At 28.5% G+C, this 117,606-nt stretch overlaps 3 protein-coding genes across 4 annotated transcripts; all 3 read left to right on the top strand.

The window, feature by feature from the left end:
- Positions 1-10,567: 10,567 nt before the first annotated feature.
- LOC129966385 (putative sodium-dependent multivitamin transporter) lies at positions 10,568-45,475 on the top strand. Of its 2 annotated transcripts, none has more exons than XM_056080810.1 (13): positions 10,568-10,691; positions 18,822-19,177; positions 22,934-22,999; positions 25,973-26,092; positions 26,342-26,493; positions 28,682-28,822; positions 30,564-30,699; positions 33,195-33,402; positions 37,569-37,723; positions 39,786-40,024; positions 42,313-42,422; positions 43,494-43,591; positions 45,341-45,475. In XM_056080810.1, exons 2-13 carry the CDS (start codon positions 18,833-18,835, stop codon positions 45,398-45,400), a joined length of 1,830 nt encoding a protein of 609 aa, XP_055936785.1. In that variant the 5' UTR covers positions 10,568-10,691; positions 18,822-18,832; the 3' UTR covers positions 45,401-45,475. The 2 variants fall into 2 exon arrangements, with proteins under 2 accessions (XP_055936785.1, XP_055936793.1); XM_056080818.1 differs by lacking the exon at positions 10,568-10,691 and adding an exon at positions 15,283-15,331.
- Positions 45,476-52,096: 6,621 nt separating this feature from the next.
- Positions 52,097-79,823, top strand: LOC129966401 (putative sodium-dependent multivitamin transporter). Its single transcript, XM_056080825.1, has 12 exons — positions 52,097-52,609; positions 55,054-55,119; positions 56,083-56,202; positions 57,410-57,561; positions 58,600-58,740; positions 61,325-61,460; positions 64,826-65,033; positions 68,152-68,306; positions 70,522-70,733; positions 74,123-74,220; positions 76,624-76,736; positions 78,931-79,823. The coding sequence occupies exons 1-12, from the start codon at positions 52,274-52,276 to the stop codon at positions 78,979-78,981; spliced, it is 1,788 nt and encodes a 595-aa protein (XP_055936800.1). The 5' UTR covers positions 52,097-52,273; the 3' UTR covers positions 78,982-79,823.
- A 12,159-nt stretch (positions 79,824-91,982) lies between these two features.
- LOC129966375 (putative sodium-dependent multivitamin transporter) lies at positions 91,983-117,080 on the top strand. Its single transcript, XM_056080801.1, has 12 exons — positions 91,983-92,328; positions 96,203-96,268; positions 98,884-99,003; positions 100,673-100,824; positions 102,703-102,843; positions 105,236-105,371; positions 108,103-108,310; positions 108,820-108,974; positions 110,988-111,223; positions 113,714-113,823; positions 114,858-114,958; positions 116,943-117,080. Exons 1-12 carry the CDS (start codon positions 91,984-91,986, stop codon positions 117,000-117,002), a joined length of 1,830 nt encoding a protein of 609 aa, XP_055936776.1. The 5' UTR covers position 91,983; the 3' UTR covers positions 117,003-117,080.
- Positions 117,081-117,606: the final 526 nt, after the last annotated feature.

Raw genomic sequence — 117,606 nt, forward strand, 5'->3', positions numbered from 1 at the left:
GACTTTCCGATATTGACATTTGATGATGCACTATTCCATACAAATCTTTTTTAATTGCTTGTGATTTGACTTTGCATATATTCCATTTACTGCTGGCGCCATCTATTGGTAGAATATAGAACTAAAGTAAACAATTTAAAGAAAGGACATATGTATTTAATTCAAATTTTTCAGAAAATGGTTTACGCCAATTAAGAAATTAAATAAATAGTTTTGAAAAAAATGAAATGTAAGAAGTAAGCTGAAATAGATAAATTAATTCAATCACATGTTACTTAAATTAGTAAATTAAGTATTAATTACAATTAATAAATTTTATATTTAATATTAAATAATAATTTTAAATTAATAATATGATTGAAATAACAGATATTTGGAACAAATATTTAAAAATAACAATAGCAAAATTATTTATTATTCAAAAAATCGTGGATTATGCATCTCTACTGGTAATCTAATGAATGGTATCACTATTATAGTTAAAGGCCTAACAACATCATTGCGATATCTTTAAGATATTTCTAGCATTCAGAAAAATGAACAATATCATGAGGATAACGTATAGTATCTACAGATAATACTGATTTCATGCACTAAAAAAGGGAAATTAAAAATTCGTATTTTTGTGAATAGCAAAATATATAAAGGGGAAAAAATCAAGCACTCGTTAAGCTTTCTATTTATGTATTTTGTTGCAGTAGTTATTTTAGTTATTAGTCAGAGTAACTAAATATGTATTGCATATTATATGAGCATTGTCACTCGATGTTTTAGCAGAATATATTCAAATATATTTCGTTGATCGTTGTCATCAAGTGTTTTAATTCAAATAAATAAATTTTTCGTGTCATAAAATGCAAATTGTGCCAGCTAATATGCATATTGTTCTGGTAGTCAGAATTAAATATAAAACGTCTTTTATGAAATAGAAAATATTAACCTTTTTTAATTCTAAATCACTATTACTTCACATTAAAAAATTTTTTTTCTTCTAGTTACATAATAAGTGTGGCGCCATCTACTGCGTAGTTGTAGAAATAGAAACTTTATTTTAGGCATAAATAATTTATCATTTTACTCATTTCTCGTGGTATATTTTCTTCGCTTCCTATTTCCAAAATGTGCTTTAGGAGACGTTATTTGCTCAAAATAAAAATTTTCTGGCTCTTAGCATGTTGAAAAGAACCCACTAAAATATTTTTGTAGTATTTTAAAATCATTTTTATTGACTAAATGCATCGTTAGAAAGATTGGCCTCTTGCTGCTATATAATTTACATTTAAATACCGCTGTTTAAAAAAAATGCATGCTACAGTTCAAAAGACAGCAGATAAATTTCTTTTTATATTTTATGGCTACATATAGATTAATTAAACTTTTAAAATAACATGTAATTTCTATTTTAAAATAAAAAATATGTCACTTTTAAGTTTCTTTAATAAATCGTATATGAAAGCATTACACAGAGTTAAAATGAATTTCGAAAAAATACGTAGGTCTTGAAGACTTTATCTTATCTTTCTTATATTACTAATAATACTTTATAAATATATGTAAATAAAAGGCAAATAAAAAAATAAGGCTTCTAAATAAAAGCCTTATTTTTGATTTAGAGGCCTTGTTTTTTTGTTCATGCTTTGTCTTTTAAATTTGAGTTTCGTTTTAAATGTATAGTTTAAAAAAAATATTTTTTTTTGCATTAATTTTATTTCTATATATTCAAACAAACATCTTAAAAGTTATAAAGGCATATCTTCAAGTTTTACAAATAATGCGTCTCATGATACTTACCATTAGCAGAAGATATTTATCGTTATAATCGATATTTTTAATGCCATACAGTAACGTGTAATTATCGTAACCATAATATTATATGGCATTTTTTAAAAGTTGTGTTGTAACTTATGGCACTTTACAAGCCCGCTGACAGTTATCTGTCAGCGATTTAAGCCGAGGGAGCGGCTCTTGCGTTTTCAGTAGCGCCAACTAGGGCCAAGAGTACGACTTCGCTTCTTCAGGTGCCACATTCGATTGCACAACCCCTTTTTACAGGTGGGCACATTCACTCACTTCACAGATAGAACAGAACAACCGTGCTCGAACCGGGGCGCCTAGATCACGGGGAAAACGCACTACCCCTATACCAGGATGCCGGCATTTCATTTACTAGAGATAATTAATATACGAGAGTAATATTCAAATGTTGGTTAAATAAATGTAATAAAAAAGGGTTTTTAAATTAAATTCAAAATTTTTGAATTTTATTCAAGAAATAAATCTTATTTTTTAAGTAGGGAAATCATTCATTTTTTTAAAACTTATTTAACAAAATATATATGTTACGGCCAAAGCCCGAAGTACGGCTAGTTCTCGAATTGGCTGGCCAATTCGCGAACTGGCCAAGAGGTTTGGCCAAAGTCCGAAATACTTGAAATTAATATTGTATTTTCTACTTTGGCTGGCCATTTCGCGAAGTGGCCGGGAATCCTTGGCCAAAGTCCGATGTGATAAATACTTATAAATAAAGCTCAATGTGTGTGTGTGTGTGTGCGTGCGTGCGTGTGTGTGTGTGTGTGTGTGTGTGTGTGTGTGTGTGTGTGTGTGTGTGTGTGTGTGTGTGTGTGTGTGTGTGTGTGTTGGCGCTCTACAATCCAAACCGTTTGACATACAGTTATCAAATTTGGCATATATATACTTTGGATGTCGAGAATGTGCACCGTGGAGCTATTTTTTAAATTTTTTATTAGAATTTTAATTCAAAATTAAGCGTAATTTCGGCGTTTTGTCGCTTAATTTCAGAAAATATTACAACACAAAATCGATTTTTGCATCAAATTAAAGCTTTTTTTAACTAAAGCTTAAAATTTAATGTATAAATTATGCTTAGATTAAAATATGCTAAAATTTAATCTGCACGAGCACGTCAAATTAAAAAAAAATAGCTTTTATCAACGTGTTGCCATCACATTGATAGAAGTTTAAATTAAAAAATAAATCAACTATTATTGCAAATTTAATAAACAAAATTGTAATTTTCGGCAGGTGTCTGTATAAAATGAAAAAAAAAATGAAATAAGATATTTTCTGAAAAGTAAAAGGAGGAAAAGATTTCTATGAGCTTTGACAATACCTATATTATTAATTCAACAAAACAATTTAATTTAAGGCCAACATAATTTAATATACTTAGAATAATCATTCTAATCAGCGGCCATCAGGTAATATGGGGCATACATTTCCTAACAAAATGGTCTAAAGGAACTAAATAATTATATTTAATATACCTTTAGTCAATAAATGCTCTGATGAATCAGGAATTTTAAATTTTTATATAGGTCGTCTGCCCTTTGAATTATATTTAACAAAATATTCTTGAGACACCAATATTTTTAATAAAAAATGTTGAACTCCAACCAACTAAATCAAACATTAAAATCCTTAAAACTGACTAATTTATGAAATTTCAATAACTTTCTTCTGTAAAAACTGGCGATTTTAGACTACTTCACCGACTGTCTCAATGAACATACGCTAACCCTCTGCAGGGTTTCCCGATAGTGATTGACATGTGATTATAAAAATGTTGATTGTTCTAAAACTGATGCATAAAAACTTCATAAATCGATCAGATTCATTGCAGAAGATAAGGACGTATATTTATTTATTTAAAAGTTGGTGTCAAGAGTATTTCGCAGAATATGATTTCTTGGGACCAAAAGATTCGTAATTTTTTAAAATTCGTAATTTTTTCATAAGTTCATTTATTGACTGAAATAAAATAAAATATTTTTACTTGCAACGTCTTTTGAATGTAAAAAATTAATTTTACGATGAATCAGAGAATTTTTTGCTGAATAATTCTTTAAGATATTATATAAATTATTCTGAAGTGCACATATAATTTCACGGCCGAACGACTCTGATTTCCATTTTCATATTTAAAAAAAAGACATGGTTAGTTTAAATATAAAAAGCTTTTATATTGATTGCAGTTTAACATTTCCACTTTAATTTAAAGTAGAAAGTTTATGGATACTGACAGAACATTGGAGAAAGTAGTACAATGAAACAGAACTGTTTAAGGCCTACACAAAAGTACGACTGAATCATATAACTACCAAAATATGAAGCTCAAAAATATTTTGCAGAAAAAGCTACTAAGAGAACAAGGAAAATTTTAGCGATCATTAATACTGGAGAACCGGCTGGTCGCCAAAGGCGTCTTGTGGTAAATAAATATAATGACATTCATGTATAAAATATATATAAGGACATGTTGTAGGTGAAATTCGATAGATGGCACCGACAAAGAAATGTTTTAAATGATATTAATAACAAAACTATTTGTCCTTCATATTTGTTTTAATTAGCCCTTATTTTTGCTATTTGCCTTTGAAAAAAATTTCACATTTTTTGAAGCGATATTTCGGGAGACAATGTGATCTGGGATCTTTAACATTAGGTCCATGGAGCAGAAAATGACTAAGGATCACCCTTAAAGGTAATTGAAAACTGAATACTCAATTTGCCTTTGTATTCATACACGATACGCAACGCCTTTGCTCAAGATATAATTCGTTCATTTTGAAGGGCGCAAATCTAATCTTCACGATATCAAGTTGTTACAGCATATACGTTCACTAAATAATTTCTATTATGGCTTTAATATGAGAACAGAATAACACGAGATTATATTTTTATATATTACAAGCTTATTTTTAACTCAGAGGTGTCACTTATATTTGAACTCGTTTCTGAAACAATTGTATTTAAAAAAAACATTACACAAAAGTATTCATTTCTAAATACTTCATTTTTAACAGGTGTAAAACAATCTGCTCTTCATTCCTTTCTTCCTACTTTGGCCGATCGTCCTTAGCCATTTCGCGAATTGGGCGGCCAAAGCCCGATATCAAGAAAAGATCGGACATTGGCCGGTGAGTTTACAGAAACGTTGGCCAGATCGCGAACTGGCCGATTTCGGGTTTTGGCCGTAACATATATAAAAACACAGCATTTTGGAATATATTGGTCGTTAATTTTTTAAAATGAATTTTGGTGTTTTACTTCAAAACAGCTAACATTTTTCAAAAGCACATTTATATTCTACTAAAACGATGCTTAGCAGATGAATTTTATTGTTACTACTAAAAACTTTGATAGCGAGATTTTTACGATTGCTGCATTATTAATTATTTGAGTTTCAATTTTTAAAATTACTTATATACCGGTGTGCAAGCGGGAGCGATAATTCAAAAAGAGAAAATGCATACAAAACAATAAAATGTCACATGTATTATTTTCTACGCATTTATTGAAATATATAAAACTAGCCGCCTTTGGCGACCAGCCGGTTCGCCAATCTTAATGTTCGTTAAAATTTTAATAATTAAATATTTTATGCAATTCCAACTTTAATAGATTCTTCAGCAAAATATTTTAAAACTTCAAATTTTGATAGTCATATAATTCACTCATAATATTATAAAGGCCTTCAGTCATAACGTGATATGTATCTCTCTAATTTTTTGTTACCCCTCGTAGAATTTATGCTTTAAATTAAAGTGTAAAGGATGAATCTGCAATTAATATAATAATATTTTTTTACTGAAACAAAGCATTTTTTTTTATAATATGATTACTGATAATAGAGTCACTGAGCGTTTAAACTTTATGGGCACTAAAGAATATATTTCTTAATTTATGTAATATCTCAAGAATTTTTCAACATAATTTTCTCAGATTCATCATGAACAGATCGATTCATGAACAATGTTTCATTTTAAATGCATTAAACACTAAGAAAATAAAATGAATCGTTTAAAATAATCGGTCTAAAACAGGTTTAAAAAAACTACTTAAAAAACGATGTACTTAAAATTATAAGCATATACAAAAAAATATATAACTAACATAAATAAAATTTAATTAAAAAAGCTTGCAACTAACCTAAAAATAATTTAAATCATTGAAAACAGGTTAAAAAAAACTACTTAAAAAACGATGTACTTAAAACTATAAGCATATACAAAAAAATATATAACTAACATAAATACAATTTACTTACAAAAGCATGCAACTAAGCTAAAAATAATTTAAATCATCCGTTGAAAATGGTTGTCATGACAACAATCACAGCAATGCGCATGCGTGAATTTTCTTCGCCAGTTAGGTAACGCAAATGCGTGAATTTTTCTACGCCAGTTGGGGTAACGCTATGCAGATTATACATTTTTAATTTCATTTATTATGTGTTATTTTAATTCAAAAGTACTTCAGAATGAATCTGAAACATGGATTAATTAACAATGTTTAATTTTAAATGCATAAAACATTAAGAAAATAAACAGAATCGTTTAAAATAATCCGCCGAAAAATGTTAACCCTAGCCTCATGACTGTTGGGAGAAAAAAGAAACTGAAGCCTTACTCATTTGGCGGTAGGGAAAATGGAAGATTTTTTTTTTGTCGGAAAAGTTGGCGGTGGGGAAAATGGAAGATTTTTTTGGCGGGAAAGTTAGTTTTTAATTAATAATTAAAATTTCAAAAAAAGGGACCCCAGGTGCACATTCCCGACCTCTAAGGTATACATGTACCAAATTTGATAGCTGTATGTCAAATGACCTGGCCTGTAGAGCGCCAACACACACACACACACACACAGACATTGAGCTTTATTATAAGTATAGATTACAGACCCAAGCTGTTCATAAATTTACTCTCTTTATTTCGATCAAGATCTATGTGAAACAGTAACACTCTCATTAAAAATGAATGAAAAAAATCATACAGCAGCGTAATTGTATCTGATTTTGTATCTTATTCGTTTATGATAAGAATTTTTTGCAAATTATGTTTAGACATTTTACCAGATCAAATAAAAATAAAATTATCTTCATTTATGAAAATATTTTCAGCATAAATGTTGCATGCTTAATGTAAATATGACATGATTTTAAGTACTGCGTTTTTCACATTAGCTTTACCGCTTTTCTTAGTGGAAATAATAAATTCAAGTATTTGCATGCATATTTTCGTATCGGCAAATATGTTACGTTTAAAAAAATAAAATTCAATTGAAAATTAACATGACAAGCAAGCTATAATTATTAGAAATTCGTCAATCTGTTTTGAACTTACGAAATTTTTTTCCCTAAAATTATTTAATTATTTAAATTATTATTATTAAATATTTATGTAATTATTTCCAAAAAATAAAAAATCACGAAATCAAAAACACAAGCGACATATCGTCTGCAATATATATCTGACATCGCTATAACCAGCTGATTTGTTCCTCGTTTCTTTCTTTTAATTTAAGACTATTAAATAAAAGAAAATCACTTATGCTTCGTGACTCATAAGAGAGTAATTTTATCTATCGACCTAAACTTATGAGGCTAATTACATACTTTACTGCTAAAATTATGAGTCATCTCTTTCCATTTTTCAGATCAGAGACTAGTTCCGCCACAATTAAGCAGCATTTATATATATATATATATATATTCCGATAAGTGATAATTGGATAGGTGTGTCATGATCTGCAAAGTATACGTCTCTATAAATCCAAATTTTGCACCAGTGAATGTACCTAGAAGAATAAATTTTAAGGAAGTATTTTTTTAGTGAACTCATTTTTTTTCCGAAATATAACACTCGTAGTGTTATATTTCGGAAAGAGATGAATTACCTCAAGAACTATGACAGGTCAAAGTCATAGGTATAAAGTCATAGGAAAAGTCACAAAAGGTATCAAAATGTGAAAATACATAACAGGAAATATATAATTTAAGTCGTTAGGTTAGCTCTCCATAATAAACTTCTAAGTTTACATAAGAATATATAAACGGATATAAAAGGTTTAGTTGGAAGTTATAATATCGTTTTTTATCTTTAAAAAAAAAACCCATTAGTTTGAGATAAAAACCTAACTATAAAAATAAAAATGCCTTTAAAATGAATATTCAAACAATATGATGTCTTAACTAGAAAACTTTTGTTTTAAAAATTAAATTAATGAAAATAAATTAAAAACTCATTAAAATTTTTAAAATGAGCAAATTTGAAGCAAAAAAAAAATACTCTTTATTTTTAAAAATTTGCTCAAAATGTATGGTTTTCTACTTGATTACATGCTACATAAAAGAAAATAACGTAAACATTTCAAATTGGAAGTAGTAGTATTTTTTTTAATTCGACTCTGCTGAAAAAAAAGAATATGTTCGCGAAATATGAAAATTGATAAAGTGTAAACGTCTATTTCCAATCAATTAGAATTCGCTGACCAAAAGAATCCTGTTTTAAATCTATGATTTCAAGCGGTATTATAATGATCCATTAAAAATGAATAAAAATTGAATGATTGATGAAATGAATTTGAATTTGAGATTAATATTTTGCCTTAACAACAAATTTGAAAGAATCTCTCACTGACCGTTACACCATTATGCTAGTGAATACTACTATTTAAAATCTGTCGCTACAAGATCAGGTTTTTCCTAAATCTAACTTTCACCGCTTTTTCTAAAAATTACCGATCACAATACCATTTAAAAATGTAGAGCAATACTTTTAGAGATGATTTTTCTTTTCAAACTGCGAACTCTAATTGTTAGAAAGATATTTATGGGCATTTTTCGACAACCTTATTTTTTGCAACTAAATCGATTTTAAATAATAATACATGTATCGATCTGAAATGTTTTATCAGTGATGCCCTCCTTAAGGCTCATTTTTAAAGATAAATTCCGAGAACTTTACTCCAATTTGATTAAAACTAAAAATACTTGTTTTTTTCAGGTTTGAGTACTTGTTTTTGCAGGCTCTTAATTAAACCATCATAATATTTAATAGACTATTCCATAGGTCTTTCTATTACAATGTTTTGATTGAAACACTTTCTCTCAGTTTAATAATATTTTATTCAAACGCAAAAGGTAAGCTATAAATTTTTACTTCCCTCCTTCTTATGAAGTAAAACAGGAGACTGCAAATCATTCGGCTTTATTTTTACCTTAAAAACTTAACAAACAGTATGGTTTTTATGTATTTTAACAATGTCAAGGAACAATTCGGTTAGACTAAATATTCAGTAATTGTCATCTATTACTTAATCGATTGTAAGTTTAGCATTACGCTTGATATCAACAAATTATGTATTAAGGTATTTCTCTAATTGTATCAACGTGCCATTTGGAAGTATTAGGAGAGCTATTTTGATAAAGACATAATAATTTTGAATTAAGACCCTATGGCGAAAATCACTTAAGAAATTTATTTTACCTTTACACCAAATTTTATTTCTTTGATTATGACTACTGCCATGATACTATGGGTTAGCTTCAAACAAGGTATAATTATTTTTAACATATAATTAATTAATTAAATATTTTTTAAATTTTTTAAAGTATTTTCATTTATTAAAAACGAAATTAAACGTCTATTAGAAATGCTTTACTTATTTTTTGATTCTGATTTTAAGGTAATGAAAATTAAATTCAGGCAAAATATATTTTGCTTTAATTATAATCAATTTTCATAAGCACATTTCCACTGGATAGTTACTTTTTAATTTTATTAATTTAATAACTATTAATTTTAGTTTATTAATTTAATAACTATTAATTTTAGTTTATTAATTTAATAACTATTGAATAATTAAATTATAATTATATAGCATTTCAATAAAAGAAAATTTAAAGGAAAGGATAAAAATATTTTCTTTTCACCAAATTGAGTAGCTTGTAAAATTTTTAAAAAGTGCAATTTATATTCTTTAATTTACCTAAATAATGAATAATGCAAAAAGTGCTTAATATAGGATTATTATTATTGATTTCTCTTATTTTAGTTTCTAGTTTCTTTTCTTTTTTCCAAGATTCTTTTTTCTAGTTTCATTTCTCTCCTTTTAATTCAACAAATTAAATCTGCTTTTTTGAACAGTTAAATTAAAAGATTTCCAACTTTTTCACTCCATCTTTCCTTTTTAGCGCTATGCTGTTTTCTAAACAAATTGCAAATTATGTAAAAGCAATGTCGTAAGAATAAGATAAAAGCAAATATGGTTGGGAAACTATTATATAACAATCATAATTTTAATTGAAAAGGATTATGCTTAACAGACGATTGAATAAAGTAAGTTATTTGATTCAACAGGTGTATTTATTTAAAAGGCATTTGAACGAACTCATTTTTATGCACAAAATAAGCCCATCAACATCTGCTGATGAGTAAATACAAAATAAAGAATCTTTGAATGCCTTTATAAACGAATTACTGCAATGCATTGAAATATTGACTGTGAGTTCAGCTTTTGTTAGCATTCATTGTCTTATATAAGTAACCATTGAAATGAGAAGACTAATTGGCGAAAAAGGAAGAAAACAGGCTCTCAAAACTAAAAGAATTCTTCTAATTATTAGAAGGAAGTAACCATATGCGTGATGTACCGTATACTCCAATTTTTTATACTGGTTATTTACTTCCACAAATTACTTACCTGTGCCAATTTTCGAAATGAATGGATTGAATACTATACGCTCAATACACACTGAGCCAATGCTGGAGGAAAACTTAATTTATAGTTGGTATAATTCGTTTTGGTTATATGAAATGCGGGCCACATTTTCGTCCAAATTCGATTTTCTAACTCAAAATTTAACTAAATGGTAGGAATTGTATGTCTCATAGGTAAGTAATTTCCATTTTTGACATGCTTATCGCAAATCGTGAATGCATTTTCAATAGAATTCAAGAAAATATTTGCTAAATTTTTTTTGTTGTGCGTGACATCTTCAGAATAAAAATAAAATGTTAATATTTGAAAATTTCTGAAATTTTTTTTCCATCTAGCCAAACATGATTTAGATAGTTCGCACTAGATAATGCAAAAGCATTATAAATATGAAAACTAGCTTTTTTGTCTATAACCAATGATAATATAAAAGACTTTTAATACAACGCTATTTCCAAATCAAATTTTTTAAAGAAGTAAGTTGAAAATTCATCAAAACTTATATTAAAAGTTAGCATAATACGTCAAAAATTCATCAGAATAATAAAAAAATAAAAACCACTTGTATTACATGAATTTCAAATGTTTTTAAAATCTTTCCTAGATTCCGCAGCTTTATTTATTTTTGTGTGTGTGTGTGTGTGTGTACACAGAATTCTTTTGCAGTTTTCTTTTAAAATCGCCCTAGATGAAAGTAGGCAAAGATGAAAGTCCTTGTAATTGTAATTCAACTCAAAAAGTTACAATTCAATTTTTTCTAATATTGTTGGGAATTATTCTGCCGGCAGGAATGCTTGTAAGACTGATCTAATTTGATCATCTAATTTGATTCTAATCTAATTTGATCTAATTTGTCTATGTGTACGGAAAAAAATTCTATTCGGAAAGGAAAAAAAATCTGTTTCGGAAAGAACATCTCCTTAAAAACTCAAAAGAGAGAGATTGAAAAAGAAAAGTGTGGCGGTGGTGGTGGAAGATTGTGAGCTAGAGCTTTTTTGCCCTTTATTCCCCTGCAGTTTCTTTGCAGAAATGTAAAAAAAAAGATTGTTAAAAAATGGAAATAGAGCCCAGCTTGAGACTTGAAAAAGATAAAAAAAGTAAAAGGGATTTCAAAACCAAATGGCTAGTAAATTAACACCCGAAAATTGAAAAAGGAAAAAATTCTCCCGTTTAGAAAAGTGCGAAACAAAAACACAAACAAGAAAAAACCCCAGCAAAATCATCCCAAAAAGTTTTTTTTTTTTTTTATGTCAAACTTACAGAACCACTTGCATCCCATTGCATCTTAATGCTCGTAGGATGAGCCTCAACTTCCAGTCTTTTTTCTTCTTCTTCCTGGGACTGGCTTAATTCACCTTGTTTAAGCATGTAGCATGTTGGCAACATTTTGCATTAACGTCTCAACAGTGTTTTTTTTTTTTTTTTGAAAATTTCAATAAGCATAGTTGTTTGTTGTTCTAATTTCTCTGTAATATTTTAAATGTTTACTTCAATTTTTTTGGTTTAAAGTTTTCCCCACATCATTAAAATATATTTGTTTTATCTGCATTGGTATAATTTGATTTTGAAGATTGTCGGAAGAGACATCTGGCCTCTCCAGACATTAAGTGGTTTTGCCATTTAAATTCTATTATTTGTCGTTCTCTGATGCAATGGGAACAAGATTTTGATGTCGCTGGGTGAGGACCCTGACAATTAACGTACTTTTCAGAACCTCGATATTGGTCATCGTGCGTTTCACCACATATTGTTTGTTGCAAATTCTAGTTGAATTCAGGAAACTGACAGTTCATACATTGTTTTAATTACTCTGTAAACTTCTGGTTTGTAAACCAAATCTTAATGAATTCTGGTAACGTGGTGTCATAATTGATAAAATAATTGTAACATAATTGTCACGAGAACAGGAGAAGAATCTCGAGTCGAGTTAAATTTTACAAATCTTTTCATTTCAATAGTTTCTATGTCATTATTGCATATGAGTTCCTGGGCCAATTTTTCCAAGAGGAGTTTGAGTGGGAATATCAAATATCAGAAATATGTCAGTCACATTTTCTCATTATGATATCGATCAAAAACGGGAGTATCAAGGATTTGGTCGGAGAAGAACCGAAGAAATTTTCTCGCAGTCTTGTTATAAGAAACATTGCAATAAATAATGAACATTGAATCTACCTAAAAAAGCTGAAAAAAACTAATTTAGAAAACCAAACTTGGAGAACTCACAGCACGAAACGTCCAGAAAATTCCAATGTATTCGTAATCCTTACTAACTTCCCACTCAGACTGTCAACATTTCCATTTTGATAAATTAAGAGAGATGCAAATCAGAGTTTACCAGTTTGACCGCGTTTAAATCCATCACACGAGAGGCATCATTAATGAAGAGTAGAGGAAAATGCATCAAACACTATTGAATCAATTATAAAAACTATTTCTGACGGATACACTTCTAATTTTAGATTTTTCTCCTTCCAAAGAGATATTTGCAAGACTGAAGATCGGCTTTGAACTCGATAGCCATTCTAAAATTTTGCAGCTTAAATAGACAAGCGAATTGAAGCACATAACAAAAGATTGAATGCAAAAAAAAAAAAAAATTCGTAGTACTTTTGACGTGGTCATTAACACTGAAAGAAAAATTATGAGAAATTATTATATCTTGCTAAGTTTAGCTCGTAAATGAAAAATTTAGCGTGTTCCACTTCAAGATGTTCAATACTAAGAAGGTACAATGTACATATTTCTAATCGTAATTCTGAATTGTTATCTGCTAGAAATAACCGAAATGTCTCAGAAATTTCAATTAAATTCTTTCGTAAATTTTGCTTTCAACAATGGCAAAAGTACGCAAGTAATAAATGTGATTAAACAGTGAAAAAATTTTAATAAAAAAGGAATTGATACAAATTTTATAAATTAACAGTGAAGAATTAATAAAAAAAATCAATAAAAATGGTATGGAAATAAAATTGGTGTCAATAAAAAGCAAATGTTCAAACTTTTCAAATGGCGTAAAAAAATTTTTTCTGCCTAAAATATTTCGAAATCATGGCTCAAAGGCATTAAATCTTTTTATCCCCAATTCATTCCTCTTTAAAATGATAGAGAGTTTCTTTTTAATAATTCAATTATTTTATCTAGGTACTAAGAAATAAGTATACTAAATTTTGTTTGATGCCATCAAAGATGTGAAATCGTATTTCTCAAAAAATAATAAACGAACCTTGAACTTTATATTTATTCATTTGAAATGCTATTTTAAGAGAAGGTTCCTTCGAAAGTAAAAATATATCTATGAATGAGGTTTATTGAACTGTTTACGATCATATTATTAAAAGCCTAACTACCTGTTTTCGTCAGCCAGCTGTTCATCAGCCAAACTGATTGTTCTCATCTAGCCATAGAATTCAATTTTGATCCATTAAATTTTACCATGATAGAATAAAGTTCTGTTTTAACTTAAACCAATTAACATTTAATTTTTAAAGTTGAGGTTCTGCCTGAATTTATTCATCGATATTTTAAGACAGTGAGAGAGAGACTGGCGATCAGTAACGCTATATGTCAAAAGCTTTCATATAAAATAAAGATTTGCAAAATTGGTACAGTATTTGTGATAAGGAACTTTGACGTGGTGTTCTGTCAAAAAATATGAACATTGCAATAATATTTTTAATAACTTCTCTGGAAAAGACACTTGATATCATACCTAAATATCATGAGCTTTCATATGAAACAGATATTAACCAAAATCGGATCAATGATTGGAATTGGGGGTTAATTTCATTTGTTATTTTATATAAACAGGTTATTTGCAGCTAATCTCTAGGCCTTTCATAAAATAATAATATTAATGAGTTCCTAATAATCAGACACATTGTTGAATAAATAGATAATACTGTACAAATAGACAATATTAGATTTGATAGGTAATATTGTACCAAATAGACAATATTAAACATTTAAGAGTAAAAAATACATCTGTATTTTTATAGTATGAAATATAGACCTATGCCAATTATGTTTAAATTTTGTTCTTAAATATGATTCTAAATAACAGAAAATTATCAAGGAGAAATTATTAATATACTGTGATTTGGATGCATTTAAATTCATATAAACAAACTTGAAACCTGAAAAGAAAAACTCTTTTTTGAAGATGCCCTAAATATCACGTCTAAAATCATGAGATTGTAATTTGATATTAAAAAATTGATAAAGCAACTTTCTATTTTGACATAAAATGTCCAAATAGTCAACATAGCGGCAATATATAAAAAAAGAAAGAAAAAAATAAATGATTTCAAACTATTTACATAAAATGTTAAATTTCGTATAAATTCAAAGATAATTTTTTTAATAAATAAATAAGTCTTTAAAATTTTTCATGTATATTCTAAAAGAATTAATTAAATATACAGATTTGTATTCCCCTTTGCTTAAAAAAAATTCTAATTTTGAAAAAAGAGAAATGAAAGATGATATGATTGTAACTTCTTTGATCCATTTGGTTGAGTGAAAACCAAATATATTTTGTATACTTCGAATTAAATAATTCGGCTTTTTGCCGGAATCATTAACTTCAGTCAAATAGCCATAACTTATAACAAACAAAGGAATAAATTTTGTATTATGTAATTCATACCCAAGAAATAATTCATTCCTTAAATGAGCCAATCAGCGAGGACAACGGACGTAATTTGCAAACAACTCCGAAATGAAGACCTGTTGACCTGTTACAAGGCATTTTATTTCTTTGGAGCTCTGTTATTCTCACATTCTTTTTTAAGAAAGAAATTCTATAAAGTATCAGGTAGGTGCTTAAGATTTACTTCTTCTAATATGAGAATTCTTCACACTTTTGTGCATGTATTCTGGATGGAAGACTTTGACAATTATCAGTAAATTTATTTTAATCTTATTTCGAAAAAACACTTTTCTATCGCAATAAATAGAACCGCCGTAACAAATATGATTAAGAATTCGTATAAAATTAAAGGTATTTATAGTTCGTCATTTAATGTACTGTTTTAGAATATTAATGAGATTTTGTTAATTTTGATTATTTCCCTTTTTCAATTAATATTTTTTGTTTCCTTTTTTTCTTTTCTATAGAAAGAAATATTTCATTCATTTATGTTGAAAAAAATATGCGTTTTAAATAAAATAAAAAATATATATATTCTTATTTCTTATTAAAAATTTGTTTATTACTTAAAAATATTACATTACATAAAATATTTAAAATAATTATATTTCTGTTTGTGTTTGTAATGATACGTTGTGCAATGTTAATATAAATGAAAAGAATATTAAACATAATTGATACATATATCATAATGGCTTATTAATGTTCTTTTTCCAATATAGGAGAACTTATTTAAAAAATGAAAAAAAGACTAAAATATCTGTTTCAACACAACAGTATAATAATTTTTTTATTCTGCTATTTATTTTTCCTGTCCTATTTTACTATTTAATATTTTTAATGGAATTAAAAAAGCATTGTTAATGAAAATAGGCATCTTGCAAAATTTATACTTTCCCTAAACAAGAATATTTATTATTCATAAAAGGTTAAGGCGAATTTGAATCTATATTCTATAAATAGTAATTTCGTTAAAATATTTTATAATAAATAGTATTTTAAAATATTTTTTTTAAAAAAATTACTAGAAAATTGTTCATGTGGAAAACATTTTAGAGCATTATATGAACCCACTCAACTGTTTAATATCTGGCATTCAACTCTTTATAAGCGCTTTAATCTAATATACTCTAAAAATTACTAACATAAGCAACTAAAAATAGTTTTTTTAAATATATTCGACCAATTTTTTTAATTTATAAGAAAATTGTATTAATTAGATTTTTTTATACTCCTTCGGTTTATTTCGTTTAGTTGAAACTATAATTATTATTTCAGATTGGTTATGTATAATATGTTTTTATCAATAAAACTGAATCATTAAACAATACTATTGCTTAAATTAGTAATACAGACTCTTTAAAATTATATTAATTTAAATACTAGTGTATTAAACTATTCATACAAATAGACCGTAGATTAAGAATTTAGTTAGCTATTATTTAATTATTTGTGAAATGATTTTTAATATCGAACTTTACAATTCTTATTGTGATATTATTATTTAAAATAGCACCTAAAGGAAATTTATCACATTCAGTTTGAAACTAAAAATTAGAAATTAGACTATTTTTCAAATTATATGGAACTAATCATTATTATAGAGATTCAGAAAAGTTTTAAAATACAAATAACTTAAAAATAAAAAAAAATATTTACTAAAATAAAAATAAGAACAATAATAAATCTTCTATCAACCAAAAATCTATAATTAAAGTGAAACTGAAATATTCTGTAAGGTATTAATGCGTCTGTTTCCTCTTTAAAATAATTTTTCCTTTTACCATCTCTTAAATACTACGTCATTGGATAGAATATTTATTCTTTCGTTACAAGATGCTATAACAGTTTCATCAAAATATTTTAATGATAAAATTAAGATGAGGTAAAGATAAACTTTATTGTTGTGGTTCGAAAATTAAACAGGTTGGATTTCGAAGTTTGTTTGAGTTCGAAAGATCGAATCAATTTATTTATAAGAAATTTAACATTTTATGTAAATAGTTTGAAATCCTTTCTTTTTTCTTTCTTTTTTTATATATTGCCGCTATGTTGACTATTTACACATTTTATGCCAAAATAGAAAATTGCTTTATCAATTTTTTATAGCTTTCATAAACTTAAATTCGAAAACTCGAATATGATAAGTAAAAAAGTTGATATTAAAGAGATAAATGTTGGTCTCAAAAAATAATTTTCATATGTTTATAGTTTTATATCATATATGAGAGAACTAAGGAAGCAGAGGAAATGGCACATTGCATAAAATGCCTTATTTTGTCTCATGCATTGATTGCTGGTGTAATTTTGGAAACAAAATATTCTATTATTTTAATTTTGTTTAAAGAATTAAGTGCTTCAATTTGTGAAAACAACAATTTGCAGTGTTTGAATTTTGAAAAATTGTTTCTCTAAATGGACTTATATAATTTTTATGTTGTTTTTCTACTCATTTAAAAATTTAATGTACTTATTAAAAATTTAATTATATTGTCTTGAAAATAAATACATTCTTACAAATTAAAGTTTTTGCTTTGTGAAAATAAGTTGTATCTTTTTGCAGATTCATAAAATCCTTAGGTGAACCAAACTTAGCAAAGTTTTTCCTTTTCAAAATATTGGTGTTAAAAGGTTCAACTGTTTAAAAGGTTGTGAGCTTATTGAGTTTCTGAACGTATTGCGACTTAAAATTTTAATGATTGTATACATATATCATTAAAATGCCTAGTCTCACCCGTAACTGAAATCTTTCTGAAGAGCGCCTTAGAGACAATGTGTCATTTTACAAAATGCAAACATCCTGTTTCAATCGATATTCATTGTCACTTAAAAGAACTTCTAACAAAGGGATTCAGCTTCCTTTTCTGCTAGATACCTAGTCATGTAGACATAGCTGGAAATGAAAGGGCTGATTGCGCTGCGAAAGCGGCTCTACATAATCTATCACGACCATGTACACATACTGATCTGTTTGCCACTTATGACAAGCTCATACTTCCTGTTTTCTACAGTTTGCAAGAATCCTGGGATAAAGAAGAATCTAATTAATTGCATTTTATGAAACCGACTATTGTTTCGGTTAGAGGGGCAGTTGTAGAGTTACCCAGACTAAGCATTAGTTACACTCGCCATACCCACAAACATCTTTTGTTTGGTCAGCGGGCAGCAATATGCTCAGACTGCAATATTAATATTATAGTTTTACACATTTTAATTCAGTGTTCTAAATTTCCTTCTCATTGTATGCGATTTTTTAATCCATTAACATTGGAGATGCCTGAATTGGTGGGAGAATACCCTCATAGGTATATCTTTGAATTTTTAAGAGCTATCTATACATTTTATCCATTTTATATAAGGTTTCAAAACATTTTCTTGGAATTTTTTCCGTAATTGGTCGTAATTTTAAGATCTATGTCCTTTAAACTTATTTTGCCTTGATTTTATAAGTTTAAAACCTTGTTTGTATTTTAACATTGAGGAAATGTTTTCTTTAAAAGATCGTATGGCAATATACACTTACCACTTATTTTGCCGCGACATGGTCAACGTTGGCTCTTGCAACATAAAAATCCAATACAATCCATTCACATCATACCTTTTCATTGTGAGACATATATTGTCGCAATTATTTCATATTTTTTTCTCTTTACAGTTATTTGAAAGATGGGTTTTGAAAAGGCTACATTAGGTATCTTGGATTACATTCTGATTACCATCATGCTTCTGATATCGTCGGGTATCGGATTGTACTTTCGATTTTCGGGCGGCAAACAGAAAACGACGAACGAATACCTCCTAGCTGGAAAGAACATGCCCATTCTACCTGTTGCTTTCTCTATCATGGCTTTCTATCTGTCCGCGATTTCAGTTATTGGAACGCCAGCAGAAGTGTACATGTTTGGAATTCATTTACTTTTTTCGAACATTGTTTACCCTGTAGGTGTATTGGCTGCGTCGTATGTTTGCCTCCCTGTCTTTTTCAAAATGGGTGCATGCACCGCATATGAAGTAAGTAAGTGATATGACAATGTGATTAAGAATATTTTTGTGAAAGAGGCAATTTAAATATCTTTAGATTTTCAAACTGTAAAATATATTTCAGTAACATTAGTAAACATATTTTTTTAAAGCTAAAGTCTACCATTTTATGAGTGTTAATTGAATTGGAAATTATATCATTAATGCCTATATATTTTTAGATTTTATTAAAAAATTCGTCGTAAATTGACTATCATACTTACGTAAAGGCTAAATTTGCGCATCTTATGAAGACACTGTCCGACTACAGTTGGTTCACCGAAATAAAAGTTATTAAAAATTTCAATTAATTACCTTGCTTTAATCAATTATTATGAAAAAAGTTTAAAAACTTCAAATTTTAATTTCAAATTATATAGTTAAGCTAATTACATAATTAGTTTTTTAACAAATCAAAATTTCAAAAATTCATTACGAGAGGGACATTTCCATCTTCTAAAGCATGTACTAGCCAAGTCTGATAAGATTGGGTCAAATGGCCTACATATACTTTATTTTACATAAATACGTTACACATGTACTATTAGTAGAGAAAAATTTAAATACAATTTTTTGTAATAAGTATACAGTAAGTTAATTTATAATTCTATATATCAGTTTAAAAATCTTTGAACAAATTATGTTCATTGTAGAATATTCAATAAAAATTCTTTTATGCATGGAATATTGAAGAAAGGTTAACGATTATACTATTATTAATTGGAAAACCAGGTTGCTATATTTAAATGTCTTGAAGAAATTCTGAAGAATCTAATGCAGTATCTTTGATATTAATTCTCAATGAATTTTTGTTGTGTAATTTCTTCTACCAAGAAATTATTTGGCCGAAATAGATTCACAAAAATGTAAATTTTCTAGATTTCTAAGGCTGTAAAATTTATCAACAGATAAATTTAATTTTGGATGCAAAGCATGTGTAAATCTTACATATGGCAGATAGAGTAAGTAATTGATGAAAAATTAAAAATTAACACATTACTTCGAATATTGACAGAAAAGGATTGCGAATATCTTGCTACATGAGATATTAAGTTATTTCTCATTTTTAACTATAAACTTTGAATATTTATAGAACTTAAAAAAAAGAATAATTCTAATTGATAGTTTTGAAGAAATGATAGAAAGTTTTTAATAAATGCTTCAATAATAAAATAAATATTAAATTAATTATGTTATTATTTTCAGATAATTTATTTGGATATAGAGCTTAAGACGAGAGTCATAGTTTGTAGAAATTTTCTAACAATTGTTAGAATTTCACATTCAGGATCACAAACAATACATCACGACATAAAATATTGATCAAGAAAGAAGTATATTTGAAGTAAAATGCCATCAAAATGTGTATTTCTAAATATTTGGTCAGGCATCAGGGTGTTAAAAATAAAAAAAATAAGGTATTCAACTTAAGATTTTTTATATATCACTTTATAGAGCAAAACCATTCGTCATCATTCCTAAACGAAGCGTTAATTCCTAAGTGGGGCATATCAAATGATAGAATCAAAATCCTTGGATAAATAAGCAAGGAAGATCATAATTTTACTGCATATCTTACTTTTTTTGGGGAAGGAGCTATAGCTGTGTTGATTTTTTTCTCAAAAAGGAAACGGACTTTCTTTGGGAAAGGCACATGTGCAAGTCAATTATGACCATTTTGTTATGTGCCACAGATCACATTATATTATCGTGGCACTTCAATCAGATCCAGAATATCCGAGATAGGCAAGGGTTAAATTATTTATGAATATATAATTTAAAAATTTTAGCGTTATATATAGCTTGGTATTTTTACTTACGAAATTAATAGACATTCTCTTTGCTCGTTTAATCAATCAATATTTTAAAAAAATTAATTTATTGTTTTCAGAAAAACGTGTTGACCTAGAATATCAACTTATCTGTAATCGTTTTTTTTTTTTTAAATGTAGTATACCACCGAATTTGCATATATTAGGGTTTTTATCAAGTGAATGAGTATTTATATATGGAAAGACTTACTGAAAAAATTACATGTAAAAAGAAGGCTGTATCACAATATACAATTCATCATGTTGAGTTGTACATCCTAGAGATCTAACTTAATATAGAAGAGCTATAATAAGTTTATTGAATTGTGCTCCCTGAAGAAGTCCAATACTAACAATGGATTGGTAATAAGATTCTATCTGGTGAACCCCAAACAAATGTGATCAGGTGAAGCCTCTTCTGTAAAACACTAGGGGCAGACTTCAAAGCGCTTAGAATATTTTATAGTTCCAAGGTGCCCACTGAGAAAACGAAAAACAGTAGTTTGATCCTCCTAATACAATCAAGAGTCAGAAACCCCCCTGGACAACTACTCTTATACTATTGGTGCATTGGTGGGGCAAGAAAAATGACAATTCGTTATAATGCATCCTTCAATGCAGAATATGTTTGATAATTAACAATAAGTTCATGTTGTCGATGTACAGTTTAGTTTCCTTGGGAAAAAAAGATTAAGATAAAAAAGCTTCATAAATCTGTAAACTTTTGACGCAAATATTATAATTTTGGATAAAAGTGATGAAATGTTTTGTGCCTGGATATCAAGAAGGAATACCTTCCTTATTTTGAAGAAAATTAACTAGTTTTTTTTTTTTTTTTTGCTTTAATATTAGACTTTTTTTCTCAACCAGCTGTTTCACGAGATTAGTTTGAGATCCTAAGTACGTTTGTTGAAATGAAAGAACATCGTGAGTGAGCAACTGGTGACTTAATAAAGTGGATATTTCCTTATTGCACAAGCTACAAGAGAAACAGTCTTTCCTATCGATTTATTACCAGACACTGTTTGGAAAAATTACAGAAACATGTACGAAGGAGAGTGAAAAAGTAAAGGGGCATTTGCAAAAAAAGTGTAGTGATAAAAATCATAAAAAAACTAATGATAAAAAACCGAAACAGAAATTATTTTTCCACATAACCACCCTGAACTTCAAGGCACTTTTCCTAGTGTTTCTCAAGTTTTTTTGATTTTCTAGGGAATAGAGTTTTTCGGTTGTATCTATAACTAGTTTTGCCTCATCAATGATTGATTCAATAGTTGTAAATTTTCTTCCCCTCAGTGTTTCTTTCAATAATCCAAATGTATGAAAATCGCTTGAAGCAAAGTCTGGATTGTACGGAGGTTGTTACAGTACTTCGAATTCCAACTCCTTATTATTTAGTCCGGCCAAAAGGCACAGTGGGGCGTATCACTTTCTTGCTGAATAAGCTGAACTATGAGTGATATGTAAATTATTGGCGATTTCGTCTACATTAATTCATCTGCTTTCCAACACCATACTCTCAATGACTTTCAAATAGTCTCCAGTATTTGACGTCGATGGCTTGTCCGATTTTTCTTCTTTACATAAAGTTCTTCCCTGCTTGAAACTCTCGTTCCATTCGTTGATCTTGTTTCTCGATAAACAACTGTCACTGGTGTGCTTACATTCGACGAATAATTTCGACTTCCGCAAACAAACACCGAATCATTGCCCTAATTTCTTCCTAAGTATGACATGTTGCATGGAAGTGCTGCGGATTACAGTAATTCGGCGCTGGATACTAGCAGTGTTACAAAACCCTGGAAAGAGAAATTGCAAAAGACCATTTAATTTTTGACTTACTTCAGGTTTATTCCAATACAAACATACAATGCATTACCATAAATTTTTAATATTTTTTCTTTAAATTTCTGTTTCTTTTTTATATTTATAGTACTTAGAAAAACGATTTGGAAAATTGACTAGAACTTTTACTTCTGTGGTGTTCATTTTGCAAACGGTAAGTATAATTATTTTTTCGAAAAATGTGAAATATTTTTCCTGAGAATCAATAAAATGCATGATAAATTTGTAAAATTCATGATGATTTGTTAGTAATGATATTGTCATTTTTAAATCAACACTATTAAATTTTGGCATTCAAAATGCACTGGTAAATCATAAATCTTTAATTGTTATCATTTCAAGCCATATTTAGGATACATTAATGAGTTAAATATTTGTTGAAAGTTTCAGTCAATAAAAAATTGCTGTAAAGCACATTTGGATTGGAATAATTGTAAGCATATGTCATCGGACAAATTCGGTAGTGTAATAATCATCGCTCTCAGTTCATAAAAGACATTTAAATAATTATAACTATTTGACGTATTTCTTTTGAAAAAAAAAATGCAAAACAAAAATAAGTGATATTTCCTCCATTACAACTAATATAAAGTTTAATGTAAACAAGCACATTGGTTACACTCTTATGACTTGGTATTTAAAAAAAAGTAACTATTTAAAATGCGCACTGCACATTTCAAGGCAATGTCTAACCGCACTCGACCCAACATCGTGTGCACTTCTACAAAGCTAGTTTGTATACGAAAAGAGAAGCTAGTATGCATAAGAGCAACTAAATTATTTTCTAACTTACCAACCGATATATCTTTGGATATCTTTAGTGGGAAAGTTCAGACAAGTCAGATTTGTTCATCTTGGCAGCCATATAGCTAGATTTACATGTTGTACGAGAAATCAAGATATTCTCTATTTTTAAGAAGATTATAAGAATGGCTCTTTCTATGCATAAATGGCACATGCCTATAGCCCAATTCTTTGGTATATTTATAGGTTGTAATTTTTAATTTTCAAAATTAATTGTTTCCTCCCCATATTTTGTCTTACATTCTCTCTCTCTCTTTCTCTTTTTTGTGTGTGTGTGTGTGTGTTATAAAATATCCCGTGCCGGGAATTTCCAGTATTCCCAGTCAGTTGAATGTATATACATGGAAAAATTTATGAAGAAGAAAAAAAATTGTTAAAATTTACATATAATGCACAAAATAACAATACAACAACTATATACAATACAATAATGAGAAAGGGAGTGTTAAGTGGTAAGTATGAGCCAAAGAATTTTTATGAAGTGAATATTTCTTGAAAAATTGTTTCATAAATGAAGTAGACAAAAATTTATTCAGAGCTGATCTGGGGAGATCAAATCATCATCATTATCTTGCAGAAGCAGCACAAGATTTTCAATTTTGATTTCGGACATCTTCTTTCCCATAATGTTGATCCACAAGATTTGTTCGAGGTCTTGATTTACTGAGGTGCAATATAATTCATTATCCTTACACCGGATGTGACGTCACGCTTTTTAATTTTGCATGATTTTTGAAAATTATGCTTCACCAAGGAATGGTGCTTTAACCATTTTTTTTGTGTGCTTAGGGCAAGAATTATTGATTTGCATAGTTCATACGGTTGCATTAATACTCTGTATAAAACGATTATGCACTCTTTTATTCATGCTGCATGGATTTTTAAAGCTATCCATGTGAAATCTATAGGTGGGCGGATTTCCTGGCATTTATGTTACCCTATTGTTAATTTGCATGTTGCTTCACCTTAACCGTAATGCTATCCGCTAATTCTTTGGCATTGAATCGTTTCATATCTCTGTATGATTTTGACTCTTGTTCTCAAACGTTTCATAATATTCCTCTCTGACGGTAGAAGCTTCAAATTTTTAAAACAAATTTCTATGTAAAACTTGTTTGTCATGGTCTGACTAATGAACAATTAAAGTTTATTCAATCTGAGAAATTTTTCTCGTGGTAGGTGCTTCAAGATTTTAAAATAAATTTTCATGTAAAACGTATTTGCCATGATCTGACTAAGGAATAATTGTAGTTTGTTCAAACTGAGCAGTTTTTCTTCCAGCATGATTGTCCTTCATATAAAAATGACCTATTAATGACAAAAATAAAATTCTTTTTATTGGCCGTAAGAGTTCAAGAATAATGCGAAACGTTACATTAATTCATGTAGGTGATATGCAGAGTTGCAAATGAAACAAAATGATTTCAAAATCGTAGTTTTATGTGATTATATAATATTCGTTTTCATGAGTTTGATGAATGAATAATCCATTTAGCGAATGTCTAGATGGTTAATCTAATTGATGACTTTCAATTCGTTTGGTTCTTAGCTTGTTGATGCACTAATCTGATGCAGAACTTTTAGATGATAACAATGGATTGTGCTTGCACTTATTTTGTTGAAACTTTATTTACACCCCTCGAGGTCCAAAGTTTTCTGACCAAGGGCGCTGTGTCCCCCTCTGGGTTTTGCTTATCTTGAAAAGTATTGCTGTGTCCGTTGTAGAGTCTTGTTTTGCACGTGGTAATGTCATGTTATTGTCTTTGCGCGCTTTCCTGTATAAATGCTGTGTGTTTCTGTTTCCTGCTGTGTGTGAATAAAATGTGAAAAATGCACTAGTTGCCTCAGTTCCTTTCTGACAGGTAAGAGCTTTTAGAATCATCCCATTGGCTATTCAATTGAAGTCTAATCACCTTTAATGTTGTAAGATACTGAACTGAAATATAGTATTTCTGAATATTAAAACCTCAGCAAAATTGAATTTTAAAATTCTCTGATCACTAAGCATAGGTAAGCTATCAATTCTTAGAAAAGAAGTGGAATTTTTAATATTCTGCAGTATCTAAACGAAGTTATTATTTAGTTTCAAATATTAACACACTTTAGAATTTTATTTGCATTATAAATACACTTTAAAACAGATCACTTATGAGTAAAAATTAAATTTATTACGAAAATAGGAAAAGAATGGATATCTCATTTATTATTTCTTAGCTCTCCTCTTATATGTGGTTGGCCGTCTTTTCCACATGAAGTCACTTCTAATTTCAGAAAAAATGGATTATGAAAAAATTATTTTTCATATATTTGATTTTATTTCCAGATTCTTTATATGCCTATAGTTTTATACGCCCCAGCTCTCGCTTTAAGTGCTGCGACGAATTTATCTACATGGACATCTGTTTTATCTGTGGGTACGGTTTGCACTTTTTATTGTACTTTGGTAAGTAGCATTCCTCTCAAAAATTTGCGTAATTCTTATGAATTACTGAAAGCAGTAAATATTCACTTCATATAAAACTTATTTATTATTAATTAATTATAAAGCAGGGCTAAAAAGTGTAGATTGTCATAAGGTGTATATCAGAATGACTGACACTGAAACTGAACTAAATAATTATGAAAATTCATCTGTGGTCTGATAAAGAGTTGAATGAAATAAGTTTTGATGCTTAATGCAATTGTATTTCAGGGAGGGATGAAAGCTGTGCTGTGGACTGATTTGTTCCAAGCGTTGCTCATGTTCATTGGAATCTTCGCAGTTCTTATCACAGGATTTTCGAATATTGGATTCAGCGAAGTTTTCAGAGTTGGTTATGAAGGTGGCAGAATTGTTGTGCCAGGGTAAAATCCTCTTTTATGAATCCAATTTTTACAAGAAATATAATTTGGAATAAAATTTCAAAAATTTTCTTTGAGAATTATAATAAACATATTAGAGCCACAAAAGAATACCCTCACTCTATGGATCATCATCAAAGGATATGTATATATGTAACTGAAAATGAAAAAAAAATATTCTTATTCATGGAAAAGGAAAAATCGATGTTGAAAATTTAGTTCGAATTTTCCAGAAGCTTCATAATAAAGAATTTATTATTTTTCATTTCGAATATAATAGAAATAAAAAGAATTGCGAACCAAATCAGCATTCTAAATTCCTTGTTAAATTTTTGAAACTGATGGAACCAAAAAGCATTGATAAGAAGATTATATTAAGGCAGAATGATAAGATATCTCTGCAATAAAATTTTGCTTCTCTGGGCTATTTAAAAAAGCATCGTGGAACCATAGGTTTATAATTATAAATAGATTATGGAAATTTTAAGAAGTCGTAAAAGCTACTCACGTTATTTTATTAAAAGTAATATTATTGTCTTGGAAAATGTAAAATGTTAATAAAGATCGAGGACAATTATGTTGAACTAGCCGGCTTTGGTGACCAGCATGGTCTCCAAGATTATATTTTTTTAGGCTATTAAACGATTAATGTGAAATGCATTTTTTTTTAAATTTCAGTTTGCTTTATATGATTTAAAATTATGACTTTAACTAAATCATTCTGCAATAAATTATTATGGGCACAAATTAAAAGTGTATAAATTATGAAATATAAGTGAAAGCGAAAATCCTATTTCGGAATCTTAATTTTATCTTAATTTTAACACTGACGAAAGCACGCGGTTGTCTATTTTGATGCATGAGTTTGAATTTCATAACATTAAACAAGCAACTGAAATTAGCATTACTCTTAGACAGCTTTTTCCAAACCAAACCTAACATTAAAAGCATTGCGACATTAAAAATGAAACTGGAAGAATTTATCAAAAGTAAAAGGAAAAAAAACTGTACAGAAATGAAATCAATATTATTAACAAAGTAATTTTTTTAATTTTAAGATAATGCCAAACACTTTTGGGTTATCTTAATAAGTTTGAAAGTCCTCCATTTCCACAGGAAACCATCAGAGTATCCATAATGATTGTCAAGACCATTTCCATTCTCGATTAAAAAATTTTTAGACTGATGCTTATCTTTTAATTTATTTCACAGCTTCTGACTGAATAAAGCATTTGACACGGCGAGCAACATTTTAATATAATAATTTTATTTAATTAGCGAAGTGTTAAATTAGGTGAAGCTGTAAAAACGCTGAATAAAGCAGTTTGCTGAAATTTTCGCACCTCGATATGTTTACATTTGATTGCTACCATTCCTTAACAAGAGGCGATTTCTATGCCTGCCACGAACCTTAGTATTATATATATATGTGTGTGTGTGTGTGTGTGTGTGTGTGTGTGTGTGTGTGTGTGTGAAGTGCTGACAGATCTCGTATCCTGTATGGCGCCATGTTGCGTCACGTCATTAATCACGTGATGTTTACCCGCCATTATTGGCAGACGAGAGTTGGGCAGTGAGTCTGTAAGACGTACAGCTCACGCTCATGTATCTTTATGTGTTTTATGTTAGTATAGTAATGTTTTGTCCTTTAATTATAATAAATATATTTTCGTATTAATGCCTTTCCCCACACACACACACATATATATACATATATATATATATATATATATATATATATATATATATATATATATATATATATATTTCTCTGCGTGTGTGTGTGTGTGTTAAAAGATTCCATTTTGCTAAATTCATTCCCAAGTATGTTTGAATAAATTAATTATTTATCGTTTATTTTAAATTCATATCAGAATGTGCAATGCTTACACCAATTATAACAATAATTTTTGTTATAATTGGTGTAAATTTTTATTAATTATTATTTATTATTCTTATAATTGGAGAATTAATTAATAATTGCACCAATTATTAATACAATCTATGTAACAAAAAGACGGAATTAAGAATTAAAATCTAAATGCATTAATATTCCTTACAATTTTATCTAAAGAAATTATTTGAATATTTCAAGATTACTGATAGATTTTGATTATATCTGAAAAATATGTTTATGAAATAATGTTGTGAGTTCTTTAGATTTACTAATCTTTTTTACTGCCTTTTTCAGGTTTAGCCTAAATCTAACTGAGAGATATACAATTTGGAATGTCTTTTTAAAAGGTTTTATTATGTCGTTAATAACCTTTGGTGCAAATCAAATTCAGATTCAGAGATTGCTTACATTGAAAAACATTTCCCGCTGTCGAAAGTAAGAAAAATTTTCTGAAAGTTATAAAAAAAGGATTTATTTAAATTTTCAGTGTGCATATATTAATAACTTTATTCTGATTTTAGCTTGATGCATTCTTCATTTTTTTAGCTTGATGGATTACAAAGATATAAAACTATACTATTTAGAAATGGAAATGCCTTTTCACATAATAATGTTAAAACTATGAACTGTAAAGTGAGCAATTATTTTAAAACGATTTTTAAATTCGTTGACTTATTTTCATCAAACGTTTACAGGAATGTTATCGTCTCGATACGATAACATAATTTTGATCTCAATGGCTTAGACGGTTTTGTTTGGATGTTCGCCATATAGCTCTTCTCTTTGACTTGTGGGATTTATGATACGAATTACACATGATTCTTCTGCTTATGGATGGATTAATAGATAATCAAATCAACAAAGTATTTGGTTCAAGTTTTGACGCAGCTCCGCAATCTAGGAATAAAAATTACATAATAATTTTTTTTTAGTTTTCTTTAGCATTTTCTTTTAGCTTCTTTAGCACTTTTTACTTTCTATATTAAGTATTTAAAGAGGAAGTATTATAATTAACAAAAAAAAAAATTCGAACTCGTGATTTTGACGAATCTTCACTGTACAGATCTCTCTCAGTTCGAAAAACAGAGTTTCGGCATCATGCCTGTCTGTGACAAAAATAACTCCAAAAAGTTTTGAGCTAGATGGATGAACTTTGGTATATGATCTTTATTAGAAATTTCAAGATTTGATCGAAATTTGAAAGAAATACACTAAGAAAAATCTATCTGTCTGGTTATCCGAATATAAATTAAAACGAATAAAGCTAAATGGATAAAATTTATTTAAAATCTAAAATGTAGATATATATATATAAAATTTGGAACCAAATGAGTCAAAAAGTTGATCTTCTATAGAATTGTATTTTTACAAGCAAGTAAACGATATAACTCAAATACACAGTGAGTTAAATATATACAATTTGGTATGTGTTATTGTGACTAGTTCCGTGTCAAATTTTGATTTTAATAAGACTAGAAAAGGATGTACAAAATATACATTAGTTTTATTGGTATTTTATTTTAAGCACATCTCAGCAATTAATCGACACTGGAAACAATGACAAAGATAGCATTCCTCAGGCAAATGGTGTTCATTAATGTTGAATACATATGACTAGTAGTTCAAACATACACTTATTAGAGAAAGAATATTTTATTAAAATTTATGAGAGAATATACAGTTAATTATTGGAGTAAACTGAAAGGTTTTGAGGAGACAATTCTCATTGGTTGAGTAATTGAGTCAATATATGCGCTAATAAAAATAGCTGCAGAATGTCAGATTTTGAACAGATATAATCCAAGTATTCTACAAAAACATAAATTACATATAATGATAGAATCACGGCAGAAATTTTAATCATCTGTATATTAAGGCATGTTTATACAAAGGTAAGCCAATAAACAAATATAATTTCAAATACACTTTTCCTTTAGGACTCAGAGAAGTCTAAAATTTAGAGATTAATCAAATTCTCAAATTCGAGTATTTGGTTGATGATATAATGGCTCTCGAATGTAAATCTTATACATTTTTAATGATGTTACAGGTATGAACTGTTTACATTAAAGTTAATTTGAATTCTAATAATAATCATTTATATTGGTATAAAATATATTTATTTGAACAGTAGAGGAGCATCTTTCATTAATTTATTGTGAATACCCATTTTCAGAACACTTTATTTGGGCATTGCTTTTTACACTTTGTTTCACGGCTTCACCTATATTGTTGGCCTTGTGATCTACGCACATTACAATAAATGTGACCCCCTTACAGCTCCTAACAAACCCATATCTGCTGCAGATCAGGTACAATATATTTTCATTATAATAATGCTACAATAATACCTATCTTTTGAATAATTTACTAACGATTATGAATCATTCCTTTTTTACAATGGGAATCATACCGAAATCACCGTAACTTCTTTAAGTTTTTATTAATGATTAAACTATCTTAAGTGACTTTCTCTATAAGCAGAATACAAAGGGGATAAAATTCAGTGCTAATATGTCTTTACAACACATAATGATCCATTGAGAAAAAAATTTTCTTGTATAAACCAGTCATATTTGGCGAAAAATTAATTCCTGGGAATATTTGCTGTGTTTTAATTTGAGTAAATGTTCGTGTTATAATTGAGTTTAATGTTCTTATTTCCATCTACAAAGTATTTTCAAACATCAAATTTTCGTAGACTTTAAAGCCAAATTATTTCAACACCTTTACATTTGTTCTATTTATTGAATAAATAAGCATTCCTAATGGAATCAAGTTTCATGATATCGGAACACTATTCAAAATATAAATTCTGAGTTTCCACATTGGTTTTCTCATTATTGAAATTTCACATTCTTGTTCCTCATGTAAACTGTGTAAATATTTAAAGAACTTTTTTACTTTAGCTTTCAAAAATGGAAAGAAAATTAAGCGATTAAATATTTGACGCAATTTTCTACTTTAGTTTCCAAAAATGGGAAGAAAATTAAGTTTTTATATATTTGATAAAATTTTCTACTTTAGCTTTCAAAAATAGGAAGAAAATTAAGCGATGAGATATTTGGCGAAATTTTCTACTTTACCTTTCAACAAAGGGGGGGAATTAAGCGTCTAAATTTTTGACTACATTTTATACTTTAGCTATCAAGAATGGAAAGAAAATTAAGTGATTAATATTTGATGACGTAATGAACATTATCTGAAATTCTTACCATAAAATAAAATTGAGGAAAATAATCGCATAATAATGTAATTGGTATCATTTTAAAAAGATCTCATTTATTAAATATTATTTTTGGAACTTATTATTGGAAAACTTCATATCTTATTTTCAGGTTTTAAAGCATGGGCATTTTAAAACGCTTCAAGGGAAAGCAATTTTGAACAACATTTGATATTTGTAAATTGAACTGTCTGAACTGTAAAGCTCCAGGATCACAAAGATAAACAAGCAAAATGCATAAACATTAGACATTTTTAATACAGATAGAGATCATTATCATTTATTTTTAATCGTTATTTAGTTTTTTATGTGGATAAATGCTCTATTAACATACTCTTTCAAAAAGTAAGAGTAAACGTGAAGTTAATTTTGGAACTTTGATAATTCAATAATTTACTTAGGATTATTTTAAGGATTATTTTAAAGGATTATTTTAAAAATTCCATAACGTATCATCATTCCATTAACGTAATGGCATTAAACAGATATAGAGGAACCAAAAGTATTAGTGAGGAGAATGCAAAATAATAACACCGTGAGTTTCCTAAAATGTTAAGCGATATCTATATTTTATCATGATAAATGTGTAATAATTCTTCAACCTTTATAAAATTATATTAAAATATCGATTAATTTATTGTATTATTTTTGAGCTTTTACATACTGCGCCAAAATTCAAATTTGTGAATTTAATATTTCTTATGTCAAGAAGAATTTTATTTAAATTGTTCAATTAAATACCCGTGTAAATGATTAATTTAAGTGGATTTTCCCCTCTATAAATTAGATTTTCCTTCATCTTCCGATTTAAAAAAAAGTTAAAGCTTTTTTTTTCTATAAAATCAAGAATTTTAAATTTTTTAAAATTAACTTCAGTTTTTTTATAAGTTAAAATAACAATGCGTTTAATAAGTACTTTCTATGACAGCATATATATATATATATATATATATATATATATGGTTAGATTATATAGAAGAACTTTTTTTGCAATTTTTTTGATAGATATGGTATCAAGCAATTTGAAAAAAAAAATAATAATTAAATAAAGATATTTAAAATAGAACTGATATACCGGTCATATCGCTAGTAATGATTTTTGAAATCACTTTTTAAAATTTGATCTATAGAAGATGTTATTCCGCGGATATTTCATATTTTGCAGACATTTTATTCTTAAATTATTTCACTAAATTATGCTCATGAAATTGATAAAAACCTACTCAATTATCACAAACAACAAAATATCACAAAGGAAATTTTGAAAGTTTGGGAATTAGCATAGTAAATATAAGAATGTTAAAATTATACATTAGAAAAGTTTGAACTAAGTAAACTGGAATATTATGTAAGATATAAAGGCCCATTCTAAGAGATTAAGCAATTCTAAGAGTCGATGAAATTTTCTGAATTATACTTTCATCTAGAATCAATCTCAAGACTGATCCAGATACACTTTTCAAACAAATAAATAGCAAATTTAAGCTCACAGTAAATTATATATACACTTAAGTAATATACTATTATTTATATTTTTTGATTCGATAACTTTTTATTTATTTATTTTATTTTTATTTTCAGCTTTTGCCGTACTATATGATAAATGTCCTGGGTGCCATTCCTGGATTGCCTGGTCTTTGCATTTGTGGAGTGTTCGGTGCTGCTCTCAGCACGGTATCATCCGCAATGAATTCTCTGTCCGCTGTCACCATACAAGATCTAGTGAAACCTTTTCTCAAGTACAAAAGATATTCGGAAAAAACGATGACGCTCTTTGCCAAAGTTTTAAGTTGGTGAACATACGTTTTCTTTTGTTTTTCTTTTATTGATTTTAATTTTATTTCAAATGCTTCAAATCACCATTTTACTATGTAATTAAAATAATTTCTTGTCAGGAAATTAAAATGAAGAGTGCATAAAAATGTCATGTCAAAAGCAATCGATGCAAAGCTTTGCTTTTGTATTTTCTTAAAATATAAGCATTTTGAGCAACATCATTTTTGAAAACAGCATTCATCTTAATGTTTCGTATATAATTAAATACATTTGTTACGAAATACTTCTAATTCCTGATTTTGTATTTCGTAATATTGTAGAGAAACTCTCTCTCCAACCATGCTACTTATCCGATTAATGTTTCGCATATAATGAAATACATTTGTTACGAATTACTTCTAATTCCTGATTTTGTATTTCGTAATATTGTAGAGAAACTCTCTCTCCAACCATGCTACTTATCCGATTAATGTTTCGCATATAATGAAATACATTTGTTACGAATTACTTCTAATTCCTGATTTTGTATTTTGTAATATTGTAGAGAAACTCTCTCTCCAACCATGCTACTTATCCGATTAATGTTTCGCCTATAATGAAATACATTTGTTACGAAATACTTCTAATTCCTGATTTTGTATTTCGTAATATTGTAGAGAAACTCTCTCTCCAACCATGCTACTTATCCGATTAATGTTTCGCCTATAATAAAATACATTTGTTACGAATTACTTCTAATTCCTGATTTTGTATTTCGTAATATTGTAGAGAAACTCTCTCTCCAACCATGCTACTTATCCGATTAATGTTTCGCCTATAATAAAATACATTTGTTACGAATTACTTCTAATTCCTGATTTTGTATTTCGTAATATTGTAGAGAAACTCTCTCTCCAACCATGCTACTTATCCGATTAATGTTTCGCATATAATGAAATACATTTGTTACGAATTACTTCTAATTCCTGATTTTGTATTTTGTAATATTGTAGAGAAACTCTCTCTCCAACCATGCTACTTATCCGATTAATGTTTCGCATATAATGAAATACATTTGTTACGAAATACTTCTAATTCCTGATTTTGTATTTCGTAATATTGTAGAGAAACTCTCTCTCCAACCATGCTACTTATCCGATTAATGTTTCGCCTATAATAAAATACATTTGTTACGAATTACTTCTAATTCCTGACTTTGTATTTCGTAATATTGTAGAGAAACTCTCTCTCCAACCATGCTACTTATCCGATTAATGTTTCGCATATAATTAAATACATTTGTTACGAATTACTTCTAATTCCTGATTTTGTATTTCGTAATATTGTAGAGAAACTCTCTCTCCAACCATGCTACTTATCCGATTAATGTTTCGCATATAATGAAATACATTTGTTACGAAATACTTCTAATTCCTGATTTTGTATTTCGTAATATTGTAGAGAAACTCTCTCTCCAACCATGCTACTTATCCGATTAATGTTTCGCATATAATGAAATACATTTGTTACGAATTACTTCTAATTCCTGATTTTGTATTTCGTAATATTGTAGAGAAACTCTCTCTCCAACCATGCTACTTATCCGATTAATGTTTCGCCTATAATGAAATACATTTGTTACGAATTACTTCTAATTCCTGATTTTGTATTTTGTAATATTGTAGAGAAACTCTCTCTCCAACCATGCTACTTATCCGATTAATGTTTCGCCTATAATGAAATACATTTGTTACGAAATACTTCTAATTCCTGATTTTGTATTTCGTAATATTGTAGAGAAACTCTCTCTCCAACCATGCTACTTATCCGATTAATGTTTCGCCTATAATAAAATACATTTGTTACGAATTACTTCTAATTCCTGATTTTGTATTTCGTAATATTGTAGAGAAACTCTCTCTCCAACCATGCTACTTATCCGATTAATGTTTCGCCTATAATAAAATACATTTGTTACGAATTACTTCTAATTCCTGATTTTGTATTTCGTAATATTGTAGAGAAACTCTCTCTCCAACCATGCTACTTATCCGATTAATGTTTCGCATATAATGAAATACATTTGTTACGAATTACTTCTAATTCCTGATTTTGTATTTTGTAATATTGTAGAGAAACTCTCTCTCCAACCATGCTACTTATCCGATTAATGTTTCGCATATAATGAAATACATTTGTTACGAAATACTTCTAATTCCTGATTTTGTATTTCGTAATATTGTAGAGAAACTCTCTCTCCAACCATGCTACTTATCCGATTAATGTTTCGCCTATAATAAAATACATTTGTTACGAATTACTTCTAATTCCTGACTTTGTATTTCGTAATATTGTAGAGAAACTCTCTCTCCAACCATGCTACTTATCCGATTAATGTTTCGCATATAATTAAATACATTTGTTACGAATTACTTCTAATTCCTGATTTTGTATTTCGTAATATTGTAGAGAAACTCTCTCTCCAACCATGCTACTTATCCGATTAATGTTTCGCATATAATGAAATACATTTGTTACGAAATACTTCTAATTCCTGATTTTGTATTTCGTAATATTGTAGAGAAACTCTCTCTCCAACCATGCTACTTATCCGATTAATGTTTCGCATATAATGAAATACATTTGTTACGAAATACTTCTAATTCCTGATTTTGTATTTCGTAATATTGTAGAGAAACTCTCTCTCCAACCATGCTACTTATCCGATTAATGTTTCGCATATAATTAAATACATTTGTTACGAATTACTTCTAATTCCTGATTTTGTATTTTGTAATATCGTAGAGAAACTCTCTCTCCAACCATGCTACTTATCGTCTCTACGAATTACAATATTTAAAGCATATACTTTAATCCGTCAGCAAATGCACGGGGTGTTTTTGGTTCCATCTTTTCTCTTTTGTTTAGAAATTCTTGAAATTTATAAAACACTTGTTACTTCCTAAACATTTATAGAGGAGCAAGAAGAAAAAGGAGATTAGAACAACATAAATCAACGAAAGAATATTTCCCAATTTTTACAAGAGGGTTGGGATCAAATTGACCTCGGTGTGTGCTAGCATTTCAGATTCTTCTAATAATATGAGTATGTCAGTTAGCAACATAGATTCAGACATCTTGCAGCAAGTCTTCCTACAAATAGTCAGAATGATGATTCGTCATACATTCATGAAATTTTTGAGAGTGATCGTGATACAAAGCCAAAACTAAACGCAGATTCTGAATACTCCAGAAAACCTGATCTAATCCTTTCCTGCTCGTAAAAAATGTAATAAATCCTTATATAAAATGCTTTCTTTTATAATATGAATGAATTATCTTAAAATTAATGTTAATAACTCGTTTTATTCTGAATGAGTATTAATAAAAGTATTTTTTGAGCATGTACATAAAAATGAAAGACATGCTCAAAGTCGTATGTTTAAGAAGTCGTTAAGAAGTTGTGTAAGTCGTATGTCGTTTTTTTTCTAAATAAAGTCCAATGTAAACTATATCTAAAATGTAGATTTTCTTATTTTTCCAATATTTTTATTCAGGAAAAAACTACTTACATGAAAAATAAAATGAATACAGAAAAGGTATGCAAAAAATGGGCTAAGTTAATTTTGTCTTTTTTTACTAAATGTTGCATTTGTATCTTAAATAAGAACATATTTCCATGGAAAAAAACTTCTGTATAATCTAACCATATTTTATTTTTATACAAATAGCAAATAAGATAATGAGTAAGGGCCTAACAATTTTGGGTCAAAATGACCCTGCGCATGTGCCAATGTTTAAAAAAATGGGTGTGTGTGCTAAAGGGTTAAACTGGAAGTATCAAGAACATTTTAGAGGAGAATATTGACCAATAAGGGAAGATTATGTTATTTTCTTATCTAAAATGTCGTTTCCTAAACTGTTTTATAGTTGTGTGTCCTTTCTAACAGAAAAATGATTCACCATTCAATCATAAATATTTATTAATGAAAAAACAAAATGAAATTTAGAGAAATATGTATATTTAGAAGATTTCCGCTTTAGGTGATTCTTTCTGGATTCAGAAAGCATAGTTTGGGATTTTTTATAATGATCTTTTTAGATCTCAAGCAATCAATCTTTTTTAATGATCTTTAAATGTTTTCATTTATATTATTACAATAAAACTCAATCAGATTTGAATCAATTTTTCCCACCTAGCTCTTTTCTTCGGTATCCTTTGCATCCTGATGACAGTTATGGCAGACTCCTTAGGCAACTTAATTCAGGCGGCTTTCACTGTCTATGGAATGTGCGGAGCTCCGATTCTTGCTGTCTTTCTACTTGGGATGCTCACCACCAGGACAAATGAAAAAGTAATTTTTTGCAGCACGCATAAGCAAATGTTTTTCACAATATTATGTAACAATACATTGTCCATAAGTTCTGTTTTTACTTATTTTTCTTATCTTTGAAATAAATTAATTTACAAAGTCTCCCAAATTTATAATCTTCAGAGACAAGAATTTAGTATCTGTTACAACAAATACGAAAATAAATCATTTAACTATATGTCATAATTTACAACAGTTTTTCTAATGTAGCAGAATAGATTAGCTAGAAACAAGCCTCTTGGAACGATAGTTAAATTTAGGTAGCAACTATCAAAATACCAAAAAAGTAAAAATTCGAAGAAAAATAAGAAAAAAGAATCTCTCAGCAAGTTGAAAGGTTAAGGTAGGAGACACTTGTCGGAAGATCTTATATGTCCAAATAACATGACCTGTTGCACAATATTTTACAAGAAAAGATTAATTTATCAATAAATGTTTTACTTTTTAACTTCCTCTGAATGCAACGATAAATATATCATATCCTTGCTGAATCATCTACCAAGGTATTTTAAAGTTTTCTCGATTTCCTTAAATAAAGTGTAATGTATAAAAAGAAGCGTAGTTCAAAAATTAAAATAAACATGAATTTTCAAAAAACACTAGATTTTTTATAGATGAGTTCTTTTTGATCAATTCTCTTTTTTATATAATGCAATTGTGCTCGTCCATGGGTAAGGAAATTATTATAATACGACTCCACCTATTGATTAATGCAACCTTTGAGAAACTACATAGAACTAAAGGTAGAATTTAATTTTATCATTATTAGGTTGTCACACAGGAGATTATCCTAAGAGAAAAACTGACCGAAATAGAAAATTAGTTTGGCGAAAAGGTAAAGAAAAAATCCCTTCCTGTAGCAAGTTTGACTGCTATGAACATATCATTGCTACCCACTTACTGTACTATGATATTTAAGAGCAGTAAATAGGATTTAGGTTGTAGAAAATTCTGAATGTATTCATGGTTCACAGCCCTTGACTTTCTTTTCCTGATTCCAATTACTTACCCAAGTCTTATTTTAATCCATTTGACTTCTATTAAAATCTATAAATATGCATATATATACAAAATTTTATTTCTTTAGTGTAACTACTTATTATTTTATATAACTTATAGTATTTAAGTTTATAATATTTATACTATATATATATATATATATATATACAGGGTGTTGACGAATTCGACCGACAAATTCAGAGGGGTGATAGTAGGCATCAAGAAGATAAAGAATCACCCATAGAACATGGGGTCCCAAACGACGTTTAATAGGTGAAAATCGCAAAAATATAGAGAGACGGAGAGCTGTTGGAAAGTGTAAAAAATTAATAAAAAAATAACAAATGGTGTTGCAACTATGAATGTTTTTTAACTGAAAGCACATTCTTAAAAGTGTTTTTCATGCTGGTAAAATGTGGATTTGATAATCTGAGAGGGGGCGTAAATTACTGAAAACGAAAAGCAACCATATTTGAAAAAAATATTAAAACTTAAAGAAAAATAAAATCTTGAAAATGTAAGGAATTTTATATTCTATAATTTGATATAAGTGAGTAGTGTGAGAACTGGGGTGTTTTAAAGATATCCAAGAAAAACTTAAATGGGAACCAGGAATATCGCTGCAACATCAGTACAGATGTTCGTAGAGATCGTTGTCAAATTGAGAGAATGTTTTCAAGTTTTAAAATATTATTAAATTTGATTTGCACTTAAATGTTTTCAATAAAAGGTTCAAAGCGTAATCTTGAAATCGTGAAAAATCAGTGAGATAAATAACTTTGAAACTATAACAATGTTACCGCATTAGTTAATGAAAGTGTTATTTCATTTCGAATCCTTTTATTGTTCTGTAGAGAAATTTTGAGAAAGAGAGAGATTACTTAAATTAGAGAAAGAGAAATTTTGTTATTCTGAAAAATGAGAATCGAGAATAGTTTGAAACAATAACTTCAGGTTGAGCTTAATTGATCTAAGAGTTGTTTTGTTGCACTACATTGGGAATATCATATATATCTGCAAAATATTTGAATATCTTTAATTTCAGGGAGCCTTAATTGGACTTTTGTCTAGCCTGTGTATGACAGCTTGGGTTAGTTTTGGAGCATCAGCCAGAAGAGTAAGACCAAAGATCTTGCCACTCTCTACAGAAGGCTGCATTGCAAATTCTTCTTTGTTTAATACAACATCATCATCCATTCTTAGTGCTACTATGATGTCAATGCTTCCAGAAACTTCAACGCTCACTACTACATCTGCTATTCCCAAAATAAGAACAGAAAATCCGTAATTATACCCATTTTTATTTGTTTTGGTAAAATTAGACATGCAAATTAGAAGTTTATTTTGTTGAAAAAACATTATTTCTTCCTTCTTATTGGGTTTGAAGAAGTGTCTGAAATTTTCGAAGTGAATTACAAAAAAAAAAAAAAAAAAAAACGTTTTATATCTATATAAACGAAGCAGATTTTTTATCTATATAAAAAAACGTTTTTTATATATATATATATATATATATGTATAGCAGATTTACATTTTGTTGATATCAATTGCAAAATTCTTTACTTGTTTATTTTTACGGCCCTAGTTTACTTAGCAATTTTGAGAATACACTAAGATCATATAGATAAAATGTTTACTTGACGATTTACAGATTACGTCAAGATTAGAAAACTCCATTATATATAAGATGTTAATTTTTATTCAAGATGGTCGGCGATGTTTTATATTTCTTGGTGATTCATTGCGAGGCTGTGAAAATAAACAAAAGCCCATAATTCCTTATCACATTGATGTGTACTCTTATAGAAACATATAAGAAAGATAAGTCACTATATAATATAAATCAAATTGAAAGAACTATATATAGCTAATTTACAAAGGTTGTATGGAAATTTCTTTCCGACTTCTTAAATATTGCTTCAATTTTATAGCTAAATGAAGCTAACATTTTCCAGTAAATAAAATTACTAAAATTTCTTTCAGAATACTACAAAGAAAAACTATGCTTAATTGAATTTTAAAAATAAAAATTTAAAATATAGTTAGTAAAACAAACTTAATTATTAAAATAAATTTTACACTAATAATTTTTTTAAGTTAGTTTTTTATTTAATGGCAAATAGTTCTGGAAAAACTGCATGCTAATATAATAAAATACTATTTTATTAAAGAAAGGTACATAAGAAAAGTTACATCAAGAATACAATAGGATTACTTTGGAACTTCATCCTATTTAATTTTACATCTAGTTAAAATCTCTTAGCAGGTAAAATGCATTGATGAAGTGCAACGTAAAGAGATGGTGAAAATCCCATTTCCGACTTTTGGTCTGTCTATATTATTATATTGAAGAGAACGATATTTTTTTATATCTACCTAGTATTCAAATATTTTCAAGGCATCTTATAATCAATACAAACATTAAAAAATGTCAGAAGAACAAAATTATTTTGTGATATGCAATTCTAATATTGGAAAAACAGAAAATACGCAAAGTCATATTTCAAATGACACTTCCGTCGAATTTGTAATTTACGTCTAATTTACAATGTTCTATTATGTTTGGAAATATCATATTAGAAGTAAAAAAAGGTCAACAACTTAGCCTTTAATCAAACCTATAGTGTGTAAGATACTAAATAAAAAATATGCTGGTTAGTGCTATGATTATATCACAAATATTAGAATAAAAGCATGAACATATTATGCAAATGTTGGAAATAATATTTCTAATTACAGTTTTGACGACCTTAATTGAAATTATGAATAATAAAGCCTCTGAAAATATCTATTTCTTTTCTTAAATAATCTAATTTAGGAGTGAAATTAAGGGCCCACTATAAGCTGGAGAATTCTTTTCAAACACAAAAGTAAAAATATATCATATTAATTGTTTCTTATCTTAGCGTTGATGATATTCCCGAGGCTGAATTGAAGGCTGCCTAGTCTAAATTTTGACAATGACAGCATAAAAGTATCCTGTATTTTTTTCAATAGAATTGTTTCAGTGAAATGACATACAAGAAATTAAAAGAAGGTATTATATAATTATTTTTAGATAGCAGAAGAAGTCATCAATAATGAAGAAATTATATATCATCTCATTTTAATGATAAGATTGAAAGAGCCACCTTCGATTCGGCAGATTTCTATTCTGCAATCAGAGAGATATTTGTCCTACAGCCAAGTTTGAAATATGCCAACGTCCTTTTTCCAGCAGACCCTTAGATTGTTCAGGATTTCATCAAAAAGTGAAAACCTAGACTACTGCCAGACTATTATAGGCATGACATTCATTTAATGAATATTTCTTTATGTGATCAGTAGTATATCATGCGACTAAAGGAACCAAATATAGTACACATCTATGAAAAATTCTGAAAAATATTTTTTTTTAATTAATAATTTGCTTAGAATTAATGCCTAACAAAAAATTTAAGTTATTTTTAGTTCATTTCCAAAAATTGTAACAAATGTGATTTGCACTTGTAATTGCATTTTAAATCTCTGAAAACAAATGAACTATGAAAGGAAAAAAATGTAGTCATAATCTCTAATTATTTTATGTTTAGGCCCATTTTCCCACTGTACAGGATATCTTACATGTGGTACGCACCATTCGGCTTATTAATTGGACTGACAGTTGGGTACATTTCCAGTATTATCATCAGTCGTATTACTGGTAAGTTATTGGAAAGAAGTTACTTCTTTACAAAATGATAGAATCTTTTTAGTACTAAATTCAAATATTAGCAATGTTTTGTCATAATACTAGTTTCTTTGCTTTTAAAATGATCATATCTTAAATTTATGTGTTAATTAGTGTTAATTTAATTTGTGTTTGATTACAATTAGCAATGAAGTACTCTAAGTATACCTTTCCATTTTGAAACTCCATGTGATATATTAATGAAGAACTTAGTATATTTGATGCATAGTTATATGCTGAGGAAGACATTAGTTCCAGTGGAACTTCTTTAAACTTTGAAGCCAATTAGAAAGGGAAAAAATCGATTTGCTATTTTTCGACAAGTTTGTTCAGCGAAATTCAGAATCAAATTGAAATAGAGAAACTAATATATCAAATGTAAAATATTTCCTCGTTACATCTGAAAGTAAAACTACAGAACAATTTCCATTTGAACTAATTATAGAAAAGAGAGAAGTTTTGTCTTTTTCAAAATCTTTATATTACATTCCTGTTCACAAAAGGAAAAATAAATAATAGTGACGTACTAGAGATCAGTAATAGGAAAAAAAATATTAATTTTAAAAAAACATTTTATTGATATATCGCTAAATTTTAGTTGATCATTATTAATATTATTATCTTTCTCTATCGCCAACTATAAAATAATACTTAATAATTTGTATAATTTAAAAAAAAAGGGGTGAGGTCATGTCTGTGCCTTAAGGTAAGATCTTGTCTTCGAAGTCTAAGGGCTTTGGTTCTGAAATTTAATCCTACCAAAGATCTGTCGTATAAGTTGGCTTGGTGAAAATTAGATCTGGCAATATAGGAGAAATGCTTTTACATTAGTGTTGTAACAGAATTTTAGAAAGGGGAGTAGGACAGGTATAATTCATATCCAATGATCAGGATTCAAAGTTACGAGGTCAATCCCATACTAGCCCTCCAAACTGGAAGCTAATATAACTAAAGTAAACTAAAAAAATTGTTTATATTATTAGTATAAGTGCATTATTAAGCCTTATTTTATTCAAATATTTTACCTTTTTTACATGTTTGTAGGTGAATATCCTGATGTTGCAGATGAATTTGTAAGCCCTGTGCTAATCAACTTTACTAGTAAAAAGAAAAGTTTCAAAGATCAAGGAATTGAAATTCAAGTAAGGTTTATGTGCTTTATTTTTAGATAAAAGTTATTCATGTATCTCATTACATAAAAAAAAAACATATCACTTCTAGATATGTCTAGTGCTTAAAATCAAAAATTATTATACAAGAATTCCCCAACGTTCCAAAGAGCACCGAGTTTTGAATGATTCTCATCAAGCGGGGAAGGCAAAAATTGAAGTTCAATACCAATGAATATAGCCGTCTACGTCTCATCCCCTCCCGTACTATGCAAATTCTATTATAGAAATAGTGATAATTCGACGTCACATCCTTAATGTAAATCTCGTTACATATTTGGTCTCGAATTTAAAAATATCTACATTTCTGATGAAAATGTAATGTCTCAATTTCCATCCATCTATCTCTTTACTCTTTCCAGCTATCGTATTAGCAGGCAAATGGATAGATAGACTTCCTTTAAATGGAATTCGCCAAACAACTTATGAAATTTACTGTTTGAACCACGCACACCAAATATCATCTTTCTACTTTAATGGCATTTTCAGTAATAGTAGCAAAAACGGCAACAGAAGTAATAGAAACAAGGCAAACGGCTAATAGCTGTAATTTTTTTTAAAAAATAATCTGTTTTATTTGTTTATTTTATTTGAGGAAGATCTAAAACGGGAAGATTAACTAAAATGCCGTTGTTGAAATTTTTGAAAATTACAATACTTACTTTTTAAACAGGCCTGAAAGAAGAACATAAGCTACAAAAAATCCTAGTGTTCTATGTGCTACGCTATGGAGTATGAGTGTATTTTAAATATAATTACAGTTTTATCCATGAATCTTAAAGAAGTTTCAACCTAGAATGTACATTGACATCTCCGGCACGTCCGAGGTATATGGTAAAATCTGAATAACCAGACCGCCGCGACAGTATTGATGGGAACTAGGACTCCTTAGGTCTATCATTGGGCACGGTCATTGGGCTATCATTGGGCTCCTTAGGTATCATTGGGCCTTTCCCGTGCGCAGTGCATATCCCGTCATCAGTAAGGGTAGTCGACCCCACATTATTTTTGTACCCATCCGCGTGGAGAGGACCAACCTCGTCCTCATATCTGAGGTGCCTTCGGCACGGCATAGAACCGATATAAACATTTGTTCAATTTGCAATGCTAAATATGCGGCTGCCAAAATCATTGGATATATGTTACAATAATAGAAACACATGATTACCTTTGCACACAGATAATAATTGAAATATTTAAATCAGTATAATGATATTCAAAAGAAATGCATGTTTTTTAAAGAAAGGTGCTCACAACATTCATAGAAAATTAAAGGAGAAGATAAGTGAAAAAATTTGTAGTCGAGCCATCAGCTAATATGTGTATAATTCTAGACTTTTTTTCTCAGTATTTTACATATATATTATTGTATATTGCTTTATCTATAGCATTGCGCAGTTTTATAATGTATACAAGTGCATTGTTTTTTTGTTTTATGAAAATTTAAAAAAATTGAGAAATATAACTGGAAATTTACATCATTATGGAAAATGACATTTATTTATGTATATTTGGGAATTTACTTGATGATGGAACATTAAGTTCTTCTATAATTTTAGTTAAAATTAAATTATTTAGATTTACTTAAAAATGATTACTTTTTGCAAATTTTCTTAAATTATTTGCACCTATAATAAATCGTTTGTAATGTAAAAATAGTTGATTTGTGTTTAATTTATACGAGCAATTGTTGGCTCTCAATAATAAACTGATCTTTTACAGGCACAAGAAGAAGCGGAACACTTGACCAATGGCGTATCAATTCACCACACAGCAATTTAAAGTGTAAATGAATGAATGGTTATCATCATCAGATCATGAATAATCAATAATCATTGTTTCTACGTTTTATCTTCAAATAAAATAAAAACAAATATTGATTAAAAAACAAATATTAATTTGTATATACATTAAACACTCAACGCTATATTGGCACAGATTTCAGATAAAAATACCAAAATTCAAACTGATCATTTGATTCAACGACTTCTTGTTAAAAAAAAACTTAAATACAGACAATTAAAGTTGATGAGTACCATAATTTTCAGACTAGATCACTCATTATATCGATAAAAAAATTCATCGACAACATTTAAATTCTATATTTCATGTATCTTAAAAATATTATACAATCTAAACATATAGGATAAATTATATGTTAATATTCGAAATAAATTACACATTTAAGATAAAGGGCAGCGCGATAACGTCAGCGTTAATTATAAGTATCGAAAAAATAATATCATAATTCAGTCGAAATAAACTGCAAAAATACGCTGTACTATATGAGTATGGTGAGAGTGGTCTGAAATTAGATAAGGTCATAATGTTTTGCTATATTGTGGTGATTGTTATAGTTAGCTAGTTGCCTTCAAAGAACAGTTGTTAATTTAACATAATAAAAATACTTTGTTAGCATCATTCAATTTTGATAAACTGCATCGTATAAGAAAATGAAATTATTATTTTACTTTATATTTATATTGTAAATATATAGTATTATGGATTGTTACAAACACACGCAAATATATAGTATTATGGATTGTTACAAACACACGCAAATATATAGTATTATGGATTGTTACAAACACACGCAAATATATAGTATTATGGATTGTTACAAACACACGCAAATATATAGTATTATGGATTGTTACAAACATAACTCAAATGAAGAGTATTATGGATTGTTATAAACACACGCAAATATATATTATATGGATTGTTACAAACACACGCAAAAGGGCGAAATTAATTTACGAATTGAAATGAGAGAAATCGTTGGAGATAAAAGCTGTGCCAAAGTTTTGTTTTGTGATGTTTTTCAGAAATGGAGGACAGAGAAAACAGGCGATTACTGTTGATGTACGAAAACAAATGAAATAAAAAATTGGGGAAATTGGTGCAATGATTGGAGTTGGAGAAATCTATTATAATATTTTCCTGTTAAAGCTGTGCCAAGGTTTTGTTTTGTGATGTTTCTCAAAAATGGAGGGCAGAATAAAGAAGTAATTATAGTTAATGTATGATAACAAGTGCAAAAAAAACGGCGAAATTGGTGCAGTGATTTGGGTTGGGGAAATCTATCCTGGTATTTTCCTATAGAGAATGTACAATGATATAATGTTTTTGAAATTTCTCTCAAAAAAAGGGGGTTGATGGGAGAGAGATGACCATTGAGGAAATATCTAGGGATCATGAATTTCAAATATAATAATAGAAATTAGACAAGTGGTTGTTTTGGGTACTGTTTCTTTGGTTTTTCAATAAAATGTTCATTTTTTTTCTCTTTTTGAAGCATCAAAACAATTGTACAAGGTTTCAGAAAGAGACCGTTTTTCTTTTTTGTTCTTAAGAATTGTAATATGAGATGTGAAATCATTATTCTTGATCTTAATAAAAAATATGTAATAGATTTTAATTCATGAGGTTTTCTATCGGAAAAATTCATCAAAATTAAAAATTTTTGTGAATATAATTTTAAAATTTAAAATTACATTACAACATATATTATGCTATTATAAAAATAAAAATGAAAGCAGTCTCCAAAGAAAGGACATAAAAACTAATTTTCAACGGTTTACAATGAAAATGAATAAAAAACTAAGTATATTAAATAAAAAATTATTCTATATTTTTAACATACATTGATTTTTCATAATTACCTACCTAAAAATAAATATATTAAGTTTTTGACTAATTTAGGTCAAAGAATTAGCAACCAGGAACTAATGTCATCATTTTCATCATAATTTTTTTATTCCGAACTCAGTAATATATTTATTACCCTTTTCACGATAATATAAAAGGACGATAAAAATGTCATCTGTATTGGAAACATGCTTTTCTTTACTTCTGTTTTCGAATCAAGTTGCTAGGGATTTTTTAGAACACTTATTTCAGACGTAGTACAAAAGGATTTGATATGATTTGCAACCTATGTTAAACACACAGATGCATACACACACACGAAGAATAAATAAGATTTAAGACTGTGCATTAGGAATTATCAAAATATATAAATTAATCCTTAAGATATCTTTGAATTTTTTAAAAGTTGGCCATCGAAAACCATTTGTCTGATTTCTGCAATTATATATGAAACTTATTCAAGTTATATTAATGAAAGATTAACGCCACAATAAATACGTTGGTTTTCATTATGTACGTTATGTCGTGCACAAAACATATAAATATTGCAAAACAAAGATTTAAGATAGTCTGACAAATACGCAATTTCATAACTTATAAATATATTGCGAAAGAAATAAGTTTCCTTTAGTCTTATTTAACGAAACGATTGATATACAATAAAACTTGAAATAAAATAAGAGCTTTTCGATAGCGGCCTCGAGTAATATATTCCGATTAATCGAGGTATCAGTTGACCCAGACTAATAAAATTCTTAATAGTGGCAGAAGTGCGGAGCTTTTTTTAAAAATTATGCGTTTGTAAAGATTATCTCATTACAAATGATTTAAAGGAGCAGGGAATAGTACAAAAATTTAATTTAACAATTTATTTAAATTTAAATTTTGTTGACACAAACAATATACTTACCAATACATACATATCAATAGTATATATAAAATGATATCTGATTTAAAATTAAATTCTAATTCATTTCCTAATTTTTATCTTAATTTAGCCCATATAAACTTCATTCTAAAGTTTTCTCTTGTTTCCTGATCCAATTCCAACTATTTTTGTTTAATTAATGCTAGAGAATCTCTGTAAAAATGCTTAAATCAGCGGTTCTCACGCTCTGAATTAAGGGATAAAAAGTATCGTTGTAAGCAATTTCTTTTATATGATCCCAATAATTCCCTTACCTAAATCGACACGTGTAAAGAAATCCCTATCAGAATCTTCTGCCGTGCTGTAGATTGAAGTGCATCATCGCTTCTTGTTTGTTGTTGTTGTGTCTTATCCTCTAGCTGTCTGCCTAAGACAGACAAGGTCCATTAGACCGTTGACCCGGAGAAAGTCGAGGTATATGTCCCCTCTGGAAAGTCCCAAACAGTTCATGATGTGCTCGTGAGAGGCTTGCTGAGCTTTTCATTTAGAGCAGATCGCAAAGGTCTTTTCTGCCCTCTAAAAACGAGAGATTTTTAATGTGGCCGCTTGCCAATCTTGATATTGTCGTTTGAGAGGCTCTGTCACAGTTGAGAGCAAACGAAGAGCCCGGCTCTTTGCCCGCATACTAGTGATGGCTAGGAGGGATCTTGCACTCCTTTAAAAGTTCAGAATTAACTATGGATTGATATTTTAAAAAGATGAGGGCTGAAAAGGAAGAACTAAGGTGCTGCTATTCTCTTTGGCCAAGCTATCTGCAAGCTAATTGCCGTAAATGTCAATGTGCGAAGGGAACCATTGAAAATGAACATCACGGGACTCTGAAATAAGCCCGAGCTTAAAAAGGATCGAAATACTTGTTTTATCTCGGACTGTAATTCAATTGTGGAGGTTTTGAAGGGAGCTGTGACTATCCTAAAAGATCTAGAGGTCCCCGAAATCATTTTCATTGAGAATAGCTTCAAGGCCGTATTCGATTATGATTAATTCGCTCTTGAAGACAGATGAAAAATCAGGGTTTCGGAGGCAGATGGACAATTTATGGCATTATTGGGATCTTCTTTTTTGGCATTTCTGGGGATCTCACTGATGATCTCCAAGGCCAGCTGTCTAAGATTATCTGGAATCAAGACCCTTTTGGTGACCTGGATAAAAAGGTCAAAGTGAAAATGGACTCTGGGGAGTTCCTCTGAGAGGCTCAGAAAAGATTTTAAGGAGTAAGGCTCAGCAATACCATAAGCTTCTTGTTTGTACATAAATTATGCAACTCGGGATGGAATAAAGCGAAGTTTTATAATTACAAAAGTTCCTCCTCTCTTCGGCCACGAAACTGTTAAAAAGTTTATATACATAACAATAGTATTTTTTCAGTTGGAAATACATACCGATCTCTGAAGGGTTAGAAATTAACAATTGTATCTCGATTAGAATAGGCACCCTTTAGAATAAGGAAGAATTAATAGTATCATTATTTATCTGGTTCATTATCTCTTTAAATATACTCCCCGCTAAAATTTAAACGTATTTACATACAGATAATCTATGAAGATCTAACAATACCAATAGCAGTGATGTCATTTTAAAGTAAATGTAATCTTCACAATGCCATTTAAAAATAATTATTTTATTAAAATATTTTAATATGTCGTGTTTTTAAAACGGACTAAAAAGTATAAAATAATTTCTCCCAGCTCTGTACAGATTCAAAACTTCACTTTTTATAGAAATGGTGCTAAAAATCTGTGATTGTGAATTCTTAAAATTAAAAAAAAAAGCCTTTCATTCGGGGATTGTCATTTATCTTTTCTTGTGAGCCCTACTGGGTTTTTATATATAAATTCGTTCTTATAAGGGAAAGATGATAATGTAATAGTTTATAAGAATGTGATTTTTTTCTACTTTTAATAAATATGGATTTTAAGCTAGAGAAATTGGGAAACCATCATCTTTCTTAGACATATTAGTTTATTGTTGTCAGCATTTGTTTACTGGAAAATAGCAATTTATTTAGCTTATAAAAACTTTCTAAGTGATTTAACTTCATTTTAGAAAACCCCAAAGAGGGAAATACTTTTTTTTCTTTACCTTGTTTCTTTTATTTCGCGATGTTCCCATCTCTCATTCTGATAAAGAATATGTTTGCTATTCTTCAGTCTAGACCACTTCATTTTAAACAACTAAATGTCGTGCAAATATGTTTTGAAGAATGGAAATATGCTTTTACAAATGATTAATCAATTTCAAGGACAATTTGAAATTTTTCGAACTAAGACTGTGTGAAATCCCCTCGAACTTAGAGCATGTAAAAAAAAAATATGTTTGAACACATTTTCAAGGACATTTTGGGAATATATGAGAAATTGATGAAGAAGAAAATCATTTAAATTTAACCTATTCTGCCGAAAACTCATAATGATTTGGAAGCTTTGTCATTATTATTTTTATTGTTCACAATATTAGTAGAAGATTTAGAAGTTTTTTTCTCTTTTTTTTGCTAACTTACAGAGTTTTCTACCTAAGTAATGCCAAAACTTCAGAACACATTTAAATATAGTAAAAAAGCAATATCTTAAAAACAGAATTAAATATAAAGGATGTTCGAGGAAATCAATCAAATATCGTTAAGATTCAGAAAGTATTTATATATATATATCTAATCAAATATCGTTAAGATTCAGAAAGTATTTATATATATATATCTAATCAAATATCGTTAAGATTCAGAAAGTATTTATATATATATATCTAATCAAATATCGTTAAGATTCAGAAAGTATTATAGTAAACTAATTTTTATTTCATTTCTTTGAGAACTTAACTAATGAGTATTTTTTTTTTAAAAAAAAATCAATATTTGAATAGTTATGCGGGATTATTTGAAAGTTAAAAAAATGCAAATATCTAAATCAAGAACACGATTTAAATTGCTTTAAATTATATATTATAAATTGCGATTAATATTTGTAATTTTTTCTTCAATTTTCATAATTTTTCAGTTTTATAAATAATCGAACAGATGCGGATAATTTTGAAGTAAAGAAAATTGCAGAAATATATAATAAATTATTGGTAATAGCGAAATTGGGCAACGTCTTTTGACATTTCTTTTATTTTAATAAATATTTTTGGTATTTTTCTTTGTCTCGTGACTATTTTAAGCTAAATTTTTCTGAGGGTAAAGACCCCTGAGCACCCGAGGGCAGAAGTCTGACTTCTAGCTCAAATGAAGATAACACACACACACTCGCTTACTCAACCCCTTTTTACAGGGGTTTCATTCACACACCTCACAGAGAGAGCGCAAGGAAGAGAACAACCATGCCCGAACCAGGACTCTAACCCGGAACGCCTAGATCACGGGGAAAACCCACTACCCCTAGGCCACGACGTCGGCGGTGATTTTTTATTAATTTTAAAATAGCTTAAAATTTATTAATCAAAAATGAAATTGAAGGCGATAGATATATTTTGTGTAATACGATAATTTTTTATAAAATAAACGTTTGCATTTGAAATAAGTTATTTATAAAGAGTCACTTTACAGATGCTTAGGATTTCACATAATATTAAATAAATAATTATTATTTGTAATAATCCCTAATATTAAATAAATTCTTCCTTTTTTGCTTTCGACGAATAATAAGCAGGTTTTTAAATAAGTTTTGGTGACAGTGAATTAAAGCATAAAACTTTTATCACCAAAAGACATGAACTTTCATACCGAGCAATGCTGGTTATTTCAGCTGGTAAATATAGATCAGTAAGACGTCAAGACAAGTATGCAATCCGGTCATCAATTATTTCACAACGAAGCAGTAACTTACATGCTCATCATTTCATCGAAAGTCATTGAAAGTGATGTGTGGTATAACCTCGATTAGTTCCTGATTTTATAAGAAAATGCTCTTTTATCGATCTCGCAAAATATTCAATGAATTCTTTGCAAGATTCTTTCGAATACTTAATATAATTCCATTTATTTAAACCAACCAACCTAAGTCATTAACTTCTATACATCCACGATTATTTAATTGCATTGTATATATTTTTCAGCGCTGTTTCTATACTTTTTATTCAACATGACACAGTTACTAGGAATTACTGATTATGTAGTGATAGTTTTTATGTTGGTCATATCTGCTTTGATCGGTTTGTATTTTCGATTTTCCGGGGATCGCCAGAAAACAACAAATGAATTTTTAATGGGCAACAAGAAAATGCATATAATTCCAGTAGCTGTATCCCTTATTGCCACTAGTTTGTCTTCTATCTCTGTATTAGGCATGCCAGCAGAGCTGTATTTGTATGGTACACAGTACTTTCTCAGCGCTTTGGGTATTCCAATTGGGGGACTAGTGGCTGCCTATGGATTCTTACCCATTTTTTATGAAATGCAAGTATCCACATCTTATGAGGTAGGAAGTTTCTGTCTTAACTGTTAGCTTTTAATTCATATGTTGTATTCCATTATAATACTTTAATATCTGATATTTTTTTTGCACTATTCTATTATTTGTGCGGCAATTTTTAAAATGTTTTATTTTTTTACGATAATATGCAGTAGCGAGCAATATTAACGCTTTGTCCAAGATTTTATATTTCGTTTTTGATGTAATTATTTTAAGGATGATTCATAGCAATTATGTGTTCCTATTGCATAATGAACGAAATTTCCTTTTTTGAAAACATTTTTATTCGCCAATATAAAATTATAATATCAAGCTCGTAACAAATGAAAATGGCGCGTTTATATTGGCTATTATTTTATAATAAATAGACAAAAACGTATGGACTATGTAGTGTACTTTTAAATGGATTATGTCGTATACTTCTAAATGGATTATGTCATATACTTCTAAATGAACTATGTCGTATACTTCTTAACTATTCTTTCATTTATTTATCTGACAAGAAATAATAGTTGTTATTTTTTTATATTTATCAAGAGCAGAATCTTGAGAAAAATAACTTTTCATGAAAATACAATAGACAATTAAAAACCACAAAAATGTGGTATTTCGAACTATATCACCATAATAATTAAGTGAGATCATCATAGAAATTTCCCAAAATCATTTAAATTGCGACATATTTCTCATTTTCACAGTAAATTTTTAATTATTTAATTAATAAAATAATTTATTATATTTTTAATTTAATAGAAGTAATAATAAAATGCATTCCATTTTTATTGAAATTTTAATTTTAAAATTATTTTTCTTTACGACTTTTTACTCATTTGTTTTGAATTATATAAGTGGGATGGAAGATGAAAAACCATTCTATGTAAAATATTTTATAGTAATAAGAAAATGTAATTATAAAGTAAATACAAAAGCATTTAAAACATTCTGGTTTATTCATGAAAAATCAGGTATAGAATAAAATTTTGACGCAAATAATTTTGAGAATTTTCGAATTATATCTTTTTTAAAACTTTTTAAACTATATTGTATGTTTTTATATTATAATTTTTATTGAAATTTTAAGCTCAAAACTATTCTATTGCAATTTTACACTCCTTTGTATTGAATTATGCAAGCAAGACTGAAAATAAAAAGTCATTCTCTGCAAAATTCTTTATGGAAATGCTGAAGTGGAACTATAAAGTGCATACTTAAACATTTAAAACATTCTTGTCACCCCATGAAAAACAGGTATAAATATAAATTTTGTCACAGATAATTTTGAGAGTTTTCAAATTAGATCTTCTTTTTGAACTTTTCTTTTCAAAAGTTCGAAACAGGTATGTTGTCTTCTTTTTATATTAAGTTAATCTTCCCATTTTTTTTACAATAAACCAAATATTAAATTCTATAATTAATATTTACATTGAAGGATAGAAAATAATTCTTCCAGTTATCTTGTTTTAACAAATCTTCCAAGATATGAGATGTTTTTTTTAATAAATAATAAATTTATTTTTCCCAGTGCATTTTCTTTAATCCTTTATTTACCGATGGTACATAAAACTACCATTTAAATCTGTATGATCACAATATGGCTATTTTTTTCTCACGATATTTAAAAACAACACGAATAGTGAAACTTAAATAGCGAGAAGTAGATAACAGCTAAAGAAAGAAATTACAAGTATTTAATTATTAATTAAATTAATTGTTATTTGATTAAATTAAAAAAAGGTTTCTTTTTCCTCTTTTCTGCCTTATTTTACTCTAAAACTTCAATAATTGTGAAAAATTAAAATTGAAAAACCCATGGTAAGTTTATTTGGTAAATAAAGAGTTAATGATGAAGCTATTTTCAGGATGAATTATTTTGCAGAATTCATAAAATTGTTTCTGATCAGAAATTTTTCAAAGCCATAATATCAAACATCATATCGATATTCAGAATATCGATAATGGCTTGAATATTTCATTGTGGCTCATGGTTCAATCTATTTAATATGAACTTTTCTATCTGAATCACAGCCACAATTTTTTAAAGGATCAAAATCACAAATTTTGGAAGGATTCTATTCTTTTAGAGTGTCTGTTTCCCAATAAATTATTACTTCTTTTTGTAAAATGTTCTGGAATGTAATTTTAATTTACTTTATAATTTTCATCAATAAGAGCGTTAAGCATTCAAATTTTTAAAAAAAATATTCAATTGCATCAATAATCTGGCATTTGTTGCTGAAAATAAAAGTGTTCCTCTGACTAAATAAAATATTTTTATAACTGAATAACAAAGTCTCTCTTTCACTAATATATATTTTGATTTTTGTTTGGATTAATTACATAAGAAGTGAAAAGGCCTTTCCATTTTCTAGTTACACATAGAATAAATTAAAATGTAAAAATCAAAAATTATTTTTTTAGATTTTTTTTTAATTTTATAAATATACTTTTAGTATTTAGAAAGAAGATTTGGCCAAACAACTAGAACACTCGCTGCCATCCTTTATACTTTCCAAATGGTAAGCTCAATTTTAAACATATTTTATATGCATTCAAATTATTTAATATGGGGAAATGAAATGCATCGAATTATAATGGACTCAAAAATTTCGTATTTGTGTATGAATAAAAGAGAAAGTATTTTAGAAAATGAAACTTCTTACTTTATGAATTCTTAGTCCGAGCGAAAAATCTAAACCTTAGGGGAAAAATTTACGAAAAAAATGTAATTTGCAATAAAATAACAGGATCACTGGTTTTTCGTTTCTAATAACATCTAAAACCTTTCATCTTTTATATGCGATAATAGAAAAAAAATACATTAAATATTGCCAGTTTTTATTTTACGATCATGTGTAAGGTTTCGAATGTAACATGAATTCAAAATGATTGTGTTAAACAAAGAGATGAAATGTTTAGTTTCAGGCTATAGGACAAAGTAGGACACAGTTGCATACAAAGAAATTACCTCCAAGAAAAACTGAAGTGAAAGAAAAAAAATAAAGTGAACATTGATTTTTATTTAGAAGCGAATTGCCAATTTATATTTTCAATATGTCAAGTGATTGATTTTCAACTTCAGTTTAGATTTATAAATTTATTTATCAATGTTAAAAAGAAAATTATATAATTTCATACATATAATTTCATTCATACATATGTATGAAGGAATAAGAAATAAGAATAAGTCTGGAGCTAGATTCAAATAACAAGCACTTTGAAGGCTTAAGGAATATCGTGGCCATTAAATGCTTTTTAATTCATTGATATTTTTCCATTATAAATCAAAAATCTCTGTTATGTAATTGTTTTCGGAATTTGATGTAGCATACATCCATAAGAAAATTCGTAAAAGAGTATTGCTGTAAAGTATATTAGGTAAAAGGCATATAATAGTTGGTTAAATATTACACCTTAATCAATGAAGTATCCATCCTGACCGTCCTTATAGAATCAAAATGTTTATTCTTATGTTATTTCAGATACTTTATATGGGCGTAGTGCTGTATGCTCCAGCATTAGCACTGAATGCTGTTACAGGTTTATCAACTTGGGCTTCAATTTTCTCACTTGCAGGGATTTGTATGATTTATAGTTCACAGGTACTCTTCCCTTTGGTAATACATATTTACTGCAAATGTATGACACATAAATGTATTTGCACTGTAATCTTTGGAAATTTTCAGCATAAAAAACTTATAAGAATAAATATAGAGCAAAAGATCTAATAGATTTGAAATCGGTATAAGCATATAATTTCTTGACTTAATAAAGTGCATTCATTTTTATTTATATTTTTGTTTTTACTGCTTTATACTGTATATTTAGATTCATTCATTACTTTCTTGCATGCCTAATATAGAAAAAGTATAATAATTGTCAAAAAACTTAAACTCAAGATTTTGATGAATATCCAGGTTTTAGACATATCAGAGTTCGAAAAAAACATTTTTGAAAATTGTCTGTTTGTGGCAAAGATAACTCAAAACCGCTTTGAGCTGGCAAGTTGAAATTTGGAATACGGTCTTTACATCAAATCTGCAAATTACTCTCAAATTTGAAATAAAATCTGTTCAGAACAAGTCCGTCTGCCTGGCGATTCGAATATAATCTAACTCAATAACTACAAAATGGAGAAAGGTAGGTGGATAAAATTTGGTTCTCAGATTTAACATCTATAATGTAGACACTTATCAAATTTTGAGCAAATCGAATAATGAGTTGATTGTCTGTCGGTACTTTCAGAAACATGTAAACGAGATCATTCAAAAACATCGTGATTTAAATATATCAAATTTGACATAGAATTTTATGACTACAAATGCAGTTTTGTGTCAAATTTTTGTTTCAATTGTTTGAAAAAGGCGTGTTTAACACACCCATTCGATTTTTGGATACTATTAATGCATACCAGAGATTAATCTCCAAATAATTCGCAAGGATAACACCATAGTTTTAGTAAAAATGCTAAATTCATTCAAAAGTTAATATTGCGTATTTATTGTGCACCAATGCCATGTAAGATACTCTTTGGCATAACAAGTTCATTAGAGCATATCCGAGAAAGTTTCGAGGAAAAAACTCTTGCTGGCTCTCATAAACAATATATTAATAAAATATGAATTTAATTCTTTCTTTGATAAAATTAAAATTATTTTGCATAGCAAATACTTGCTATGTGTTTAATTTACAAAAACCTATACGTTTAGAATTTCTGAATTCGTTAATGCCCATAAGTATTTTTGCAACAATGTGCAAGTATCTTCTCCTCATATAAATATTTTGTATAAAAATTGCTTTTTTTTCTAGGGAGGACTGAAAGCAGTGATGTGGACAGTAGTATTTCAGTCTAGTCTTATGTATTTGGCGATGGTTGCTGTTGTAGTTAAGATATCGATGATGTTAGGCTTCACAGAAATCTTCAATATTACTAATGAAGGAGGGCGATTCATGTTCTTTAAGTGAGAATTTTACTATGAATTTTCTTATACTATAAAGCATGATTTTTTTTCATGCATCAAAATATTAAGACAATACATCAGAAGTTCAACATTTCAAAATTGCTACTAATCCCTTAATTAAGGTGAAATTTCATACTAAGCCATGAAACTATTTAAACAAAGAATATAAAAGTTTCCTTGATTTTCCGTGTTCATGAGTTGGAGTTTATTTTGCCTATAACTAGGGTGAGAAAAAGGTTTATAGAAGATTTGCTTATTTTTTTACTAAAAATATATTGAAATATCATTTAAGTTTCAAATTAAAACATATTGGCATAAATAAAAAAAAAATCTTAAAATTATCATCAGAAAAAAACAGCTAAATAGAAAAAGTGTTTTATAAAAATATCCTGCAAACTACTCTTCTTATTAATGATTTTTCAACCTTATGCTAAGTAAACTCTTCCAAACGTGATACACAATGTTTCTGAAATGGACAATTATTACTTATGAACACATATATTTTTAAAAGTATTGCATAAACAATTAGAATGAAAAATAAAAAGTAGTTTTATAGCAACTATCCCCTTTCCAGCTATTAAAAGTATTTAAAGTATAAAAAAAGTGAGATGAATTTTCAAATTGCCTTCAAAAATGGACACAGATTGGAAAACGATTAAATTTCCTCTTTTGAAAACTGGCCACGTTTTACCACGTTCTGTTGCCACTGGTAAAAAATAGATAATATTTTATTATTACAAACTTATAATTCTAAAAAAAATAAAACACCTTACATGTCTGTTTTTTTCTTAACAGTATCTTTTATAATCGCTTAATTATATTTTTGATCGCATTACTAATACAGTAAGAACAAGAAATTACAAAATAATGCTTGTGGAAGATGCAAAAAGTACTGTAAAGGCGAAAGTAATGGCAAAATTTTCTATAATACATTGTATAAATTATAAAAATGTATGAAATTAAAACTTCACAACATTTTTCAATAAAATTATATAACACAGCTATGGATTCAATAAAACATTTCCTTTTATATTTCAGTTTTTCCGGAGATCTTACAGAACGTTACACATTTTGGAACGGTCTTGCAAACGGCAGTCTGTTTTGGTTGTTTATGTATGGAACGAATCAGTCACAAATACAGCGATTTTTAAGTGTTGGAAATTTAAAAAAGGCTCAACAGTGAGTATGAGGTGAATAACATATTAAAAAAATCATAAAATGCATTTCTAAATTTTCTGTAGAGTGAATTAATTCAAACAGTTTTTTTTAAGTTAGTTTGAGTAGCTGTAGTTAAGCAGCTATATCAGTTTTAAAAAAATGCATTATTGCAATTATTGATTTTGTTGTTGTATCTTTAGAAATCTGTTTATAATTATTTCATAATTAAAATTTGAAATCATAAGAAATTGCTCATAAAATAACTAAAAATCAACATCAGTTCAAGATAAAAAGAAAAATCTATAAATGAATGTTTTAATAGGATGTGTAGCACAAAATGTCATCCAAGATGATAATTCATAGTTTCAAATAGAATACCTCAAGTAATTATTATTTAAAAATGCTAGTCAATAAGTAATTACTGGAGACATATAAGAAAGAAAAAAAAATATTTCAAGAAGAGAAGAGAAGACAAGTATTTTAGCCTTTTAGAAACCCTAATTGATAATTCATAGTTTTAAGTAGAATAGAACAAATAATTTTGATTTAAAAATAAGCTTAAAAGCAATTACTTGATAGATTTTAGAAAGAAAATAACTTTCAAGAAGGGAAGTACAGATAGATCTTTCAGAAAACTTTTTAGAAATTTTTCCTATATTAATATTCTAATTTATAGAAAATTTGCCGCTCTAAAGACAGTCAAACACCATTACAAAAAAAATATTTTATTAAGGGGGTCTGGGACACAAAAATCGTCAAATTTTCGAAATTTTTTTTTTTAGCTCAAAAAATTTTGCATGCTTTTCTGCTTAAAATAACATTTAAATCATGTTTCTGTCTTAAGTAGAACGAGAGATATCATAATTTTTGTTGACCCCTGCTTTGAAATTCCAACTGTCAAAAAGGCGTTGCCATGGCAACTTCATCTCTTTAAATGTAAACAGACATTTCCCGGCACTGTTTTAGCTTAATTTTTGATTTTTTTTTTTTGAAATACATTTTTAAAGAATTTATTTTAAATCCTAGATTTAGTTTGTATGCAACTCAACTCCTTCAATAATGAAGTGAAACGAAGAGATTCAGTGTTTATTAGAACCTCTGTGTTTACATTTCATGAGACAACGTGCTTTTTAATTTTCTGCTCTAAAGTTTGTTTTCTTAATTGTAAATGTAAAATTAAATTAAAATAAACACTTGTGAGGAAGGGAGGCGTCTCTTATGCATCTGGAAGCTTTTAAATGTATTTAAATAGTTTTAATTCTTATCAATTTTATTTTTAAACTTTAAACGCATTTTTAACCATGTTGCGTTTTTTTCATTATTTGTTGTCATCAAATTGATATAAGTCCAGATCATATAAAGATAGAGGTCTGAAATTTGAAACACGTACTTTTCAAACTGTTTGCCTTAATTTTGATTCAGCAAATTAAAAAAAAAATTTTACTTTTCAAGATATGAATATTTTTTAAAAAAGTACACAAGATTTTTTATAATATTTTTTTAACAATTTTTTTAGTTTTTTTTTAAATTAATATTTTTTAAATTGCCGAATCAAAATGAAAGAATATATATTTTTGTTTGATTTAATGAAAAAATTTTGAAAATTGATCAAAAATATTTTGAGTTATATCGATTTAAAACAACGTCACTTTTTTTTTAAATTTAAATTTTAAGTTTAAAAAATTTTTTTGAAAACTTTTGGGTTGTGATTTTGCTTATTAATAAGATGGTTGATCAGTACAAAAAATTTCAAAATTTTAAATTAATTAATAAAAAAAATTTCAAAATGTGTCCCGGACCCCCTTAATTGAGTTATTAAATTAAATCAAATGTTTCAACTAAAATAAATTTATCAATTAAATTATTTATCTTTATTTAAACAGAAGAATTCTTAAAAATAGTATTTAATGAAAACAACAGTGAGACTCATTTAAATCATGATAATAAGTAATTTAATGATTTATTTAACGAGTTTTTCGTTAATGCTGCGATAAAAATTTTCAATTTGTTTATTCAAAAGAGGAGAATCATTAAATTATTCTGCTGGTTGTAATAGCAAAAAACTGTTTAGTTTTTATTTTATTTCGCATAAAAAATGAAGCATCAATGAAAAAGACTTTATTTATTCTGTTACATTTCATATAACATTTGCATGTATTTTTACAGAATAAGCAGATAAAAAATTAATTAAATTATTAATCACCGAAATTCAAATTAATTAATTAATTAATTTCAGGATTAATCACTGAAAGTTCGCCAAAGATTGCATGATAGAGAAAGATTCAAAGATTCATTAAAAATGTTAAATTCAAGCCAAAAAATTTTAATTCGTATCTATTGTACACCAATGCCATGCAAAGGCATTCTCTGGGATATCAGCTTTAATAGAAAGTAGGCGAGAAAGATTTTGGGAGAATACACCAATTGGTTTTCTTATTTATTCTTACAATAATTACATTAAAAAACATTGTAAGGATCAAAACAATCAAGGTGGCAAATTGGGTAGAATTGCTTAGCAAACTTCATGGAAGTTGCGAATTTAAGTACAAATAATCTCCAACAGAAAAAAAAGTAATTAACAAAGTAATGATTTATTTATTACCAGAGCATTGCTTCTGAGCATTCCTCTGGTGGTGTTTTTCTTCTTCTTCATGTTCTGGGATGGAATTTCTCTCTATGCCTTGTTCCATGATTGCGATCCAATGAAGGATGAAAACGTAAAACTGAAATCCGCTGACCAAGTAAGTTAAAAAAAATATTCTTTGTTATTACATCATTTTTCCAAAATTCAAAATTAAAATCTTGGTTTAATTTAATGCGTGTTTTATTTAAGAATAAGAAGAGTTTTGAAAGATTTTAATTAAAAAAATAGATTTTAGATTTACTACATAATTAAAAAAATAAATAATAAATTCCTATAATTAAAAAAATATTCCTACTTTTTATACTTCTGTGCCCTCGTTGATAGTAAATAAATAATTTTTAAGGCCTTTAATTCTTTACATGACTTATCTGTATCACGCTGTATTCAAATAAATTAATAAACCCATCTAATCAATTCAATCAAGTTAACAATAAAATGTTTTTTCTTATTTTTCCAAAAACCTGAATCTATCAAATGTAAACTGTTCTGCCATTTGTAGGACAATTTAGTGTATTATGTGCTATTTGCCTTTCTGAATTAAGTACTTGTTTTTTCTTTCTCATATAAGTTGAATAGAGAAAGTATAGTAATCATCCAAAATTCTAATTTTAAATTTTGACGAATCTTCATCGCTTTATATCTCCCTGAGTTTGAAAAACACATTTTTTAAAATGTCCGTCTGTCTGTGACAAAGATAACTCAAAAACGCCTTGAGTTAGACTGTTGAAATTCAGTACGCGGGCTTTACACCAAATTCGTAGATTTCGATTTAAGAGATTTTTCTGTACAGGTTTTTCTCAAATCTGTACAGAGAAATGCCGTCTGTCCGGCTGTTCGAATAAAAGTTAAGGCCGTAATTACAAAACAAAGAGAACTAGAGAGATAAAATTCTGTGCACAAATTTTATAGTACTAATGTAGACATCTATGAAAGTTTGATCCTAATCCAAAAGGAGATCAGCCATCTTTTCGGCAGCAATTTCAGAAACCTGTTAACGTGATAGCACAAAATCGCAATGACTTATGATTGCACTTGATCAACAGATCAAATTTTATATGGTATTTTGTGACTGCAATTATAGTTCCTTGTCAAAGTTTTGTTTTAATCGGTTGGGTAAGACGGTTCTAAAACAAAGATTCGATTTTCGGTAAACATTAAACCGCATGTCAGGGATTAATCGCTAAATATCTCGCCAAAGATGACACGATAGATTCAGTAAAAATACTATTTTAGCGCCAATGGTTAATATTTCAGAAGTATTGTAGTGCCAAGCAAATCGTTCTCTGCGATAACACCTTTAGTAGAGAGTATGCGAGAAAGTCTCATAGAGACCACTCTCTCAATAATTTCAACCACTCTCTCTGGTTGAAATTATCTCTATTTTTAATTAGTATCACTTCACTTACAACAATTATTTCGATTAATTTTGTATATTAATTATAATTGTTGATGAAAATATTTTTATAACCTTCATTAATAAAGAACAACTATTGAATGAAACGTCTCGAAGCAACCGGTGAGAATTTTCTTATGCTTCAGTATATTTTGGAACGTCTCAAAACTGATTGTATATCTGACCGATTTACTACACCTGCTTTCGTTTCTCTTGGTGTGCAAAAATATTCATTAATTTTATCGCAGATAACAGTATGTACCTCCTTAAAGAGTGATTGGTACATAGAGGGTTGATGGGCATTCTATAAATGACTACAATACAATCATTAAAACTGAAAATTAGCACACGTGCTTTCGTTTCTCTTGGTGTATAAATGTTTTTGTGAATTTCATCCCTGATGACAGAATGTACCTACTTAGAGAGAGATTAATAAATAGAGGGTTGATGGGATTCTTTAATTGATTACTATACATTCATTAATACTGAAGACAGTAAGTCATTTAGTTTTGACCAAGTCATGCAGCACATGACAAAAATCTATGTAATGAAGTAGTCATTTATTGCATTATGCTTTTATATTTATGAGCAAAATTTAATGTAGTATTTATAATGGACACAACGGAAGCCGGTGTCGCTTCTTATCAAATTAGCTGTAGACGGTTAAGTAGTAAGAACGTCATATTTAGGAAAATAAATAAAATATTTAATCTCAGGACTGGAAAGAGATGTCAATTTTCACATAAAAACAATTTTAAAAACATAATTATATTATTTTAATGTTAAAAATGTATTTTATATAAAATATAATATTATTATTCCTCTGCAACTTCTGACCTCATCGTTTCGTTCATTTCGAGGGCATTAATATTTTCTGCATAGAAGGTGAAGGCAAAGGCAGCTTAATGGCAGAGCGGTTAATTATAGCAATTACAATTTTTATTAATGCAAAGTATGATAAATTATTATTATATAACTTTCTTAAACTCTTTTTTAATTCATAGTAAAAAAACAACAAAAAAAACATCTTTAGTGATTTCTTAGTTTGAGCTCTTAATTTCTGAAGAGTTCAAACTATTTATGCATCCACTTTAGTTAGACTGCATATCATGTTAGAATAAATATTAGTTTTAATTACAAATTTGTATTAGTTTTACTTATTTTCAGACAATATTTCTTAAAGCGAATTTTTGGATATAAACGATGTCAAAAAAAAAAATATCGCAAGATTTGAATTTGCCACCCTTCGTGCAATAAAGTGTTGGCAAGCCTATTAAAATAACAGTTTGACAGCTGATAGTTTAGGATTAGTAAAAATGAAGCGTTACACGATAGAACAACGTATTAACACCAGATTTGAATAAATAAAAAAAAGTTTTAGAAAGTTATTTTCTTTAAATGGTTATATTTTTATTGAATCGTAAATTAAACAGGATAGGGATATATATGGAAAAATACACAAGACAAATGGCCACCACGGTTTCACTGGCACATACGCATTTTGTCGAAATTTTCCATGACATTTGAATAAATGTGACTGAATTTTGTTGATGCAGCGTTGCATTTCTTCCTTCAATGCACGTGCGCTTGTGGGTCTGCTGGCATAAAACTATGAATTCAAAAAATGCCATAAAAAGTAATCCAATGGTGGTGTTAAATCTTACGATCTAGAGGGCCAATTCTCAAATTTTCGAACTGTGGCCGCAGAATATCATTATTTTAAAAATTTTGTTCAACAATGAAACCAAGTTGTTCTATCGTGAAATGCTCCATTTTTACTAAACTTAAACTATCAGCTGTCAAATTGTTTTTTTTAAATAGGGATGCCAACACTTTACTGCACGAATGGTGGCAAATTCAAATCTTGACTCAATTTTTACCAACTGTTTACCAACCCCATTACCAACTGTTTATTCTGATCCCATCAACTTTGTATCAGCTAAATACCACAATAATAGTATTTAACAGATCTTAATCTAATCAACGAAAAGATTATTCTGATACATAGTTAATTACACTAGAGTCTCGTAATAAAAAAATTACTCCATGATTTTTCTTTTTTCTTTCAGTTGATGCCTTATGGTATTCTGTACATATTTGGTAACATACCAGGCCTCACAGGTTTATGTATTGCTGGGGTGTTCAGTGCTTCACTTGGATCTCTTTCTTCAGCTGTCAATGCCTTAGCTAACATTACAGTAGAAGACTTTATAAAGCCTTTCTGTTGCTGTAAAAATATAAGTGACACATGGATGACTTTAATAGCCAAATTACTAGGTATGTTATTGTTTATTGATAAGAAATCAATAATATTCAGATTTTGTGGCGATGAAAAAATGTACATATGAGGCATACAAAAAGGTTGATATCAAATAGCAAATAATCTTTAAAGGCGAGAGGGAGTAAACATTATATGCTCATATATATATATATATATATATATATATATATATATATATATATATATATATATATATATATATATATATATATATATATATATATATATATATATATATATATTATTTATTAACATTCTAAGGAATATTAACAATGTTCTTAACTTGAAGAATTTTAAAAAATCTGAACAATAATTTAACGTATACAAGAATTTTTCTCCCAATTTTTTGAAGATAATATTGTTTGTGTATATTAACATTAATTCCCATAATGCTTTAACAATTACATATTCAATAATATATTCATAAAGTGCTTTTATTTTATACTTATTATCTAAAATCGAAACAAACATTAGTTAGGAAAAGGGACATTCTATAACATACAGAAATTACAACATTTTATTCAAAGTATATTTCATGTTTTAAATAATGCAAGATGAACTTAATTACTTAAAATGTCTGTTAACTTTACAATTCCATCATATTTATAGTTTACAGTTGCACTGACAATGTTATTAGAAAATATGCTTTGTCTCATAAAGAATCATTTATATGCAAAACGCCTTCAATTTCTGTTCCACATTGTCAAGTGTTAAAAAATGTTTTATTTTATAAAGAGTCGTTTATATTGTATCCATCATTCGTGCAATAAAGTGTTGGCAAGCGCATTAAAATAACAGTCTGACAGCTGATAGTTTAGGGTTAGTGAAAATGGAGCGTTACACGATAGAACAACGTATTAACACCAGATTTTCTTTTCTTTAAATGGTTATATTTTCATTGAATCGTAAATTAAACAGGATAGGGATATATATGGAAAAATACACAAGTCGTTTATATACAAATATACCTTCAATTTTTGTTAAAGAGTTTCATTTAGGGTACATGTTAAAATCATATTCCTCTAAAAAGATAAAATCACCGAATTTCGAAATTTACATATAAGATTGATACTCATTCCGTATTGTATTTCCTAAAAATGCTCAAACATATTCTTTTTTTAAACAATTTATTCTTTATTGAAATTCCAAATAATATGAAGTTATTAGGATAATAAATATTTCTGAAGACTTAAAGTTTATATTTTTAAAATTTAAAACAAAATTCTAAATGCAGAAAGGAATAAATATTTTGATTTATTGTATTTATAAACATGGCGCATGATCTAAACGTGGTATTTAATTTTGGACAGTAAATTTCCCGGCCATTTATTACGATCAATTCATATAAATTATTTATTATATTATTATCGATAAATTATTTTTTATTACGGAATGTTAGTATACAAAGAAAGTGAATTTACTACCATACACAGATTTTTAATACAGATACCATATACAGATATATATATACTACCATACTACCATACTATACTACCATACATATACTACCATATGCAGATTTTTAATACAGATACCATATACAGATATATATATACTACCATACTACCATACTATACTACCATACATATACTACCATATGCAGATTTTTAATACAGATACCATATACAGATATATATATACTACCATACTACCATACTATACTACCATACATATACTACCATATGCAGATTTTTAATACAGATACCATATACAGATATATATATACTACCATACTACCATACTATACTACCATACATATACTACCATATGCAGATTTTTAATACAGATACCATATACAGATATATATATACTACCATACTACCATACTATACTACCATACATATACTACCATACACAGATTTTTAATACAGATACCATATACAGATATATATACTACCATACTACCATACTATACTACCATACATATACTACCATATGCAGATTTTTAATACAGATACCATATACAGATATATATATACTACCATACTACCATACTATACTACCATACATATACTACCATATGCAGATTTTTAATACAGATACCATATACAGATATATATATACTACCATACTACCATACTATACTACCATACATATACTACCATACACAGATTTTTAATACAGATACCATATACAGATATATATATACTACCATACTACCATACTATACTACCATACATATACTACCATATGCAGATTTTTAATACAGATACCATATACAGATATATATATACTACCATACTACCATACTATACTACCATACATATACTACCATACACAGATTTTTAATACAGATACCATATACAGATATATATATACTACCATACTATACTACCATACATATACTACCATATGCAGATTTTTAATACAGATACCATATACAGATATATATATACTACCATACTACCATACTATACTACCATACATATACTACCATACACAGATTTTTAATACAGATACCATATACAGATATATATATACTACCATACTACCATACTATACTACCATACATATACTACCATACACAGATTTTTAATACAGATACCATATACAGATATATATATACTACCATACTACCATACATATACTACCATATGCAGATTTTTAATATCTGTCTCACATTATGAACTACACTGTCTTCACTAAAATACTTTATTCTTTTCATGAAGAATTACTAAGGTATAGTCTATCCAATATCGCCAAAATTATTTAGATGAAAAACATTTTAAATGATATTATAGTATCATATATCATTTAAAATATTTTAGATGATTTTTAAAATTTTTGATCTTAATATAACTATTTTGTTTTCATAAAAATATGTCATATACATGATTTTTTTTTTAATTTATAAATCATATTTTTAATTTCTTTTCTTTCCAGAGAGAAAATATGAATTGTGATTCAATGAATAAAATATTTTGAGAATCAAAATCGCCTGATATTTTGCATAGATATATTAGACTATACCATTTCAAGTTAAACATTGTATCAAATTCTAACATTCTAAGTTATGCTTGTTAAAAAAATTTTAGTGTCACAGTTAGTCAGCTACCATTAAGACAGATTAAGTTGTCCTATCTGAATTAACGAGAATAAATTTCTTTCTGACAGCTGTAGGATACATTTTCCTCATATTATTAATGGCTTTAGTGTCTTCCCATTTCCGAGGTGTTTTTGAAGCCGCCAACATTGTTCTCGGTATGATAGCTGTTCCAATTCTAGGGACTTATTTACTTGGAATGTTCACAACGACAGCCAATGAACCAGTAAGTGGTTAATTTTGTGTAACTTGATAATAATAAAAAAAAATTGCATTAACTAAAATTCATATTTTTTCCTCATTTAAAATAATTTGATGGTCAAAATGCTATCGTGGCTTGAAATATAATTTTTTTTCTTAAATTTGTATAAAAATGAATATGTGTTATTTTATGCCTTTTGAATTTGTTAATATATACTGATAACAAAAAATAAGTGCGGCTGTATTTTGGCGCAATACAAGGGAGGCCTTAATTTGGAAAGACCAAATTTAGTAAAAATATGCTTTTGAAGGTTAAAAATGTGCCAATTAGGGCAGTTTTTCCTAGAACTTTCAATTACGATTTTACATACTTAAAAATTAAGTGAGCTTTTAATATTTTTCCGATATAACTTCATAAAATTTATTATGAGCTATGCATTGTTTATAAAAATTATTTTTTCTATGATATTATGATATTAGATATGGTGATCATAGCAGACACTCTGCTGTATTCCACGTCCAATTCATTGACGTAAAAATTCCATATCCACTCTACTACGTAGAGATTAGTTGAAACATTTCATTACATAATTTTGAAAGCAAATTACTCACAGAGAAATCCCAATATTAATAAATGTTCCGTCATTGAAGTGACAAAAAGACTTCAAGATGATAAAGAAAATCTTTAACATGATGATAAGAAAATTTTTTAATATAATAAACCATGTGCTCTTATATTTAGGGTCGCTAAATTTATTGTCTGTGAGTGGTTCGAATGACTGGCAGGTAAAAAAATTTGAACTAATCTATGAATTCATAAAATTGTAACAATATTATATTTCGTGCATTTGATGTAACGTTGCGTCATGATTTATTAAAAATTATTTTGAACATTATTTGTCATATCTTTTTACATTACATTAGAGAATAATATCACAGTAGATTTTGTATGATCTTGAAAAGCATATTATGCATTCACAATAATATACATGTTCTTACCACTGCTATGTACATTGTATTTATTCTTGTGTTAAATCATAGGAAAATATCTGAATTAAGTGTGAAAAATCTAGGTAAAGATTAATCATGAAAGAAAAAAAACCGTTCTTAATAGTATTTCTGATATAATCTAAAATGATGAATGTGTAATTTTTCAAACTAGCAAGCATCGAGACGAAGAAAGAAAAAAATGAATATTTTACCCATGCAAATATATTTGCGAAGAAAAATATGGGAATGGTATTTATTTCTATTATTCCAATATTCTGGAAGTTACCATGTTTTAAGACTAGCTACGAATCCATATCTGAAGGGAATTATTGTCTCTGAAATGATGTTTTCAGTTAATATACGTCAAAATCCCCTTTGATAAATTAGAAAATGTACAATGATATTAATTGTACATTTGATAGAAAATGCGCAATGATATTAATACAATTAATATCACAAATCATCAGTCTGGAATAAAAATTTTGAATTTCAATACAGAATTATCTACGACTTTTATTATTAACTGCATACAAAAGACCTTCTTAGTATAAATTTTATCTCTTGTTTTATATTTATTCAAAATGTAAAACTGGGAATTAAATATTTTGAGCTTCAATACAGACTTGTATTATTAAGTGTGTGCAAAAGAACTTCTCAGGATAAATCATATTCTCTGTCTTAAATTTATTCATAATTCAAACTGAAGTATAAATCCAGTTTCTTTAACCCACTAATGATACTGTAATAAGTTATTGCCAAATGAATATCATCAAATAATTATCAAATTTCATTTAGTTTCCTTTTCAAAAAAAAATTAAAATATTACAATAATATTAGAAAACATTTCATAATTAAATAACACTAATAACAATTACATTATAACATTATAACAATATAAAAAGATTATACCATTATCAAATTTACTTTCGATATCAATTATATCAACCAGTCTTTTCAACAATATTTATTATGATTTACTCTTTTGATAAATGTTAATTAATATTCATTTCGAATTTTTCAATAGTAAATTTATGATTATATATATATATATATATATTTTAAAATTTTTTAAAATGTTTATTAATATGCGTTTTTTTAACTGATTTTGTTAAAATTTGTTTTTTAAATTAATTAATTCTAATAACTTCAGTAGTAATAAATTACACTCGCTGTTATTTATATTATATTTGATAAAATTATGAAATCAAATTTAAAAAAACTGTTAAATTTTCCATTTTCTATTTATACAGGGCGCACTTACAGGTCTTTTATCAGGAATGGTAATGTATGCTTGGGCAGGTTGGGGCGCAATTGTTACCAAACCGCCAATCCACACTTTGCCTCAAAGCACCGCAGGCTGTCATATAAAGTCAAATACAGAATTTTTCAACATCTCATCTGAAGCGACTAGCATCACAGAAAACTTTACAGAAATATCTCACTTCATAAGCAATGAAGAAAAGTAAAAGTCATTTTTTTAAATTTGGAATAATTTTTTTTCTTTATTTTGGAGTAATATAGATAATTTCCAAATTATGTTAGTGTAAAATACAAGAAATGAATCGATTTTTATCGTGAGAGCGAATCATGTAATAATTAAGTCATAATTATCATAATTCCGAAAATAAATACCTGACTTTTCATAGTTGCTTCCTAACACTATCTTATGGATTTTAGATTTGCTTGCACGTTTTATATAAATGAAAACAGCAAATGCTGTCTGTGATATTAACGAATTAATGTTATATTTCAGGTATTTTCATGATAGAATTACGATTATTTTAAATAACTAATAATTGAAAAACAAATGAATTCGTGGCATGGAAAGAATGGCAATTTATGTCGTTGCCAATACCAATATATTTACAATATATTCATCTCTCTATTAAAAATAATAACAACTGTATAATATTATGTTTAATTATCTAAGAAACATTCATATAATTAAACACGGTCGTCGTACTTTTAATAGTAAAAAATAAATAAGAGTAAATAACATTATGAAACGAATTATTAAACGAAAAAAATTAAAGTATTTCCGAATAACATTTTAATAAGTTATTTTTGTCACCCACTTTTTATTGATAAATCACGAACATAATTTTGATAGATTTTGATACAAAAATATTTGTTTCAAATTTTATATGTTATCGGCAATATATGAAATGTATGCATTCTATATAATACCTTGATATTTTATAGAATGCCAGACATTTTTTGAACAAAAAAAATGAAATATGATAATGATTATACGACTCATCTAGTCATTGCATGTAATATCATTCTATAGAATACCCAGTCATGCTAAAAGCTATTTTAGCAAAGTATAAAAAAAGGCCATGATAGTACTATTCTTTAAAGAGTTTTGAAACAAAGAGATGACAAGATATCAGTTTCTCATCTTTATTAGCGTCACCACACAAAGAATGAATTTTTTTGCCGATGCTTTATGCATGCATATACATCACTGGGTTACTTTAAACATACACAATAGGCAGAACATACAGAAAGTTTCAAGGTAAGAATGTCACCATCATTCTGGTTTAATCCATTGTCGAATATAATTTTATCCAAATTTTATGAAAAGATTCTTTTTTCTTGCTTTTGAGATTTTAAATCTTATCGGTTTGACATTTGGTTTTGGAAATACTTGAAATATTTAATTTTTTCATATATTGTCAAGCACTTTTCAGCATTCTATAAAATGCCTAGGTATTTTATAGAAGGCCGATTTGCATACATTGACGGTAACATGAAATATATCTGATAAAAATATTTGCAGTGTTTGGACTAAAAATGTTTCGAATGTTTAATGTTTTTCGACATTTCAGATCAATTCTGGTTTTCTGTAAAATGTCTAGGTATTCTATAAAACGCCGACTTTCATACATTGACGGTAACATGCATATTGAATATATGCCTGATATGTAACATTCATATATAATGCATGACATTTGATCTAAGGAAAGCTTGAAATGTTAAATTGTTTCATACATTTCAGACCAGTTCCCGGCATTCTATAAAATTTCTAGGTATTCTATAGAACTCCGACTTTCATGTTTTGACGTAACATGTATAATGAATATATGTCTGATATGAATATTAGTGTATTTGCATGCAATTGCATAAATATTTTCAAATATTCAATTTATTCAATCTTTCTCGCTAACTAGTTTGAAAGGAAAAAAATACCTTAAAGTCTAAAAATGTGAATTATTACTTTCGTTATCATTATTATTATTTGTTTTGCGTTGAGTCTGAAGATTTCAGTAAATACTACTAAAAATACTGGGTACGGAGTTTAGCCGGGGTTGGCTCTTGTGGAACTAAAACTCACATCAATAAATCAATCAATCACTAAAAATATTGGGAAATGCTGCCGGCGTCCTGGCATAGGGGTAACGAGTCTTCCCTGTGATCTAGGCGTCTCGGGTTCGAATCCCGTTTCGAGCATGGTTGTTCTTCATCTTTGTTCTATCTGTGATGTGTGTGAATGTGCCCTCCCCCTCCCACCCGTAAATCGGGGTTGTGCAAGCGAATGTGTGAGTTTCATCTTCATATGAGCAAGAATTTAGACATCGGGTGCTCAAGGGTCTTTACTCTCAGAAGCTACTGCTCCCCCTTTCCGTGATGACACGACATCATCATTGGAAATTACAGCAGGCAGTTTTATTAGAGCCAGAATGGCAATTCTTTCTTTCCTTAAAACTACTTGGTTGAGAATATTCAACGTTAAGAGCAGAGCATAAATACTTTTTGCACTTCCTATTAATTAGATTATTTTGCATAACTTCCGGTCTCATAAATAATTTTATTCTTTTTATACTTATGATCAGGAATAAAAAATGTTATTGAACTTTTCTCACATTACGGAATTTTCTTACTTTTACAGTTCGAATAAAGGTTCAATGAAAGTGGATATTGTGCCATTTCATACACATATCGGTATCTCAACAACAATTCAGAAGTATTAATTAATTGATACTGAAGAAAATACTTTTTTTTAACTAGAATGTTTTATAATTTACATACGCATTGTTAAAAACGCCTGAAAAACAATAAATGGATTTCAAAATTAACGTTAACCCTTTCTAGGGCCGTGGGAAGTATGCTTCCAACCAAATTTATCAATCTTTGTATGAAATTATGTAGTTTGGCATAGGTTCAAACAAATTTTTTTAGTAAGTCAGAAACTTAGATGCTTCAGTTCTTTATCTCAGACAAAATTATGTGTCTTGATTTGTTACTTAATTATTAATTAACCAAACTGATTAATTAATCAAATTAAATGTATCTAATAAGCTAAATGAATTCCTTTTCTTATTCTAATTTCAAGCCTAAAAATATTTTAACATAATATGACTAGAAAAAAATGGCCCTTAAAAGGGTAAAATAATAATTTGTAGTTGATTAAATGCTTAGTGAAATAAAAAAAAAATGGCAATTTTTTTAAAAAATGCATAGAAATTAAATCTACATGCAGAATCGATAAATATCATGATGATGAACAGTAAATTTTTTTCATATTCTATTTTGGGTATGATTAAAATATATGGTACCACCGCCAAACTAGAATTTTTCTTTAGTGATAATTCGCCAAAAGAGATATTCAACTACCAATATGTTAGATGTAGTTCTTGTGGCAACCATACAAATTTTAATGAATATTTAATGTTTGGCATGATTTGACGTATATTTACAATGTACAATTTTGTTTTCTTTTTCTTTAAAGTTTTCAATTATAGCTTAAATTTAAATGATCAATCTATTATAAAATTTTAGTTTATTAAATATATTTTTCACCTCAAAGAAATTTGTATACCACTAAAAATATTTTTAATCTTTTTTTAGCGATATTTTCCCAATTTACAAATGGTCGTACATGTGGCTTCCTCTATTTTCTACAATCGTAACATTAAGCGTCGGCTACCTGGCTAGCTGTCTTTTAAGTAAGATAACATATATTTTGAAGATAATAAACATAATTAATTTTCTTTCCACTTATATACAAGGTGCAAGGAGATATTGCTTAAAGAATAAATTTTGTAAATGCTATAAATGGTTTTATATTCAATTTTAAATTTTTGTGTGAAGCAGCCGATGTAATGAACATAGAGGTTTGGTTTAGTTTAGTTATATTAACATTGAATTTAACAGCAACATTATTGCTACTTTAGAAATATTTTTGTAATTCTCAACTCCGGATAGATGACCACGACGACTCCTGAGCTGTAAACTGCTTCTTTAAACTTTCGCATATCACCAATACGTGTATGTTTAGCACACGATGTCTGATTTAACATGTATTAAGCCATTAAGCCATGGAATTTTTTTAAGTATTTTTTCTATTATTCATTAATTTAGATTTCAGAGTAAAATATTCAATAATGAAATCTTTTTCTTTACTTTCTGGAATTTCCAATCAGATCACATTCATAGAATTAAAAATTTAATTAATTAAATAATTATAATTATCAGTGAAAATATGAAATAGTATATTAATTTAATAGTTATGAAGATTTTTCCTGTAATTTAGAAATTACATATATATATTATGCATAATTTTCAAAACTGGAGCACATTGTAAGGTCGAAATTCATATCGTTATCATTGTATCATCAAATTATTAATCAAATATTTTTCTTACATTGTTGAAAGTTAAAGAAGAACGATTCAGTTTAATATTTGTATAGTGCTCATGACGAATGATGAAGTAAAGTTATAATATCATCGAGAATGTTCAAAGATGAATGAACCCGATAATGGGAATTTTATTGCCGCTGTTATATCATGAGATTTGAATCCATATTCATGTGTACAAAGAACAGAACAATTAATCTTACATGATTTTAATGTTTATTAAAATTTGATAGATATTAAAGCTATATAAGAAATAGTTTCGTGATGGAATATTAAATATTAAATCATATATAAATGTTTGAATTCAAAATAAATGCAATGAATATTCCCAGCGAACCCGCTGGTCGTAAAATTGAGACTAGTACAAAACAAAGAAAACAATATGAATTTCATTTCAACTGAAAAGTGTGGCTACAAATTTTTCGGAACAGTTCTAAAAAAATTGTTAAAATTCAGCCAAAAAACTAGCTATACAGACAGAAAGAATTAAATGAAAGGATTTATAGTGATAAGAATGAAAGATTTCCATTGATGTACAAATGAAAATATGATATTTCGAAGATAATTTAAGGTAGTTCATAAATTATTTTTATCCAGCAATAATTTCTGAAATTAACTCTAATAAACAATAAACAAACAAAAAAAAACTGCAGTATTTTCCGTTATATATATATATATATATATATATATATATATATATATTTGAGAAACCGTTCTCAGGTGCGCATTTTCGCACTTTAAAACTTATTTGTAACAAATTTGGTAATTCCATAAAAAAAAAAAAACGTTTTCTCTATAGAATTCGCAAGCTCAGAATATATATATATATATATATATATATATATATATATATATATATATATATATATATATATATATATATATATATATATATATATTTAATAGACATATAAATATTTGTAATGAAATCATGATCGTTTATAGATTTACCTTATTCATTAAAGTATTTCTCTTTGCCGATTAAATTTGTCCTGTATTGAAAGTTGTACCATAAAAACATTTGCAAATGCTTTTTTTGCCACAGTAATTTGAGGTAGTAATCTAATTTTCGTATAAACACTAATTGTAACAATTGATATTTCAGACATAATGTAAAATTACGCATATATTAAATCTAATTTAACTTAAGACTTAAAAAGATATTAAATAGAAAAAAGCAAAGATCGTCATTCAAGTAACGAATAATGCCAACTAAATTCGACACGTTAATAAAGGCGAAACACTTATGTGCATTTTATAAGAATGTTAAATCTACTTTCAGAACATAAAAGTATTGAATTATATATTCAATTGGAATCAAATTTAAATCTAGTAATTTTAACAAATAAGCGCATTTGTTATATTCAAAGTTTTGAATAATAGTACAAAAATAAAATGAAATCTTCCTGGCGCCATCTATCAGGAAAACTCAACTGCACATTCAAAAAAATTTTTCCGACTAATGACTTTTTTTATCACTTGTGAATTCCAAAATACTGTAATTTTTTTCTTTGACTTTTTGCTGCGAAGGAAAGAAATTTTTCTATTTTCCATTTAGCTAATGAAGTATGTCTTAAGTATACATACTTCACAGTACACATTTGACTTCGCAATATTTAATAAGCATGTATAACTTAAATATTTGAAAAGAAAAATATTTCAGTTTAATATAATAATCAAATGTTAAAAAAATCATTTTTTTATTATTTAAGAAATCTTTATTCATGTGCCTGAAGTGAAACGAGAGGCTGTTAGTCCATTCGTAAGAAAATGGTTTTTCAAATCCTCCAGTGATAAGGAGGAAACGAAAGACAAAAATAATGAAGTAAGTATTTATATATATATTATATATGGTTAGGAAATATGCATTTTAATCTCAAAATATCTTGAAACCTCTATTTTAACAATCAGCAATGCATACAAAACTGTTTTTGAATATTGATTCGCAATCCAAGGAATGGTGTATTCACAATACAAAAGTATTAATTTTACCAGTAAAAATAAAATTTTAATTAGGAAAAAAGGGGGGCTTTTAAAGCCATACTTTTAGTTTTTTTTATTGTAATTGTCATCATTTTCAGGTTTTATGGAGATTATCTAACTGAATTCTGTAATTCAGATTGTTCTTCTGATTCATCAATTTCTGGCCAAGGGAGGTTGATTTTTGGACGAAAATCTCTGGCCAGTCATCCAAAAAAATCACTGATTTGAAACCCAGCCCGGTGGTGACTCTTGATAAAATTTTCAAATTAGATTCATTTTTATTTCAATTTATTTTTGTATTATATTCTCCAGGTTTTTTTTACTTTGAATAATTTTTGTATAATTATTAGATTTTTACAAATCATCTTTTAAATGTCGGTGAGATTGATAAAGATACATTCATGAGGAAAATTAAATATTGTATGAATTAAGAAAAATTCATTTTGATAATAAACACAAGCCTAGCGACTTTTCGACTTAACCACTGCAATGATTCAGGCATTTCAGCTCAGTCTAGATGCAGTTGGCTCTTGAGCCAAAACCTTCAAACCAAACCAAAATTCAGGCATGTGTTATATAGGTGGACCATATTGTCGGTATTCTAAAAACATTGTTACAATTGATGTAGTATGGACCTTAACCTTTCTTGAAGGTCATCGTCAGTCTGTTAATTTTATTCTTCTCTATTAAGTTTATCAATTCAGGAAAGAGATGAAAATCGTTCTGTTCTAAGCCGCATTCTAGGTGAAGGGAGACTTGGTTGGAAGACTATCGCAACAAGTGATCTTATTCTAAACGTTTATCACATATTCGGAAGAATGCTGGAATCTCGGCAACAAGCTAGCAGAGCAGAATGCTATTCTTATTTGGGAAGACGAATGATTAGGCATTTCTGCTTAGTATTCTATCCTTAAATGAAAATTCAAAAAAACTTCCAGACTGATGAGGAGCTTCAAGGGAACCTTAAACGTTCATTTCATTTCATTGGTGCAACGTTCTTCTATAAGAGTATTGGAAACCGTGCCCATCGACATGACAAATGCCTGAATCTTCACAGCGATGATGTCGAAAAGTAATCATTTTGTGCAAAACTTTTGAAAATAAACTAATTTTGTTCTCAACTTTTGTCTACATTTAAAAGCCCATTGGACTTGGAAAAAAAATATTATTTCGTATATAGATGGATTCGAATTCTTTAGTGATTCGATACAGCAAATGCATGTATCTTCACAGCGAAAAATGTCGAAAGGTAACAATTTTGTACACAAATTGTGATAAATTAATGTTGTTCTCTACCTTTCTCTACTTTTTACGATACATTGGAGTTTGACAATAGTCGTTTCGTATATAAATGCATTCGAATTCTTTAGTATATACACTTAAAATTATTGACAATATATATTCTGTATCCTCTAATTAAATAAATCTAATAAAGTATTATTAAATTAATTTTTAAATCATAATTTTTTTTGTCTTGGTATTTACAATGTTCAGAGTTACTCCTTCTCTCTATGTTATTCTTTAATTTGTGCTAATAACGTTATTTTCAGAAATGTTAATATATTAAATGTTTTATATATATATACAGGAATTACAATCTACTTGGAGAATACGATATCTCATTGATTTATTAAAAGTCCATAGAGAAATTGAAACGTTTTTGGATCACTCTATATTTTTATATCATATTTTAACGCCTGTATATTGTTCTTTTTAGAAAAGAAGTAAAAAAAAAATATCTATAATTTAATGTATGGTAATATTCTGGCACTACAATTTGATGATTATATAATGCTTCAATTTTGTCATATGATTACAAATCTCATTAATTTTATTATTGATGTAAATTTATTAAAGATCATAGAGTAAGAATTTCAATTAAGATCATTATAAAGAATTTCATCAATGTAAGTCATGTAATTATAGAATTAAAAAAAAATTTAAATGTTACCTTGAGAATAATTTTGGTCAATGCAATAAATTTTGCATAGTATATGTGAGCATGAAAATAAATTAAATTGTTTCATATATTTCAGATTGAAATGAATAAGAATGATGTTTATGATAGTAATGGCACAAACTATTGAAGCTCGAATTTCTATGAAAAATGATTCTGAATAAATTGGAAACAGTCTTCTGTAAATGGAGAGATATGTGTCTTTTTTTAGATGAAAAGAAAACAACAACACACACACAAATTATTTCAAGGAAGGACCACATGTGAAAGACTGTATCTGAAAATTTTACATGGTTTTTTATTTCGCTCTTTCATTTTTTTGTGTGTACTGAACATTTTAAAAATGAAGCTGAACTGCAAAAACACTGTTTGTTCAACTTGAAATTTCTCTCACTTAATATAATTAAAAAATTAAAAAGAAATGAAAATTTGATTTTTATGAATTCCATGTTCATCGGAACTAAATAACTATAAGGTTTACTCTTTATAAGAAAGAAAAATATCTAACAAAATGTTTCAAAAAGCCTGCTTTTCTTTTCTTCAATATTCTACAAGTGTCATGTTTTGAAAATATTAGAAAATCGTTTGGATTAAAGCTGATTTTGTTTTTTTATATTTGTTTGATATAAACCAGATCTGATATGCAATTTAACCGAAGAAAAATCGTTTGTACAATTTCAAGTTTTTCTTTCTACCATGCTCAAGAACAAAAAACCCTTGAAGAAAATTTTTAAAAGATCCGTTTTATGCTATCGGAACCGAAGATATGAAACGAATTTAATAAGAATTTTTTATTATTTACTAATGCCTTAAAATTCAATAATTTATACAAATAAATTTGGTCTTTATAAAATATTTTTTTCAACTTCATTGTATGCTTCATTAAAAGAAAAACAAATGTGAAAGTATATACTTATTTAAGTTTGAAAAATAAATTAATTTACGTATTTTATTTTTTACAGGATTCTTATTTAAATTTAGAAATTAAGCCAATCTTCATTTGTTTTGTTATTCATGTTGTAAAAATTTAAAAAAAAAGCATTTCAAAATTTTTGTGAAAAATAAATATTATTTTTCTATTTACCTGGTTGGAATTTTTTTTCGATTTAAAAAATACATTTTCTATACAGTTATTACAAGAAATAAATAATAATTTTCATTCCGATTTTTTTAATAATGACAAAAAATAATTGATTTTATGAAAAAATTCCTAATTTTCAATGTCACGTTTCAGTACAACCTAATTTTGAATATATGAAATATTAATTAGAATGTCGAATGCAAGAATTAGGCTTTCATCAAAGATTTAAAAAATACAAAAAAATTATAAAATAATTCATGTTTTATTAAGAAATTGATATTATTTCATAACAAATTATTAATTAAACTATATTTACAAGAATTTCATTTTATTATTTCATGAATAATGGAATCATAGATTTTATTCTGAAAAGGATTGAAGATTAATTATTCTGAAAAAATGATAATCGGTTTGAAGTTTTGTATGCATGCATTTAAATTTACAGTATTCAAAAGCAAGATTTTATTTTTATATAAATAGACATAAATTTGTAAATAAATAGAACATATGAAATCAAAGAAATGTCTACTTCATTTGATTGAAATTTTCAAAACTAATCAGAATTAAAGCATATTAAAGAATGTTAAATTTTATCACTTCAAAAACTGCATACAAATACACCTACAAGTTTTTCGCCTTAAAACTTAGAAAATCTCTCGACTTTTAAATTTAAGGGTTTGTAAATTATTGAAACTTTCTTGTTAAGCTTATTTAATATATCATTTCATGATCGTATTTGACACAAAATAAAAAAAATACATATTTTAGTCAGAGCTATAATTGAATGTTGTGTTTTGATTGTTATGCACGTAATATAAATTAATTCACAAAATATGTGTGAGGACTGTTGTATTTAACTAAATTCATTTTAAACTTGATTTAAGTTGTGTTAAATACAACGTTCTATAACTCTTTAATTCATAATCTGCCAAGGAAATTTTAACTGATGAGTTATTCAAATAATGAATATTAATTGACCAAGTTCCACTTAATTATATATGAATTCAAATTTTGAATATAATTGGGTCTGACAACCCTCAAAAAGAATGAAGATCAATATTTTCTGACATAAGGATAAAACTCATTCAAGAGATTGTAATGTTCTCTAAAAATTTCTAATTGTAACTTGTTTCTTTAATAGCTTCTTCAGTAAAATATTTTTAAACTTTAAATCAGTCATATAACTCATACTGTTATAGAAACTTTACGACTTTCTGTTCATTGTGCTTTGTTATCTAATTTTTTATCAGCTCCCTTAAAATCTGAATCGTAAATTGAAATGCGATTAATTCAATACAAAACACTCTTTGCTGAAACTAAGAACATTTTATAAAAGTATGAATACAAAAATCAAAATCGTCCAGCATTAAAATCTAATATGCACTAAAAAATAATTTTTATAATGCAGTTTCTCTAAGAAATATTCAATAAAAGTTTCTTATTCTTCGAAAAAATTCTGTCTTAAGTTTTACCTTCCACAGGATTTAAATGGCGCAAATAATATTTAATTTTGTTTCATTCAATTTATATACTGCTAAAAAACTCATGATATCTCAATTTTATGCAGCTCTTTGGTTCTAAGGAAGAATATTCATTTACATATTTTTGACACATATTTACACATTACATATTTTTAAATAAAAAGAAATATTTCTGTTTATTGCGATTCAAATCTGATTAAATTATAAAGTTTTGATTGCCACTATTTTAAGACAATGAATATCTTCATAATTTTAGACTGATCACCCATGGAGGAGCCTTGTTTGGATATCTTCATTGAAATGGTCAATTTTTGATACCACTAACATCGAAATATTTCTTTTGAATCTCTTCTTTTTACTAGCCACATTTGCTGTAACTCTGAGATTAATTACCAACGAGGCATTATTAATGCAGGAAATAGATTTATTTATTTTTTCACATTTGAGCTGTAGCCACTGTATACAGTTCCGACTCATAAGATAAGACTGTGAGCAGTTATCCAAGAGGCACCTTACTTCCTGCCATTGCGAACATCTATCTTTCGTTAAACATCTAACAGTAAACAAAACTACATTTTTATTTACGATAAGATTTGTTGCAACGAAAGATGTATTCCCCTCATTGGGGGAAACAGAACCTTGATCCGAATTTTTCTCTCCGATTGCGAATTATTTATGACTTCAGCTGTTTTTACATTCGAAGACGAAACATTTTTTACTTCTTTCGAAAATTGTATTAATTTATTGCGAACTTTGCCTCAGAAACAATTTATACGAACACTTTTTAACGCTGCAATTAGGCGATAAACATTTTTATTTTTTACTACCTCTACGCGTTCAAGAACCGTAAGTCTCTTAAATTGAGGACAAGCATACAAAGGATGATTCTTGCTCTTTAGACATAAATCGCAATTTTTATTTCTCACTTCATTGAAAAATACATTTGATGTCGGTTTAAATTTATTGCTATAATTTTGCCCTTTTCTCGTCTCATTTATGATTTTGTCTTTGGAAGCAAAATACAGGTCACATTCTTTCCCTAACTCGAGAGGTGTAAACCACTTTTGATTTTGTCTAATATTGATGAGTTGCTACTTCCTTGTCCAGCGTTTGGAATAATTTATCCGAAACTATCAACTGTTTTAGGGTTTCGAAAACTGTTACATCCCTTAATTTTAGATAATATTCAAAACTCGTCATTAAGCGTGACGTGAATTGCACATAAGTTTCGTTATATCTAAAAGCCTTTTTAAAATTCTTTAAAATCGCTTTCGCTGTTGACTCGAATTCTCTTAGTACAATTGATTTAACTTCATAATTATTTAAATCTTTCTCGGTAATATAAGTTGGGATATTACAAGCTCTTTCATCTAATAAATTTAATAAAATCTCTGCTTTAAACTTCTCAGGTACATTTTTAGTACTAAATGCTCTCTCTAACGAAGTAAAAAAGAAACCCACTCCTGAGCTTTGCTCGTCGGTTTAATACACAATATTCTTACAGACTTTAATTAGCTGTCCAGTGACTCTTATAGTTCGGTTTTACTCTCTACATTAACGGAAGGGAGTACTATTTTAATAGCCCTCAATTGCGCTAATTATAATTCTATTTTAGTTCTCTCTAATCTGAGACGCTCTAGTTCTATTTTACTATCCTGATCGGATTTTTGGTTTCTATTCCCTATTATTCGATCTAAGCATCTTTAACAACTTCTTTGTCGTTTTTGAACACATCACTCTCCTCAATTAAACGTTTTATTTCACTCTCTTTCATGCCTTCCGCAATAACCAAACCTATCTCCTCGGCAACGAGTTTTAATTCATCTTTATTTAATTTTGCTAAACCCGCCATTTTAAATATATAATTCAAAACAATTCAAGAGAATAATATTATCACAATTTTATTCTAAACTCATTAAAACAAAATTAACTTCGTCTCGGGAAATTAATTATAACTCATCAAAAACAAAATTAACTTCATCTCGAGAAATTAATTATAACTTTAAAAAAAACAAAATTAACTTCATCTCGGGAAATTAATTATAACTCATCAAAAACAAAATTAATTTCATCTCGTGAAATTAATTAGTTAATAACTCAAAGGATAATATTGCGCATACCTCTTTGCTGGAACTGCTGTCACTCGATACCAGTTATCCACAACAGAATTCTCATTCTTGGTATTTTCGCATCAAGTTCGTCATCAACGACGATATCTCCAGTCGACACATTTAAAATAATGAATCACTATACAATAGATGCATAGTCGTCTCCGGCTCGACCGGCCAAATTTTGACCCTTGATAGCTCAGTTTTTAGAAAACTCAACCACATATAAATGAAACACAAACTATTGGACTGTATCTCGATTGCTTTATTCTTAACCCTCACAACACACACTCAAAAGTTGTATCATTTTTACCACTTGGCGGCGATACAAAATTAGTAGGCGGAATGTTCTGCTGACTTATTGGCATCAACAATAATGTTTTTCAAAAAAAAAAAAAAAAAAAGAATTGATATATTTGACTGCAACATTATTTAAATAAAGAAATTATCTTTTTTTTTGTCTACTGTAAATTTCAGTCCCTTATTGTAGATAAAGATTGTTTTAAAGTATTTTACTGTAAATTTATATCCTTATCCTATCAGCAATTTTATGTGTTGTCAAAGGTTTACGCTTCCTAATTCCGACAATAATATGAATTCCCCTTTCTTATAATGAATAATCTCTGTCATTATCCTTATTTTGTTGAGGGAGAGAAAGCCTCCTAACGCAAGCGCAAAAGACTGGAGGGTTTTCGAATTTGACGGTTAATCTGGAAATCTGAGCTTCCTTTGTTGGTTTGGCCATTTCATGGACAAGGATTTTTTTTCAATACCAAAACATGGAAGACTAAACGATTTACAGGAAGTAGTAGTCATTTGATGTAGAAGTTAAAAACTATCAATAGAAATCAGTATATTTTCAGAACGCCGTCTCATACCCCCGTATCCGTGACCATTCTGGTCACTGAACGGTTTGGTAGGCATGTTACGGGAATTTTATTTAATTAACAAAATATTTACAGTAGGAAAACGAAACAAAAATAACTATTTACAAAATTTACAATTATATAAGAAATTATATTATGGTGAGACCGTTTACATAATTTTTCAAATTAGAAATATAAATTGTAGTAATTAACTTAGAAATATAATGCAGATTGAGAGATAAAATTTGTAAAAATATAAATATAATCTGTGTTCACATTTTTTATGTTATAGTAGATCAGGATGCAGTTAAAAAAAAATCAGATGGAAAATGATTTGAAAAATGGAAATGAAGACAATCTCTGTTTGATTGAAATGTGTGACAGGAGACTGCAGTGCTTGTTTTTTCCCTTAGTCTTTTTTGGTAGGAGACTTGATGTTGAGTGCTATGGAGGCGAGAATAGGTCTCTATTTCCACTTATAAATTTAATTATACTGTGGATTTTTTGCCTGGAAAGGAAGTTGCCGGCGACTCTTTTCAGCCATTCCTGTTCATGGCTTGGTGATGGTTTTTTCATATGCCAGGAGATTGTAAGGATGCATTCCGTAGCATAATGAAGTGCGGTGCCTATCCCACCGCAACTGCACTGGTCACTCTCAGACAGGTTGAACCTTTTGAGGTAGGCAGGAAAAGGGCCGTGTTCTGAGAAGAAAATAATTTCCTCTCTGTTCCAGTTAGTGGGATTAAGGTTGACTGAAGGTAGGATAATAAAAATTTTTCTGCCTGTGACACCATTGCTCCAATATCCTTGCCATTCCTCAAGCATGTCTTTCCGGAGGAGAGCTTTTATATGTTGTTTTGGTATCTTTGTTTGCCTATAAAATTGCCCATTTTGCGTTGCGTCCTTTGCCAGTTGATCTGCTTTTTCGTTGCCTATATTGCCCGCATGTGCTTTAACCCATGAAATTTTTATTGTTGGTTTTGAAAGCAGGACACCAAAAATTTCTCTTGCTTTTTGGTTTGTGCTCTTTGGATTTGAAGATGCCATGATACTAGCTCTACTGTCAGCATGTATTTTAAAAGTATTGTTGTTTGAAAACTGAGATGTATATTTTACTGCTTCATGAAGTGCAGTGAGTTCAGCTTGGAAAACGGTATTGTTGTCATTCAATTTGGCAGACCAGTGGTAGGACCAGGAATCATTGAACAGAACACAAAACGCAGCTCCAACTCCATGTTCTGTTTTTGAGCCATCTGTGAAGATATTGATATTATTTATTTGAGTTAAATTTATTCCTTCATCTTCCAATGAAATTTGGTTGGGAATGAGATGCTGTGAAGGGTGAGTAGACCAACCAGTTGCTTTCTTCTCTAGATCTTCTGGTTGTATCTCTGTTATATTATGAGGAAGAGGGATTCTTAGGCGATATATTGTCGTTAGTCTGGCTTCAAACTGTAATTGCAGGTGCAGGGGTGGAATGCCGAGAATGGTTTGTAGCGCTGCTGTTGGAGTTGTACGGTAAGCACCTGAAATGTAGAGAAGAAATGGTCTCTGAATGGTGGAGAGCTTCCTCTTCATTCTATATGTTGGGTTTAGACACCACGCTGATGAACCATGGGCGAGCATTCTCTCAACTACTGTCTTGTAAAGAACTCTTTTGTGTTTCTGAGAGATTCCCCATGTGCTTCCAGTGATTCTTTTGAGGTTTTGGTGCATTTTAATGGCCTTTTCTCCTTGTTTTTCTATGTGTTCTAGCCAGTTTAATTGGTCATCAATGTGGACTCCTAGATATTTAATAGATTTATTTCTCTTAATGATGTCTCCATTCCACATGATTCTGGGGCCTCTCGCCATTTTGCTGAATAAAATATGGGTTGTTTTTTCCGTGGAGATGGAAAGTTTATTATTTGAGCACCAGGAATTAAATTTAGCTATTGCAAGTTCATCCAGACTTTTGAGAATTTCTTTGTGTTGCAAGTTGTCAAAGGCTCCTTTTACAGTATATTGTCATGGTTTTGAACTAAATATTTTACAATGAACCTTTTGGAAGATATTATATCACAGGTTACGGCTAATTGATCGCGTACAGCTTTTGCAATAAAGGATGCCTCGTGTTAATGCCCTTGTTTCATACTACCAGAGAGAAGTAGACTAATTTATGACTGCTTTTTCGCATAACGGCATAAAAACATAAAGGACAATTGCAACTATTTGAAACTGTATAATTATTTCTGATGTTATCAGGTATTTCATTTTCATAATTTATTAAAAATGTAGGCAGCTTAATCCCGATAATTATTTTGCAATAATTCTTTTTAATGAAAAAAGTGTTTGCAAAATTCATTTGCTTAAAATTGTTTTATGTTATCTGACCACGGTTCAAAATTACCAGATCCATCCCAAAAATGTTCTAATGTTGCTTTAAAACAGGACGTTAATATAACTTAAAAGAACAAATAACTCGAAATCTTGGAAATGAGATTTTATTGTCAAAAAACACACTTGTTGACTTATAACTTGGATTTTTAAATTTCAAGAATAGTTTACGCATGAATATATACAAATAACATAAAACATATAAAAAAAGGCCAGGTCTCTTGCTTAGAAATTAACGATTATGGTATATCACTATCAGTATTTTTTAAATATATTTCAATATTCAATCAATTGAATATCAGTACAAAACAGATTTTGAAATTAACCCTATTTTTAAGCTAAATTATTTGCTGCGAAATATTTTATTAATTTTACGAACCACTGCACAATGGTGTACTATAATATTAACTATTGAAACTCATGCTCAATACATTTGTATTTAAGCTGATGCTTTATGGCATTCTATACATATTTGGTAACATACCGGGTTTCACCGGTTTGTGCATTGTCATGGTGTTCAGTGCGTCTCTCGCACTGAACACCCTGGCAAGTGCTGCGTTCACTGCGTCTCTCGTTAGCTATGAACGCTTTGGCTAACATCACGGTAAAGGACTTTATATTTCTTTCTGTTGCAGAAATATAAGTGATACTGGCCAAGTTACTTGATAAATATTTTTTGAATCTTACTCCTTTATTATGATATACTCGGCGTCTTTGGCTATTATTAGGTAGACTGCGATTTCAGTTATTTCCTTTATGCATAACTTGTTATTCTTGATTCCCTTAATAAAGTTTTTTAAAGTATAAAATGATAGATATTAAAGCCATGTTGGTATATTTTTTTACATTTGCTCTGTTTAATATGTACATAAACCCTCTTAATGGAATTGTACCACTTCTTATTATTCAGTTACTTAAAAATATTCTTGTGACGAATGAAATAGATGCCAATCAAATCCGAAGATCGGAATTCCGGCAAATTCCTCAAACTTCCCGAAACTGTCTTTCTCTGTTTCTAATAAAACCAAGATGGGAAATACAAAGAGGCTTGTGCCCTAATGTGTAATACAATATTTTTATGCTAATCTGTTAAAACTATTTTTCTCATACGTTTGTTTTAGTTCAACTTGTCACAGAGATTAAAATAGCATTTGAAAAGAATTCAAACACCTTATGATAAAATCTTTTCTTGCTATGCATATACAGGTATTTTCGCATTTCAACCTATCCGATCATGGATCAACATTGCGAGGTATTTCCCCAAGTAACCTTCGAGCTTTCCCACAATAGAACTGTAAATAATTAATCCCATCATTTAGATTGTACAACGTTAATTTATACTTATTTATAAATGTAAGCAACTTAGTTTTTTTTCCGTTATCTGAGTCTGATATTAAACCTTAATTGCAATTGCATTAAAATTTCAAAAAAAATATTATAAGTGTATCTTACCTGAAATCTATTTAACATAAAAGAAATACGTAGGTGTTCAAGTATTGCTCATTAACCAAAGAAAAAGTCTGGATGAATTGTTAGAGCAAAAATGAAAATGATTTAACTTTCACTTAAAAAATGATACACATTTTGCTGTAAAATAACATTTAAATACTTTTTGAAAATAGAATTAAAGAAATTATACATTAAAAACTTATGTAATTGGAAATATTATTCTCTGAATTTGATATAAAGATAAAACATTTTTTTGCTTGATTAGTTTTGGGAGATCCTGCAGATAAACTGTAAAATCTCGCTTAATTTTTAATTAATTAAAATTAAAAACATGCCTGCACATTCCTCATTCCAGAGTATATTTATTAAATGGGATAGCTCTAGGTCAAACGGCTTGGTCTATGAAGTGCCAACACACAAATAGTTATCTTTGGAAAATTTTTATTATTCGTTAAAATTCTTAAGATGCTTTTCTTAAATCTATATAGATCACACAACATGCATATTGTTAGAATACTGAAATATCTTGTAAAAATAAGGATTTCATGTATTTCAGAAGGGAATACATAAGGAGAAGACTGTAAACTGTCAAATATATGGAACAAACTTTCATAGTATTAACATCGACTCAAAGAAAGACTGAAAGCAACTTCTGTAAATATAAAGCCTGATTTTTTCACAGTTGCAAATGAGAAGACTATTTCAAGAAAAACAGAAATGATAGACGCAGTTCTGCGAGTTTTGTCTTTTCTCTTTAGTTTTGGAAATAAGATTGGTCAAAAATGACAATTGCATGGTTTGAGTTTTCTTCGATACGTAATTCAGCAGGAAAAATAATATTTGTGCTTGTATCCAAACGTATTTTTATGTCGTTTGTGTAAATAATTTATCCTTTGCATTCCCCTTAATTTGTACAATAAAATGAAATTCTAAAATTTCTTTCCGCAATTTTGGCATTTCTCAACGACAGATTAGAGATTAAATGTTCTTCGAAAACGTCTTTCATTCTTGCTTGAACTGATGTTAGAAAGTATCTATTTTATAAGAGCCTTTTGTATAAAAAAAGGCTTTGTAAATTCTATTGTTAATTAATATGTGAATTTGCCTCTTAGAGAATTCATTATGGATTCACTTTTTATTGTAATGAACAAAATATCGTACACTGAAGAGAAAAGAGTGAGAAAATATTTTATATATCTGAAAAAACAATAAAAAATTGAACAAACATACATATGTTTGAATATATAATGTAATTATGTAAATAAATTTTGAAACAGTGTGTTTATTTATTTAGAGCAAATTTACTGAATGAATTAATGATACTTATAATATTTATATGCTTTCATTTAACATAAGAATTTTTGCTTTTAAATAAAAATTAAGATTGTTATTGAGATTTTGTAAGAATTTATTGCATTCAACTGCACATAATACTAATTTGATTCCAAAAATCTTACATTCTTCTTTGTAGATATGAAGTAAGTAGTTAACCAGAGTTACAATTTTTTTAAGTACTTTAACTTCAGAAGGCTACAATCACTTTCCAAGGAAAATATTCATAATAATTTATCATTAACATTTCAGTAAGGAACATCTCAGATCTAACTTAAGTAATCAATAAATCCCTTCTTTTTATTTTCTGGTACATAAAGTATAGAGAAAGTACTGAAATGTCAAAAAATTCGAATTCGAGATTTTGAAAAATCTTCGTATCAGACCACCATGACTGCGGGAAATACATTTTTGGCATTAGGTTTGTATGTCTCTGAACATGATCCCTCAAACACACTTGGAGTTAGCCTTCAGAAATTTGGTATATGGAATTATGTCTAAATTTGTGAATTTCTTTCTAATTTCGAACGAAATCTATTCCTAAGGAAGTCTGTCTGCTGGTTCATCGAATTCAAGAGAACTCCTTTACTATAAAACGCAAAATATCTAGGTAGCTAAGTTTTCTTACACAGGTTTAGCATTTAAAATGTAGATACTTACCAGATTTTTCAGCCAAATCTTCGAATAGTTGACCACATGTATATAAACGCAATAACGCATAAACCCAATCACTACATCAATGAAATTTTGTATGTTATCTTGTAACAATTTATTAACAAAATTTGATACAAAATATAATCAGTCGGTAAGAAAATGTCTCAAAATGCATATTCTCATGATAGATTCAGTAAAGATTCATGATTGACGCCAAAGTAATAATTCATATTTTGTAATTGTCGTTCACCAATATCCTGCAAGTTATTCGCTGTCTTATCCAAGGTCCTCAATTTTACGTCGGGGAAGGAGATAAAAATTGGGGGGGGGGGGGGAAATAAATAAATAATAAAATAAAAATAAAAGGGGAAAATTTTATTGCAGAGTATACGAGAAACTTTTGGAGGGACCACTCTGTTGGTTAACTTTATATTCTTACTTTCCGCTGGTTAATTTTATATGCTCAGCTAAATTTTTTTAATTACTACACATATTATACTGAAAATTACATTTTTTTAAATGAAATATGTAAGGAATCGTTTGTTTTAAAACACTTAAATTTATCTTTTAGTTTTCTGGTTAGATTTTAAACTGTCATCTTTTGAAAGAAATTTTATTTACAAAACAACTTTTCCGAGTAAATAATAGATAGAAGGATACGCCTTTAATATTTTTGAAGATAAGTCCGCTTTTCTGTCGTTAAAATATGCAATAAAAGCCATGAACTAGGTCATTGTTTATTATAAAAGCCCTGATTCTTATAATTCATGATTATAAATTACTTAATCATGCTTATTATAAAAGCAGAATAAGCATGATTGCTAAAACAAACACAGGAACCAGCAAGTGATCTCCCGCAAGGGTTTTCGCTAACTATTTGTTATTAATGACATTGCATCGCCGTAATATAAAATTGTGGACGGCGGCTAAAGGCCTTGTTCAGAATTTTATTTTCAGAGATCCACGCGTGGGAGTTCTGCGCTTGCTAATGTATTAATGACTTATGTATCAATAGTATTTGTGAGCAACAGTTAAGAAATATCGGTACACCCAGATGCGTTGATTCATCTTTATTATTATTAGAGATTCCTGCTTGAAATCAACAATCATCGGTCACCCAGAAAAATTGATTCATCTTTATTATTATTAGAGATTCCTGCTTGAAATCAACAATCATCGGTCACCCAGACATATTGATTCATCTTTATTATTATTAGAGATTCCAGCTTGAAATTAACAATCGGTCTTTAAGCTACATGCATAAAGTACATGCATCACCGTACATGCATAAAGACATACATGCTCTTCAAGACAAAAGGAAATTCATTTTCAACTTTCCGGAGCCTAAAAATAATTAAAATAATAATTAATTAAAGAGTTAAATAATTTTTATTGCGTATTTCTCATTCACACCTTCTGAATAAATAGTTTCATGAGAATGATTTAACGGTATTTTAAAGAAAAAATTTTACATTTTTAACGTTTCTATTTTTAAAGCAATTTTAATAAGTTTCCACAATTCAATTTGATATACAATTTATTGTAATCTATCTATAATAATTTTGTTACTATGCTGAAATTCAAATTTTTATTATTCCATTAAAGCATAGAATATTGTACATGCAGAAACTTATAGTAAACTGATTGATTCCATGATGGTCAATTTTGGCTCTTGCGCCGAAGTCCAAAAATCAAATCCATTCCATTCAAATCATATCTTTTCATTGTGAGACATATATTGTCGCAATTATTTCATTTTTTTTTCTTTTTACAGTTTCTTGAAAGATGGGTTTTGAAAAAGCTACGTTACGTGCCTTGGATTACATTCTGATTACCATCATGCTTCTGATATCGTCGGGTATCGGATTGTACTTTCGATTTTCGGGCGGCAAACAAAAGACGACGAACGAATATCTCCTAGCTGGAAAGAACATGCCCATTCTACCTGTTGCTTTCTCTATCATGGCTTCCTACCTGTCCGCGATTTCAGTTATTGGAACGCCAGCGGAAGTGTACATGTTTGGAATTCATTTACTTTTTTCGAACATTGTTTACCCTGTAGGTGTATTGGCTGCTTCGTATGTTTGCCTCCCTGTCTTTTTCAAAATGGGTGCATGCACCGCATATGAAGTAAGTAAGTGATATGACGATGTAATTAAAAATATTATTGTGAAAGAGGCAATTTAAATATCTTTAGATTTTCAAATTATTAAATATATTTCAGTAACATTAGTAAACAGATTTTTTTGAAGTTAAAGTCTACCATTTTATGAGTGTAAATTGAATTGAAAATTATATCCTTAATGACAATATATTTTTATATTTTATTACAAAAATGCGTCGTAAATTGACTATCAAACTTTCGTAAAGGCTAAATTTGGGCATCTTATGAAGACACTCTTCGCTTTTGGTTGGTTCACCGAAGTATGTTACTAAAAATTTCAATTAAGTACCTTTCTTAAATCAATTATTCTGAAAATAGCTTCCAAGCTTCTAATTTTAGTAGCAACTTATATGATTAGCTTAACCACATAATAAGTTTTTTAACTAATCAAAATTTCGAAAAGTCATTCCGAGGTGAACATTTCCATCTTCTAAAACATGTACTAGCCAAATCTGATAATATTGGGTCAAATGGCCTAGCATATACTTTATATTTTACATAAATACGTTAGACATGTATTATTAGTAGAGAAAACTTTAAATACAATTTTTTCTAATAAGTATACAGCAAGTTAATTTATGATTAGATATCAATTTAAAAATCTTTGAACAAATTATGTGCATTGTAAAATATTCAATAAAAATTCTTTTATGCATGGAATGTTATAAGAGGTTAACGATTATACTCTTATTAATTGGAAGTTGCTATATTTAAACCTCTTGAAGAAACTCTGAAGAATCTAATGCAGTACCTTGTATATTAATTCTCAATGAATTTTTATTGTATAATTTCTTTTGCTAAGAAATTTATTAGCCAAAATAGATTTCAAAAAAATTATAGCTTCTAGATGCCTAAAACTGTAAAATTTATCAACAGATGAATTTAATTTTGGATACAAAGCATGAGAAAATATTATATATGGTAGATAGAGTGAGTTATTGATTAAAAATTTAAAATTGAGACATTACTTCGAATATTGACTGAAAATGATTGCGAATATCCTGCTCCAAGAGATATTAAATTATTTCTCATTTTAACTATAAACTTTGAATATTTATAGAAATTTAAAAAAAGGATCATTCCAATTGGAAGTTTTGAAGAAATGATTGAAAATTTTCAATAAATGCTTCAACAATAAAATAAATATTATATTAACTATGTTATTATTTTCAGATAATGTATTTGGATTTAGAGCTTAAGACGAGGGTCATCGTTTGTAGAAAATTTCGAACAATTATTAGAATTTCACATTCAGGATCACAAACAATACATCAAGACATAAAATATTGATGAAGACAGAAGTATATTGAAAGTAAAATGCCATCAAAATATGTATTTCTAAATATTTGGTCATACATCATGGTGTTAAAAATAAAAAATGATCTATTCCATTCAAGAATTTTTATATCTCACTTTAATAGAACAAAATCATTCGTTATCATTCTTATACGAAGCGTTAATTCCTAAGTAGGGCACATCAAACGGAGGAATGAAAGTCCCTGGATAAATAAGAAAGGAATATCATAATTTTACTGCATATCTTACTTCTTTGTTGGGAAGGAGCTATAGCTGTGTTGTTGTTGTTTTTTTCCCAAAAAAGAAAACGGACTCTTTTTGGGAAAGGTACATGTGCAAGTCAATTATGACCATTTTGTAATGTACCACAGGTCACATTACATTATCGTGTCTCTTCAATCAGGTCCAGGATATCCAAGGTCATCAGGGGTTAAATCAATTATGAATATATACGTCAAAAATTTTAGCAAGATTATATACAGCTTGGAATTTCAACTTTTGAAATCAATCAACATTCTCTTTTCTCGTTTAATTAATGAATTTTTTTAAAAAAAATTGATTTTATTGTTTTCAGAACAATGTATTGACCTAGAACATCATCTGTAATCATTTCTCTTTATCTTTTCAATGTAATATGCCACCGAATTTGGATATATATTATGTTTTTTTTATCAGTTGGATGAACATTTATATATGGAAAGACTTACTGAAAAAATTACATTTAAAAGGCTGTATCACAATGTACAATTCACCATGTAACTTTGTACATCCTCAAGATCCAACTTAATATAGCAGAGCTATATTAAGTTTATGAAATTGTGCTTCCTGAAGAAGCCCAATGCTGACAATGGATTGGCAATAAGATCCTGCTTGTTGAGCCCCAGATAATTAAGAATGTGATCAGGTGAAGCCTCTTTCGTAAAACACTTGGGTCAGACTTCAAAGCGCTTAGAATATTTTATAGTTCCAAAGTGCCCACTGAGAAAACGAATAACAGTAGTTTGATCCTCCTAATACCATCAAGAGTCAGAGAGCCCCCTGGACAACTACTCTTACACTAGTGATGCGCTGGTGGGACAAGCCAAGTGACAATTAATCATAATGCATCCTTCAATGCAGAATATGTTAACAATACGTTCTTGTTGTTGGTGTAAAGTAAAGTTTACTTGGGAAAAAAGCTTAATATAAAAAGCCTAATAAATCTACAAAATCTTGACGCAAATATAATAAATTTGGATAAAAGTGAAAAAATGTTTTGTGCCAGGATATGAAGAAGGAATACTTTCGTTATTTTAGAAGACATGAACTAGTTTTTTTTTTGCTTTAATATTAGACTTCCTTTCTGAACCAGCTGTTTCACGAGATTAGTTCGAGATCCTAAGTGCGTTGGTTGAAATGAAAGAACATAGTGAGTGAGCAACTGGTGACTAATAAAGTGAATAGTCCCTTATTGCACAAGCTACAAGAGAAACAGTCCTTCCTATCGATTTATTACCAGAAACTGTTTGGAAAAATTACAGGAACATGTACGAAGGAGAGTGAAAAAGTAAAAAGGCATTTAAGAGAAAATACATTTATTCTAATAATAGAAAACTGAAACAAATTATTTTTCTACATAACCATTCCCTGAACATCAACGCATTTTCCCCAGTGTTTCTCAAGTTTTTTTATTCCGTCGGGAATAGAGTTTTTGGGTTGTATCTATAACTACGTTTACATTACATCAATGATTTATTCATCGATTGTAAATCTTCTTCCTCTTAGTGCTTCTTTCAATGGTCCAAATATATGAAAATCACTTGAAGCCAAATCTGGACTGTACGAAGTGTGTTCCAGCACTTCGAATCCCAACTCCTTATTGTTTCGGCTGGCTACTAGGCACAGTGGGGCCTATCGCTTTCTTGCTGAATAAGCTGATCTATGAGTGATATGTAAATTATTGGCGATTTTGTCTACATTAATTCATCTGCTTTCCATTACCATACCCTCAATGACTTTCAAATAGTCTTCAGTATTAGGCGTCGATGGCTGTCCGATCTTTCTTCGTCACACAATGAACTTCTTCCCTAACTTTCTATCCATTCGTAGATCTTGCTTCTCGATAAACAATTGTCACTACTGTGCTTACATTCGATGAATAATTTCGCCTTGCGCAAACAAACACCGAATCATTGCCCTAATTTCTTCCTTGGTCGTAATCGACAATAGAGCTGCCATGTTTAACGGTCTGCTATACACCAATGGCAAACGTAGGAATAAGTGGTGCATGTTGCATGCATAGAAGTGCTGCCGACCACTCTAATTCAGCGCTGGATACTAGCAGTGTTGCCAAACCCTGGAAAAAGTAATTGCAAAAGTCCATTTACTTTTTGATTTACTCTCCTATATGATTTGAAAATGAACTCCGTCTGCTCTCATGATATTATCCATATTCATATCTATCGAATTTTTATGTTCTAGTTTTAACAAATACAAACATACAAAGCATTACCATGAATTTTTAATTTTTTTTCTCTCAATTTCTGTTTCTTTTTCTATATATAGTACTTAGAAAAACGATTTGGAAAATTGACTAGAACTTTTACTTCTGTGGTGTTCGTTCTGCAAACGGTAAGTGTAATTATTTTTTGGATGAGTGTGAAACATTTTTCATGAGAATGAAGAAAATGCATGCCAAATTTGTAATATTCATGATGATTTGTTAATAATGATATTGTTATTTTTAAATCAACACTAGTAAATTTTGGCATTCAAAATGCACTGGTTAAACATAAATCTTTAATTGTTATTATTTCAAACCATATTTATGATACATTAATGAGTTAAACATTTATTGAAAGTTTCAGTCAATAAAAAACCGCTTTGAAGCACATTTGGTTTGGAATATATGTTATCATATGTCATCGGACAAACTCTGTAGTGTAATAACCATCGTCCTCAGTTCATAAAGGACATTAAAATAATTATAATTTATGACGAATAGCTTTTGAAAAAAATTCTAAACGAAAAAAAGTGATATCTCATCCATTACAACTGATATAAAGTTTAATGTAAACAAGCACTATAGTTACACTTCTATGACTTGGTATTTAAAAAAGTAACTATCTAAAATACGCACTGCACATTTCAAGGAAATGTCTAACATCACCAGACCCAACATCGTGTGAATTTCAACAAAGCTAGTTTGTATACAAAAAAGAAGCTAGTATGCATACGAACAACTATGTCACTTTCTCAATTGCCAACCGATATATCTTTGGATATCTTAAGCGAGAAAGTTCAGTCAAACCAGATTTGTTAATCTTGGCAACCATATAGCTAGATTTCCATGCTCAACCAGAAACAAAGATATTCTCTATTTTTCAGACCATTATAACAATGGCCTTTTCTATGCATAAATGGCACATGCCTGTACTCCACCTCTTTTTTATATTTATGGTTGTAATTTTGAATTTTCAAGTCTAATTGTTTCCTCCCCATTTTTCGATCTACATTTTTTTTTTCGTTATAGAATATCCCGTGTCAGGAATCTCCAGGATTCCCTGTTAGTTGAATGGATATACGTGGAAAGATTTATTAAGAAGGAAAAAATGTTAAAATGTACAGACAATACACAAAATAACAACAAACAACAACTATACACAGTACAATAATGAAAAAGGGAATATTTAGTGGGAAGTATGAGCACAAGAATTTTTATAAAGTTACTATTTCTTGGAAAAGGGTTTGATTAATGAAGGAGACAAAAGTTTATTCAGAGCTTGTCTGGGGAGATCAAATCTTCATCATTATCTTGCAGAAATAGCACACGATTTTAAATTTTTATTTTGGACATCTTCTTTCTCATAATGTTGATCAGCCAGATTTGATCGAGGTCTTCATTTACTCAGGTGCAATTGAATTTTTTATACTTACATTTTTTATACTTACACCGGATGTGACGTCGCGCTTTTTAATATTGCATGAGTTTCGAAAATTATGCTTCACCAAGGAATGGTCCTTTAGCCATTTTTATGGGCTTAGGGCAAAAATTCTTGATTTGCATAGTTCATACGATTGTATTAATACTCTGTATAAAACGATTATGCACTCTTTTATTCATGCTGCAGAGATTTTTAAAGCTATCCATGTGAAATCTACAGGTGGGCGAATTTCCTCGCATTTATGTACCATACTGTTAATTTGTATGTTGCGTCATTTTAACCGTAATGCTATCCGCTAATTCCTTGTCATTGAATTGTTTCATATCTCTGCATGATTTTGACTCCTTTTCTCAAGCGCTTGATAATATTGCTCACTGGCGGTGGCAGCTTCTAATTTATAAAACAAATTTCCATGTAAAATTTTGATTTTGACTCCTTTTCTCAAGCGCTTGATAATATTGCTCACTGGTGGTGGCAGCTTCTAATTTATAAAACAAATTTCCATGTAAAATTTGTTTGCCATGATCTGAATAATGAACAATTGCCGTTTGTTCAATCTGAGTAATTATTATTCACGCTTGATTGTCCTTCATATAAAAATGACCTATTAATTAAAAAACTAAAATTCTTTTTGTTGGCTGTAAGAGTTCAAGAATAATGCGAAACGTTACATTATTTCATTTTGGTGATATGCAGAATTGAAAAAGAAACATAAAATGATTTCAAAATCGTAGTTTTATGTGATTATATAATATTCGTTTTCACGAGTTTGATGAATGAATAATCCATTTAGCGAATGTCTAGATGGTTAATCTAATTGATGACTTTCAATTCTTTTGGTTCTTAGCTTGTTGAATTTTGAAAATGCGTTGATCTGATGCAAAACTTTTAGATGATAATAATGAACTTTGCTTACACTCCTTTGATGTTGTAAGATACTGAACTGAAATATAATATTTCTGAATATTAAAACCTCAGCAAAATTCAATTATAAAATTCTCTGATCACTAAGCATAGGTAATCTATCAATTCTTAGAAAAGAAGTTGAATATTTAATATTCTTCAGTATCTAAGCAGAGTTATTGTTTTGTTTCATTAACACACTTTAGAATTTTATATGCATTAATTTCGTAATAAAATTAACTTTATTACGAAAATAGGAACGAATGGATATCTCATTTATTATTTGTTAGCTCTCCTTTTATAGATGGTTGGCCGTCTTTTCCACATGAAATCACTTCTAATATCAGAAAAAATGGACTATGAAAGAATTATTTTTCATATACTTGATTTTCTTTCCAGATGCTTTACATGCCTTTAGTTTTATACGCCCCAGCTCTGGCTTTAAGTGCTGCGACGAATTTATCTACATGGACATCTGTTTTATCTGTGGGTACGGTTTGCACTTTTTATTGTACTTTGGTAAGTTGCATTCCTCTCAAAAATTTGCGTAATTCTTATGGATTACTGAAAGCAGTAAATAATTTCGCATGAAACTTATTTCTTATTAATCTATATACTTATAATAAAGCTCAATGTGTTTGTGTGTGTGTGTGTTGGCGCTCTACAGGCCAGGTCATTTGACATACAGCTATCAAATTTGGTACATGTATACCTTGGAGGTTGGGAATGTGCACCTGGGGTCCCTTTTTTTGAAATTTGAATTAGAATTTTAATTATTAATTAAAAACTAACTTTCCCACCAAAAAAATCTACCATTTTCCCCACCGCCAACTTTTCCGCCAAAAAAATCTTCCATTTTACCCACCGCCAAATGAGTAAGGCTTCAGTTTTTTTTTCTCCCAACAGTAATGAGGCTAGGGTTAACATTTTTTGGCGAATTATTTCAAACGATTCTATTTATTTTCTTAATGTTTTATGCATTTAATATTAAACATTGTCAATTAATCCATGTTTCAGATTCATTCTGAAGTACTTTTGAATTAAAATAACACAAAATAAAGGAAATTAAAAATGTATAATCTGCATAGAGTTACCCCAACTGGCGTAGAAAAATTCACGCATTTGCGTTACCATAACTGGCGAAGAAAATTCACGCATGTGCATTGTGTTCTGGCTGTTGACATGACAACCATTATCAACGGATGATTTAAATTATTTTTATGTCAGTTGCATGCTTTTGTAAGTAAATTGTATTTATGTTAGATATATATTTTTTGTATATGCTTATAGTTTTAAGTACATCGTTTTTTTAGGTAGTTTTTTTAAACCTGTTTTCGACCGATTATTTTAAACGATTCATTTTATTTTCTTAGTGTTTGATGCATTTAAAATTAAACATTGTTAATTAATCAATCTTTTCATGATGAATCTGAGAAAATTTTATTGACAAATTCTTGTGCTATTACATAAATTAAGAAAGATATTCTTTAGTGCCCATAAAGTTTAAACGCTCAGTGACTCTATTATCAGTAACCATATTATTAAAAAAATGCTTTGTTTCAGTAAAAAAATATTATTATATTAATTGCAGATTAATCATTTACACTTTAATTTAAATCATAAATTCTACGATGGGCAACAGAAAATTAGAGAGATAAATATAACGTTATGACTGAAGGCCTATATAATATTATGAGTGGATTATATGACTATTAAAATTTGAAGTTTTAAAATATTTTGCTGAAGAATCTATTAAAGTTGGAATTGCGTAAAATATTTAATGGTACGACTGGAGTTTAACCCGATGCTTGACACAATTTTTTAAAATCGCCAACAATGTCCTTGCGAAATGTTCAAAAGCAAAGGAGCAGATGTTCAATTATAGTGCATAATAAAGATTGCCAGCTTTGGCGCGTTATCGCAACTTGGCGAAGAAGGGGGTTAAACTCCGATTCAACCTATTTAATTATTAAAATTTAAACGAACATTAAGATTGGCGAACCGGCTGGTCGCCAAAGGTGGCTAGTTAATTATAAAGCAAGGCTAAAAAATGTAGATTGTCATAATTTGTAAATCAGAAAGACCGACACTGAAACTGAAGTAAATAATTGTGAAAATTTATTTGTGGTCTTAAAAAGAGTTGAATGAAATAAGTTTTGATGCTCAATGTAAAATTGCATTATTTCAGGGAGGGATGAAGGCTGTGCTATGGACTGATTTGTTCCAAGCGTTGCTCATGTTCATTGGAATCTTCGCAGTTCTTGTCAAAGGATTTTCGGATATTGGATTCAGCGAAGTTTTCAGAATTTGTTACGAAGGTGGCAGAATTGTTGTGCCAGGGTAAAATCATCTTTTGTGAATCCAATTTTTCCAAGAAATGTAATTCGGAATTAAATTTCATAAACTTTTTTTCAAAATTATAACAAATATATTAGAGCGACCAAAGAATATGTTCATTCTATGGATCACCATCAAAGGATATTTATATATGTAATTAAAAATGAAAAAATATATATATTCTTATTCGTGGAAAAGAGAAAAATCGATGTTGGAAATTTGTTTCGAATTGTCTAGAAGCATTATAATAAAGAATTTATTATTTTCCATTTCGAATATAATAGAAATAAAAAGAATTATGAACCAAATAAGCATTCTAAATTCATTGTTAAATTTTTGAAATTGATGGAAACGAAAATAATTGACAAGAATTCAATATATTTTAATTATATGAAAGCAGAATTATTAGACATCTCTCCAATGAAATTCTGCTTCTCTGGACTATTTAAAAAGCATCGAGGAACTAGCGACTTATAAATAGATAATGGAAATTTGAAGAAATCGTTAAAACTACTTATGTTATTTTATTAAAAGTAGTATTATTGCCATGGAAAATATAAAATGTTAATAAATACCGAGGATAATTATTTTGAACTCGTCGCCTTTGTCGACCGGCTTGCTCTCACCGCCTTTGGTGACTAGCTTGTTCTCGCCAAGATTATACTATTTAGGTTACTAAACGAATAATATGAAATGCATTTTTTTTTTTTTTTAAATTCAGTTCGTCTGATATGACTTAAAAATATGACTTTGACTTAACCATTCTGCAATAAATTATTATGTCTACAAATTGAAAGTATATATACTATGAAATATAAGTGAAAGTGAAAATCCTATTTTGGAATCAATGATAATAAAAGTAATTTTAATTTTAGTACTGATGAAAGCAAGCGATTGACTATTTTGATAAATGAGTTTGAATTTCATAACATTAAACAAGCAACTGAAATTAGCATTACTTTTCGAAAGCCTTTTCCAAACCAAACCTAACATTGAAAGTATTGTGACATTAAAAATAAATCTTGAAGAATTTATTAAAAGTAAAGAAAAAACTGTACAGAAATGAAATCAATATTAGTAAAAAGGTAATTTCTTGAGTTTTAAGATAATACACAATACTTTTGAAAAATTAATAATTATACTACTTCTGTTTCCACAGGTAAGTATCCGAGTATCCAAAAAGATTGTTAAGCCTATTTTCATTATCGATTAATAAAATTTTCGACTAAAATTATCTTTCAATTTCTTTTACAACTTCTGACTGAATGAAGTGTTTGACACGGCGAGCAGCATTTACTAATATAACAATTTCATTTAATTTACATTGAATTAAGTGCAGCCGTAAAAAATCTGAATAAAGCAGTCTGCTGAAGCTTCCGTGCATCGATATGTTTATATTTCATTTCTGCCATTTCGTCATAAAAAAATAACAGCGATTTATATACCACGTATGTTATTGTTTTATATATATAGATAGATATTTCAATGCAAGAATTAAACAAACCCTTAATTTCTCATGTTGCCAAAAAATATTCGAACATTTCCTGAATTCACCGATGTTAAAGATTAGGCTTTGATAAATTCTTTCTCAATTATCCTTGAATAAAATCCTTATTTACTGTTTATTTTCATTTCATGCAAGTATTTGTAAAGTTTACAAAAATTATAACAATTTTATATATTCTGGGTAAGAAAACGTTGAGATTTAGAATTAATTTCAAAATGTGTTATTATTCCTTGCAATTTTGCTTAATGAGTTTAAAAGTTTTTATTTTAGTATTTCAAGGTCACTGATAGGTTTGTATCATTTATGAAAATTTTACTTCTGAAGTAATGGAGTGAGTTCTTAATATTTACTAATTTTTTTACTGCTTTTTTCAGGTTTAGCCTAAATCTAACTGAGAGATATACAATTTGGAATGTCTTTTTAAGAGGTTTAATTACACCATTAATATCCTTTGGTGCAAATCAAATACAGATTCAGAGACTGCTTACGCTGAAAAACATTTCCCGCTGTAGAAAGTAAGGAGAATTTTCTGAAAGTTATAAAAAAAGTATTTATTAAAATTTTTAATGTGCAAACATTAATAACTTTACTCTGTTTTGTAGTTGATACATTCGTGAATATTTTAGCTTGATGAATTACAAAGATATAAAATTATACTATTTAGAAAGTTAAAGGCCTTTTCACAAAGGTCTTTCCAATGTTAAAACTATAAAATATAAAACGAGAAACTTTTTTGGCGTATCTTCTAAACAGCTGATGAATTGATTTATTTGCCCTGTAGGATCTATTATATGAATTACACGTGAAGCTTCTGCTTATGGACCATTCGATTAATAGATAATCAAGTTTATCACGTATTTAGCCCACGTTCTGATGCAGCTTCGCAACTTAGGAAATAAAAGTTACATAATAGCAATTTTTAGCTTTCTCCAGCAGTTTTTACTTTCTGTTTTTTTTATGTCGTGGGGCTATTTTAAGTCACATTTTTATGCAGTAGCTTCTGAGGGTAAAGACCCCTGAGCACCCGAGGGCAGAAGTCTGACTTCTAGCTCAAAGGAAGATATCATACACACACTCGTTTGCACAACTCATTTTAACAGGGGGGCTCATTCATGCACCTCACAGAGGGAACACAAGGAAGAGAACAACCTTGCCGAATCCGGAACGCCTAGATCACGAAGGAAGACGCGTTACCCCTAGGCTTGGACGTCGGCTTTACTTTCTGTATTAAGTATATACGGATGAAGTATTGTAACTGTCAAAAAAAATCGAACTCGTGATTTTGACGAATTTTTACGTTTCAGACCTCCCTTAGTTCGAAAAACATAGTTTCGGCATCATGTCTGTCTGTCTGTGAGAAATATAACTCAAGCACACTTTGAACTGGGTGATCTTTTTAGGAAATCAGAAGATTATTACCTCAATTCAGAAGAAATGCATCCAGAGAAAGTCTGTATGTCTGGTTATTTGAATATAAGTTAAAACGTTAACTGCAAAACGAATAGAGCTAGATGGATAATATTTGGAATACTATTTAAAATCTAAAATATAGATATGTATGTAGAGTTTTAATTAGTGGCCATTACCATTCCACTGTTATACTGAACGCATCCAATTCAATTTAGTTTTATTATATTGTAATAGATGGCACCATGGGTTCTACTAATCCTAAGAGCTAAGTCACATGACCATAAATTTTAATAAAAACCCGAGCTGTTGGCATTCGCTTGAGAGGAGGAAAGAGAAAGGGTTCTTCGTGTCCGATATCGATGTGTGATTAATAATCATGCGCTACGGCGGCACATAGTCTTGGTGCCATCTAAATATTTAATTCTAACTTTAATGTAAATAAACTTTCCCGTCCTAATTGTCAATGTCCTTTTAATTTTGTTTACTGTGAATAAAATATCTGTTTTTCTTTAAACGTTACTTCTTTTTTAAATCAGTACCCTAGACTCTGATCCAAATGGGATTGAGTGGGCATTTTGTCCCAACCAGTCCTACATGTATCAAGTTTGGAATCGAATCAGATAAGAATTTATTTCAAGTTTTGTACTTTCACAAGCAAGTACGCGCTATCACAAGCGAAAACGCAGTGAGTTAAATATATACAATTTAGTAAGTGTTTTTATGACTGCATTTGTAGTTCCGTGTCATATTTTGGTTTCAATCGGACTAGAAAAGGATATACAAATACATATTACTTTTACTAGTACATAGTTTGCTTTTACTAGTATATTAAACATATCTTCGCCATTATTCGCCAAAGGAAACAACGAGAAAGATAGAACGCTTACTAATTCCTTCGTAACTGTTATTCGCCAATGTTTCTTACATGTGATTAGTAGTAGAAAAGTACACTTATCAGAGAAAGGATATAATATTAAAATATACGAGAGAATATATAGTTAATTATTAGAATAAACTGGAAAGTTTTGGGAAGACAATCCCACTGGCTGAATTATTGAGCTGATATATGTGCTAATATAAATAATTTCAGAATATCAGATTTTGAACAGATGGGATGCAAAGCATTCGACAAAAATATAAAGTAAATATAATAACAGAAGCATGGCAAAAATTTTAATCATCTATATATTAAGGCATGTTTATACATAGACAAGCCAATAGACAAATATAATTTCAAATACACTTTTCTTTAGGACTCAGAGAAGTCTAAAATATAGAGATTAATCAAATTCTCAAATTCGAGTATTTGATTGATGATATAATGGCTCTCGTATGTAAATATTATAAATTTTTAATGATGTTACAGGTATGAACTGGTTACATTAAAGTTAATTTGAATTCTAATATTAATCATTTATATTAGTATAAAGCATAATATATTTATTTGAACAGTACAGGAGCATCTTTTATTCATTTATTGTGAATACCTCATTTCAGAACACTCTATTTGGGCATTGCTTTTTACACTTTGTTTCACGGCCTCACCTATATTGTTGGCCTTGTGATCTACGCACATTACAATAAATGTGACCCCCTTACAGCTCCTAACAAGCCTATATCTGCTGCAGATCAGGTACCGTATATATTAAGTATAATAATGCTACTCTGACATCTATTATTTGAATGAATCACTAGCAATTATGATTCATTCCTTTTTTAGAATGGGAATCATACCGAAATCTTCATAGCTTTTGTAGGGTTTTTTTTAATGATTCAACTATCTTAAATGACTTTCTTTATTGGTATTATACAAGGGGATAAAATTCAGAGCTAGCATATCTTTTCCAAACAATTTAAAACAATCCAATTGAGAAATTTTTTTCATGTATAAACTAGGCATATTTGGCAATAAATTGATCTCCGGGAATATTGGTTGTGTTTAATTTGAGTAAAATCTCATGTATAAATGGACGTTCGTGTTTCCTTGTACAAAGTATTTTCAAATACTCAATTTTCATAGACTTTAAAGCCAAATTATTTCAACATTTTTACATTTGTTCTATTTATTGCATAAATAGGCATTCCTAATGAAATCAAGTTTCATGATATCAGAACACCATTAAAAATATAAATTTTCAGGTTCCACGCTGTTTTTCGCCTTACTGTAACTTCATATCCTTATTCCTCACCTAAACAGCTAAATTATTAAACGAAATTTTCTACTTTTTCTTTCAAAAATGGAAGGAAAATTAAGCGATCAGACATTTGATGATGCAATGAATATTACCTGAAATTCTTAACACGAAATAAAATTGAGGAAAATAATCACATAATAATTTTATTGGTATAATTTTAAAAAGATCTCATTTATTAAATATTATTTTTGGAACTTAATATTGGAAAACTTCAAATCTTATTTCTGGTTTTAAAGCATGGGAATTTCAAAACGCTTCAAAGTAAAGTAATTTTGAACAACATTTGGTATCTGTAAATTGAACTGTCTGAACTGTAAAACTTCAGGATCACAAAGATAGACAAGCAAAATGTATAAACATTAGCCTTCATTATTCGCTTTTTTGTTATTTATGTGAATAAATGTTCTATTAACATGCTCTTTCAAAAGTAAGAGTAAAAGTGAAATTAATTTTGCAATTTCGATCATTTAATAACTTTCTTCGGAAACAAATTAATAATTTAAGGTAATATTTTAAAAATTCCATAATGTATCATCATTCCATTAAAGTATTAACATTAAACAGATATAGAGAAACCAAAAGTATTTAGAGAGCAGAATGAAAAATAATAGCACCGCCAACTTCCTAAAATGCTAAGCAATAATTATATTTTGCCATTCTGAATGAATATTAATTCATTACTCTTTTGAAAATTACATTGAAATATGGATTATTTTGTTACATAGACTCATTTCTTTATTTTTGTGGTTTTACAAACTGTGCCAAAATTTCAGATTTGGACATTTAATATTTTATATGTTAACTAGAATATCATTTAAGTTGACAAGTGAAAATATCTGTGCAAATGACTAATTTAAATAGTTTTTCATTTCCAAATTAAATTTTCCTTCATTTTCATATTTAAAAAATATTAAGGCTTTTTTTTCTGTAAAATCAAGAATTTTCAATTATTTTTATATATTTATAATTCATATATGCTAAAACAATTCGTTAGTAAGCATTTACCTTCACACAGCAAATATTAAGCACATATATAGCACTCAGTTTTTTTTCTGTATATAAAAATAATTGAAGACATATAAATTATAAAGCATATAGTTGAACTTTTCTTTGCAATTCTTTTTATATATATATGGAACCAAACAATTTGAATAAGTTAAATAAAAACAATTTAATGAGAACTGATAAAACAGCCATTTCGCTTTTAATAACTTTTGAAATTTGATCAATAGAAAATGTTATTCCTCAGATATATTTCATACTTTGCGGACATTTTATTTTTAAATCATTGCACTAGATTATGGTCCTGAAGTTAATAAAAACCCAATCGAAACAAAGTATCATGAAAATTGTTTTCAAAATTGAGAAATAACATATTAAATATTATTCTAATATATAATATTGTATTCCAATTTTATATATTAGAATCGCCTGGACTTACTAGACTGGAACAATAGGCAATGTATAAAGGCACATTCTAGGAGACTTAAAGTCGTTGAAGATTTCTAAAATATGCTTTCATCTAGAATTTCAAGATTTATTTAAATACACTTTTCATACTAAAAAACGTAGGATATTTAAGCTCAGATAAATTATATATATATATACTTAACCAGTTAATTGTTTCTACCTTTTCGGAAAAGGCGTATCTAAATTGCATCGCAAAAATTTAGTGATGACTAGTATACTCATCAAACACAGAGTATGTGTAATATGAAATTATGTTGTAATGAAATGACTTTTGTTTTTAATTTCAATAATTAAATTTATTTTTTACTTAATCTTACATTTTTTGCATATGAGCGAAAAGAAACTAAAAATTAATTTATTCTTTTAATTTGCTGTTAGATAGTAATATTGAGCAAAGTTTGATACAACGCATAGTGATCTTTTATTTGTTCCTATGATTTCGACTTGACCTCAAAGTATATTAAAGATCTTGAAATTTACGAATATGTTTGAGTTTTCACTAATTGTAATCCAAAATTGTAATCCAAATTGTAATCCAAACTACAACTTGTCACTACTTATCAATCCTGACGAATAAACTCGTCATAACGCAAAATGCTATACTTTTTGTATGACGAGTATACTCGTCAAAAACAGTTAACTGGTTAAGGTATATACTGCTATTTATACTTTTGACTTGATAACTTGTTTTGTTTCCAGCTTTTACCTTATTATATGATAAATGTGCTCGGTGCTTTTCCTGGATTGCCTGGTCTTTGCATTTGTGGAGTGTTCGGTGCTGCTCTCAGTACGGTGTCATCAGCAATGAATTCTCTGTCTGCAGTCACTATGCAAGATCTAGTGAAACCTTTACTGAAATACAGAAGATACTCGGAAAAAACAATGACGCTCTTTGCCAAAGTTTTAAGTTGGTTTCACGTTTTCTTATTTTTTTTTCTTTTCCTGATATTAATTCTTTCAAATGCCTGAAATCATCATTTTACTATGTAATCAAATTAATTACTTGTCAGGACATTAAAATGTAGAGTGCATAAAAATGTCGAGTCAAATGCAATGAATGTAAAACATTGCTTTTATATTTTGTTAAAATATGAAGATTTTTAAACCTAGCATGTATCTTACTGGTGTTTTGTGTATAAAAATGTTTCACTGCCAATTGTTTAGAAATGGATATTTATCTATTAAAAGGAAAAGAAATATTTATTAATGATAAAGCAAACGAAATTTAGAAAAATGTTTTTATTTAGAACATTTTTCCTTTCGAAGGATTCTTTGTGGATTCAGAAAGCATAGTTTGAGATTTTTTATAATGATTTTTTTATCACAAACAATTAATCATTTGATCAAAGATCTTTTCATTTATGTTATTAGAATAAAACTCAATCAGATTTGAATCAATCTTTTTTCCCCACCTAGCTCTTTTCTTCGGAATCCTTTGCATCCTGATGACAGTTATAGCAGACTCCTTAGGCAACTTAGTTCAAGCGACTTTCACTGTCTATGGAATGTGCGGAACTCCGGTTCTAGCTGTTTTTCTCCTAGGGATGATCACCACCAGGACAAATGAAAAAGTAATTCAAATTTTTTACAGCATTCATTACAAATAAGCAAATAATTGCTACTTTTTTTACAATATTATATAACATTTCTTATTTCGTAAGTAGCATTTTTACTTATCTTTGAAATAAATCAATTTTCAAAGTTTCGAAATTTATAATATCAGACCAAGAATTTAGCATTTATTACAACCAGATGAAAATAAATCCTTTAACTACAAGTCAGAATTTACAACGGTTTTCCTAAGATGCCGAGCGAATTAGTTAGAAATAAGCCAATTTTAACACTAAGAAAATTTAGGTAATAAATACCAATATATATATATATATATAATTACCAAAACATCAACAACATCAAATTCGAAGAAAAATGAAAAAAAAAATCACTCAGGAGGCTGAAAGGTTAAGGCAGGGGATACTTGTCGAAAGATTTTAGATATACAAATAACATGACCTGTTGCACATAAGGCATAAGGTACTCTCCAAACTATTTTATGCAAGCAAGTTATAACCTGTTGCACAATATTGTACGATATTGTACGATCATTTAATATTCAACAATATTAATGAATGGTATTGTTTAATACCATTCAATATTTTGAATTATATTGTGTTACAAAACTAAGGATAAAAAAATTACCTCGTTCTATTGTTTACACCTTCAAAATTCATAATAGGGGCGGGGGGATTATGACTATGAAAAAGGTTAAGAAGGAATCAATTTAATAAAGGAAACCTACCAACAAGGTGTCCACATGTCAAAATGCAATACAAATTAGTGTAAGTAGCAGTTCAAAATTTTCTTTTACATCTCTACATTCTAAGGGCTTCATCTATCGAAAAAAATTTAAATCTCAATAAGTGGTCTTTGTTACGTAATATCTACTTGAATTTGCTCTTGCATTAAAAAACTGAAATCTTAATTATTTTATTATATATATATATATATATATATATATATATATATATATATATATATATATATATATATATATATATATATATATATATATATATATATATATATATATATATATATATATATATATATATATATATATATATATATATATATATATATATATATATTAAAAAAATAAACAGAAAGAAGTAAAAATAAAACACAACGTTTTATTAATATAATAAGAAATAGGAAATATTTTTAATAAAAAATAAAGCATTATTATAAAGAATATACAAAAATACTCATGTAAATAATTCTTTCAATTAATTAATTCAAATTTAAGAATTTAATTAATTCAAATCAAAAGGGAAAAATGCAAATCAGTATGTTGACATTGCTTTCAAGTAATAAAATATCATCAAACGATGATTACGGCCGGCATAGCCTGGTTGTTAGAGCGTTGGATTCGCGTCCCATAAGCTGTGAGTTCGAACCCCACCGGACGAAGATTCCCCGCGTGCTTGGTGGCTGATGCGCGTATAAATCCGTCGTGGTCACAAAGTCCTCCATGTAGAGAATAATACCACTGGGAGTACTGGCTCAGCGGTGATCATTCTCTTATTCAGGTCTGAATTACCATCTGTGGATGAGTGAATGAAATACGTGAATGAAGTCCGCCCCATAAAAAAGGTTGTGACGTATGTTTAGCTAAGTCGTTCTCTTGGCCCTAGATGGCGCTACGATAAAAATAAGAGACGGTCCCCCACCGGCTTAAAATCGCTGTCTTCGTAACAGCGGGCTTGTCCAGGCAAGTGCCATACGAAACAACAAAAATTGATTAAGCAACAAATAACTCAAAGAAATCCTGAAAAATGAGTGAAATCTACAAGTTTCCAATTATGATTATATGGCTGAATGAGTTAGTGAAATACTTATTTCGTTTCGAATTCTATTATAGTTCAGTGGATTGCTCAAAAAGAAATTTTACGATTTTGAAAAATGAGAGGAGAGAATAATTTGAAACAATGACTTTATATTTTTATTAGTTGGTCCAAAAGTTGTTTTGTTCTACTTCTTTGACAATATCATATAACAGCAAATTATTTGAGTATCTTTAATTTCAGGGGGCTATAATTGGACTTTTGTCTAGCCTGTGTATGACAGCTTGGGTTAGTTTTGGATCATCAGCCAGAAGAGTAAGGCCAAAGATCTTGCCACTCTCTACAGAAGGATGTGCTTCAAATTCTTTGTTTAATAAAACATCATCATTCCTTCTTAGTTCTACTGTGATGTCATTGCTCCCAGAAATGTCCATGCTCAATACAACAACTGCTATTCCCAAATTAAGAACGGAAAATCCGTAATTATACCCATTTTTATTTATTTTAGAAGAATTAGATATACAAATTAGAAGCTTATTTTTAGCGAAACAATATTTCTTCCTTCTTCTTGATTTTGGAAGTGTCTAAAATTTTCAAAGTGAGTTCCAAGAAAGAAAAACGCCTTTTCTGGAAGATTGACCGTTTTTCTGATATCAGACGCAAAATTTATTACATGTTTATTTTTACGGCCCCGGGTTAACTAAGCAATTTTCAGATTTCACCAAAATCACACATATAATTGGCAATTTCCAGATTACGCCATGAATTTCAATTTTCATCATACATAAGATGTCAAGATTCATTCATTATGATAGGTGATGTTTTGTATTTTTTTGGTGATTTATTGCGGAACTGTGAAAATAAACAAGTAATCATAATTTCTTACCATAATGATGTGGACTTTCATAGAATCATCATAATGATGATAAGTCACTAAATAATAAAAATTGTAAGAACTACCTATGGCTAATTGACATTGGTTGTCTCGGAATTTCTTTTTGTCTTTTTAAATAATGCAGAAATTTTATAGCAAAACATAGCAAATGTTTTTCAGTAAACAGATGTACACAAATTTCTCTAAAAATGCTACAAGAAAAGACTATGTTTACTAAAATTTTAAATATAGTTAATAAAATAAACATAATTATTAAAATAAATGTTGCACTAATAATCTTTTAAAACTTCGTTTTTTATTTAATTACGAATAGTTTTGGGAAAACTATATTGTAATAAAATAAAATAACATTTTATTAAAGAAAGGTCCACAAGAAAAAAAATACATTAAGAATTCAATAGGATTACATTGGCACTTCATGCTTGGATTTTATCTTGGAAAATCTTTGGCGCGCAAAGTCCATAGGTGGAGTGAAACGTAAAGAGACAATAAAATCTTCCATTTCCGACTTTTGATCTATTTATACTATTTGATGAAAGAGAATATTCTTTATATCTAAATTATATTCAAATATTATCAAGTATCGTTGCACGCCACAAAATGCTTTTGTGACGTGAAACTCTAATAATCTATATTGAAGAAACAGAAAATACACCAACTTATATTTCAAATAACAGTTCCATCGAGCTTGAAAATTATGGCTAATTTATAATGATCAATAATGTTTGGGAATATTATATTAAAAGTGAAATAAGAGCATTAACAAATAGCCTTTAATCAGTCCTGTATTGGTATAAAATACTAAACAAAAAAAGATGCCAGTTAGTTCAGTGATTATATCACAAATATTTGAATAAAAGCATTAATATATTTTGTAAATAATGAAAACAATCTTTTCAATTACATTTTCGATGATTTTTAGTGAAGTTGTTCATAATAAACCTCTATAAACGTCTATTTATCTTCCCGGACAATCTAATTTCACATTGAAGTTTATGGTGCATTATAAGCTGGAAACTTTTAACAAACACAGAAATAAAAAATATATCATTGCAATTATTTCTTATCTTTCTACCGTGTGTACCGTTTCCGTTTCTTAAGTTACAAAATCCGCTTCAGGACGTTGCTGATATTTATGAATTCGAGTTGCTGCATTTGTCTATAGTTTTAATTTTGACAATTATAATATTAAAGTGTCCAGTATTTTTTTCAATAGATACGCTTCAGTGAAATGCCAGGCAAGAAATCAAAAAAAGGTATTATGTAATTATTTTTTGACAGCAAAAGAAAGCAGCAGTAGTGAGAGCATTATATAATCATCTTTTTTTAATGATCAGATTGGAAAGGCAACCTCTTATTCTGTAGATTTTCATTCTGTAATCATAAATATATAAATATCATAAATATAAATCCTACAATCAAATTTAATATATAAGTGAATTCCCCATTTTCGGCCAGTCTTTAGATTGTTCCGGATTTCAGTCCGTAAAAAAAAGTGGAAACCAAGACTATAGACAGACTATTAAAGACTTGACTTCTGTTTAATTAATGTTTCTTTATGTGATCAGTAGTACATTATGAGATAAAAGAAATAAAATATACTATACATCTATAAAAATTTTAAAAAAAGAATTATAATTTTTAAAATTGATGATTTATAATTTTTATTTTTTATAATTGATTTATAATTCATAAATTATATTTTATAATTATTATATTACATTTTATTTATCAATTATTTTTATAATTGATTTATAATTCATAAATTATATTTTATAATTATTATATTATATTTTATTTATCAATTATTTTTTATAATTGATTTATAATTTTATTTTTTATAATTGATTTATAATTTTTTATTTTTTATTATAGATTTATAATTTTTATAATTGACTTTTATAGTTCATTTATTTAAAATAAATACCTGGCAAAAAAACCAAGTTATTTTTATTTTATTTCCAAAAACTGTACACATGTGATTTGCTTTTGAATTGTGTTTTATATCACTGAAAACAAATGAACTATAATAGAAACAAACTGTAGGCATAATCTCTAATTCTTTTATGTTTAGGCCCATTTTCCCACTGTACAGGATATCTTACATGTGGTACGGACCATTCGGCTTATTAATTGGACTCACAGTTGGGTACATTTCCAGTATTATCATCAGTCGTATTACTGGTAAGTTATTGAAAAGAAGTTACCTCTTTACAAAATGATAGAATATTTTTAATACTAATTTCAATAATTAGCAATGTTTTGTCATAATACTAGTTTCCTTCCTTCTCGAATTATCATAAATTTATTGCTTGGTTCCTGATTACAATTATTCTAAGGAGACCTTCCCCTTTTGAAACTCCACTATAAAGAACTTAGTATATTTGATGCATAGTCAAATACAAAGGACGACATTTGCGCTTTAAATCTTGACGATAAACAAAAGGGGAAAAAATTCGACTTGCTGTAAGTTTCGGCAAGCTTTCAAAATTAATGCTAGTCAAAATGAAATAGGAAAACATTGTATCACATGTTGAGTAAAGTATTTCCGATTAGACTCTGAAAGTAAGGCTACAGAAGAATTTCCATTTATACTAATTATGGAAAAGAGAGAGAAGTTCCATCTTCTTCAAGATCTTTATATTACATCCCTGTTCACGAAAGGGAAAATTAAATAATGAAGTATACAAGATTTGTAACAGGAAAAAAATGGAAATATTAAATATGTCTTCAATATTTTATTGATATATCATTATTTTAAATTGCCCGTTAATATTATCATCTTTTTTCATCCTGAATTATAAGATGATACTTAATAATTTGCATCATTAAAAAAATATTTGAGGTCACGTTTGTGTCTCAAGATAAGATCTCGATTTCAAGGCCTAAGAGCTTTGCTTCTGAAATTTAACATTTCTAAAGATCTGTCGTATAAGCTGACTTGACGCAAGTTAGATCTGACAACGTAGGATAAATGTCTTTACATCAGTGTTGTACGGAATTTTAGAAAGGGGAGCAGCACAGGTAACATTCCTATCCGATGATCAGGATTCAAAGATACATGGTCCGTCCTATAACAGTTCTAATGATATCTCCAAACTGGATGCTAATATAACTAAGCTAAACTAAAAAAAAAAAAAAAAATTCAGTTGATTAGTATAAGTGCATTATTAAGCATTATTTTATTCAAATATTTTACTTTTTTAATATGTTTGTAGGTGAATATCCTGATGTTGCAGATGAATTTGTAAGCCCTGTGCTGATCAACTTTACTAGTAAAAAGAAAGGTTCCAAAGATCAAGGAATTGAAATTCGAGTAGTAAGTTTTTTGTGCTGTATTTTTAGATAAAAGTTATTCGTGTATTTCATTACATTAAAAACATATCACTTATAGATATGTATAGTATTTAAAATCAAAAATTATCATACGAGATTTCCCTAACTTGCCAAAGTGCACTAGAGTTCTTGAACGATCTCATTAAGGTAGAACATAGAGGTAAAATTAAGGTTCGATACCAATTACCATAGCCGGCCACGGCACTTTCCCTCCCTCGTACTATGCGTGGAAATAGAGGTAATTCGACACTACGTTCTTAATGCAAATTCTTTTTCATATTTCGTCTCGAACTTAAAAATATATACATTTCTGATGAAAATGTAAAATCTGAAATTTCATCCAAGTATCTCTTTACGCTTTCGAGTTATCGTGTTAGCATACAGACGGACCGATAGACTTCCTTTATATGCAATTCGCCTAAAAACTTATGAAATTCTACAAATTTGCTGTTGGAATCAAGCACACCAAATATCAGCTTTCTAGTTTAATGGCATTTTGAGTAATAATAGTGTGGTGCCGCACGGTGGTTGTCTATTTTTTCGTTTCAAGCATTTGTTAAGCTTGTGGCAACATTACTGTTTTCCATTATAAAGAATTTGCACCAACATTTTCACAGCACTTCGCAGCACAAGGCTCCTAGAGCATTCTTGTTTTATTAAGGTGGAATTTTAAGCTTCTTTTAATAAATTTGTTGTTAAAATTTTAGTTCTCACTTAATTTGAACACGCATAAGCCACTTTACCTTAATTGTCACACCATAATAATAGCAAGAACAATAATAGAAACTAAGCAGACGTAATTTTTTAAAAAAATCTGTTTGTTTTTTGTTGTTGTTGTAATTCAGGAAGATCTAAAATGGGATGATTGTTGAAAATTTTCACAATTACAATACTTTTTAAACAAGCCAGGGAGAAGAAGAAAGGCTACGAAGAAATCCAGTTTCCTGAGTGTTACGCAATGGAGAATGAGTGGATTTTAAATATAAGTTCGTTGTGTCCATGAATCTAAAAGCAGTTTCAGCCTAAGACAGATATAATTGAACTTTGACTACTCCGAACCGTCCTGAATGAATAAAATCTGAATGAACCAACCACTGCGACAGTATTGATGGGAACTAAGGCTTCTCAGGGCCATCACCGAGCACAGTACATTTCCCGGGGGAGGCACATCCCGCCATCGTTAGGGGATAGTCGGCCCTACATTATTTCTGTACCCTCCCAGGGGGTGAGAACCAACCATCATACTGAAAGCTTCTCGTCCTCATATATGAAATACCCTCGGTAGAGCATAGGACCTATTTGATTTATTCGAACATTTGTTCAATTTGCAGTGCTAAAAATGTGGCTTTCAAAATCATTGGATACATGGATTGGTTATAAAAACAGAAACATATAACTATCTTTGTATACATATAATATTTGAAACATTTAATTCAGCACATTGAAACTGAAAAAAAAGTATGTTTTTTTTAAAGAGAAGTGCTTAGAACATTCGTAAGAAATTAAAGGAGAGGAGAAGAGAAAAAGTTTTGGATTTCGAGTAGAACAGTGCCATCAGCTAATATATGAATAATTTTGAACTTTCTTTTCAGTATTCTATTAGTATCGCGTTGTATATTATTTTATCTATGGTATTGTTGAGTTTTACAGTGTATATATGTCTAATTTTTTGTTTTATGAAATTTTAAAAGTTGAATAATATAATTGGAAATTTCAATCATTATGGAAATAGCATTTATTTATGTAAATTTGCTTGATGATGGAGCTTTCTCTTATTAATTTATCTAAAATTTTCTTAATTCTCTAGTTATCAAATTCATTTAAATTTTGATTTCTTTTCTTTTTTTTGCAAATATTTTAAAATTATTTGCACCTGTAACAAATCGTTTGTAATGCAAAGGTAGTCGATTTATATTTAATTTATAATAATACTTGTTGGTAATCAATACCAAACTGATCTTTTACAGGCACAAGAAGAAGCGGAACCTTTGGCCAATGGCATTTCAATACATCACACATCAGTTTAAAGTATAAATGAATGGCTATCATCATCACATCATAAATAATTAATAATCATTGTTTCTATGTTTTATGTTCAAATAAAATAAAAAATATTAATAAAAAAGGAAAGATGAATTTGCATATACATTATTAATCATTAGTCAGTGTTAATTATATTGGCATGCATTTTAATTAGAACTTCCAAAATTCCGACTGAGCGTTTGATTCAACGACTTCTTGAAAAAATTAACTAAATACACACGATTAAAGGCGATGAATATCATAACTTCCAAAATAGATCATTTATGATATCGATAAAAAAATTCATCGACCACATTCAAATTCAGTATTTCATTGCATTTAAAAAATACTATACACTCTAAACAGATCTGACAAAGAATATTAGTATTCTAAATAAAGGATGCATTTAAAAAAATGATCAGCATTGTGATGTCAGTGTTAATTATAAGCATAGAATGAACAATATCATATTTTAGTCGAATTAAACTGCGAAAATACGCTGTACTATATGAGTACGGTGAAAATGGCATGAAATTAGATAGGGTAGCAATATTTTGCTATGGCAGTGATAGAAAATGTTGTTCATTTAAGATTTTATCAAGAAATTAA

This window comes from Argiope bruennichi, chromosome 1 (genome assembly GCF_947563725.1).
Source record: "Argiope bruennichi chromosome 1, qqArgBrue1.1, whole genome shotgun sequence".
Classification (NCBI taxonomy): domain Eukaryota; kingdom Metazoa; phylum Arthropoda; class Arachnida; order Araneae; family Araneidae; genus Argiope; species Argiope bruennichi.

Coding starts and splice junctions, on each gene's coding strand:
- LOC129966401 (XM_056080825.1), top strand. CDS start 52,274: ATGACACAGTTACTAGGAATTACTGATTATGTAGTGATAGTTTTTATG. Junction 55,120..56,082: donor TCCTTTATACTTTCCAAATG/GTAAGCTCAATT, acceptor ATGTTATTTCAG/ATACTTTATATGGGCGTAGT. Junction 58,741..61,324: donor AATTTAAAAAAGGCTCAACA/GTGAGTATGAGG, acceptor ATTTATTACCAG/AGCATTGCTTCTGAGCATTC.
- LOC129966375 (XM_056080801.1), top strand. CDS start 91,984: ATGGGTTTTGAAAAAGCTACGTTACGTGCCTTGGATTACATTCTGATT. Junction 108,975..110,987: donor CCACCAGGACAAATGAAAAA/GTAATTCAAATT, acceptor CTTTAATTTCAG/GGGGCTATAATTGGACTTTT. Junction 114,959..116,942: donor AAGGAATTGAAATTCGAGTA/GTAAGTTTTTTG, acceptor GATCTTTTACAG/GCACAAGAAGAAGCGGAACC.
- LOC129966385 (XM_056080810.1), top strand. CDS start 18,833: ATGGGTTTTGAAAAGGCTACATTAGGTATCTTGGATTACATTCTGATT. Junction 30,700..33,194: donor CCATATCTGCTGCAGATCAG/GTACAATATATT, acceptor TTTTATTTTCAG/CTTTTGCCGTACTATATGAT. Junction 42,423..43,493: donor TATCATCAGTCGTATTACTG/GTAAGTTATTGG, acceptor ACATGTTTGTAG/GTGAATATCCTGATGTTGCA.